At 40.6% G+C, this 133,111-nt stretch overlaps 2 protein-coding genes across 2 annotated transcripts; one reads left to right on the forward strand and one right to left on the reverse strand.

Moving 5' to 3' along the window:
* The first annotated feature begins 33,458 nt into the window (after positions 1-33,458).
* LOC106653011 (collagen alpha-1(XVIII) chain) lies at positions 33,459-99,444 on the forward strand. Its single transcript, XM_023460630.1, has 25 exons — positions 33,459-33,543; positions 54,172-54,437; positions 55,000-55,275; positions 79,224-79,295; positions 80,711-80,791; positions 86,794-86,872; positions 86,987-87,090; positions 87,408-87,584; positions 87,986-88,183; positions 93,219-93,248; positions 93,593-93,671; positions 93,748-94,020; positions 94,118-94,276; positions 94,838-95,070; positions 95,271-95,282; positions 95,362-95,451; positions 95,529-95,769; positions 96,018-96,089; positions 96,356-96,450; positions 96,534-96,626; positions 96,775-96,900; positions 97,013-97,027; positions 97,369-97,563; positions 97,698-97,813; positions 98,065-99,444. The coding sequence occupies exons 1-25, from the start codon at positions 33,459-33,461 to the stop codon at positions 98,414-98,416; spliced, it is 3,519 nt and encodes a 1,172-aa protein (XP_023316398.1). The 3' UTR covers positions 98,417-99,444.
* A 29,134-nt stretch (positions 99,445-128,578) lies between these two features.
* Positions 128,579-132,096, reverse strand: LOC106653063 (THO complex subunit 1). Its single transcript, XM_014372297.2, has 5 exons — positions 131,674-132,096; positions 130,582-131,271; positions 130,263-130,510; positions 129,737-130,183; positions 128,579-129,670 (listed from the first exon to the last, which is right to left on the reverse strand). The coding sequence occupies exons 1-5, from the start codon at positions 131,710-131,712 to the stop codon at positions 129,139-129,141; spliced, it is 1,956 nt and encodes a 651-aa protein (XP_014227783.1). The 5' UTR covers positions 131,713-132,096; the 3' UTR covers positions 128,579-129,138.
* Positions 132,097-133,111: the final 1,015 nt, after the last annotated feature.

The raw sequence follows: 133,111 nt of genomic DNA on the forward strand, positions 1-133,111 counted from the left end.
CAGGTGTAGAATACGCCCGGCGCCCGGCACTGCGTTACACATATTTTGCATCTGTCTCAGTTACGTGTTCTGCTTACAACTATCATTCGCTGTGATGCTGAATAGAAAGATTGTATTTGTGTGTTAAATACTTAAAAAATCTATAGTTAAGTGATTAAAAAGTAGTGTAGGGGATTCATTACTTAATATGTTAAATTTGTGCCATGGAAAGTTGTCAACATTACTTGCATGGTTATGTTGACATGTAAATAAATAGTCATTAGATAAGTTTTTTAAAAATCAAATTATTGGTGCATTAAAATATATCAAACAAGACAAGTGATACTTTGTGTGAATGATTTCAGGTTTCTATTACAGCCAGGGACTTCGACTTCCAGCAGCAGATGTCAAGTTGCAGTATCCAGGTACAAGTGTGATGCACAGTATTCATCACAACACAATACAGCTATGTGAGTATTTTTAAGATTTTTTCATAATATAAAAAAGATTTGTTGTATAGATTAGATAAAATAAATTGGTGGGATGTATGCAAAGTAAATGATATTTAGCGCATTAAGGTAAATAATCATTTATCTGTATACGCCTTAGCTCAATTTGTAATATTATTTATTGGCAATATAATGAGCATTATATATTTTATTATATTGTCATTCAAGTTCTGTTTCAGGCACATTTCAGGATCTATTGGCTGAAGTTTGGGTCATCTGTACAGCAAGCAACATGTGATTTATCATCTGACATATAGGAATAATCATTTTATTGGACTGTCATCCTCGTTAACTGCTATAACTTGGCCAAAATAAGTCTGCCGATTATGCCACTCGCTGGAGAGCTTCTTATTAACATAAGAAAGAACCTCTGACAGTATGAGCCAAATCCAAGGATACGAACATGTTTATATTTTAATATTAACCTTATATTTGGCAATACACAAGGTAGTATGCATCGCACACACTCAATAATAGTTTCATTGAATTTCTCATGAAATTTTCCATAAAAAGCTTATTTTTTATTATTTTTTCAGGCCCAATGTGAAGGTACACAGAAAAAAGTCATTTTTCAAGACTTGTCTTTGAAGCCCGACACACACCAAACTACAAGACCTTGGGGTCTCTTACTTGGTGGATCATTTCTTTTCAATATAAACTACAACTTGGTGTAGTTAGAAGAGATAAAATTTTTTGGTCATCACCCTAATTATGGCTTAGCCCATATATATATCACGGAGTTAGTGATATAAGCGTCAGCGCCGAACTACAACCATTGTATCGAAGGCCAGCGACCGAGGGCGTCCATCGTGCTTTAATTTGTAAGGAATAACTTCATCTTCATCCTCAGCTTTTCTCTTTGGTACAAATCTATCTTTAAAGAGCATTAGCTGTGAGTACTTTTATTTTGCCATTACTTTTTCAGAAGGCTTACCCCACTGTTGCTCAAATGAAGTCTTTGACAGGCTGCGCTCATTATTTATGAAATGTGTTAGTGCATAAATATGTTTGCAATCAAAAGTACTTGAAGCTAAACAATCACAAGTGTGTTGTGTCACTTGCCGCTGATCATCAATCTGAAAAAAATTTTTTTTTTAATAAAATGAGTTGCTGTTAATGTTTATAAATAAATTTTTGCATGATTTACTGACCGAAATTTGGACTTAATAATCATTTTCGTTCCGATTCTTGGTCCTAATGCACGAGCACGAATAACTTTACAGTTATTTAAACTGTTTTCTTCTATGACAGAATATATTGCAAGGTTCTTGTATTTATATTAGAGAAAAGAGTTACTTATTATTACTTGAACTCTGAAAGAAAGGTAGGGTTTAAATGAATTGCAGAGACAAGATATTTATATTAGAGATGTGATTTTTTTCATTGTATCAGAGAATAAATAAAATAAATATCGGTTTGAATTAAGATACTTCAATACGGCGTCGCTTACGCAGCTGCCTGCAACAAAATCAAAAGAGGAACGCACACGCGCGTAAATTAATAATAATCAATTACGAAAAGAAACGATGATGCAACGACGCGTAGCAAACACACACGCGATTATCGGATATTCTAGTTTAGCGCTATAAACAATTTAACGCATATTTCGGACGCACTGGCACAGCACCGTCCAACACGCTCTGGGTCGGATGGTTCCTGATCGGACTTAGGCCTGCCTCGTTCCGTCGTGATATTGCGCGTACTTACTTTCGAGCCAAAGTAGCTCGTGAGCCCGTGTCCATGTTACACTCTGTGAGGCTGGACCAAAACTGAATTCTCATCTCGTGCGTATCTTATCTCGCGTGCCGCGGTTCAAAATAAGGTGCTTGCGTAGGAGACGTGCGCATTTCGCGTTGACGTACAGTCGCGCGAAATTCGGATCGTCGCAATATATGTCCACAAATCGCTAAATTAGTGCCGTTTTTAATCGGCGCTGGCCAAAAATTGATATTGTGTGTAATCGCTAAAAAACCCCTTCTTAAAACGACGTCCATAACAACGATTGATGAATCCAACTCGAGTTGATTCGCAGTATTTATAATTTTAAAATCTTTTATAAATGATCACTGATTGTTTATGTATCAGTGGTTTATGGAGGGTGCTTGCGTGACTTTGTATGTAAATACATGCAAGCGTACACATTTTTGGACCTACACCAGTTCATGATACCGCCACCGCGCGCTTGGCGCTGCAGTCGAGACTCGAGGCCAATAGTAAAAATCATTTTGTAAGGAAGTAGTAGAAATTATGTATTGTTAAGTCAAATAATATACTTAATCACATCCTTAACATACGTATTCAAAATGTAGTAGAACGTGGTTGGACTGACAATCACTTGTGAATCGGTTCCGAGTTGTATCAAAACTAAAGCTAATTATCAATATTCATTTTCTTGATCATAATATACTATTTCTTATCTCGTGTGAGGTAAGTGTAGGTAGTTTCGCTTGATTAAGTTCTGTATTGCAAACTAATTAAAACTCGCAAATAATCGAGATAGGTTTTGAACGGCAGAAAAAGCAACGATATATATATAGACTATACTTACTATATATATGTAGACGATAAAGATCCCCTCCTCCTAGATCCCCTCCTCCTAGATCCCCTCCTCCAGGCTCCCCTCCGAATATGACCCCCTCCCTCCCCTCCTCCAACCTCCCCTCCTCTGATATGTTATTGTTAATAACATTTACAAATTTCTAAAAAACACTGTAATTCGTTAATCATGAATGAAGTAAAAGAATAGGCAAAACTATAGGTTTGAGTTTTACACTATTATAAATATCGCATCACACTCGCATACGCTCGTGCGCTAACCTCGCGCTACCAGAAAGTACGACTCGTGACTCGGAAAAGGGGGCAAAAATGTGAATTTAGCACAGTACTATAAAATATCGTACGATACTCGTGCCATGGGGACACTTTTCGGCTCAGCTATTAGGACACTAGGCACTACGCCGTGTTTACAAAACATTTATTAAACAAACAAATATATTGCAAGGTTACCGTTTAAAATCTCACAGTGGGGCGCTTCGTCGCTCCACACTCGGCGGCACGTTAATATTCTTTGTCCCTTTTGACGCGTGGGGAGATTTTAAGGTCCTTGTTTTGTTTTTATTATTTTTGAGGGAAAAAGTTCGAGAAAACGCTGAGGCACTGTTATTTATTCTATAATTTTATCTTTTATTAATATTATATCACTAGAGAAATGTAAATAGCAACAATGATCAGATACAAGCTAGTACGGTTAAATTTGCTGCCATTTATCTTAGGCTCGTCGCCGTCTGTCCGTGTCGTTGCTATAGTACTGTAGTCAACGAGTATTCCGTGCAGACACTTTAGCGTTTTCCCTTTTTTACACGTGTTATTGATAGTACGCGTATGCCGCGGAGGTTATGCGCGTTTATTTGGCGTTGACTCAAATTTGGAGAATCCTTGCGAATGCGCGGAATTAAGCTCTAATGTGCTTATCAGTTAGTACTTAGTTCGCGAATGTAGGATGTTACATAAGGACGCGGATGCAAAAAATTGTAGATTAATGAAAAGAAACACTTGCATTGGCGTTGACGCTCAGTGTGTAGAATTGCCTGCAGTTTTCTCTTCTCCTTGGTGCTCGACGTCAGTGCTGCAGTAGCCCGATTCTATCAAACACTAGATAAAAGAAAACACCGAACTCAATTTCGCACTTCACTCGTCTCGGCTGTGGGCCTAGTCAAAGACTTTCCCTTCCAAGTGTTTATCGCTTGTCGAGATAGACGAACAAGGAGTGGTCTCGACTTGTCCTTCTACTGGACCTTCTCCGGCCATTCAAGCATGGTCAGGTCTGACGCTCAAGTCGAACCAGTCAACCTTCCGCTGCTTATAGCTAAGCTCAGGTCAGACGGAGATGGATATCGGCTCTTTCGATAAAACTTAGGTACTATCTTATGCCTTAGAGGCTAAAATACTTGCCATTACGGCTAAGATGCTTACGTTACAGATTTTCTTCGTTTCTGGAGAGTGTTCTATTAATGAGCTACTTTTCGAAGCACGCGCCTTTTATACTCGTGGGCGACTGCCCTCTCCAAACGCTCGATACGCGCTCAATGCAGCGCCGATACCGCATCTTTGCGTATTTGTTCGGGCCGAAAAACGGGGCAAAACTCCTTTTTTTTATCTCTTTTCCTCGCGAGCCCAGCATACGGTCGCGAGGGAACAGGTGGGGCGCGAGCGAAGGTGGGGATTCTCGTCGTCCCAGCCGATGCGCGCTCTGGTGCTTGCGCAAGCACTTATGAGATCAACGCGTCTCAGCGTTCGCTGCCTTATCAACGGGCGTAAAAAAGGTAGTTACCTTGCAATATACATTTCACAATAAAAAATACAAACATAATTTTTTTACCTGCTTGCATATCATTTGAATGATTAACTTCATAATTTTTCGGTTCTTCTACTTTTTCTCTCATAACTTTATCAAAATACAACAATTTTCCTTCAAGTTGTATTTCCAATTTTTTAATTTTCTCATTCATTACATCTGCTTCTTTCTGACATTTATCTTTAAACTCTTTATAATTATTTTCAATGTTATTAATTACTTCTTTAATCCTTTCTGTGATAACTTCCAATTCTTTTGCTGCGTTAATGACAATTTCTTCCATTCCGCTTGGCTTGACAAGAACAATTACTGTAATAATTTAATTTTTGAAAAACACACATTTTTTGTCCAGCAAGATAATTTAATTTTTGAAAAAAAAGTATTGCATGAAAAATAAAATTTGCGAAACTGTGGATTAGGCCTTTAAATTATTTTTATAATAATACTACATTTTTTTTTACAGAACAACAAAGTACACAAGAAAAAAAGTATAATTTATTATAAAAATAAATTAAGGGGAACCACAATAAAAAAACGCGCCGATATATCTACCTCTTGAATGTTGTTATCACAAGTTAAACTCAACGCTACATTTTTAATGGCGAAAAAAAATAGCGTAGAATAAAACTTGAATTAACATTATTTATAGGTGGTGTGGAAACGATATAAAATCCCTAATAATATTACCTCTAAGGTAATAATTATTACCCTAAAGTGCATTGATATGAATGCAATTATTACCTCTTGCATATTGTTATAACAAGTTAAACTCAACGCTACATTTTTATGGCGAAAACAAATAGCGTAGAATAAAACTTGAATTAACATTATGCATAGGTCGAACGATATGAAATCCCTAATAATATTACCTTTAAGGTGACAATCAATACCCTAAAGTGCATTGATACGAATGCAATTATTATAGGTTTAACCTTTAAATTTAACAAAAATTGAGGAGCATTGAGGAGTAAAAGAGGTATAGGAGGAGTGAAGGAGGAGGAACAAAAGAGGTACGGGAGGAGGATCAGTTGAGGAGCAATTATAAGGTTCAAAAAACACGTAAAAACAACACTTTAGAGGCCAAAAAACACGGGAAAATGCTACTTTTCAAAAATGAGGATCATTGAGGAGGTTGAGGAGGTATACCAACAATTGCGAAAAAAAATTTTCTCCTTAGCATAATATATATATAGGTAGATATATATATATATATAGATATAGATAGATAGATAGATACATATGTATCGAAGCCTCCTCGCTCAATATAGAGCAGGACAAAGATTAATGCAAAATTCTGAAGACGTTTTTGAAGACACATTAAGAAATGATGAAACTATTTTTATGCTTTAGATTGAGCTAAGAGGCTTTAATCGGAAACTTGAAACGCTCAAAATTTATTAAAATTTGTCAAGGAATTCAAAAAAAATATTTTTTAATTTTTTCACCGGAACCATCGGGTTCTAGGAACCTTTTTTGTTAAAAATAGCATTTTTTGGCTCTAGAAGCTTTCGCCTTCAATTGAAAAATTTGAAAAAATTTGAGTTTATCTATTTTGATGAAAAAAACGAGGAAAACATTTTTCCAGATTTTTTGAGGTTCTGTATCGTCCTAAAAAAATGATTTTCGTTAAAAAAAGCGGTTTTTGGCTTCAAAAGGTATGTTAGGTCATCTGAAAAAATCTGAAAAAAATTGAGGTTATGTTTTTCAATGCAATAAAAATCTGAAAAAATTTCCGTTTACTATATCGGCTCATATCGCCGTTTCAGATTTTTTAATTGCTTTATGTCCTCAGAAAAAATATAGATCGAAAGTGGACGTTTATACTGGAAGTGGGGGGTAGGAGGGGGAAGGGGGTCTAAAAATTTTTTTTATGGGACCTTTTTACCATGTACTATAACATACCAAAAGCGCGTCAAGATCGGTGACATACGTGCGCACGGTTTAAAAATGATAAATTAATTGTAGATGTAACTATTAAATAATTTTTTTAACTGATGCAGAGGAATTGAGAGAAGATAAAGCGGATTTTTTTCCTGAATTCCAAAATTAAGAAAAACAAGCTAGTAGTAAAATTGAAAAAGTGTTTTAATTAAACCTACAATTGATATAAGCTCATCTCAAGACAAAATCTTGTCTTTGGGTTCGCGTAGATTGGGCCGCGTTAAAAAAAGTCTGCACAATTGTCAGAATACTAAATCATGTCGAAGGAACGGTATGTATATCCGTTTCTCTGACCAATTAATGAAACACCTAGATTAATTTAATCGATGCATAGACACACGCGAAAAGGGAACAATGATCATTGACTGTAACGCGCAGCAGTACAAGCCCTCGGAGAGCTTCGAAAAAGCGATCAGCGATACCTGTTTAATTCACGCCCCGTCACAGCGAGATTGAGAGAGAGAGAGAGAGAAATACACACACTGCGCACGGCTGAGAGGAATCCCGGCAATCGGCGTAGTTATAGGTAGCGTAAAGTTCGTTGGGGCGTTATAATTAACGTTGCCAAGTTGCCTTTATACGTTCAGACATATACATGCACAACCGTTGGCAAACCCGTACACATGCCAATTTCCCTTAATTGACTCGTACGCGTTACGAGCACAGCAGCAGCAGCAGCAGCAGCAGCAGCAGTGGCAGTAGTAACACTGAACGCATTCCCTTACAATTCCTCGCAGTCATTGATAAACACTTTGCACCACATTATTTTTCTCTCTTTCTGTCTCTCTCGCTCCCCGATTGGTATACTTGCGTCACATGGCCCTTCACATGGATACATCTGCACCTTTGATCTCTTGCTCTCAATGTACATTTTCACCCTCTTCTAGACAGTAAATAAATGCGCCTTGTTTAGGCTAGGGCGCGACTGCCCGCGAAGGGGGTGTACAATTAATTTTCCGCCCTTTTTACATTCATACGTGGAGTCGGTGCTCTTTCTCCTTGCCATTGATATCGATTATCGCAAAGCATGACACGCTCACTGAGCTGACGGTATGCGGGTTTTCCGTATGGGGACAAGCACGTCGAATATGCTTTTGTCATCGTGCAAACTGCAACAGCGAGAGAGTAAGAGAGCGAGACATGGGACCCCCTTCCTCTGTACTGTACCCTGTGTACACCCTACCTCGTCGTTTATAATATAACGAGAAAAATTGACGCTTATTTATTATGAACGAAGTTGTATGACAAAGGAAATTCCGGAAATTTCAGCGACACACTCGCATACAAGAGCAGCAACAGCGGCAGAAGCACTACCCGGTCTATGCGCTAATATACGTATTTCAATATTCTACGACGTATAATGGCTTGTTTTGCTGCATTGTTTACAGAAGAGCCGAAGCGAGTATATTTAAAATCTTGCTTCTCTTAATTAGCTCGTTTGATTACATTAAGATTTTGCGCCAGTCCGTCTAAAAGTCACTACTACGATAAGAAATAAATTATACGCATTGACATGTAAATTAAATTCGAGCATCGCGCAGCTTTTTCCATCGAACTATTTTGTTCAATGAAAAAGAAGAAAGGCGGATATGCATGTATTCGAATGCGATATTAATGTTGGTGCAGGTCGCATTTCAATATGGACAGAAGTTTACGTAATAAAATTCAATCAGCGCAATCAATAGGATGCATCTATATAACAAGTACGTACAAAGAGAGAGTATAAGCAGCTTCCAGTATTTTCATCGCAAAATCCGATTCTACACTCGTTATATGTAGTTCTCTCTGCCATCGATAAAGCACAGGCCGAGTCTCAGGCAAGGATTGAGGAAAATACTCAAGAAATAAATCGTCTCAAGACCGTAATTAATACAATGGAGGAAAATGCGATGCACTACGCGGATATGTGTGAGATTCGCTTCAGCGGCCTGCCTGATCTGCCCGATATGCGTGATGCTGACAAGGTGAAGGCTATTTTAAAGGTGCTCAAGTGTGACGAGTCCATCTCGCACATCGTATCAGTGCGCAAATGGACACCTCGTTCATCGACTGCCGCCGGCGCTCGAGCTGGCTCGGCCTTGGTGGCTCGTTTCGCCTCACCCGTTGCGCGTGACGCTGTCATGTCGTGCACGCACGGGTTGGCGACAGTGACTGAGGACAGCATTTTTGGCACAGGAGGTCAGGCCAAGATATTTGCAACTCCGATGCTTACCCCACCTCTGTATAAGCTTTGGTGCTCTGCTCTGGCCCGAGCCAAGGAACTGAACTACGCGCGACCGCTGATCAGAGGCACTTCAATTTGTATGCGCGCCACGCCCAAGTCACGCCTTGTGAAGATAACTAACGTAGGTGATCTGGCGAACTTGAAACCAGTAGATCCTCGTCAAGCGCCATCAAGGACTCATACTCATCAAGATTGAGGCCACGCCGATCCACCCGCTGCAAATGTTTCCCGTGTCAAATCCCCTCGATATCTTACTTTTTCTCACATCAATATAAATCGCCTCTCAAGAAATTTCAATATTTTAGAAACTTATGTCCTCGATAACACACCTGATCTTATAGCAGTAACAGAAACTTTTCTTAAACCGTCCGTTAACCCAAATATTTTCTCCATACCCGGTTATTCTCTTCATCATCACGACAGGATAGGAAAAAAGGGCGGTGGTGTTGCGCTCTACGCTCGCAACGACTTTGTCATCAAAGTTATTGAAGCTTCAGAACCACGCTTTGCAAACAAACCTGAATACGTTTTTTACAACTAAACCAGGAGCTGACCACATTGGGCTTAAAGCTCACTCCAACTTTGTCCTGGGGGCCGCAAGTGAATCGCGTTTGTGCGTCAGTGCACTACACTCTCTACACCCTGAGATACTATAGGCACGCACTGTCGAGGACTCTTCGCAAGCAGCTGGTCGAGTCGATGGTCTTCGCGACTTTTGACTACTGCTCCTCAGTTTTCTACGACCTGAATAAAGGTCAGTCTCTGCAGCTGCACCGACTGCACAACGCGTGCGTCAGATTTGTTTATGGAGTGATCCCGCACAGAGCTCATGTAACCCCTTACCGCTTGGCGTTGGGCTGGTTGTCGGCGCAGAGACGGCGTGACTACAACATCATAGTCCTAGCTGTAAACATCATATCGCGCCAGTCACCCGAGCCTCTGTCCAGCTTATTCATGTTTCGAGCAAATCGCCTCATGCATCGTGCAGCACGCAGACAGCCACCTCGTGAGCTTACTCACAAAACGGCTCGCACACAGGTTATGCACAATTCATTTGTCAACACAGCTACTCGACTATTAAACAGCATGCCATTCCTAGAGAACCCTCGCCATCCACCAAGAGCGTTTAAAACTCTAACCCGAGATCACTTGTTCAATCTTGATGTCCAGGATTGGAAGCAGAGGTGTGCTGTTGAAAGTCTGGAGTATGAGCCCTTAACTCTTCGAGGCCTATTACCACCCCTGTAACCTCCCATCCTAGCGACTAAGCAGAGCAAACCAGGTGACAAGAAAATATCAAAAATTAAATAGATATAAATAAATGAATAAATGAACTAAAAATCTGGAATTGTAACACCTGTGCTCTCTACGAAAATCTGTGCTTGTATATATATAATCTGTACATATGTATTATTATTGTTATTATTAACTATTTATTAAGCTACACTTAAGGAACACAATTTTAAAATTGCAAACAAAATATGCGATTTATCTGTACATAACTCTCTATACTCTAAGTACGAGAGTAAAAATTAACAAAAATTATACCTATACAACTAATGTATTATTGTTGCTTTACGGCCAGTCAGGGTTGTACCCCAAGGTCGAATAAAAATTGTTTAATCAATCAATCAATCAATCTCTGCTTTTCAGCGAGAGACGAACGAATAGGCGATGCAGTATTAAATTTGTCAAACGGCAGATTCGTCGTATTTTTACCAAAGTAATCACTGACATTTAAAAATCGTACGATTCTCAAAGCACTTGCACGATTTTGGGGATTTAGATGAAAACGATGGCAGAGATGACCAATGATATTCGGTCCTTCTTATTTATCACCAAACAAAGTCCTTCTCCAAGTACGTATACGTTTGAACATTTTTGTATTATGACGTCGCCGGTGAAAAAGTGCAGCAGCTCGAGACAGTATATATCAGAGTGGGTAGTAGGAGCAGCAGCAGCAGTAGTAGCAGTAGCAGCAGCACCGGTAGCACTAGCTGAGAGGTATAGTAGCGCATTTACCCATCGCGCGCGCAGTTGTCTGAAACTTTAGCGATCAAAACTTGAATCCAACAATGGAAACTCGTTCCAGCCGTAAAACGCTGACTTCCTGAATGTGCGCGAGAAGTCGGGATTCCCCGCAGATTCGCAGGCCAAAGCCATCTTCTTAAAGACAGTGCTTTTCCTACTTTCAACCCTCTCTCTCTCTCTCTCTCTTGCTCTTTTTTCTCTCTTGTTTTTTTTTTTAGCTCGTCCCCTTTTTCCGCGAGCGTAGCTATATACCCTCGCTCTAATAGCACCTCCGTATAAGCACACATGCCCGCGCGAAATCGTATACGTGTGTATGTGTGCCATTATTCGCGTTGTTACGCGGCAAGTCCTATATTATAGTTTCGTAATGAAAATCATTCGTCTATTCGAGAGGAAAAAGTCGTTCTATCTACAGTGAAGTATACGCTAATAACTCGCCAGATATGTAAATTAAATATATAATAAAAATGTATGCTCGTCGTCTGATGGTGTGAGAATTCGGTCGTAGCGCGCTGCACTCGAAAAACGAGTGTGTTTGCACACATATGCAACACTCGCGAGCTTCTCTCTTCTCAATGTCTATCATCCGCCTCTCTCTCTCTCTCTCTCTCTCTTTGTCTCTCTCCGTTTCCGTCTTTTTCTACGTCTGCGGGCACGATAATAATTCAGCACGTAATTCTGTGGAAAGTCAAGAAGCTCGTCGTCATCGACTATAATACACGTACACATCTCACTTATATATATTCGCGTTGTTAGCTCTACGTCTACGACCGGGGCACACGAGCTCGTGTGTGTGTGTGTGACTATGTACGAGAGCGAGTCTGTGTCTACATGCTCTACGTACATAGACGCGCCATGCACGAGAAGGAGAAACAGAGACAGCTTCCATGCACATACACGTATATAGTCGCGACGAAAGAGGAGAGTGCAGGGCTAGATGGTGTGGGTGCATTCTCTGTGATGGTGGGACAACGGGTAGAGCAGCAGCAGCAGCAGCAGCAGCAGCAGCAGCAGCAGCAGTAGTAGTCGTAGTAGTAGTAGCAGCGGCAGCGGCAGTAGATATAGGGAGATGTGGAGGGTGCCGGCGGTGTGGCACATGCGAGCCGGCAGCAGTCGTAAGCGCGACACGGTCGCCACCACGTGATATTTAACTCTCAACTTTCGACCCTTCAGAGTGCCCATCTGCAGCGCACTCATACACGCGCGCACGCGTATCCTTACCTTACTATACTCCGCGCGAGCCGCGCTGCGTATACACACGGCTCTCTCTCTCATCGTAGTACGCTTTCAACGCGCTGAACGACGGTTGTGTGCGGGTGCGTTATCACAGTTCGCATTATATACAGGTCCGTTTGAATCTAACGCGCCACGAGCCGCCGGCCTGAAGGAGGAAGCGCCACCAATCGGTTACAGTATAATCGCGTCGTTATCAGTTCGCGCTTAGCCCGGAGTGTCGAGGACTGTGATTCGCCTCGACGATTCAGTGGATTTTCGCCGTGATCGTTGTTTCTGAAGCAAAAACATTACGTGCGGTAGTTGACTGTAGGGCGCCAAAAGTTCTAGATCACATTATTGTACGAGTGATATGCATAAGACGATTGATATCGGAGCCGATTTTTGCGCTCCGTGCCGGTTGCTCGTGTTCTGACCGGAAACGTTCGAGAAACGTAATAGGTACATTACAGCAGTCTCGCTGTTCGAGTTACTCAGTGGGAGTAATAATTTTTGGGTAAACGTCGATGCGATAGTTCAGCTCAAGACTCGCTCCCGTTGAGACGCTCGCTCCCTTCGATTTTTCCACTTGTGCGAGCCATTTTTACATTACAATAAAGCTTGGGAGGTTGGCGGAGGTTTGCCTTCAGATTTATTATACGATTACGCAAATTAAGGTAAAAAGTGAAGTAGAAGCGAGTAGTCGCGCGCCCAACACCTTCAGTGATAAAAGTCTCGTTAGTGTCAGACGAGTATTTGATTAAGACTAGTTGCCAACACGGGTGGTGAGCCCCCCGCGAACCCCTTACCGTCCCTCCTTCGAGGTACCCACACCCCCACACGTGTGTATAATCACATACGTGTATGGACTCACAGACACTGTCACATACAGGCGAGGCGCCACCTGTGATTTCACGCGTGAAATCCAAAACCGTGTGTTGATCAGTGGTGCTCACACGTATACAGGTATACATGAGGTGTATACTTAAAGAAAAGGATTCTCGAGTTTACAAAAGCCTTTGGAGGCACAAATAGAGAGGAGAGAGAGAGAGAGAAACATTAGTATTTTACGGTCGAAAGCAGAGCGCACAGTAGACCTCATTCGCAGCAAAGACAGGGAGAGAAACGGAGAAAGATAGAGAAGGACTTTGCACTTTGTGTGATAATTACAATCTTTGAGAGAGGAAAAAATAATGAAAGACTATGGAAACATGATAGTGAAAAAATATTGGTGAAAAAAAGGGTCAGAGCTGGAAAACAATTGATAGTGACTTCAAAGAGCAGCGAATCCCAGGCCTTCCTCTTTTTCCATTCGACGAAACTGGCTGGTTAAATGATTCATTAGTATGCAAACTAGGTAAGCTTCTTAATTTCAACATTGAAATAATTATCAATTTTAACGCATACAGCAACATAAGTCCTTCAAGAGGATGTAAATGCGTGTGAATTTCTTGTTTTTAAAATGCCCACCTACCGCTTCGTGTTATTGAAAAAAATATGTAAAGAGCCGAGAGAGAAAAATGCACGCTCGAGCGTGATGCGCTATTTTTCACGTTGGCTAGGTAATTAAACTCACTCTCGTAACACGCGGGATAATAAAAAGATTTTTTTAAAAGAGAAGCGCGTGCGCGCGCACACACACACACGCACACCGATGAAGGGACTTGTGATTTATATTCGATTAATTTTAAGCTAACGCGCGCAACCTCGGAAGTAGCCATTGTTTTGCTAACGCAAGTTATATATTATTCATATCTCTGACTTCATAAATACTTATTCAAACGAAGCGGCGTCTCTCGCATTCTCGGCTCGTGTGTAAACTATACGTAGTACGAGAGCACGAGACGCGCGCATATACATACACACACACACGCAGCATGGGCATTACTTACCGGCTTGATCGAGCGTAACACACTTACTATTGACCTCAGAATAATCAACTATCGCTGATGCAGTGTTACTTTGGCCTACGGAGCGATAAAATATTGTCTCGTAAATATAGTGAAATACATATATGAGCGCACCGCAGAACTCGATTGTGTGCTGTTGCATCGCGCATCATTCGATCCGCAGTGTCGTATGTTTATATTTAAATTAGGCCGTGCGACGCTATTATTATTTTATTTGCAGTTTCCCAACGAATAAATATTCGACTTTATGTACTCGTACTGCTTATGTCCGAGTACACCATACGATTTACACACGTATAGTCAGCCGCTCGCGCGACGAATCGATTTTTATATGCAATCTTTGAGCGACAGTTTAATCATCCATTCGAGCCTCATATAATAATGTACTGTACAACTTTCTAAAACTAGCGAGCTAAATGCGCGTGGAGCTGCGCGTGGGCTGCCGATGACATGGTCAATATTTGATGCTTGATCAACCTTTCCTGAGAAGCATAAAGGCCAACTTTCATTAGCGCGGAAAAACGATTATCGCCTATATAAGCTCGAGCGGCGAAAACGATAATCGTTATCGAGCGCTGGCTGACGCTTTGATGATTTCGCCAAAAAGTTTTTCTTCAGATTTATGCATAATTGCGCGAACCGATATCGAGTAAGTTTAATTTCAAAAATTCATTTACTTGAATTAGCCGCGTTGACACAAATAGGTGCTGCTCTCTGCGAGCAGCGGAGTCGCTATTATCCAGGAAAAATATTTCATAAAAAAATAGACTTTGAAAAAACACCTGGAAAGAGATTTTGAATTTTATATCGGCAAATTTGATCTTTTACACTGAAAAGTTGTTGAATCCATGAATGAAAAATCTTTATACGAAAACCAAACCCTTCTGTTGTTTTTCAATTACTTTTCATTTGAATATTATCGCACGAGTGGAGTGCGCGCTGTTGCGTCGCCCACATAGATATAGTATTTTTTATCGCCGACGCGAACACAAATGATAACACAGCTCGCGCCGGCGGTCCGTTATGGATTTCTCCTCGTGGATTAAGTTATGGTAAGCAAATATAGTCTCGCAGCGGCGGTTGAGAACAATACAAGGCTCAAGGCCAGGCGCGCGCATTTGTATTCATGCCAAGGGACAGGGCCACGCTTGAAAATTCAAATCCATTCGCGCGCCCGCGTTAGCTTCTTTGCAGCAGCATAACGCGCGGCGAACTATTACAAATGTATTTTTTTTCTCACCATTGCTTATCAATTTTTACGATCCCCGCGAATTTTAAGTGTTAAATTATGTCATCGTTCCAGCGCACGAGCTAGAAAAAGAAGCCCATAATGCCGCACTTCAACATTTATTTTTCGTAACCGATAAATACACATACCATGTGAAATATAAATTCGCGCCTCTGAGCTTTATGGGCGTGCGAGTGTGCGAGCGCGCACACGGCAAAGTGTACATTTTATTCGCTTGTGCACATGCCGCATAAACATCGTCCCTAAAAATACGATCGCGATGATATAAATTTTTCTGCGATATAAAATAAATAATGTATACATCGTTCTTTTCGACTCTGCAAGCAGCTAAGTCGAAAAAGTAGAAAACTACGATTTAATTACATTATATTTTCTAGGCGACAACGATGATGCCAGGTTTTTTTTATTTTTAAAATCCAATTTTTGTCACGATTTCTAACAAATATTTCAAATTAGTTTTCATTATCTTGATGATTATATGAATTAAATTCATTAATCCTTATAAGTTCTAAAATGCAACACATTAATTATAAAATTTTGAATGAATAAATGAAAAGTTTATAATTAAAGTACGTATAGATGCGTGAAATTTAATATTCAAATTCCGATATCCTATTCGGATATTATTACTCTCTCGAAGTTTAATCACTTCAATTAAAGGTTTCTAATGACGAGAATACCAATGTATTAGTTATATATCTGTACGTGCATGAATATATATACCCGCAGATGAAATGCCGCATAGATTTTCTTAACTGACAACCGCAACAGCTCGAGCTAATTACTTGAACGGAAATAATCAACACCCAACCTGCAAGATTGTCTGTAAGTTTATTTTATTAATTTAGCGCAAATGAATAGGGATGTATGGCTTAATTTACCATTAGAATGGGTTTGCCTAAGAGAACGATTGAATAATTCGTCTTTGTGCGAATTGGAAACGAAGTCAAGATGTAATCAAAATTTGTCTCGAAGCGCGACCTCTTTAGCTTTAAATTTTTCAGCAAAGACTTGCCTTTCATTTGTTAATGCGTTTCTTTAGCAAATCTCTCTGCACAATGGCAAATTTGATTACTTTCTTGATTCGCGCGAAAAACAATTAATCTTCAATTATTCAATAATTCGATTGCTTTACACAGAGCCTCGAACTAAACTATTATTACAATTTTTAACAAAGCTTCGTGAACAAAACAGCGAATTAATTTTCGACGAACAATTATTTCTTGCAATTAAAAAGGCTCGATTTATTATTATTGCAGCCGCGTAGCAATCCCATAATTGCCATTCACAGTCCAGTTTTGTCTTGTAAGCTGCAGAAACTTTTTTCTCTCGATTAACGCGTTCATGCAGCTTTGTTCCGTGCATTTTTTCTCTGCGAATCCGTGAGGCGTGCGAAAAAAAATCACGTATATACTCGTATAGCATGTAGCAGCCGCGCGCGCGCACACCCACGCGCATTACGAGTGATCCTCAAGTTTCATCTTACTATATCGTGCGCGTGAGCGCGAGTGCAAGCACACACAATAAAGTCTCGTCACTCTAAACAATGGGGAGAGGGGAGGAGAGGAAAGACCGTCTCTTCTGTGTCGTATACGCGCGAACTCGTTCGGAATTACACGGTAGTTGCAGTGTACAAACCCACATATTATGTATATATAAATTTATATTCCACTGTGTGTGTGCCTGCTTGTGTACGTATGTGTGTACTCGCGCACATTTCTGTCCGGCCTTCTCTCTCTATCTCCGGCTTTCGCTAAGGCATTCATTAGATATAGCTGGAGTATACACAGACGAATCTCTCGTTACGCTCGACTTGATTCTGCCTACGGGTTTCGCTCATTAAATACGCGATGTCTGTTATTACGCTGGATTTAACTGTTTAACTTTAACATGCATAAAGACGAAAAATTTGAAGGCATGTGTGACTCGACTATACGCGAGTCGTTCGAGATGAGTCGTTAGGCTCATTTTTTTACGCACTATGGAAAAAAATCTCGAATTCCCTGCTCTTGAAAAATAAGATCTTAAAAACTATTCGCGTGCAGCTGCGTACCGTCCAAGAGAGAAAGAGAGCGAAAGAAAGGGAAAAAAAAACGAGAGATACGAGCTCAAAGGGTGACGTTCGATAGCAAAACGGCCAAATGAAATTGAACCGAGTTTCCGTGCTGCGCTCGCGCAGCGAGTTACATGAATCATTGACTTTTAAGCGCGAACAATTTCAAGTTCAATCGCAGCGAAAAGTAGTCCGATAACCGTGGAACACGAACGAGAGAGCAAGAGAGAGAGAGAGAGAGAGAGAGAGAGAGAGAGAGAGAGAGAGAGAGAATAGGAGGGCATATATAGTCCGAGATTAAATCCGAATCGTGTCGATATAACTTGGATTGCTGGCAGCAACTCGTACCTAGCATAACAGTCCTTTATCTGCAGCTTGATTCTAATATACACAGGCAGGCACGTATATGTAGGTATTGAGCTTTGAAGACTCTCTAGCGTATCGTTAAATGTCAGGAGAGAAAGGGAGAGGGAGGGAGAGAAGAGAGTGAATCTCAGAGGGCGTCGAGTATAGGAATACACACGGCATAGTTATACGCTTTCTATGTATGTATAAACTGGCACATAAAATCAACATATTACAGGTATACATTCAAGTGCAACAACGCGCATAGTTTTGCGGCTTCTATGTGGCAGCTTCGAGCTCGCGAGAATCTCTCTGAGACTTCTCAGCTCATTAAGTGTACCCCTGCTATCCCTCTCTTTCTTTCTCCCTCTCCCCCTCTCTCCGCAGATTACAAGACTTTATCTCGCTTGATACAAGAATTATGCTCGTCGAGTTGCTGATTTTTAACATATCTTGACTACGGCGCGGCTCTTTAGGCGGACCTGTTTGGTGAGAACACCGGGCAACGGACTTTCTTCTTGCGGATTGAATTTGCGTGCTCTCCATTATAAGGTAGTGCTTATTAACCGCCAGCTTGAATCTACCCTCGCATTCAAAAAAATCTAGGAAAATCTATTTTTTTTTCTTTGTGATGATCAAAACTCGGCCTTCGCCACGAAATTGTTCTATCTTCATCGGTCGCGCGTGTGTAGTTCTAATAATTTCTACTTCAATCCACGGATGTGAACTAATTATCGTTATCTGGCGCAATCAACCGTGCAACTTGGGCAATCCTTAGAAACAAGTTAGTCTACCTGTGCTGCGACGAATGTATTGGTGACCCATGTCACGGTCTTGTACCTACTTTCTTAGCTCGCTGACTCTGTTCACATCTTAGAAAACTTTCTTCTGCTCTGACTTTCGGCGTGATCAAAAGACAATGTATTTTGAAGCTCTATGTTGAATTTGAAAGGTATAAGTACACTCTGTATACACTGTTTTTACTTGTAAATAGAGATATGTTCGAATACTGTTCGGTAGGGGAAGGTTGATTCGGTATGATACAAAATTCCGAATATAGCGTAGCAAGGGAAATGTGATAAAAATATGCGCTGGGTTGAAAAAGTTACAAAAATCATTAGCTTGGCTGGTAATATAGATTTGGCAACGTGCAGTACTTTTTTTATTTGTTAGGCAGACCGAAAAAATGAAACTCGATTTATCACTCCCGTTTTTTGCAATTCGGCCTTCGAGACGTGCACTTGAACTTTTGATTAAATGATTATGCATAATTTGGTACACATTGAAAAATACAGAGCATATAGACACTTTTACTCGGCCTCGCGCCGAACGAACTCCCGAGAGTTTTGAACAAGGGCAACTTCTCAATAGTTAACTTGGTCAAATTACAAAAACTTGCCTTATAATTTCAACACCTTTTCCCACTTTTTTACTTTGGATTTTCCGACTTAGCCGCCAGGTGGCGTAGTGCCTCAAAAAACTCGTGCCCGCAAGAGAAATAGCTGAGTTCATAATTTAAATAGCCTCTTGTAAATATAAAATAAATATCTAGCATACCTTTTTGGTGGTCGTGCACACTCAAAATGATGGTATCAGTATCATGCTTACTTGAGAGCATCTGAATTAAAGAAAATATTTTATTATATATTTTTACTGTTACGCTATACAGGAAAATACTTGCACTGTGTCGTGTATAAAATATTAGTACCGGGCTCACAAACCGCCCAGCAGCATCAACTGAATATGGCAAATTTAAATTATTTACTTCATGAGATAACTTGATTTGATTTTCTGTCCAGAACCAAACGATAATTGGGTCACTTGATACTTTCCGCACACTAGGAACCTTGTCTACTATCATCAAAACGAGTCAAGAGTATTGACAGGATAATTTTTCAATTTAAGTTTTCCATTTCTGCTTTTTGTCGAGCCATTTTAAAACTCGGAGTGTTATGATTAAATGGTGGACCTGTACCACTGTCATTAAGGGCTGTGGCTGCATACATGTGCTTATACAGAATTGCCTGCTGATGAACTAAAATTGCTTTAGCTTCTTTTCGAAATTCATTTGCTAATCTTCTAGTAATATCATGAAAAAGCTCAATAGTAGGTTTGGTTTTTACGTTGTAACGGTTATTGTTACCTGTATTGTAATTTATTTCCACCTGGGTCGCGTTGGCGACCGGGTCCAAGTTGCCTGAAAGGTGTCAAGGTAGTTCAGAGGCAAGCAAATGAAAGAGGCCAAATTAAAAGGGGAAAACTACTCAGTGATTATTATTAAGAATAATTCAATTGATACAACCGTGCTCCGGACTGCAACTGGTGCAGTACCACGTCACGCGCTAGTGTTCGCCTAACCCGGCAAATGCGAGTCGCAATGCAATTGAGAGAGAGAAAGTCAATGAAACTGGCACTTACAGAAAGGTTGCCTACGACTGTGATGTCCGCTGCCTGAATCCACGACGTTGGATTGCGGGGCACGCTCACACACTCGCTCACAATGCACTCGTTGTACACAAATTACTCTCGCAGCGCGAATACAGTGGGCTTACAAGGACGGCCGATTTCAGCGTATACGCACGTGTTGCTTGAAATCGGGCCCACTGTACTACTGTATAGCTCGCTGTTCGTACGCGTAATTCTTCGCAACGCGCTCGCGAGATTCGCGCAGTCTTTGCGCGCACGTGAATTTATCTCTCTCTCTCTCTCTTTCCCGTTGCGATCTGCTCGTGGTCGCGCGACTGTACCTGAAACAATTCTAATGATGATTATAATATGTTTTTGGCTTTGGGAGAGAGAGTGACGAGATCTTGGTCAGATCGCCGTCACAATATGTATTTCCACTTCACCTTCTAAAAGTTCTTCATAACATTTTCCCTCAATTTTATTTCCACATTTACAACGTCCTTGAATTTTAAAATACGGGGAGTTTCTTCTTTTCAAAAATTTCTGTTTTTTAATGCTTTGCATTTTTTTAACAAATAATTCGATGCATGTCTTCGGCATTTAATATATCGGCCCCATATGACACTTCTCGATTACACAATTCATTTATAGAACCTCCTACGCCATAGGCTGGACTTTTTCCATGACTTGCTGCAGTGAAAATCCAAGCACAATTTTTAAAATTAAAACTATTACAACAATAATTCAACAAAAAAAATTTCAATTTATCTGTCCAGGTGGACCATCACTCTGAAAATAAACTGAATCAATTTGTGGATAATTTTTCTTAATTCTTAATAGAATGGGCCGAAGATGTGCCGAGACGATGGCAGCATCATGATTTAAATAGTTCGACAACGTAGTAAAAGATTCAAAGCGTACTTCATTTTTATCTCGAATATGAAAGCCCCCAGTTGGGAAAGAAACTTGACTCCTTGATCCACCTAAATGAAAATCTTGCATTTCATTTGCGTATTTGCAGAGATAATTTTGTGAAAAATCCAAAATTAATAAAATTTCGTTGTGACGTAAGTTAGAGTGTATAGCTTATAATGCTTGGAATTGGTTGGAAATTATAAATGAATGTTTTGTATCGTTGGTAACATTTCATTAAATCTTTGAATTAATTCGACACTGGTACAATACATTTTTTTTTTTTAATGATATTGATATCGAAAGTTTTATTTTTTGAGCCTAACCGACTAACTTTTTCATTTATCCATGATCGATAAAAGATATGTAAATCGGATGGTAAATCTTTCAACAAATTTCGATTTATACAACGATGGCATGTGCGATACATGCAAGCTTTATACTAATTTATTTAGAAACGATGATCCATACAACCCTAACTTCAATGAAAGTAATCAGGTTCTGCAGATAAAGTCAAAAAACTTAAAAAAGAATTGGATGCCAAAATTAAGGCGAATGAAATAACAGTTGATGATAACAACCACTATAGGCGAAAATTAAGCTTCGAAAAGAGTTGACGAAGGATGAACTACTGAAAACCAAAAATAGTAAATTTTAATTATATATTTTAATATTTATTTATTAATTATTACTTAGTTCAAACGTGTTTATGTACAATTTTAGAACGTGGTACAAGCGCTGGTGTTGCCAGAGGAGCACATAGATTTAGGCCGTATAACAGGAAGTATCGACAACCTGGCCACACGAAAATTTTTTATTTTTAGATATTTTTACTTTTTATCAGTATTTTAAACGTTATAAGTTTAATAATTGTGTTTTTGTTGCATTGTTCATTTAATTTTTGGTAACGCAAAATCGTTTGTTGCAATCCTCTGAAGTGTTAAACGTTAATCGAAAATGTTATATATTACCGTAATTTTTATTACAATTTTGAAAAATTGTGTTAACGTAAGTTGTATCTTTATGTTTAGCATGAAATTAAGAACATACAGTAATAATAATAATTCGTAATTTATACGTAATTAAAAACTGCTGGTTCTGTAGAATAACGCCTTATCGAGTTAACAATGCAGCTGGAACTGTGATTGGTAAAGATTAAAACATGCGTTGTTGATGTAAAAAAGTTATTTTAGTATTGTACAGAGATGAGAATGCCTAAATAGTCAAGATTAAGGTGTATTTGACTTAATTGTTATTATAAATGTAACAATAATCACCAAGGCTACATAATATGTTGTTCGCGTGCAGTCCTGTTTTTCTGAGTAGTGAAAAAGTTTGTAGACATTAAACTTTCGAGCAATTATATAATATCGATGTTATACAAAAGTAAAAAATGATATACACGACTTGAAAGATTTTCGTCCTGAATGTTCGTTGTTATCGTCGTTCTGTTGTTATTGATAACATCATTACGGCGCCTTTTAAAGTCGAACACTGTTAGTAACGACTTCACAGGTGCACGAATGCGTAGTTTGATTTTTGGTAGTCCGCTAGGTAAGCACCCACGCGTAATATACGTCGAGTCTCGTTTCTCCGCATTTTGACGTTAAATTCGTGAGAGCGATGTATGTATGTACTCGAGCGCATATGTTTATTAAAAATTTTTTATAGCACTGCGTGGCTAAAGTTCACGTTTAAGGCACGCTTTGCCGTGACTTAAGCTGCTCATTATTGCACCGCGGCGCGTATATCACACTCGCTACGCTCGTGCGCTAACCTCACACCGCGACGCTATTATGGGCACCTTATATCTCGCCAAAGGGGGCTTAAACGTGAATTTAGCACAGTGCTATAAAAAAGCATATGATACTTATGACTCAAGTAGCCCATTCTTACCACGGCACTAGCACCCTCGCTTCGCTCGGGTGCTAACCGTGCCGTACAATAATGGCCTGCTTAAGTCACACGTATCATAATATACTATTTCTTATCTCGTGTGAGGTAAGTGTAGCTCTGGTAGTTTCGCTTGATTAAGCTCTGTATTGCAAACTAATTAAAACTCGCAAATAATCGAGACAGTTTTTGAACGGCAGAAAAAGCAACTATACATATAGACTATACTTACTATATATCTTTCTTATTACTATATAGTAGAGAGGATGTGGTTCGCTTGCTCCCCAAAATTTCCACTTGCTCAACCACAATTTTTTCAAAAATGTGAAATTCACGTGATTTTTACATGATTTTCGGTGTTTTTCCCCGTATAAATTATTACTGCTCCCCAAAAATTCCACTGCTCCCCACTGCTCCCCCACTGCTCCCCCACTGCTCCCCCACTGCTCCTTCTCTGCTCCTCCACCGTAAATCCACCGGATATGTGACAGGTATTTTATAACAATAACGTATATCACGTATAATAATACAAAGGTACTTTTATACATAGGTACTTTTATAATAAACAACAAAAAATTTCCAAGAAATCAAAAAAAAATCGTGTCGTGATACGATCAGTCCAGGAGCGGACTACCTTCCCTTAAGACACTATAGGTAAATGATTAGAATAAGGTGTTATCGATGGATTTTGACTCGCTGAACCCAAATTTGGTAATTAATGTTGGCTGCAAGTGGTACCATGTGATTAAAAACCCATTTGTTTAAAAAAATTACTAAAATGGTCGAATATGGATTTTTAAACATCATATTCGTATTCTAAGAAAATTTTTAAGGAAAAAATGTCCCTTGTGATTTTTCTCTATAATGCATATTTATCGTTAGGTATTCCTTAGAAATCTTGAAAAAAAAACTACAAGACTTTGCATAGAGATGTCCGAAGAATAATAAAAAGCGCTCACATCATCGAAAATATTGTTTTTCATGTTATTACACGCAATCGAATATCACGAAATTATCGTTTTTCTCATTTTCATTGGCTTATAACTCGATAAATATGCATTTTAGAGAAAAATCACAAATAACATTTTTCTCAAAAAATTTTTGGTAGAACACGAACATGATGTTTAAAGATCCATATTCGACCATTTTGGTAATTTAATTAAACAAATGGATTTTTGTTTTTTAATTAACTTAATCCGACCAACACCCTGACGATAAGTAAGATTCTTATCGAACTTGGTTTTTTGCGGCAGTATGCACGAGAATTTTTATATTCCAAAGTATTACGCCAACGTCTTCCCATTCTTTGCTGTGATACACTTGTTATCAAGTTTGAGCGAGATGAATTGCTGAACGTCTGCAGCCAATTTTTGACGATGTGAAAAATATTCTCAATAACCATTTATTATTCGAAAATAAATTAAGTTTAAGTAAAATATAAGCCTGTATTTGTATATAATCTACCTTTATTTTCTGAGAACTACTTGGGGTTACTTGGGTTACTTGGGTTTTCTCCGCCTCGCTGTCGGGTTCGTCATTTTCGTAATCGTCGTCGTCGTCGTCGTCGTGACTTTTTGTCGGGGAAAAAACACTGAGTTTCGCAATGTCACCTTTCTGCTTCATTTTGCGAGCAATACCGTAATCGTATTTTTTGAAAAAAGCGGGAGAAAAGAAATGCATGAGCTTCGTCTCCGCCATGTGAATTCTCAAAATACGATTCATCGTCACATTCCTCGAACCCATAGCACCTTCAACCTCGTCCATCGATTCGCGCAATAATCTGACCTCTTTACCAATGGCTGCTTCGACATAGGTTCTCCAACCACCAGTTAACGCAAAGATCGCCTTATTCGCGAACAATCTCGCGGTACTAAAGTTGCTGGAACCAAGTCCATCCAGTGCGTCGTCAAACTCGTCATACATTCTTCAAAGTCACACAGCCTACCCCAGGCATCGTTGCGAACTCTTTGAGTCGTTACAAATTTCTTGCAGTAGTCGCGGTGGAAGCTGCCTAACAACGTGTGCAAAGAAATCAGTCCCGAGCGTGATCTGATGTGGAGATGAGCAGCGGTGTGATATGTTTGCACGTAGGTGATGATGGCCCGCTTCTCGACTCCCGAATACTTGCAGTGGGTCCTGAAAAAAATAAGTCAACGCGATGGATGAAAAGGGGGCACGTGAAAAAAAAGGTACGAACAAGACAATGAAAGTAGACGCTTACGTAAAATGACCGATATCCCTAAAATCGAAGCAATAATGATTATTTATAGAGCCACGTTGCATGACCTCGCTTCTTGGCTCATCAAAGGCCGTAGCTACGAGCAAAGGTTTGATGAACAAAGCCGCATGGTCATCTTTCGCGTGGCGCAAAACGCAAGCCACGTGTGCTTGGGCCAAGATGACATGTGGACTGTCCTCAACGACGTACATCTCAGCCAGTGCCAAATCCAGGGATCCCGGTCGACGGTCTTGCAAGGCATGATTGCACGCTAAAGGGGGGGGGGGGAAGAGGGGAGGAAAAAATTAGCCAATGTTTATAAAAAAAATAATTCGACCAAAAAAATATCCTCTCAATTTACCATAGAAGCAGCTGAATCTCACGCCGAATTGCTGGAGAAAATCAGACTGCTCTAAGCAGTCATCAATGGACTTTGCAAGACTTTCCCAGTCCTCGGGAAAAACGGCCGGTGCACGATGTCTATCGCTGACATGAAAACCTGAGACATTGGTGAGCCTCGAGCGGCCGTTGATCGGCAACTTTGACGCGGCGATTTTGAACACGTTCTCAATAACTTGAAAACGAAAACTACGTATCTTTTGCCTGCGCGGTAAGCTGGCCAGAAAAAAAATCTTGCTACGATGGTAGCCGAACAACCGCACGTACTTCCAGACGTAATTTGCGTCGAAAGCCAGCAGCGATATTGCCACGACAGCAACGGAGTCGAGATCAACTAGAGTGTGGACATCTTTGCGCCGAAGAGCGCTGGCCAGAATATTGTCATTGGACGTGTGCACATGCGAAGACGACCTGTGTAATCGAAAAATGTTACGTGTCTTAAGTAGTTTGTACCACAACTGAAGGTAGTGGTGAATACTTAAAAAAAGAACGAGTGGCGATACTCACTCCAGGCGTTCCGGCATCGCTCTAATTGACCCGTTCTCCGAGTCCAGTTTGAGCCTAGTGAGTGTTACTGTTGGTTGCAAGTTCGGGTCCTTGGTGGCAGAAGTCTCTGGAGTCAGCCTTAACTTTCGCTGCCAATGCATCAATTCTCGCTCGCTCTTTATCTCTCTCTCTTTTTTTAATTTCTTCTTCCTTCTTCTCCTTTTCCTCCTTTTCCTCCTGCATTTGTGCCATTTCTGTTTCATACATTTGTTGTATGCTGATCTCGAGCTCTTTTTCCTCAGCTTCAAGAGCAGTCAACGCTTCTGCACATTTTGCCTGGATTTTCTTAATTTTTTCTTTGTGTTCTTCAATCTTGGCGAACTTTTCGAGGAGAGTATCCTTTATCGCCTTTTGCGATAGAAATCTGTTTCGCAATAAATGATCGTAGTATTCTTTCGCGCAATATTTCAAGTTATTATAAATTGAAAACTCACGGATTGATTCTCCTCGATATCGGCAGTTGAAAGGATCTTGTACCTTCGAAATCAGATAGGACGACAGCGCGGACTTGTGCGCGGATAGCGTCCAGCTCAACCGCATCACCGCTATTCACTTCTTCTTTATGGAGGTATTTCCACATATCCTTTAAGTTGAGAATTGCATGTACTCCACAATTGTACGCGTCCTCTTGCTGCTTCAATCGAATATCGATGATTTGAAACTTATTCTCTAAAAGTACTTCTTCAAATGACGCCGCAATTTTTTTGCCTACAAATAGTTTGAAAGCGATAATGAAATAATCGGATGATAGATTAAAAAAAATTAACAATAACCAACGAACGAGAACCTTCACCTTCACTATCTTGGTGGTATGCGTACAAGTTACTGCCGACTTTCTGCAGCACCAAGGCCGTCCAGTGGGCTCCCGGATTAAGTACTATCGGGTATGGCGTTTTATCGCGTGCGGCTTTGAATCGCTTCACGCAATGGTTCAAATCAGCTTTGCTTGGGCCGACCGCCAAGTCTTTAAGGTGGTATTGAATTTGCAATATTGCGTAAATATCCACCTGGGTCAGCCAATGAAACATATTTCCTTCTTGGACCGCGACGACCAAATTCTGCCGAGAAAATTTAATTGAAACAAATCGAAACAAAATGAAATTCAAAATTACGAGTACGATAACCCTTACCGGGTGCTTCCCGTACAGATCGAATTCGGGTATAATGGAAGATTGCCCAACCCAACCGTAGGCGGTGAAAGTATTCGGAGGCGTGACCTATAATAATGATGAATATTCTTATTATGTTGTTGTTTATTATATTGCTCTTAATACTGTACCTTGGCGGCAAATTGTCCTCCGGTTCATACAGCCAATCGGTGTCAGATCGTAGCTTCCGCTTTTTACCCTTTTTGACAGAGCTGTCAATTTGTTGCGTAACTGCTGCCTTGATTTTCCTTGCTGTTGGCGGTGGTAGCGTCGAACTTGATTTTTCTACCAAGTCCAACTCGACGTACTCCGCATCTCGCAGAAATTGCATGGGAGATATTCTGAAATTGAAAGGAAACGATTTTAGAGGTCCGTATTTTAGCGGAAAAAAATTGCTTGATAAGAGCTGCATTACCCATTCTCTATGATACGACCCCAATCTTTATCGTCATAGGCTGGATGTTGATCCAGGAACCTTGCCCAAGCAAGGCGTAATAGCTGCAGGTATTTCCTGTCTCGGAATTTTAACTCCTCTTTCAATTCATTCAAGACCCGGGGCTTTAATGCAGCTGCGGTTTGACTAGTCTCCTTTACCTGCTTATCCACAAATTCAAGCATATCGACTACATTGCCGATAGCAAGTACACCGCAGTTATACAAATCATTCTGCTGTACCACTTTGGCATCGAAGATCTCAAAGCCGCTAAATATCAATTGTTGACGCGTTATAGGTTCCATCGCGATGCCTAGACAAAAGTTACGACGACGATAAGATTATATTTGAAGCAATTAACGGTAACAAAGAAGAGCACTACCGAAGCTATCCTGGTGGTAGGCGTAATAATTTCTTGCCACTTTTTCCAGGACCAAGGAGGTTCAATGGGTGCCGTCTTTGACGTGCAATATAACCGGCCAGACAGTTATATTGCCACATGATTTAAAATTATCAATAATTTTTGCCAAGTCACCGCAACTGGGCCCTACTGAATACCCAGCAATGCCATAGTACAATCTGAGAATGGCAGAGATGTCCGCTTTGGATAGCCAATGTTCCCAGTTATTGTCGCGCATTGCAACAACTACATTTCTCTAAGAAGATATATATCTATGAGTAAGAACATCGACGTGAAATAGATTTAATGCAAATTTTTCTTACCGATTTTTTCGAATCCATTTTCCTATTGTTTAATAGGAATCCATTTTCCTGTTGTGGAATAGTCCATATATACGACAAAAACATCACAATACTAATATCTAAATATTGCCTTTTAAAAAAGTTTTTTGTTGTCGATTTTGTGTTAAATGTCCATTTTTGTGGTAACTGTAGACTAAAAACATTAAGAGCCGAAAACCTTAAACTATAAAATTATTAAAGACAAACCCTTTTTATTATTAAAAAATAAAATGTATTTCATTTTAATTTGCAATCATGTACATTAATAGGAAGTAACAATAATGTAAAATATGCAAGAACTAATACTGTTCATAGGTAATGTGGACACGATATTCTGTATAGTAGTGTAAAACTCAAACCCATAGTTTTGCCTATTCTTTTACTTCATTTGTAATAAACGAATTCCAATTTTTTTTAGAAATTTGTCAATGTTATTAATAATACCATGTCAGAGCAGGGGACGTTGGAGGAGGGGAGCCTGGAGGAGGGGAACCCTCAAAATACCGTGAAAATGACACAATTTTACTTTATTTTGAGGGGAGCCTGGAGGAGGGGATCTCGGAGGAGGGGAACTTTATCGTCTATATATATATAGTATAGATTTTTGTTTTTTTAATTAACCACCAAATTCGTGCGTCAAAATTGATCGATAACACCTTATTCTAACCATTCACCTACAGTTTTCTACGGGAAGGTAGCCCGCTCCCGGACTAGATAAATATAGCCAAAAATGTATTTTCCTACAGACTATTTTTTTTTAATTTTTCATCAATAAAATACTTGACCGTTTTATTACTAAAAATATCATTATTTTTTTTATTAAAGTGTTAAACTTAATCGGGGGGTTGGCGAGCGGAGCGAGCAGGGGGGCGGGGCCCCCCTAGTATATATATATAGACGATAAAGTCCCCCTCCTCCGAGATCCCCTCCTCCAGACTCCCCTCAAAATAACGTAAAATTGTGTCATTTTTCACGGTATTTTGAGGGTTCCCCTCCTCCAGGCTCCCCTCCTCCAACCGTTCCTGCTCTGACATGTTATTATTAATAACATTGACAAATTTCTAAAAAAAATTGGAATTCGTTTATTACAAATGAAGTAAAAGAATAAGCAAAACTATGGGATTGAGTTTTACACTACTAAAAAGAATATCGTTTCCACATTACCTATAAACAGTATTAGTTCTTGCATATTTTACATTATTGTTACTTCCTATTAATGTACATAATTGCAAATTAAAATGAAATACATTTTATTTTTTAATAATAAAAAGGGTTTGTCTTTAATAATTTTATAGTTTAAGGTTTTCGGCTCTTAATGTTTTTAGTCTACAGTTACCACAAAAATGGACATTTTACTCAAAATTAACAACAAAAAACTTTTTTAAAAGGCTATATTTATATATTAGTATTGTGATGTTTTTGTCTTATATATGGACTATTCCACAACGAGTGTTGCAGGCCCAAAAAGTGAAGTTGAAACTAACCATTTGCTCTTCAAGATCACAATGAAAAATTAAAATCCTCAGCTCCCTAGGTCCAACCCTCATTTATCTACAGGGGCTCAAAGTTGGAATTTCATGTTTTGAGGATATTCTGCTTGTTACTCTGCTTTTCTAGGGTGCATATGGAAAAATTTCTAAACCATGTTTTTTCATATAAAATTTGATGTAGAATTCAAATCTGTACCCAAATAAAACATTCATTATCTCAAAACCCCTTAAAATTGAAAAAATAGTGTAAAAAAACATGAAAGTCAAAAACAAACATGTTCGTGTACCTCAAATTGGTCAATATTATAATATGTTCATCGTTACACCAAAATACAAGTTCTGATAAAGTTTGGGGACTGAGTCACCATTGTAGACAATTTAGTAGCCAAAAAACATGGTTTTTTCCTCATTTTTCATGATTTTTGGCCCTTTGCAAGCTACTAAATGATCTGTAATGGTGACTCAGTCACCAAACTTTATCAGAAGTTGTATTTTGGTGTATCGATGAACATATTACAAATTAGGCCAATTTGAGGTATACGAGCATGTTTGTTTTTGACTTTCATGTTTTTTTACACTATTTTTTCAATTTTAAGGGGTTTTGAGATAATGAATGTTTTATTTGGGTACAGATTTGATTTCTATATCAAATTTTATATGATAAAACATGGTTTAGAAATTTTTTTATATGCACTCTAGAAAGCAGAGTAACAATCAGAATATCTTCAAAACATGAAAGTCCAACTTTGAGCCGCTGTAGATAAATGAGGGTTGGACCTAGGGAGCTCAGGATTTTCATTTTTCATTGTGATTTAAAGAGTAAATGGTTAGTTTCAACTTCACTTTTTTGGGCCTGCAACACCTGTTGTGGAATAGCCCATTTATATATTGTTTCCACACCACTCCTTCCATTCCTTTCCTTTTTAAATTATATGACACTTACAACGTAAATTATACTGATGAGTTCTGATTTTCACATTTCCATATAGCGTGTTGTTAGGATAGTATTTTTTTACTATCCTGTAATTCCCATATCAACAATTGATTAACTGCCGCAAACCGTCTTCGGTTTCACCTCGGTGTCATAACCCGCACGCACGGAAATTCAACTTTCGTGCCATGTGATGTAATCTACTATTTTTTTCAAGATGATTCCATAGACACTGCCCAGAGGGGTAGTGTAGCGAGACAACCGAACGCCGCCGTGCCAACATCGATCGCTTAGCAACGGCAGATTATTATAAAAATATAATTTGATTGTATTCGCGATCAGAGAGTCTCGAGATTCCATACAGAGAACAACTAATTAAGTTTAATTGTTAACGTCGTTCATATTAAATAGAAATAAAGTATTAATTTAATAATTATATGTGGCTTTGATATTAGAATGTCGAGCATTACCAATTTAACATAAAATCATACTTTAAATATCCTAGATGATAGGACCTGGTAAGACGATGTAAGGAGATACGATAAAATTCACGTTTTGGATTTTTTTTCAATTTTTTGACTTCAAATTGACATCAAATTTAAAAAAATGAAAATAATTGAAAAAACTCGATGTGACTACCTCCGGAATCATTTAAACTTTTAAAAAAACTCCGGTTTATTTGTTTCCGACTATCCTGTCATAACTTATCGTGTACACCGTGTTTTTTGAGGTGTAAGCTTCAAATGCTCACCACAGGCTAATTTTTTGTATTTCATCACGAAAGTTTAATGGTGTACTCTTGAAATGTTGTTCTTTACTATGTACTTCAGGCTTATTAGCTTATTTTTACCGGGTCTCTAGAAAAAGTTCTCAAAATCACGCGAAAATAATAAAAAATAAGCTATCCCCCCTCCTTAATAGTAATAATAATATTTATTCTTTTATCTCTTTGTTGTGAAGCTGTTGTGTACGCAGCACGCGTCGATCTCAGCATAGATGGTTTGCACGATGCTTCTTGCAATTTAACAATTATATATACATCAGAGGTGGTAGCGGTGGTCCAACAAACGCGCTTAGCTGTAGGCCGTATAAACCCTGGCACGAAACATCGATAAATCAAGCCTAGCCTAATATTGACTGCGTTACACGCAGTCAAGTGGACTGATAGAGCGCGAGAGGTTGCTATTTCCTATCGGTTTGTTGTTTGGATAACCCCGTCGTTACTATATTCACTGTAGCAGTACGTCGGTACGTATACGTATGTGTATATCTATACCGCATTAAACATATAGCTACATGTGTGTTGTACGTATGCGCCCACGCATATACCCATGTTTTAGATAGAGGAGAATACGATGTGCGTGTGAGTCTGCGTGTGTGTGCGCGCGTGCCGTGCAGCATAGGTGCAGCGCTTGTTAGCCCAGGCAGAAATAAGCAAAGATAAAATTTCCCCCAAAACCCAGTGAAACGAGTGATTTTGATAAGAGACCGGTGAATTTTAGATGGAAAAATAGCACTAGATCTTGGCTCAAGCTATACGTTAGAACAGTCATTTTTTGCTCCCCAATGTTTATGCAACTTGCGAAATAGTATTGAAACAAAAAGTTTTCATTGAAGACACATGCAACATTTTTTATGTCCATACCTTTTACCAACTTTTATTATTTTATAGACGCATCGAATAAAACGTGAGCTGGTGATTTTGCAAATAAGAAAAGTTTACATCACATCGGTTGAGTTGAAATGAAGTTTAAAAGTGCACAATCCGAGTTTTTCATTAAATTCTCTCGGTAGAAATTGCCGATGTACCCATTCGTTTCTTAGCCTAATTAAAGAGATTTTATAGCCTCGACTCGTTGTGACAAGAGGTCCTCATTGACGCCCGTCACATTACACAATTATAGCCTTTTACATGTTTATTTATCCATAATACATAGAAGCCTTAGCCCACCTAGCAGAGTCGTACCGGGCAATATTCATAAAGTTAATCTAAAAGAAAAAGCTCGCGCCGTTATCCCCTGGGCTCTTTCTTTGCCGCCCGATATAAAAACTCAACGCGAGCTAATAGCCCATGGAGCCTAAATTGAATTGCAAAGTGAAACCTTAACGGCTCGGCTCGAATAGCTCTTTAGTATTATACGGATACAATTTAAGGCTATGGCACTTTGCTATAAACCTCCCGCACTCTTCATCCAACTAATCTGCCTCACTAATTCCGTGAGGATGTATATATAATGTAAACATTGAAAGCAGAGCAGTGAGCGCGCGCGTAGCTTTGAGCCGAAAAGTATATATGACTAATGAAACGTTTCGATAATCCAAATCCAAATTTTTAGCCACATTTTATCCGGGGGCTGCTTCCCTATACATGTAAAAGCAAACTAATTATTTCAAAAGGTGCCTCTCTATTGCCGCGCCCTATGTGCGCCCATACGCCAACTAATATTTGTAATTAATTCCTAGAAATATACGCGCAGTTTCTACACGTAATCCGGGTTAATAACTGTTTAATTATTTTCAGAGCTTCATTAGCGATGTTGGCGTTAATTCTGATCGTCCTACTGAGTTGCCGTGGGATTTCGACCGCATCCACGCAGGACTTTTTCGGCGATAAAAAAGGTAAGCTATATTAAAATTTTCCAGAGAAAAATAATAATCTCGCGAGCAAATAGAGCTAATTGTAACGCACTAGACTGGCGAGAGTCATTATTTCGCGATAGAATAGTTGAACTCTATGTATGTGACTTGGCGAGGCTCAAGATCGAGCTCCGCTCCTCTTGCACGCGAGTATATTTATTTTTGCTAAGTAAATAGAACCGCGACTTGCCTGCTGCATGATATACGGGTAGTGAGATAGTAAATATTGTTCATGTAATACGGAGGATGACACTCTGAAGCTGTATATATATGCAAGTTTGTCAGTGGAAGCTACAAACATAGATTCGTACTCCCAGGTGCACACACTCGGCGGCGTTTTCGTACATGTATGAGTACCAAAGTGTGTCCTCGCGAAAAGTAAGATAAGAAGGCAAACACGTTTTACTTCTCCTTATTTCTCAGCCGACAAAATTAACCTCCATTAACAAAAGCATAGCACAATACGGGCCGTTTTCACAAGAAATTTTATTAAATCCGAGCGAAAGCAAAAATTAATAATAACTATCTATACTGGAGAAATATTTGAAAGCATTGATGTGATTGCATCAGCGTATGCGGAATCAGAATTAGTTTTTAGAAAAAAAGTGGAAAATCATACAAAGACTAGCTGCTCTGTAATTATAGCTCGACTTTCGGGAAAATGATTTAATAAAAGTATTCATACGATATATTCATTCAAAAAATCGTGATAACCTAGCAAGAAGAAAAAGGCAAAAATGCAGAAAAAATTATATACGTTTCTCGCAGTCACGTACAATATTATGCGATCATGGTTGGAAGTCATTTACAACGTGCTCAGCGCGAGTCGTGTCATCTGTATAAGCAACCAATTATATAGCTATAATAAGATCATCGGCGTTTCGAAAGCTGATTATGTTGCGCTGTACAGCATCGACGTATCGGCACTAGCTGTTTTTCTCCTCTCGTGCAATATTTGATTTAGTTTAGCTCTGGCCGAGCGCCATCGAAGAGACATAAATTAAAACTGGCGACGCGTCGCGCTCGACAAGATGCTAATTGCTCGAGAAAATGCTGATATAGGTGTCTCGGAGTGAGTCACGCGCATTCCCCGCGAGTGTCACGCAGTGCTTTGTTAACGCGCAGCAGAGAGAGAGAGAGAGAGAAAGAGACGCCATGCAGTCAGCCTATACATAAACCGGACGACGATGCATTGGCTTGTATATTTTTCACGTTCATTTTTTTCTGCTCGCGCGCGCGTCTATGTATCTGTACGCGTGTGTGCATCGCGCGCGATGGCGATGTAGATTATTCTCAATACAACAATGACGTCCGCGTGATTTATACAAGGTGAGTTCTGGAGAGCAATAGCTATTGCCGTGTAGCCTCCCTCCCCTGCCCCCATCTCGCGCCATTCGTTATTTATCTTTTCTTCCGATTCGCTGGCGTTTTCAAGGCATTTTGGCGCGGCAAGTATGCGCGCGCGAGTCGAACTACGTTGCACGCACAAACATTGCGATTGTTATTTAGCATTTCTATTGCTGTTCGCGGTAATGATAAATATTTGTGAGCTGGAGCGTCGAGTCCAGCAGCATCGCGAAAGAAGTCGCTCTTTCAAAAAGTTGCTCAAATGATCGAACTTCTTTCTTATCTTGTAATTAAAAATACGAAACAGAAATGCCTCGAAAACAACTCGCTTTTCAACGCTTCCGAGCTGTTTTCAGAAGTTACGATCTCGTTTGCTAAAGCCTCGCGCGCGGGCGTTTTAATGTAATTCGAGAACAAGGTTTATCCTGTACATCTCTCTGCCAACTCTCTCTCTCTCTCTCTCTCTCTCTCTCTTTGCCTCTTTTTCCGAAAATGCCAACTTGTAAATTTCCAAACAGATTTTTCCGCTTTACATGAGCGATCGAATTCGAGTGCACGAGCGTGCGTATATTGTACCTATATTTTTGCCTGGCCCGCGATTTAAGCTCGAAATTCGAACACGCCAAATACAATAGAGCTATTGTGCGCGCGTACATGTATACCTATATGCGGATATATCCACACCGAAAGAGAGAGCGAGAGAATACCATTGCGCAAAGACGTGATATTTGCGTTTTCGCGCGCAGGGAAACATGTGTCGAGAAGTGCGAGCGTGCCTGGAAAGTATAAAGCTAACTATACCCCGCGTGTGCGTCTGCAAATATATATATTCACGAGCGCGGGCGCGCGGCAGCGAATTTTATGCATTGCGTTCGCGCGGCTTCGCTAAATCTTCTCTCGCTCTCTCTTCCCCCAACTCTCTTTTTCGCTCTCTCGCGAGCTGTTGGGTGTAAGAGAGACGGCGGCCTTTTAATGACATACATGATGCGCCTCTCGACACAAACTATTTCAGAAGCGGTTAATCGATTATTTTTCATCCAAAGCTCGATCTTTTTTCTTTGAGCCGTGCAGTTGAGAGCAAATTTGTGGATATTCGATTCGGATCGAAGCTTGGCCGGAGCTACGAATAAAAAATAATCAGATATCCGTCATTTTTCCATTTATGATTTGTTTTCATTAATTTGCTGATGCGTTGTTACACGCTCGTGGAATCCGTCGAGCCTGCAGATACATGTTAATCAAATTAAAAGTGCATCGACAACGGGCAAGCGGTTTCATTTACAAGATCAATGTACAGCATTTATCGAGTGCAAAATAAAAGGAAAAATTTCATTACATTTGATTTCAATTTGATTTATCCGCGATCGCGAGCGAGCGAGAACGTGCGTGCTCGCTTGCGCGCGCACCGAGCAAAACTTTTTTTTTATTTCGTTAAAAAAATGTTTCGTGCGCCGATTTCGACGCGGTTATTTGTTCCAATTTTCCTTCAAAGGGTTCGCAAACACAGAGCGCGCGCAGTTTCCTATTTGTTTACAATTAAAGCCTCGCCGATACACTTGGATGAGAGGGGGGATCGAAAAAAAATTACAACTCCTTGCGTGCAGTCCATCATTATATTTAGCACTTGGAGTCTAGTAATTTTGCTACATTTTCCATTTCGGCTATTTTTTTCAATTACTTATATAGACTTGTATTTCGATCTGGTATTCCCCGCGCTCGCGCGCGATATTTCTTCAAACTGTTAATAACTTTTTCGTAAATAAACAAATGAAAAACTATTCAAGTTTTCGTTTGCGCCGAGCTACCCCGTTATATAGCTCGACGGGTGCTGCAGTTGCTCAATAAGTAATTTCAAGGAACGAGCTCTCCTCGGTGATCCGGCAGCAGCAGCACCGCATGCGCGCGCGCGCGTGGCGCTTTGCACGAAACTGTTTGGCTCCCGTTAAAAACAAAAATAAAGCTGCCAGCGAGCACGGGGAGCAGCGCCCGTGCGAGGCACTTGGATCGAAGGAAGTGTTTACTTATTAAACTTTCCATCAACTGCTGCTATACAACCAGCCACTTTGCCGATTCGATCCATAACGTCGTCGCTCGCTCGCTCGCAGCTCTCTCACGCGCGCGCAGGCATCATGGCACTGCACTGCACAGGATCGAGCTCGCGCGAGCGCCCGGCTCCGGAAGTAAACTTTACAGCATGGCTGCGCAGTACGTGTATATCTATACGTGCAGGGGTAGGGGAGGAGAGAGAGAAGAGGAGGCTGTATTAAAAGAAGCACATTCGACTTAGTATATACCTAGTGACACACAAAATCCCATCTGGTGTCGTATCCATAAAAACGACTCATTGCCTGGTACGGCGCTGCGCTTCTCGCTGCAGCGGTGCCGCTCGCCTTTATAGTAGCTTTGTTATGCTTTCGAGTATTGTCGAGCTTTCGCGCGGTGGTTGGCTGTTGCTGCACCGTCGTCGTTTTCCGTTTCCAAACGATTGCTCGTTTTTTCGCCCGAGCGCGATAATTTTCTCCTTCTTTTTTGTTCACGCGCGCACGCTCGCTTTTCTTTTAAAAGTGGAGGATTTTCGGGGTGAAATTTGCTTCTCTTCGCTTTCGTTTACTGCTAAGGCAATGAACTGTTCGTTACGAGGTATAATACACTCGAAAGTCTTGGGAGGGCCGCGGGTACAATTTTAACGACGACCTTTAAATTTTACATAAATGCGACATTAAAGTTCGTGTCTTTGGTAAAATTGTAAGAAATATATATATTCATCGCGATCTTCAAACTTTAATTTCGATTTCCCAGCGTTACAATCTTGCACTTGGATCGGTCGCCAACTCGCTCGCAGTAAGATATTGGTTTTCTCTTTGCCGGCTAGGTATTATATCGTACGCGCATAAATATGCTTACTCACCGCACAATAGAGATATTATATGCCCAGCCTCTATCTCTCTCTCTGTATACGCGACCGCGAAAAGTACTTTCTTCTATTTTTCGGGAACCCACGGGGGTGAGGCAGAGAGATGGGATCACGGCTCGCGCTCGCGCACGTATACAATCTGCTGCCTGTGCATAACAGGGCTACGGAGTCGCCGTTGTGCCATCCGAGCTGCTCTCCAAAATTAATAAATTTTAGGCGTGCGCTGCACGTATACGCGTGGGCGCTGCAACGAAAATATATATATACACTCCGCGAGGTTATTATATTCATAACATACATATATACAGTCAACGTATCACACACAAAGTCCTCGCGCGACTTATGGGTCCATACTTGCGTCCGCGCATGGCTCACTTTGAAATGTGTGCATTTATATATGTATACAGCCTATATATATGCGGCTTTGCTCGCGTGTCTGTATGTGTCTATGTGTGAGTGCGCGTGTGTGTATGGAGCTAGCTGCAGCGACAGAAGAGGGAAGCAATCGGATTAAAGTGGCAGGTACTTAAAAAGTCGCATGTAGCTCAAGCTTAACTTCGTCAGAGAAATATAGAGGTTTCAGCGGGCTGTATATGGTATACACACTCGCCGCGCATACGCACGCACACATATATAGATAGGAGTAAAAATAGAGAGAGAGAGAAAAAGACAGAGCTGCACTATACATGCAAGGTGGAATGCGTGAAGAAGAGAGAAATAAAATCACGTTTCCAATATACCTGCTGCACTGCTGCTGCTGCTGCTACTGCTACTGCTACTGCTCGCTTCTTTCTATACTTCTGTGTTTTTCAACATCGTATCATGAATAATTTAAAAGCTGCGTGCGCGCGCGAGCTCTATAGCTTCTGCAGTATAACGTGCACACTGAGGGAGCTGTTGCCACTGGATTTGATTCCATTGGTTTTCTTCATTTTTATTACTTATTTGTTTTTCTCTCTCGCTCGCTCTCTCTCTCTCTCTCATACGCTCTCGCCTCCTCTCTGCCCGCACACTCGAGCGAAGAACGCGCGCGAGGTGAAACTGCAGTTACGCGCGAGAGCTCGCTAATGGAAAAAATACGTGAGTCGCTATATTGCCTGACTCCCTTTTTTTGCACGCTCTATTTTTCGTCTCTCTCTTTCCGCCACCTCCACCACCATCGTACGGCCTCCTCCCTCGCTCGGCTCTTTGGGAAATATATAACAGTTTTGAATGGTCATCGAGGCCCGGGGCGCGCGCGCGGATATAATGAAGAAGTTTCATATATCCGGTTAAAGCTCGCGCGCCCGCTCACGCACCGTATTTACGAGCTCGCCAGCATTAAAGCTCCAGAGCGAGAGAGAGAAAGCGTACTAAAATTTGCGCGCGAACGATTATTTCTGCGATAATTTTTTTTTCCACCTTTTTTGCTGCCTCGCCCCCGTCGTACTGCATATACGATTGTACAAATTCGTACGCTATACGCATAAGCAAATCGATATAAAGCTCGACAAAAATGTGTCATTTCGAATTGAGCGCGCGGCGCGTGTCGAATAACAAAGCGATAACGTTATCTTTCGGTCCTCGATGGCTATTTCCGAATCGAAATGTACTGCTACTGCTGCTGCTGCTGTGCTATTGCTACACTTGCGCCTCTGTTTCTACGTTTGTCAGTGTGTAAAAGAGTTATATTAATGACTGAAAAGAATTGCGGACGAGGTGTTGCGTGACAACTACAAAAGACTCGGGGATACAAAAAAATGGGAGCTTCGTATTCCCTGAAGGCTCCACCACGACTTGCCCAAGCACGTGTTTGTGTGTGTGTGTGTGTGTGTGTGCGCGCGTGTATGTGTGAGCAGGGTCGGTGAGTGTGTCTGTTTACCCCTTGCATTTACCCGCGCGCGAGCTTGTCTGTATGTCGCGCGTAACAACGTTTTTTTCGTTGCCTTCATTTTTCGCTGCCTCATTTTTCGTTCATTTCAAAGCGCTTTCCTGCTATACACACACCCACACACACACATACATACACGTGTACAGCAGTCAAAACCAGCCAGGAAAGTGTTATCCACGGAAAAGGATAGTTCTCTCCCTCTCTCTCCTTTGCTCAAGAGAGAGAGAGAGAGAGAGAGAGAGAGAGAGATGGAACGAAATACGATGCGACGCGCGTGTTTTGTCGAATAAAGCCAGAAAAGAAAAGAAGCTTGCTACAATTATCGAATCGATCGATTGTCTGCTTATCAAATAATAGCCTCGAAAAATTTTCAAAATATCCGGAAGAAAACACTGTGGATTTTTCTGTGGGATTTCCGGAGAGAACTTTTTAAACGGAAACCATCGTGGAGATTGTATTTCGTTAGTCATCAAACTGTTTTCGTTAAATTGATCAACTTTTTTTCGCAATATTTTTCTCGAGAATGGTAATCGACTCCTGACATAGAAGATAACAGTTATTTTTAAAGATCTCTTTTACAATATACACCCGAGGCTCATACATATAGTCGCACTCGAATGAAATTTGATTTTCAAGTTGAATCCTCAGGTTTGCTCTGTAAAGTAATGGTAAAAGAGAAGAGGACGAGTGAGAGAGAAAGGATTCAGTTTTCACTTATACAATGGTCTCCCCTACAGCTGACGATTTTCAATTCTAAAATAGTAGTTCCATCGAATGCATCAGGAGAAGTACCATTGACTGTGTAAAAGGACGAACCTTACGGTTCTTCAATTTCAGATTTCGATAAAGTTTGCGTAAGCCAGACGGGGCTATAATTTTTTCTTCGCTCTAGTCATGAGATATCAACAATAAAATAGGAAAAATTATCCATTTCACGAGAATCGTTTTTTTTTTGTTTGCAGGGATAAATCGCTTCTTTTTTTTATAGATCTCTGTGTATTCATGATTGAACTTACTGGACGATCGTAAAAAAAACTTTCCATTTAGTAGGGCATGTTGTACGAGTTTCTAACATTTGTTTCACAATAAAATTGTTCGGTCCGAGAGTGAATAAAAAGAGGAACTGAATTAGCCCTTTGTGGATATATTTATCGGACTGCAGTTGGAAAACTCCGACTGTTGGTTTTATGTATTTTTTTTATATAGATAGAACACTCGTTTATTTTTGACAAGTGAAATGAAGTTAAGACGTCAGATGTAAAAATCATGAATGGCTATGAATCTATTCTCATGTATCATGCAAAAGTTTCAAGTGAAAAGTTTTGCATTTGAGTGAGATCGGACCAAAAGCGATATTCAAACATGAAATTAATACAATTTCATAAATTATTACGAAAGAATTGAAACATCGACCTCAATATAGTTTATAATTATGATAGAAGGGCTCTTTTTAAGTATGCGATAAAATATGTGATCCAGTTTCTGCATTATTTTGGTCGCACTGACTGCTCTTATACAGAGCCCCGATGTTCAGTTACAATTCTACTTATATAAAAAGTGATGGACCTGAAAGCGACTTCTGATTCCTTAGTAGAGAGGCTCAACATTAATATTGAACTAACGACCACAAAAATTGACCATGAAACAATTTTTAAAATACTTGACCATTAATTGGCTTGTTTTCAGCGCTTTTGCTGTTTCGATTATGTTGCAAATATTCAGAGAACTAAAATTATAACCTGGAAATTAGAATTTAATTGTTTCAAAAAATTTTGACTAATTTTGAACTACTTTAAACCTGGTAAGACCACTTTCAACCTTTACTGAGAGATGGCGAGTACCTTTATCTGTAAAAATCTGCAAGTGGCAAAGTGAAAATGATTGTATAAGTCAGATCGGTCAGATATATTATTCTTACAATAGCACATCCGAAAGACGTATGTATGCGAATCTACAACGGCTCATCAGACGCCACGGCGTCACAATTTCGTTTACAAATATACTATTGAAAATTCAAGAATAATTCGAGCATAATTCCTTCTTTCTCTATGCTCGCTTTTCGTCCTTTACGTTCGCTTTGATTTGCTTGCTAATCCAAACGCTCTGTATTAGCTTAGAATCGGATGTTTTCCCGAGCTCGAGCTCTATCTGCGGCAGCTGCTACGTAAATATCTATGTAACGCGACGAACTATGTGTAAGCTATAATGCAAGATTGTCTCTCGTGGCGCTCCAGAGTAAACGTCGTCGTGCCCGTATACGTACGATCGATATAACGAGATGACACGATGCACAGAAGCAGCAGCATCAGCAGCAGCAGTTTAGCATAAGTTAACACGCAGAAGTCATTATCGGTTGCCGGCGTTTGCTCTACAGTGCGTATTTATAAACACACACAGTTCTATACTCGACATTCTTGGCCGGCTCCTGAGCTTGCTCTCTCGCATGCGTTGTACACGAGATCCAATCCTAATAAAATAAATTGCCTCGTATACATTCGACCGAGACAATAACACTTGGCGCGAATAACAAGTCGTGAGTGTGTATTATGTTTTATTTATAAGAAGCAGCTCTCCCCATTGCCTTGGAGGTAAAAGTTACACAGCGAGCTCGAAGTTCAAGTTTTATAAAGTAGCCGCCGCGCGCAGAGCCAACTAATGCGAAAATCTCCTCACGCACGCGTGCCGTTGTCTGCTAGTTTTTAATTACCCTTTCGTACGTGTTTCCAAGTCAAGTGTGCGTTTATATATGTATATTTATCTCGTGTTCACGTGTCTCTGTATATACGTATACCTCCGCTATGTATTAACGAATTTTCTCCGGTCACGCGTAAAAACTCTCGACTCTCGCACTGCTTTTAGCGAATAATTAACGGTGCGAGTCACGAATGGAATAAGTAAATTTTGGATAATTTTTAATCGAGCGTGTCGGGCGAGCGGAATTCGAGAAGGTGCCGCGCAGCGCACACGTGAAGTCGTCGAATGCGCAGCAATGATCCGATTATCAATCGACTTATTTCTATATAAAGTCGAAACGTTCGAGCCGCAGTTGCATATAACATGCATGTCATCGTACTGAGCTAAATGTAGACACGTATGTACGTATACTGCTATACGCACTCGCTCCGTAAGACTCGTAATTTCGCGAATTCATTAGAGCAGCTTGTGTGCTCGTGTGTGTGTATATACGTGTGTTTGTTTAGTTCCAAGTTTCGGAATAAAATTCGCCGAGGAAGTTGACGGATCATGAGTAGCACATTTCAACCGAGAGAGAGAGAGAGCGCGAGACTGCAGAAAATAACCTGGTGCACCTTTACGTAAGTGAGCGGCGTGTACACACGCGTATATAAAGTGCCCGCGCGCGTGTCTACACGTGTAGTTCTCACACACTTCGAAATTGCGCACGGCACAGTTGTTCGAAGTATAACAGTTTGAACGAATCGCAATCATGCACATTCGGCTGAACTTAAATACCAGTCGTAATATCCCCCACGCGTTTGTTTGGTATGTTAAATTTGATCATTTCATTCGTTTAACTAAATATAGAACTAACGTAATACGTTCGAAAATTATTATTCGACTTATTATGTAAACTATATTTTTTCTCCTCGTCTTGTTAAATCGCACTTTTGCTATATTAATTTTTTCTTATATATTGGCGCGCAGTTGAAAGCAGCACGCTTCATTACGTTAAAGATCAAAGAAAATTCTATTACCCCCTCGCAAGCTTTTTTTACTCCCGGTGAATGAATTTGCTTTAATTAAAAGAAAATTTCTTTTTTTTTTATTTATAAATCGCGATCGAATCTCAAGTTCGTTAGTATTTTTACTCGATTTTGTTTTTTATTTTTATTTTTTATTTTTCATCTCTCATTCGTCCTCTTCGGTATCCGCTTTTGCAACATGCAATTCTCAGCGGAGTATACAAATGTTCGCACACATTCAATGTTATTCTCCGGCATGTCGCGCAGTAGCTACCTATATACATATTGGGAGAGGCTATAGGGAGGAGGAGGATGGGAGTACACAGGCACACAAACACACACTTAGATCTGGGCGATGGGTACCTAGTATGCAGAGCCACGCGCTTCGTTCGATGTAATATCGGACGCGCGACGGTAAACGAGCGTAGGTTTCGCAACGAGCTGTCATTGCTGTTTATAGCCGAGCGAGAGAGAGTCCGCGTCTGTATACAGACGCACACACAAATGCACACATGTTGCAGCAACCGCTTCTGGGTAAATAGTCGTGTAACACGCTAGATTTATCCGCAGGATTTGAAGCGGATGGAGAACTTTTTATACACACGTACATAAGGTTTTCTCGCGCTTGATAGCTGTGTGTTGCGGTCGCGCAAGGAGAAAATTCCGTAGTGAAGAGCTGAAACGACGAGAAACTTCGAGTGACTTCGCGCAACCGTTGGCAAATGTGTAGGGATAAAAAACGGGTTTGGAAAAAGTACAAAACCGAAGCAATGATTAAACAGAAAAATCGAAGGAAAATATGCGCATAATTACAACTTTATTTTGCACGAGAAAGTACGCGATACGTTTGTTTACATGTTGGATACACGTGTTTATTTTATAAAAACGTGCTTGTACAAATAATGCAGTTGTTAATCGACTGAAAAGTATAAAATAGTATTTGCATTAAACAGCTCGTAATAAATGAATACCATGAATCACGTCTCGGCGTATATTGACTTGTACTACTTAATTTTTTTCATATCATTAAAAAAAAATATCTCATTAATACACTCTTATCTTTGTATATTGGATGTTGAACCAACAAAACACAGAGTGTTTTTGGTAAATCGAGAGCGTGAGATAGTATTGCCGAAAACGCTTAGTGTGAACGCGTATCGCACGTTATCGTCCGAACGAAAGAAAAATCGCAACAATAGTCCGATTTCGACACAGTGCAGACACATCCTCTCGTTATAACTGATTAAACCCGAGCTAAAACCTTGAACCGATTATACGTATAACGTACAAGCTCAAAAGCTCACGCATGCATACACACATGCATCCACATATATATATAACAGGGATATCTATATAGATAAGCATGAAGCTAAAACGAGATAGATATGGAGAAATTCAGAGAAAGAGCGTGAGATATATAGATATAGAGTAATTCGATATGAATATATGTATACTTGGGAGTCTCGACCGGTACATAGCTATTGGTAGCTTGATAAATATTTGACCAATTCTCCTTGGTTTAACTATGTTCGGCCGCGCACTCTAAAAGCGCGCATATATTATATCGTATTTATACACACGGCTGTACGAGAGAGAGCAGAAACGAGGAGGAGTAGCGTCGGCCGGGCCACACGCGAATTTTGATTATTTCGCGCGCATATGCATGAGGATTTCATTGATGTGTTCTTATTAACTACACAAGTACACGACGAGGCAGCTCGAGCTCACTCGCGCCCACACGAATCCGCATGGGTACTACATATATATTTAATATATAGCGTTTATATATATATAGCACGTGCAAAGGAAAGATCCATTTGCACAGGATATGTATATGCACCCAGACAGAGACAGCGAGAGGAGATGGGCTCGCAGAGGTGCAGTACATAGCAGCAGTAGCAGTAGCAGCAGCAGTGGCATAAGCGACAAGCGCCCGCAGAGTATTTAGTATATCTCTCTATGCTCTTTACCCACGCGAGTGTAAGTGAGATGATGAATATCTCAATAGCTGTACACGAGGTCCTTCTCTCTATGTCTCTCGCGCTGCGCTGCACTCGTGGCGTGGGGGGCGTTAGCTATTGAATATAACACGCAAGCTCGAAAGGCTCGCGCGCCACTATATACGTATAAATGTACGTAGGGAACTGTGCTGCGAGAAAGCTTATAGACTTTGAGCCAGTTTAAAGCTCTTGGACCCGAGGTGCATGCTCCTGAACGCACACATACATTTCTCTGGGAATAATATATAATATACATTAAGCTCGATCTATTCTTGCTGCTAGTGCTTGTCTTCGAGACAATATAATATTGCGCGATTCGCAACGATAAATCCCTCAAAAGCTCGGGGATAATACGACGTCGATGAAAATTAATTTTACGCCCGATCGAATGCCCTTCGCCTGGCCTCGCGCGCTGCAAGTTGCAACTCTCGAGACTCGTAGCTGTCCCGCGCGCGCGATTCCGTGCGCAGAGTCGCATGCGCGCCGCGGCCGCATATACATATATAATTAATTATGGATTTTGTACAATGTGCCGACGGCAGCGGCGGCAGTGAGGGCACAACTTTCTCGCAACTTTAATGGCTTTCAGCGGTTTAAAATTAATTTGTTTGATTGATGTATCGAGTGCTGCTGCTGCTGCTGCTGCTGGCTGAGTAAAGAGAGAGAGAGAGAGAGAGAGAGAACTTTGTCTCTCGTCGGAGAGAGGCATCCGAAGTACAAACAAACGCTCGTGAGTATTATTTAGCATTGCCGAGGTACGCACGATTGTTTTTATTTTTCCTTCTTCTTCCAGTCTTCCTTTTTTCTTTGGCGGTTATACCAAAAGTAAATCAAACGTAGACGGCTGCGCCGCGCGCAGCACGGATATATCGTTTTATATAACGTTAAAGGCAGAAACAATCGGATTCATTCGCGCACTCGGCAGTTTTCCAATTGATTTTATCTCTCCCACTCTTGCCTCTTTCTCTCTCTATCTATTGCTGTCTTTACTTTTATAAACAATGCCGCGCGCGCGCTCGCTCGCTTGCGAAACTTTTAGTTCGAAATCTAGTGGTCTAACTTGTGCTCGAGCGCTCTCTTCTCTCCTTTTTTTCGCCGTTTTATTCATTCTCCTTTCTGTAAGCTCGTACATACACTCACACACACACATACACAAATACTACAAGCTCGCACGCACGCGGACAAAAACACATATAGTCTTGTTCTCGACTTTTTGCTCTCATATACTTTTTCTTTTGGCTCTTACTCTCTTCGCTCGTGTCTCTTCTCCTTCACTCCCTTTATACCGCTATGTATGTGTGTATGTTGTACGTACGCGTTTACAGCCATACCAAGCCCCTTAAGCTTCTTTTATTTCCTCCTTTACAAAGTGTTCCGTTTGCTCACGCTGCTGTTGCTGCTGCTGCCGCTGCTACTGCAACCGTTGCTTCACGTGCTTTCTCAGCTCGATCCCTACACAGCACACTGTATGTATGTACGGAGTGGCTGCACGACACTAGCATTTCTCAGGCGCGAAATTGAGTTGCAGTGAGAAACAATTTCAATATCTCGTAGAGAGAGAGAGAGACCTTTCACGCTCGATTTATTCCCATCGATAAGCTGAAGACACGACCCCGAGCCAGCGAGCAAGGGGGCGATTTCTTGCCTCTTAACTTCGCCATGAACCTACTTCGTATCTTTTACACAAATCATACTTGTCTCCATGTATTTACTCATTAATGCGCTACATTGATTAAACGATCCATTATTTTTTTGGACCGTTACTTATTTACGATTACGGAATCGTATCATTTGCGTAATAATAAATAATGCATATAAACAAGGATATTTATATCGTTGAAACAAATTAACCGAAAATAAAAGTTTACGTTATATCAGCGAATGTTCCAATGACCCACATAGATTCGGAACTCGTATACACGTAGCAAGCACCAGGTGTTTGTATCTTATTTATTATTTGGAAAATAAGTGCATCACGATCGACAGCATAATATAACAGATAGTATAAGTCTAGGGGAGGGCGGTAAAATTTAGAGTCGTTTTCAACATTTTACTAGTTAAAATTACTTTTATACGTGATAGACTGATTTATGAGCGCATTTGGAGGAAAGCCAATACGCTATACTACTAGCTCCCGAGTGCGAGCGCGCGAAAGAAGGCAAAGTAAACGGCTCGTGTTCGAAGTTTTAACCGAAGAAAACTCGGTATATCTTAGTATATCAAAGCCCTTGCCGCTGCCACTGCTGCTGCTGCTGCTGCTGCTGTGTATCCGCGTACATATAGCTATCCTATCGGACTATCGGGCCAGGGTTTTTGAAATAAGCACCGATTCGATCTATTTCCAATGTATATTATCTATTCTCGGTGCGCCCACGACGCGCGCGGGTGGAGGATGAAATTAAATGTAAGGAAAAAATAAATGAAAAAAAGTTCGCGGGAGGAAATTCATACAGATGCCGGGAGTATTAAAATTTTTCGAGTCGAGTGTATATAACAAAAAACAAAGAAGAGAAAGAGAGAGAGAGAGAGAGAGAGAGAAGAAAGGAAAAAGGGAACGGGAAAGGCGAGCCCGAAGTGCTCAAGTTAGGTAATTCTTCTCTTTTTCTCGAAGCTTCTTTTAGTGAACACCATCAGCCACTTGGAAGCCTTTAAGACTCAGTTCTCCTTTTTTTTCAGCAGAAGCAGCAGCCTCGCTCAAAAGTACAAAGATTAGCGAAAAAGTCCATAGGAATTTGCAAAAGCAAAGCGATTCCTTTATTGGAAATATACTTCAAATATTTTTCCTTTCTCTTCATCTTCTCTCTCTCTTCCCTCGTTTTCTCTCTTATATGCTCGCCGGGTCTAATAAAGAGGAGCTTTTCTCGGGGATCACGAGCGAGCTTTTTCATCTCGACAAAAAATCATTGCGGACCATTCGCGAAATATTTTTGCATTGTTTCGGATCGGAGCCCTTACTTACTACGACCTGCAGGAAGCGAAACTTTTTTTTTCTATACGCCGTTCTATAATTAAAAAACAGACGTCGATCAAAAAATCGTCGATTAGGTAAATTAAATTTCCACATCAAAGCCGGGTAATATAAAAGGGCCGTCGTCGTCGTCGTTGGTGGCGGCGGCGGCAACGGAAAGCAGCGCAGAAACGAAGCGACAATTAAATGAATTTCCATTGCGCTCTAGCTCGCGACACAAGCCGCGTTGTATATAGCGTGGCTCCATCGTTTATTTTAATCATAATTACATGTAGACCCCGGCAGGCAAGAAGGGCAATATAAAATGGGCCGTTGGTAGCGGCATGGGGTGGGGTGTGGCAATGAAAGCTGTAAGTGCATGTGCCCGCGCGGTTTTCCGCTACATGTATATAACGCCGGGGTTGCCGGTGGCGCGTTGGTCGTCGTCGAGGCGGTGATAGCTCGTTAGATAACTTTCTTTTATTCGTCTATTGTATTAGAGAATACTTTTTTGTTCTACGGGTACTTCTTGTTTCTCGCGCTTGCCAGAGCGCAGCCCTTGCAGTAGTTGTATAGTATGGCAGTAGCATAGCACACACGACGACGAGCTAGCTAGCTAGCTGAGTGGATGTCTCCAAGGCAGAGCTTCCGTTATATTGCACTCTGTGTGTGACTCTGTCTGTCGGTCTTTCTCTTTCTCTCTCTCTCTCTTTCTCCGGCTTGCTGTTCACGTATACGTTACACAACCCAGTGAACTCGTTCAGCGAGTAAGTTGGCTAGCTATATCATGCCAGTCTTTCTCTCTCTCTCTCTCTCTCTCTCTCTCTCTCTACCTCTTGCAGCATAGCGTGTTATAGAGCAGCTATAATACACGTCGTCTTGGAGTGTCAGGAAGCATTCCTTACCGCTATACCACCACCCACCCACTCCTTCAAGCTTCTCCGCCCCATCCACATTCGTGTCTAATATATATACATAGGCTGCTGCTACTACTGCCACTGCAACTCAAGCAGCAGCAGCAGCAGCAACTTATTTCGTCAACAAGGCGCGTAATCACGATTCGCGAGACGAGATATTCGAGATTGTCTATCAACGTATATGCCGGTTATACGCGACTCGACGCGCTTGTGGCTTTACCCGTGCGCGCTCCTCCTCGTTGTATACTGCGGTCGTTTTACTGCGTTTTAATGTACGCACGATTCGTTTTTAATCTAACGCGCGCGCTGATGTTGCTTCTGCTGCACACGTAAACGCAAATCTCATCTCTGTATAATACGCGAGCGCGCGAGAGCATGAGCATGAGCAGCAGCAGCAGCAGCTATACTATTACAGCTGCTCGTATTTCAACGGCTTTATGAGCTTACCCTTCTGGGCCCCCACCGCGTGTGCACGCGCGCTTAATTAAAAAAACTTGGATATTTTTCTATGAGCCGAGAGGAACGTGTATATAACCCGTACGTTCTATATAATATCTATATTTTGCCGCCGAAGATATAAAAAAGACCAACGCATCGCCGCTGCCGCCGCCTGCGGGAATATAAAGTCGAAGAATCAAAGTTAATAAGAGAAGTAGCTGCTGCTCGCCGAGCTCCGTGCTGGGAAATCTTTTTTAACGTACGACCCGATAATGAAAATAATGCGAGCGCCAAATGATATTTCGCGTGCAGGCGCTATACGATCTGCTGCGCGGCGCGTGGCTTGTGGCCATTGCTGCTGCTGCAATTGTTGTGTATGTGTGTCTCGACTTACGAGTACGATGACCCGAAGAGAGTAACAGAGTAAGAGAAAAAAAGAAAAAAAGAACAGCAGTGAAGCTCGGATTTAATGAAGATCAACATTGAAACGCGCGAAAGCGCTACTAACGTAAACCCGTATAAGCTTTGACAATGGCCTGTAAGAACTGCGCATTTACATTCAACTTTTTAATTAACACACGAATGTTTCTTGGGAAAATATGTATTCTACTACTGGCGCGCGCGAGATGTGAGGGATGTTTGCGAAAGGTTATCACTCGACTTTTGAAGATGCAATTTTCGCGAGAGGCCATCGCAAGTTTCAAATTTTATACTCGTTCGTACGTAAACAATTAATTGAAAAACAGAGTCGGAAGCTGTTTCCGAATCAAATTTACGATAAATATATCTGTGAACGTATAAAAATTTTTCACGTTTCGTACACGTGTGCTGCGGAAATTTGAATCGCATATTTTACGCTAAATGAAATTTTATATTTCCAGGGGCGTTCGTTAACAAAGCAATTATATCTTACAAGTTAAAAAAAATAGAGAGAGAAAGAGAGAGAGAGAGAGAGAGAGAGAGAGAGAGAGAGGAGAGAGCAACAGTCAAAACGAAAAAAACCGCGAAATAATTCTAAAAATCCCCGCACCACGCGCACACGCATGACTGACAGCTTAATCAATGAGTAAAATTGACGCGGACCAGAGCAGCAGCAGCACCGCCAGAGGTGCGCGCGCCCGCGTACTATAACACAATCCCGCGAATAGTCACCCGATTTTTAATCTTTTTTTTTCTCGCACGCTCACAGGAGCGCCAAATAGTGCGGTCCGCCGAGGCGCTGATTGCCCATATGCGGATGCTTTCAAATGTGCGGCGCATTGTGTGCAGCTCCTACCCCCCCGCGCGTAGTACGACTTACGCGCGCTCGCAGCTGAGCCCGTAAAGTAGGTACACGCGCATACATATAGCACATATATACAAGGACTGTAACGACTATGGAGCGAATGAGTTACGCTCTCGGCTCGGTATATACCCACACTGCTGGCGCCATCCTTTTAGCCTACCACGAACTATATTATACAAAGCACACATGCATGCGGCGTACACATATTTCTATAAATCGTTCATACTCCGTCTTTTTTTGTGAGGCACATTGCCTGGCAAAATACTCAAAGAGAAATCAAAGTTAAAGTTTTCCGATTGATCCACTTTGGTGCGTACTCTTTTTAATCCTGTCGAGGCGTAGTCGTTCAAAAATTAATACATTTTTGGCAGGATTTTATACATACATGCGGATATTTTCCAGAATTCGCAGTAGCAGTAGCAGTAGCAGCAGCAGTAGCAGCAGGCAGTATTGCACGCATCGGCGAAGTATTTGATGCTGCTGAATTTGTAACATGAATCTCTGGTACGTGACTTTTTGTGCGCGCTCGCGCGCGGCGACCACGTTACAGCTAAACTATGCGAATTAGTTGCATCTGTCAGTGCATAGTTGGTCCGCTCCGGTGCGTCTTTTCCCTCTGCGTGGCTGGAATTTTTCTAATATCCATTTTACTGAACTTCGTTTTGTTTTTTTGTTTCGTTTCCTTTTTCGCGAATTGTGTCTGTGTATGTGTGTGTGCCAAATAAAAGAAGATCCACGGCTGTACCGTTAGAAGATTGTATACGTTTTAACAATATCGCACCGCGTTTGACTGTACGTTTTTAACGCTACATGAGCTTTTTGTAAAAAAATGCATTTCAATCTTAACGATGTCAATTTTGAATTAAAATTTCAATTCAATTCCGATTTCTTGTGTGATTTTCACATTTTCCTACACAAAATCCTACAATGAACGTCTTTGTGAATGTTTCGTGTTTATATTACAATCGGAAACTTGTTTTATCACTTGCAAGTTTACAACACTCCATCTGTTGATGAAAGCGCCCATTACCACTGTTGATGAAGATAAGTCTTCCCCCAATAGAAAACGATTTTATTAATTTGTTTAAACTTAAATTATATTGGAGAAGTTTTTTTGAATTTTCAATCCATTTTTCTACAACCTACACTAATTATATTTTTTCAAAAAGCTGTAAGGGCGATCTTCTAATTTTGATGTTCTTGGAGATACCATAGACTTTTTGAACAACAAACTATTTTACATTCATAATTAAATTTATATTTAGGGTTATTCCATCGTTTACCGGTAAAAGAACCGTCAGGTTCCATAACATGCAATATGCTTTAATGCGAGTATATCAAACAACTTCAACTACAAGATCGATATCGAACTTATCAAAGCAATGAATTAGCATGAAATTTAACTGACATTTGCTAGCAAAGAGGTCTTCTTCGGGTGAGCCACGTTGCACTTTACAAATTATAATTACCGAAATGAAAGAAGCCAAATGATATTGTTGTACCCTAGTGATATACAGGTAAATTCATCTCAATTTAACACATACACAGCGTAGGCTAGTATATGTATGCACGCGTTCGATATTAGAGTAGGCGCTTTCACATGAAAAACGTTTCCCTGCTATACTCTTGCCGCATACCTTTGACGAATACGGTTCGCGAGTGATATCTGCTTTGACAAAACAACTCATATCGGCTCTTTCTCTCGTGTTTGCGTTGCGTGCGTACATATACACACACATATCGTATAAAGGGGCTGCGCGATCGTCGGAGCGTTTCGCAATTTTCTCTTCATCTGCTTCGTGTGTGCAACATGTACCTGCACTTATACCCTCGCGCGTTGAGCACACACAGACAGATACATGCGCGCGAGACGCGCGTCACGCATGGCACATATACTCAGTTGGCAATAAATATCGATTACGGCGAGGCTTTTCTCGCGCGCGCGTCGGTCGGTCGTTTCGCAGCTTTTAGCAGTCCGCCACCACCACCGCCGCGCTATGTGTTGTTGTCGAGGCGCGCGGAGCTGCTTTCCGATTTATGATACATGGGTCGTGCGGCGCGTCGGCGAGAGAGAGAGAGAGGACACAAGCCATGTACGTATACGTACCGTATAATACGAGCTGACGCTATAGGCCTGCTCCGCAAAGTTTTATCCCTCGCGCGCGCCCTCACCCCCCGGCTCATTTTCTCCGTAATAAATGTGCTGCAGCGCTCCGCCGTCACCCCTCCCGCTTCTGCCTAGCACCAGCCTAGGTGAGCCTCTTGTGAGTGATCGATATACGTGTGTATGTATAAGGTATATCTGGACGCGCACGTGGGTTAAACGCGACTCATGCTGCTGCTGCTGCAGGTATAGCTCTGACCAGGTATTATTATTATTGTTATTATATGCTCGCGTGCATCATGCGGACGCTCCATCACCAACGAGCTTGCTGCCGTGCTTTGCGCCTCGACACGTGTGAGCCGTAAATTTTCATCCTGGCTTGGTGCGCGCCCCCGCTAAGATCTGTAAGACGCGCATTTTGGACACACACACATAACACTATAGACGCCAGTCCACTCGATATATGGCGCGTACATGTATACAAGCTATTATACGAAGGCTTCTCTGTGCTGTACGCGCGAAAAGCTATAGAAATGTTTACTCTTTGATACATCGCTCACCGCCACAACTGATAAAAGCCATATATGTAACGCTGAAGCATTGAGCTTTTGTAAAGCTCGGCTCTCTCTCTCTCTCTATATATGATGTTGCGCTGTATGCGCAGTGTCTGGGAAATTTTTCACCGCGGATAGTTCCCGTTTGTTTGTTTTTTTCCTTTCTCTCTCTCTCTCTCCCTCTTTCTTTCTTTCAATATTCGTAGCCGTGAACTTGATACAGTGGTTTATAGGTCGCGGAGAGGTTTGCGAGTCGCGATACGTATATAGCGTCGTCGTCGTCGTCGTCGTCGGCCGCAGCATATAATTGCTCGTTTAAAGCGAGCTTCTCGGATTCCAATGCGCGTATACCGCGCCGCAAGAGGCAGAGCTTGCGATCTGTTCTCTGGTATATGCTACGAGCCTCTGATATAGCCAAGAGAGAGAGAGAGAGAGAGCATACGCGATAACCGCAACGGCAGCAGCTGGCTGGCATCGCCGCCGCTGTGGAGTACGTTGATGAGGTCGCATTAAACACAGCCGATTGCTTGCAGAGACCCACTTCGATTTGCTGGAGGCGGCGGTCTCGCTGATAGACGACAAGAGCCTCTACATAAGCGACGGCTACGACGGCTTCCCGGCGTTCGGATTTCGGCCGTCGTCCGAGGTCAAGCAGCCCTATCGCATGTACCTGCCGGAGAAGCTCAGCGCCGAGTTCACCATCGTGGCCATGTTCAAGATCCAGTCGGCCAGGAACAGCTATCTCTTCTCCGTGCTCAATCCGTTCGAGACGGTCGTTCAGCTTGGCATTCGGATTTCGGTGAGTATATATATACGGACGAGCACCTATTTATAAGCTTTTGTGACGCGAAGCGAGATCTCGTTCATTATATTTCATCTCTTTCGCGTATAGAGTAGGTACGAATGTCGCGCGCGCGCCCCTTTATACGGCCTACAACGACCTACGTACATTACAGATCGACTGAGTTAAGGAATGTAGAGTGATAAATTTCTCCTTGTTGTATCCACTTTCAGGAGTATATAGCACTTGCCTATTGTCCGTATGTATTCAGCTGCGCTTGGGATATACGTGCCCGCTATATATAGCGCATCTGCTCATTGACAGTATGCACGGATATGATCGGGCGAAATATCCTGTTGCTAGCTCGCCGCACTCGCGCGCTATAAGCTGTGCAGCAGTTGCTGACACACAACTTGACCCGAATAGCGCGGAATATAATAGCTCCCGCACTGTCGCATATATACCGCACGCGCGCGCCCATTACATTTTCAGATACATATACATAGAGCACGAGACGTCGCATTCGAGCTATTCGATTATCATCGCGCGACTGCGTTTTGTTTTTCTTGTGCGATGACAGGAGGGCCCGTCGTCCAATCAAAACATATCGCTCGTCTACACCAACTCCGACATGCACTCGTTCTCCGACGAGGTGGCCAAGTTCACCGTGCCCAAGCTCGTGAGGAAGTGGTCCAAGATCGTGATACGCGTCACCATGACCGAGGTCGTTCTCTACCTGAACTGCAACGAGGTCGGCCGCCAGCGGGTCACGCGGATACCGCCCGAGCTCGTCTTCGACACGGCCAGCACGCTCTACATCGCCCAAGGTGGTCCGCACATACAGGAGAAATACGACGTGAGTCGAATAATCTTATACCATTTATGCTAATGGACTTAAATATTTCAATTCGATGAATGTTAAATGAAAATCGAAGAGATCACCCCAATTTCTCCTACGTTTATTTAAAAAAATTTTAAACAAATTCTAGCAATTATAAATTTCATAAGTTGAAAATATACACGAGTAATCATTTTCATTCCGTTAGTGGGACGTACGTAAGTCAATTGACAAGTAACTCTGAAGAGACTTGATTTACATTTTTTTTTAAGCATCTCACATTTCCAATTACCCGATATCACATTTAAAAACCGAAAATGTCTGAAAATTGCCCGAAACCAGTGGCACGTAGAACTTATCAGTCGGGGATAGCTCGGCACGAATAAAAAAGAGCAGATGTTTGAAGTCCGCACGATTTATAGCCCATGCATATTAACTTTATTGTCACTCACTACATTCGTCGCTGCTGACTAGCAATTACAGCATCCGATTTTTGTTTTCCGTGCGACGCGAAAGTGTCACATGGCCCCCTCGATGTTGACAATAATAAATTGTGCGTTGAGTACAGGACTCTTTTTCGATAAGCTACAAACACGTTATACGCTGACGATATTCGTTTGTCATTCGTATAAACCTGTTATATAGCTCGAAGCGCCATTAGAGCGAATATGTTTCGTTATCATCGTGGCACTGGAAAACAAGAAAAATTTTTTGAAATGTTGACTACTGATTTAAACTTTTGACTGATCAATGATGGGAAACTGAGAAAATGTTTGATTAATTCGATTTCAAGGGGTCAATACGACTGAGAAAATTGACCCAATGAGAACTGTTAGTCACAATTACATCGTGAAGAAATAAACGTGTTTGTATTTATCAAAGCGAAAGACATTAATTTTCATAGTTAACTATACTATTAAACATTGTTTTCATATTATTAAGTTCAACATTCAGAGATCATAAATCATAAAAAATTTCAAAAAATGAGTGAAGGTGTAGCGTTACAATTTACAAAGATGTTTTCGTTTGGTCTTTTGTAAGAAAAAATAATAATAAGTAACAATAATATAATGGATTCACCACTTGTCCAAAGTTGAAGCTCGGAGACTCCACAGTACTTTTCTCAATTGTGTTTATGCACTTACGTACTTATGTAAAGGTTGCGACCTTTTCATTTCATTCTACCCTTCCAGCCTTTTGCGGATATATATATAAATTTCATCTACCCACACCAACACATTATGCATAAGCCGTGCAATTTTAACTCTAGGCTCATCTTTTGTCATTCATAACGAATTATATGAATATATTAAGAGACTCATACAGATCAGTTTTGATATGAATCTATTGTCTTTGAATGTCGCCTTCGAAAATGAATCTGAAGCATAATAAACTTTTTTTTGGGTTATATTAAAATTTATAATGTTGTTCCACCATTAAATATTGAAAACTTATTTTATTAATCGTATAAAAAGTAACGCTGGAAAAATAATTAAAATTTCAAGCACAAGAAAAAAATGAAAAATTTATTCATCATTAAATTACATCGCTCGTATCTTTCAAATAAAAGCGTAAATAAAATTTTATTATTTCGAACAATTTTCATAAATTTTGCCTTTCACAAAAGCTATTAAATGAATTAATGAGAGTTATTAACTAATTATTGAAATAATTAAAATCGAGTATAATTTTCAAATAAAGTCCATAGCTTTAGTTTTCATAAAAGTCAATAGTATGCTTTATCCGCAGATCTCTTTTTTCATTTATAAATAGTGCTGCGAGTTATCATCACTAGATCGCAAAACTTTTATTACGAATATTATTGTAAAAATCAGTTATTTCGCTCGAACTCGGTTGCAGTGGGGAAAACAAAAGCGAGCAGGACGACATTTTATTTCAAAAACTGGAAATGTTTTCGAGTCCCTTGACCGATAGCTCGAAAGCTCTTTCCAGTACGATGGTGACAAATTAGCTCGAGCTCGCCCCAGCGTCGAGGTCAAATGAATACTCGATATGCCGAATGGCCATAACTGGACGCGCGCATATCTTTTTCAAAAAAGAGTGCCCCAGAAAATTTAAACCCGCTCGGCGCGCGGTCACCATCACTGCTTTGTAAGTAAAATGAGCAATTAAAATGGGGGCGCCTTTTAACCCCGGGTCACGCGGATGTTCTTTTAGCAGCAGCGGCAGCGGCCTTATCAATAGTAACGAGCCAATCGAGGATGCCCGACGGGTAGGTCTCTCATTTTGCTCTTCGCGTGTGTCACTTATAAAACGAGGATCACGCACTCCGCCATTTTGCAAAATATAACGAGGCGCATTCGATTTACCGCGTGTTTGCGGCCATTTATACCGTGTGTATTATTGACGTTATTTTGTGTATTCGCGTATTTCTTCTTATAAATACAGGCGTACGATAATTCGGTAAAAACATCATTTTGGCTGTCACTGCCGCTGCTGTTTACGTGTTTTCACTCGTTCCGACTGTGCTCCTCCCGCGTGCTTAATAAGTTTTTCATTACTATAATGGACAATTCCGCGTTTATTTACCATACTGGAAAAATTACGTACCCAAAATTATGTATTTTCGATGCCGTTGAACGAAACGACTTTATTTTACGGATACCGCGATCAAAATGTTTGTTTGTTCAATAATTTTTAAATAAACTCGTCGTTGCGCGTACACTTTGATCTTTTGCACTGCAAATGTGTGGGTTGAAATTATGCCCGAAAAATTATGCGTAAAAATATTCTTAATTTTACCGAATGCAACTTGTGTAAAAATATCGTGCTCTCTGGGTGGAAAAAACTTTTATCAAGAAGCTTCACCTAGGGCACATGCGCACATATAAACACACACACGCAAAACAGTGCATTAAGAACAAGCCACGCAGCAGCCCCTTTTTTTCGTAAAAGCTTTTCGCTGCACCTGTTACACCGTGTGTATAGTGGTTGTGCAGAACGCACCGCTAACCAAAAATATCCAGTCGAATTTTTAGTATTAAAAAAAAGAAAAAAAAGGGGAGGAAAATGAAGCCGGATCTCAAGTAGAGCTTTGCACATTGCGCACGCGTGATAATAATGCTCTCAGCTAAATATATGTAAATTGTAACAGGTTTAGCACGTGCAGTAGTAGCTAGCCTGCTGCAAGCTCAAGGATCAGCTCACGTATATGACATAGGAAGCTCCCGCAAGAAGCTGCCCGCGAGCTGCAACGAGAATTATACACATACATCTTTTTGTAGCTCTGATGGATGTGACACGGCTATAATACGCCATTTTCCGTTTGTGCGTATGTAATATGCAGGCGCGTCTGCCCCGGGTATTATTTTGCAGCTTCGTGAGCCGAGATTATTCACGCTTTCTCGCCTCTCTCGCACGCGCGCTACCCGTGCAATGACCGAGATCCACGTCGTATGTTTGTATGTGTGAGCGTGCTCGTGTGTTTGCGTAATATCTATACGGTCTGTTTGAACTTCGAGTCCGATGCGCCCCATACGCTGCATGAAAAATAATGATCGGCGTTAAACAATACCCCGGCGATGAAATTAACGTTTCGAAATTCCATTAAAGGTATATAGCCTATTGCGCGTTGAGTGTGTGTGGGTGTGAGTATTGTACCGGCTGTAACAAAATTAAAAATCGATTTATTTTAATTGATCCAAAATAACGCCCTCCTGATTTACGGCGCGAATAAACGTTAATAGCGAAATATTGTTCCGAAATTGTTGTAATTTGCGTTATAATATTATCCGTGAGTCGGAAACCGCGCACGGCTTTGAATTTCAAGAATATGAAACTCTTCTGAAAACAGAGAGGCAAAAAAGCAAAACAAATGAGCGTTCGAGTTCTTGCGAGAGTGGCACAAAAATAAGAAGAAGAAAGGAATTTTTTCGGCATGATTCTGGCATAAATTTAGAGCCGTGCGCCGTACTAGACCGAAAAAGCTACCATCCACGCGTATATGCTTATACGAGGTGAAAAGTCACTCCGCTACAAATATACGTATACGAAATATTTGTGAATATACACTTATTAGATATAAAATCCATATGGCGTTGCGCATAAAAGGATCAGATTTAATCATATTGTTTACGAAAATCGAGAAATTGGGATCGATTTTAAGGTTTCAGGGGACTTCCACCACCTGCTCTCCACGATTCTTTGCTTCTTTTTTGCTGTCAAACTAATTTTAAAATTACGATTTCATTACGATTGATCATTCGAATCTTCGCGCGATTTATATCGGTAATAAAAACGAAAAAAAAGAACACCAAAAACGCCCCAAGTTATAACTGTTGAACAGTTTGAAAATAAGCGCCTCGGATTATTTAAAGTCCCTCGCGCTCGAGAGTGTAGTGTTTGGGAATGTTCAATTGGTAGACATTTAGTATTCGATTTATCGTTCATTCCGAAAAACCGGCGGAGTGCGAAAAATAGCATTTCGATAAAACCAATACGACCTTTTCCTGGCACGTGCGCTCGCGAGGGAGAGCGAGAGCTAGAGAGCTAGCTAGAGCTAGCTACCTGCACAGATCCCTCTTTGAACGTTTGTCTTTTCATTTTTTTCCGTGTCAGTTATTGTGCGGGGGGCTATATAGCTGCTTGTGTATATATCGACCATTGGAATTTATTGAAAAAAAAGGAGGAGGAGGAGGAGAGGGGGGAAAAATACATCCGAATTTAATCAACGGCGTATCGCGAGAAGGCGACGTACGATATTCAAAGTATTATAAATACAAACAATATTATTTCGATATCCGTCTTGTCCCGTGGCTTCAACCTGCCTCAGTGCCTATGTAATGAATTTAAGAAAATACATCGGATATCTCGTCGCGTGGCACCTTCGACAAATTCTCGTTAATCTTAATGAACGCTTCCGCGTACCTCGGAACAACGAAAATAAATAGGTTTTTTCCTCCGATCGAACGTGCACAGTAGGTGGGGATCCGTCTTATTACTCATCGACGTGCTTTTTTTTCTAGCCGCGATTGAATCCGAACGCGACGCAAATAAACACGCTCGCGCGTGCACTGATAGAGCAAGCTCATGCCCGCGCGCGAAGTCGAATCTCTTCTTTTCTGTGTGGCGCGCACACAGCACATCTCGGGCGTGTTACGTAACACTCAATCATGCAAAGTTCAATATTCACCCCCTTTTTCGCTCGCCTAGCAGCACATAGCTTGCACGAGAAGCTAACTGCGCTCTCCTATATGCTGCTGCTGCACCTGCACAAGGTGCACACACATACACACACACACACACACACACACACACACACACACACACACACACACACACACACACACACACACACACACACACACACACACACACACACACACACACACACACACACACACACACACACACACACACACACACACACACACACACACACACACACACACACACACACACACACACACACACACACACACACACACACACACACACACACACACACACACACACACACACACACACACACACACACACACACACACACACACACACACACACACACACACACACACACACACACACACACACACACACACACACACACACACACACACACACACACACACACACACACACACACACACACACACACACACACACACACACACACACACACACACACACACACACACACACACACACACACACACACACACACACACACACACACACACACACACACACACACACACACACACACACACACACACACACACACACACACACACACACACACACACACACACACACACACACACACACACACACACACACACACACACACACACAAATAGAGAGGAGGAATAAGAAGCAGTAAAAAATGTAGCTCGCGGGTGTGAATTACACGCTCGACGATCAAATGGCTCGTTCGCCGTAGCTCACGTGTTCCTGGGATATTACGTGGCAAGTAGTAGTTTACAAAGGATATGGAACTTGCTTAGCTTTGCGCACTACCACTACTGCTAGCTGCTGCTGCTGCTGCTGCTGCTACTACTACTACTACTTCTGTATAGGTGAGCTGCTCCTTATACTGTACTGCAACGCACTGCACTCGGCGCGCGTGGGGCACTCTTAAAAGCACACGCTATAGACGTTCGGGTCGCTCTCTCCAAATGTTATCTAAAATTCCTTACGTAAAGCTCGAGGAGCTGCGATAAACTGTTTGCCGTTGGCTATTTTTCCCCCTCGGGTTTCCCCTCTTTCTATTTGATTGATTTTTTAATTCCATTGTTGACAAGAGGCATTTGTTCTACCCCAAGCAAGCGAGGGAGGTTAATGTTGGCGAAAACAAAAAAAAAATTATTTGAACAGCTCGAAGAAGGAAGAGAAAGAAATGGAGAGAGAGAGCTGGGGAAAAAGAGAAGAAAAATACTCTTGTAAAGAAGTGTAATGCATTACCGTGAGATAGGTGTGTGCACACACGAGAAAAAGTACGAATTTGAACCTATCAATAAACAAACGCGAGAAGGGGGGCTCCGCCGACCAAAGGTGAATCCACATTCAATGGCCCCGTAGACAAAAGTAAAGAAGTCAAACTTTTGTTCGCTAGCTCGCGAGCTTCAGCTAAGAAAGAGTTCGAGTTCAGAAAAACGTAAGAGTAGAAAAACGTGTTTTTTCAAATCACCGCGCGAATTCGAGTTTCTGATTGACGTTGTAAAAAGACGTAATACCGCGATGTTTCATCGGAATGATTTTATTTCGAGGTTTTTACTAATCTTTTACAACATTATTTGTTTAAAGTCTCATAAAAAGAATAGACCCTTTTGAAAATTACGTCGCTAAATTTATTATGAGATGCCTTAAAATTATCTCCGTACATGAACGCATAAAAATGCTCGTTATAGACATCTGCTTTGATCTTTGACGTGTATGTACGAAATTATTCATCAAAAACATTAATTTTAAAATTATTATTAAATTTCGTAGACTCTGATTCAAAGCGAATCCGAGAGATGCCGCAGTGATTAAAATTAGAATTTAGTTATCGAAGATATTTTGGATGTCTGACTAAACACTGATACTTCCACTGCTTTTCCGGCAGTCGATTTTATGTTCGCCCAGACTATTCAAGTAACGAAATATGTTCGATATTTTGAAATATTGCACGACAAAACTATTTTTACACTCAAAATTAAAGTAAGTTGAATAAAAAGTCTTGTACCTACACAATGTTTTGTAAGAGAACGTTTCATTTCTCTGCATTGTGTAAACTGATTACTGAGTACTTTGACTTTATTATTCCGAATCGAATTAAGTATTCATCGCTCTCTAGGGTTCGTTATTATATTGATGTAAAATTAATTCAGTTATTATCGCATTTTTATTATAGGCGCATTTACATAATAAACAACGTTATTTTGATAAATGTAAAATTTATTAAAGAGAAATTATAGTTATTAACTTAAAAGTTAAAGTCTTGTTTAACTATTTCCTTAGAAAAATGAATATAGCTAAACTAATTGAATTGGTTTTTTTAAGAACTTGTAAATATGGTTTCTTTATAAAGAGGTTATAAATAATATGCAAACTTCACCAGCTATTTTTCAAAATTACACGGAGATATTTATAGAGACCAACAGAAGGAAAGCATTTACACGGTTATTTTTTTTTGTGGAAAAATATTCAGTGAAAATCTCAGAAAACACATTAACGCGATTTTTCATTTTTACCCCTGAAATTGGAAATTCATGCCCACCGCTGAAAGAGAGCAATTTTTACGCCGGCATCGGCGGCGGCGGCGGTGGCCGCGTTAATTTTCAGTAAAGTTTAACAAATGCCGTATGCAAAAAGAGCCGGGCTATACACACCTATACACACCCATTCCGCGCGAGCCGTTTACCTGCGTGAATTTTTTTCTATAAAATATTAATATCACATGGACTTTTACGCGGCAAGTGCTTATATTTAATGTATGACTATATCTCACTTGGCGGCAGATATTGCATTTTCCTCTAAGCGGAAATTCAATCCGCGCTCAGGATACACAATCTCTATATAGCGTAGCACACATACACCAAGTGCATCGTATGCGCGTTTATACACGTATACAGCGGTACATCTGCGTGGCACGTTTGTATGTATGCGTGCACGGTGCGCCTCCGTCGTCGTGCTCGCGTGTACTCGCGTGCGCGCGCGCGCACAACCGATGGTCCCTACTACTACTACTACTACCCCTGACACGCCGCTCTGTGTGTGCGTGCGTGAGTACAACCCCTACTGGTAAGTCAAAAGCGTTTGGCGCTGCCGCTGTGCTACAACGAGTGTGCGCGCGCTCGAGAGACGGGGTTTCCTTTCGCAGCTGAAGCAGCAGCAGCAGCAAGCAAGCAAGCAGTAGCAGTTGCAGCGGTAGCAGCAGCAGCTAGCCGGTATTTACGCTACACGGGCGGCCAGAGTACGAGAGACGTGCCGTGACGGCCACGGCACAAGCATCGATAGACAGTGAGAGACACGCGCTCGCCTCTCGTCGCCGTTGTAGTCGTCGTTATCATTGCCGTTCCGAGCGAAACGACGATTTTTTCGTTGCCTTTGATTTGTTGGTTTTTTTTTGCGCTCGCGTCGAAACGCACTGTGCGGTAGAGATACCGATGTGACTCGTATAGTTGTGTTACATTGACATTGATTGGTGGATGCGCTTCGATGATCAAGGCATTGACCACGATAAGTGTCGAAAAATATAATGAAAAATTATTGGTGTTTCAAATGTATTAATCACATGGAGAATAACGAAATGTTATAAGAAAAAAAATAGTGAGTGGTGATCGCGATAATTGGTAGGCGATCGTTACTGCTACCCCCGTGTGCGTGCGAAGTTCATGAAGAGCAAAGTGACACGTGTTGTCCGTCGTCATCGTGATCATCGCGAGTTCATATGCCAGGCGTTATTAAGTCGCTCGATTTGGCCCGAGGCAGCTGTTGCAGACGTTGCCCCCGGCCTAGTAGTCGGACCATCATCGCCAATGACGATCGAGGCGGTACGCGGCGGACCGTCGTTCTCGTCGTCGTTGGCATTGTCAGCGGCGATTATCGCGGCGCAAGCTGCTCGCGCCTCGTTCCAGCGGCCGCTTAATCGTCGTCGTCGTTGTTGTCGTTCCTGCGATGCCGTGTACTGCCTATATCAACGATGCAGGTAAGCAAAATTCTGATGACCTTTATTACAACCTTTTTTTGTCCTGCTTTTAAATATTTAATGAAGTGATATTGCATCGTTCTTCGAATAATTGAACATTTTAATTGTGGTACTTTGTTGTTTAAACAAAGTAAAATATGTATCGTACAAACGACGATTTTCGTTCGTCTTCCTTGTAACGCTGAGCAGCAAGCTGTAAGATATTTTTTATTAAAATAAAATAATAAAAAAATAATAATAATAATAAAAGATGAAAATGTTGAACAGCTCGTCGCTCGCTCGTCGTTTGCGTAAGTAAGATATTTTTAATTAAAATTGTACTTGTTACATTTGACGCAATTAAATGTAAAAAAAAAAAGAATCGCAATAACCTTCGGTGACGCGGCGCATCGTCTTTCATTAAGCTCCTATACCTACCGCGCTTTCGAGCTTCGGGATCACGATGAATGAAAACTTTCTCATCCACCCAAATGCATATGCACGTGGTGTGCAGGTCGTATTATACGCGCGCTCCCCGCGTAATAACCCACATAATCGCTGCGCGCATACAAGTACACACGCGCGGCGCATTACGCGCGCCACGCACGCGGCATATTACAACGCGCATACCGAAGTAAATGAACGTCAACGAAGTTGTCATAATTCAGCGGCGGTGGTACAGGTCGTAGTACGTGAACGCCACCACAAATACGTATACATATGTACATTTTACTCGCGTATTACAGACAGACAGACACGCACACACACGCGCGCGCGCACGCACGCAAGTGAAATCGTAATCGAATTCAACTACCCCGCTATGCGCGCACTAGATCATAACTTTATAACTGTGACAGTTCAATAAGCTCTCGTGTGTGTACGACGAAACGCGATTCGCGGTCGGTAATATCACACAACGAAATCTAACCGACGTGTATACACACACACTCACGCTCGATCGCACTCACACACACTCGGTTTCGGTCAGCCGAGAGAAGAGAGCGGAGGGAGAGAGAGAGAGAGAGAACGCATCTCTGTCTACTTTTACATTTTCTCTTTTTTGGCGGGCGCGTCCGCGAAATTCATCCATAGTTTCATTTATATACAGGATACACGTATTGCCGCGCTGAGGGAGACAGAGAAAAAGAATATACACCGCGTATATATGAGTACCGTGTGTATATTGTATACCTATGCGTGATAGAGTTGGGAAATAGGTCATAAAAGCGAATACGTATCGTTTTTTCCTTTTTATTTTTTGTTATATACGTATATAATAGTGCAGTGCAGCGCGCGGCGGCCCACACTGGCTGTCGATCATCGGCCGTGGCGCACGCCGTGCTGCGTTAACGTATATGTACTCTCTCGTCTTTTTTCCACCGAATTTTTTTTCTCCAAATGTCACACTTTTTTCAATTGCGAAGAACAAAAATATTCGGGGGAAAAAATGTGTATAGGCACCTCGTCATCGTCGTTGTCGGTGGGCTTCGGAAACGCGATATAGGCATCGAATGAGCTCGCGCGGTAGGCGCGTATGCATATGTACGTGCACACAGTAACGCAACGCGTGCATTTTCATAACTTCAATTATACAAGTTATGAGATTTTGATGGTTTGTTGTAGTACAGCACATTTACGAGCTTTCGGCGCAGAAGTGCACCGCTTGCTGCCAGGCCGCGTACGCACTACACTACCTACTACGCCTCCTCTACTCATTGAATGTTTGTGTAACTGCTTTACGTTGTACGCAGAGAACATAGTTTCTCAATTCTATTTCGTCAAATTTTAACACATGTATAGAATTCGCGCTGCGCATTATGCATGCATGTAATGTAAGACTCGCGCTTCTATAGACAGCTCTCTCTCTAGCTCTTTCTGCCCCGGCGCAACATCGGAAACGTTTCAAGTTTCTCTCTTCTCACGCCGTACGTTATACATATAAAATTCAGTGAATTCGAAATTGCCGAAGTGGTTCTTTTCAAACCTTCCCCCAGAAATCAATCAATATTATTCCGTCGCTCGGATTTTTTTTTAAATCTATTTTTCGGCACTCGAGAGAGCAGCGGCGAGAAGGAGGAGGAGGAGGAGAAGGAGGAAAGAAAAAAAACACAGAATCTTCTCTCGAAAAATAGAGTGCAGGAGCGTTAATCAATCCACGAGAGCGATCCATGAATTTTCAAAATCGCCCGAATAAAGGAGGCTAAAAAAAATAACCCCGAGAGAGGGAGAGAGAAAGGGATGGAGAAAAAAAATCTGCCGAGGTTCTCGCTCCTTTTCTCCTGGCTAGATGAAACCAAAACAAAGATTGGGTTAGGTGACGGTCGGTTTTCTCTTTCTTTCTAACCGTCGTCCTCGTATACCTTATACTACCCACTTCGATTTTCTCGCGACTCTTACTCGCAAGCAGAGGGAGAGAGAGAAAGAGTTTGCCCTCTCTGTAAATAAGGTGAATCGAAAAAGGCGGATTGTGTACGTTTGGCTTCGTATACTCTTTTTTGTTACTCTCCTTTTCCTTTTTTTCCTCTCTCTCTCTCTCTCTCTCTCTCTCTCTCTCTCTCTCTCTCTCTCGCTCACTCCTTTACTGCTCCACACGTGTATATGTATATATAGGTGGTAGCCGTACACAGCGCGCCAGGAGCTGCTATATGCCACGCTAGCCCCTGCCTGCGGCATATATACGCGCTTTTATCGCCATTCCTTTCGATTTAACGTTACAAAGCTATTCAGCAGCTATTTCTTAAGCTTAATTGCCTTATACTCTCTGGCAGTCGGTACGCTAGTTGCTTGCAACCTCCCAAGCTGTGCATTACTCTATCTCTCTCTCTCTCTCTCTCTTTTCTCCCTCTCTTTCTCTACATATACGTTGTACGTGTATATTCCTTCTTGATTACGCAACGAGAGATGGCTGCGCTCGCTCGCGCGCGCTATTGGGCTAAAATCTCAGGGCGCAAGTTTTAATTGCATTGCGCGGTTTATCTTCGCGCTTTCCGAGTCTCTCTGCCTCTCTTTCTCTCGTCTCTTAGTCCGCCTGTCTTTTTCTCTCTTCTTTCTCTCTCTCTCTCTCTCTTCACAAGTGAATTAGAAGAACTACGCGGGGATTTTATATTCACGCGCGACGAGCGAAGAGCATAATGGAAAAGAAGTAAGCACGTCAAAATCCGCGCGCGCTTTTACTCATGTATTTTCGTGTAGAATCTTGATCGTCTAGCTGGTACTACCGCTAAGCGAACTTACGTCGCGGTGTCAACGAGATATTACACGTCGTTCATTTGAAAAATGTGTGATTGCAGCTACGCGCGCCATTTATGGATTTTCAAAAATAACACATCACGGGTAATTATTAGCGATGCGCAATTGTGCCAGTTCGATCGTTGCAGCTGCGCTGGAAAAAAAGCGTGCAAGCGCGTTTAAAATTTTACGCGCCGCGAACTTTTGATATAATATATTCGAATATGTATAGGTAAAGCTCTCTGATGTTCCTGCATATACAGCGCGACGATAAAATATATAATTGCCGGCGAAGATGAGGGCGTTCTCTCTCTTCTGACGCGATTATTATACACGAAGACGACGTTATTCATTCGTAATAATCAATTTGCCGTCTAAATTTATCATGCGAGCCAGCTCGCGAACGAGCTGTAGTAGCAGAGCTGACTGATCTCTGGTGCGCGTGGCGCGGCACATATATACACACGCGAATAATCACGATAATGGCGGCGTACGTATTCTCTCGATGTTGATTTTTCTCTAAAACAAAAACTAGGAACTTTTCTTTCTTTCCTTTTTCTCTCTTTCGCTCGCTCTGTCTCTGTGCGTCTGTGTCTCTATCCCCTGTGTGTCTTATGCACACAATCCATAAGAGATGAAAATCCGAGCTTCTAATACGATTAAAAAATAATAAAAAAGAAAAGGATTGAAAAAATACGGAACACGGCACAGCAGCTATAGCTCGTAAGCACGACTCATCCGAAATTCTATATTTGCCCATTGTAACGTACTCTCGCTCGCGGTCTTGCGCTCAGCTTTTCATTTTTCACGCACACGGCGTACAGCTGCTACTAGTCTTACCTGGGCTTTAGCCGCGCGACGTCGGGTCGTATCAATCGAGCTGCTGTTTGGCGCTTTCATCCCATATACGTAGTAGATATATAATGCACGTACGGATTCACCGTATTACATAGACGAGAAACGGACTAGCCGCTTCACTATCCTTGACGCGCCTCAGTCCCCTCCCATCCCCGCCGTCGCCGTCGACGTTCCACGCGATCTTTCACGTACACGTCCTGACCCGTTTAACGTGCTCTAGGCGGCCAGCAGCAGCTAGCAGCGAACGCGCACACAAGCGCGCGCCCTGCATATGCCCCGTGTAAGCTCGCGAGCTTATACATCACACGCAGGGCTGGCTGGCGCGCGCGCAAAAAACGACCTGGTCTTTTCCAATTTTGACGAGGTCTTTTTCGCTGAACGGAAGGCGGGTCGACCGGATGCGGCCACCGCTGCTGCTGCTGCTGACCCGAGCTCGATATAGAGCTGTCAATGCGAGAGCGAAACCGCGGCAGCTTCCGACGTCCGCTCGAGGCAGCATTGAACCTCTCTAGCCAGCTTACGAAAGCTTTTTTTCGCTTCTTCTACTCTCTGGGATTTTTTTCTGTTTCGTTGAAATATTTAATTTATTGTCAGGGCAGCGATTGTGTCGTTCAACGTACACGTCCGTCCGTCCGTACTTCAGCAATACCAAAGTTAAAATTACTTTGTACGTAGAACCGAGCTTCGAGTGTATACGCTCGCGCGCGGGGGGGCTTAAGATAAACGCAATCGCTGCCGGCGGATAGGGACAATAAGATCGCCGTAGCGGTGGTGGTGCTGGGTCGGGCTTCAACGGCTAGCCCCGTACTTGTACTGCCGCGCGTACTCGAGAGATGATCCTCCTCCAAAGAAAATCTAGCGGAATCTCGACTACGACGACGACGACTCGACCGGAGCAAATACAATATTTCGTGATCACTGTCGTGGCGATGCAGCAGCAGTAGCAGCAGACACGTACTGTGCTATATATACGTATACCGCTCGAGAGCTGCCAACTGTACCTGTGCAGCTCGGGCTCGGAGTGCAGTGCTCGGCCATGCACACGCCAACACCCCAGCGACTTAATCGGATTACGAGAGGCCAACCTCGTCGACGATGTTGGCTACGACTGGACGATGCCGTTATAGCAGGTGGCAAATACCTTGGTATATAGCAGCAGCAGCAGTCGACTTCGCATTTCCCGTACTCGTTTGAAAGGGTGAAATAGACAGTTTGAACTATGCATGGTGCGGTATAGGTATACGCGCGCATTTTCAATGAGTCGAGTACTAGTACCAGTAGTACATTGCGAACCGCTTCGATTACACACTCTGCGCATGGTCGAATAACTTGCAATTTATAGCGATGAATTTTTAGCGCTCTTGACTTTCCAACATAGCGACCCGAAATATACATAATCGCGATTCTCTTGAAAAAGAAGTAAATGAAAATATACACGCGTTATACATATTAAACGACATTTTTTGCGCGCGGAATATATATATTGCGTCTGCTACCTGCAGCACACGTCAAGGGCCCTTGGAGCGCGCAATATTGACAGAAGCCGATACGACAATGGGTGGTGGTACGTACCCTGCTCTATGGATACGTATATATAGCGCAGGATTCGCTGCGCGCTCGCGCTATATTGCCATTCAGTGACTCCGTCAAAATTCATATGGGCGAGAAAGTCAAAAAGACCTCCGAACGAGGTGACAAGCGGAAGATATGGAGAAGGCCGAAAACGTGACGAGAATTCAGCGGAAAGAAGGAGGCGGCGTACAGGAGAGGAGAAAGAGAGAGTAAGAGAGTAAGAGAGAGGTGGGTAGGAAGGTAGGGCGAAAGCGAGAAAGAGAGTCTGTCATAATTTCGCGACTTTACCTCGGGGGGGCCTAGGCCATTTAAAAGTCAAGCATCCCGCTGGTGCCTTTTCCCATCGCATACTACACCCCGTGTGTGTGTGCTGTGCTGAGCTGCTGCACCCGGGCGCAATGTATATAGGTATATAACATACACACGTGCACACACACAAGCTGACGGATTTTTTTATTTTTTGTTCGCGCGTTCACATTTATATACATCCACTAAATCCCCGGAAAAAGAAGGGCTGCTGCCGCTGCAGCACCGTAGCTGTAGTAGCTGGTAGCTAGTAGTAGTGGTAGTAGCTGCCTCTTGCGCCACTTTTGAGATTTTTTCCCGAGAAATTATACCCCCGGCCCCGGCGTCGTACGTACGTATATAAGAGGGCGCGAGAGAGCGCGTACAATTGTTACCCTTCTATTTGCAATTTCTTACAATTTCACCAAGTAGAGAGAGCAAATAGAAGCGAGTAACAACATTTTTTTTATATACATCGCGCTTAGTTACGTTAACGACGAGAAAATAAATCTATATAACAATTATATAATACATACGCACACGTTGAATCGTATCACGTGCATATACGAAGCTCGTAGACATATTCACGATTCGCCAAGCTGCAGTGATTATTTTTTAAGCTCGCTGCATTTTACGTGTCAAAGAGTATAATATGACGCGAGCTGAAATTGATGAATTTTCGTGTGTGTACAATTTAATTGAAAAGCTCTCTCGCCACTACGCGCACATGCGTAGGTTTTAACAAATCTCGACGCCGAGAGTTCATGAGGCCGCTGCAGCTGCATTTGTTCTATTGACGGCTTTGTGTATAGATATCGCGCCCGCGCGCGCGCTCGCGTTGAAAGGAAAAGCGCGCGATAATTTCTCCGAACGGCGGCAGTTTGTCGTTTTGCCGATGAAAAATTGTTGCGCCGACCTCAAATCGGAGATGTATTTAATCTCGAATATACGTACACGAACGCCGCGTGGATTATGTGGTAATCGCAATGCGGCTCGACGCGAATGTAAAAATTATTTACAAATTGCTTGCTTGCCTGCGCGCGTTGCTCGACGATTTTCGTTAAATATGTAAGCTTCGAGCAATCTGAGCATTAACCAAATAAATTGGTTATTTAGCGATGGAAGAGACTATATACTGTGTAACTCTCTCGTAATTATCGCTACTCTTAATTGTGCTCCGATCGTTAATTAACTTTAATTGCTGTACAGAATGTTGGGATTCCAAGAACGATGCAGAGTCTATTAAAAAAAATATATACCGATAATAAATCTTGAATATCTTCATTTAACTTCGTTTTTCAGGTGCAACTTCTTTCAAGTCTTGCGAACATCGAAAATACAAAAAAATCAGTACCGCCTATAGTACCTACCCCATAAAAGTAGAGACGTATAACGATTTTGGCCAGTTGAAATAGAATCGAGGTCAGATGAAAATACTTGTTCAACGAGCTGTAAAAGAAATAATAATGAAATTTAAACTAAAAAAATAAAATCAATATCAAAGCATATCTATAATTGCACAGATAAATTTTCTATATTTGTTCGAGAAATTGTTGAGCTTTTGAGAGAGAGAAATTTTATAATCACGTTATAATTTATAGAAAAATAGTTACGTTGACGAATCATGCTTACCTGAATGAAAAAAGATTAGTATTAGTACGGAAATAAAAAAAAAATAAAAGATAATAAACACTATTTTTTCGACATTACAATTGTCGCGCAAAAGCTCGTGAGCAACATGTAATATAAATAAATTCAAGCGTAAACTCGAATATATATACAATTATTAATCCGAACGCGCTCGTTATTCGTGCGCACTCGCTTGAGAATAAAAACGGGGTGAAAAAAAATATATCTATATATAAGATAAAAATCGTCCAGATGAATCGCGAGGCCAAATATGTATCTAAAGAGGCGTGAAATTGTATGAGGAGGGAAAGTGGGTGAAAAAAAATATAAAAAAAAACGTTAGCGAAAAATGGCTATGGTCATATCGCCGCGCAGCAAAGCCATAACGCTGACTCTGCTGCTTTGTATAATCATACTCGTGGCTCTAGCCGTGGTCGGGGTGATGAGCATGATCGAGAACGACAAGTATTTGCCCGACGGATTGTCAGCGAGGAACGGAGGAAATTTCGATTCCAAAACATTAAGCAGTCGCCGGCAGCAGTACACGAGCTACAACAATGAGATCGTGAGTATACACACAGACTTGGCTAAACTTTGTTTACCTCGAGCAGCCGCCGCTGTAAGAGGGAAAAAGAGAGAGAAAAAAATTTCTGTCTCAAGCACGTATCTCTTCCGTACAACAACGAAAAAAAAACCAGTTAATGATACGGATGTATTATTGACAAACTCGAGTGAAGTGTTTTCTCGGGGCTGTTAGTTTTGGATATCTACATGCACGGGATTATCGAAAAATGTTTCGACGTGGGCAATCAAGAGAGTAATAATCTGGAAGCGAGATGCCTCGAAGAAAGTTCACTCGGAATTATAGATATAATACTTGGTTAACTTTTTTGTTTCAGTTTTGTAGATATCCTCTGGGACCGAAGATTGATTCCTTACTTATTTTAAGTTTCAGAGTGACACCTTCAAGGTAAATATATATCTGTGGTGGAAAGGGCTAACGAGATAACTCCATTTTTTTTTTTAATCGAGTTTATGACATAAATTATCTGTATGTTATATCTACTTAAAGGTACAAGTGTCACAAAAGCTGAAAATAGCACCTATCGTTAAATATAACATCGTGCTTAACAAGATAAGTCCATTTCGCTTCAAACGATTCCCGATCAAACGAAATAAGTCCACCTCCGCGATCCACGTACTGCAATACTGAGCCTACCTAACCTTAAAGCGTCAGAAAACCCTAGTTTCTCGCAAGGAGAGTTAAAAAATATCGTTTGCAACTAGTCCGCGAGGAAGTTGACTCACCCAGCAGTTGTTTTACGCTCGGGTGAAAACAACTCCTGGATGAATCAACTGCTTCGCGCACTTGTTACAAAATATACTATTATACCCAAATCCAGTGAAAGCGGACAGCTGGGGCAGCAAAAGATATTTTGTTTCAATTTGGCGGGAAAATTTTTGAATTTTGGTGGGAAAAATTTCAAATTTTGGCGGGAAAAAGTTTTTTCATTTTGGCGCCATTTTTTAAAAATCAATCGAAAAAAGAACGCAAAAACTCTTCGAAAAATCTTTCTGCTACAAATTCCCGCAAAAAGCGCGAAATTACCTGCCAAAATAAAGTATTACTAAAAAAAGCCCAAAAAAAACAGGGCACTGGGTCCTGGTTGTCAATTCGTGTAATTTAACCATTTTTACGATATTTTACCTCAATTTACTTAAAGTTATAGGAAAAATGCAATATGAGTTAAAAATTCATGCGAGTGCATGAGGAATTAAAAAATAGATAGGGGAGAAACGTTTATTATTACGCAGCGCCTTACGTTTATTATTACGCAGCGGCGCACGTTCATTTGGCATAGCTTGATTTTCCCGGGTAAAGCGGAAAATTTCGGGAAATCAGACATAACCTTCGGAAAGCTGAGGCAATTTCCCATCGAAATGCTGGGTTACTTTTTTCTTTTAGGTTCATTTAGATACTTTTAAAGCAAGTTATAAATTTAGCGATTCGACTAAATAATGCCGCGCTGTGCGGCACTGGGAGAGTTGACGTGAAATGACACACATAGGGCTTCTGGAATTTTTATAAAGTTATACATGAGCAATATTTTACAAAGTAGAATCGTAGGATATAGTTTTTATCATGAAATGCAAGCAAAACATCGATATCGAAAACTAGGTCCCGCAGAAGCTGTGAACTTATCTGCTAAGCGGGGAAAAGGCTAACGAGATAAGTCCATATTTTCTGCTACGCAACCACACTTTCAATTTAATAGATATACGGATCAAAAGATATCTCATAGTAGGTAAAAATACCATAGGTACAGATCTTTAGTCGTCCGCGTCTAGCTAGACACTCGTGCGCAAATTAAAACATGTTTTTCTCGAAAACACGAAAAATGGAGTTATCTCGTTAACCCTTTCAACCACAGACTTGGAGTTAATAATTAGAACGCTCGATAGTTGTAACTTCACTCGTCAAGATTGCATAGTCACAAATACAATTTATCTTTCTTATATAACCACGACTGCGCAGAACGAAATATAAATTTTATTAAATTAGTAAATTTCTTATCCGACATCTCGTTCAACTAACTTGGTTTAAATTTATTGCAAACAGTTAAAGTCTACATTACGACAGAAAATTCGATATTTTCATCACTTGACAATATCAATATAATATCAAATAACTCGATATTCCAGGATAATATGTTAATTGCAGCTTACAGCGCGTCGCGTACATTTTAATCAAATTAATTGATTGACAATTACGGAAACAAGAAAAGTATCCTTAATTCGAGCGAAAAAGGCTTATGCAATAAAAAGCTCAGTTTGAGATATGCTATACAATACCGCACTAAAATTACACCGGTAAGCGCATCGCGAGAGCTTTCTATAGTTTTGAAATTTTAAAAAACGCGCTCTGTGCAGCAAAGCTCGATGACAAAGGGAGTAGTCCGTCGAACTATACCTATGGCTCGAGCCCAAAGCGATCGGGGCTCGTCCCAGCAGTTAAAGAGGTAATCTTCGAATCTAACATGCTAATAACGCTAACGAAACAAGCGAAAGCTCTCCCCCGAGCTGCGCATTAAGTAGTTTAAATCTGGTCGTTGAAATGTGCCCAAGCTCGAACGACGTGCGCTGCGTGCTTTGTGCTGAGCAAACAGTTGCAAGACAGACTCGGAAAGCGAGAGAGAGAGAGAGAGAGAGAGAGAGAGAGAGAGAGAGGATAGATGAGGTGGGCTGCTCGTATATAGGTATAGGTTTTCGGGGGCCCTGCACTCGCTTGATTGACGCTTGGCTCCTGCCTGCGCCACGGCTAATAAGAGAGAATAGATAATTATACTTTGCACGACTTTCGTAGTTACACCGAAACTAAGATTATAGTCGGAATAATATCAGCACCTTGTCAAAATTTCGTATACCTACTTTCACGTGAGCGCAGGGAGCGGGGAGCGGGTGGAAAGGATTTGGACAGGATAACAGCCTCTGGCTTAATATAAGTTACTTCGGCCAATTTAGAGCCCAGGCCCGCGAGACGTCCGCAGCCGATATATTTTGGATCGACTTATTACACCGAGAAAGCTTCGCTGCGCGAATCTATCTGTGTGTAGACGGATTCGCGTGTTGTCGAAAATTTTGCGCGCTTTTGGCCCCAAAACTTCGACCAGCCACCACCACGACTATAAGCTCCAAAAATTCGTGAGCTAGCAAGCGAGCCCCGAAAACAACCGCACATGCATTACATGTTCATGTAAGTCCGGTGCGCGCTTACTGACAGAACTGGAAAATCTCGGCTAATTAAGCTTTGAAAACTAAACGCGCGCGCGCGAGTTTACATGCGTGGGACGCAAAAGTAGGTTCATATGTGTAGCGTCGTCCGGTGTGTTTCAAATACGTTTGCACCAGCGTCGCGCGACGTATGGGGAAGTTCACTAATTCGTAGATCGGTATTTTCATAATTAAATCTATGCCGAACTTTTCCTTTTGGCCATGTCCGTGTGGCTGGTAAATTATCGTGGGGGGCCGATCTGTGCACACGCAGCAGCAGCAGCCGAAAACTCGCCGCAGCCGTGTATGCGAGCGTTTGGCGAGATACGTATAATGGTAATCCGTGCAAACTGTCACACACTTTGATTTTCGCGTCGAAAATTTCAAGCGGATTTTGTGCATTAAAGCGCATCGTTTAATGCGCCCCTGCGCGCAGCAGGCAGGCAGCCGAGCTGTTTCGAGCGTGCAGATAGAGAGGTGGAGAGATCTTCTTTTCGTATTTTTAAGATAATTGAGTTTCAAGTTTTCGTTTCATTCGGGGATCCACCCGTGTCTAGTATCTCCTCTATTTATTTAAATAATACATATTCAAGCAGTTTCGAGAGGCTTACGCAGTCTAGCGCATTACGAGCCGCGAGCGGCACGCTAAGAGTTTTCCGTGATTTTCAACGTTCCGCAGTCGAATGAATTATTTTATATATACCGGTTTCAAAGTAATGAATTTACGCGCAAGAGGTTTTGAGTATATGTCGAGTCGTATGGATACAAAACTATCGAAAAATATTAATCGAATATCCATCGGGCAAATCAACGCGTAGTCAAACAAACTTTGACCAGCACTATATTTTTTCATTTCCAACGGTACATATTTGTTGTTTCTCGTTGCAATTAGTTAAATTTGTTGGTTTTTTTTTTATTTTTCGTTGCCCAACCTTGGCTTGCAAACGTCGAGGTACGTTAAACCGCTGATTGAATTATTTGTAATGCGTTTGTAATGCATACTCGCATTTTCCACCCCGTATTTAATGGCAAAAAAAAATCAATTAAAATTAGCTATTACCCAGGAATAAGGGCTATAATATTAGTGAGTTCGGATCGGCGCGCGCATAGTTCAATAACAGCATGTTAAAAATGCCTGACATTCCTTGGTAAACGATGGCGATTGAATATTCTCAGCCGCATACAGTATGCAGATCGGCTGCTGCTGCTGCATGGCTAACTCTACCCTGGCTGCCTATCGCCCCCGCAGCTCCTCTCCCCCGATGCAGCTGCACACTTAACTTACACAATGTGTGCGCGAGTTGTTCCACAGCTATACCACTGCTAGTTTAAGCTTCTGCAGCCACCAAGTCACGAACAAGATCGGTAAACTTTCTTCCTTATGCCGCCGACGCCGCCGCTTCATGCGAGAGAGACGGAGCAGCGTCTCGTGTGCCACGCGACTTATGCACCGACGCAAAGTCGAGAGACTCGTATTCTCGAAATTCTATTCTGGGCCACTTGGCTTTTTAAAAATTCTCTCGTGGTATTCCGCAGAGCGACTTATACTTGCCTCCCCTTCTAATACTACGTGACACGTGTGTATGATATGCATACGCGGGCCAAGTATTATGAGTGTGTGGGTGAGCTATGCCATGACTCGAGCGGCGCGATGTGCCGCTGCTGCTTGCTCGAGCTGGCATGTCGTTAAGCGTCAAAAGATATTATCCGTGATCCAGAAAACGTTCCGCGAGCCACCGTGTTTTATGGAGAAAAAAAACAGCAGCGAAGGAGAAAAGTATACACTCCACGACAACCACAACAACAACAACGACAAAAAGTAGAGCCTGGAAATACAGTCACATATGTTATGAATTTTTTTACACATACCTGCGTGGCACGTGTACATACATGCATATTATAACGCATACAGCAACAACAATGCGTACAACCACGGTATATATACGAGTTCCGTACGAGTAAATCCTATATATGTATGAAAAAAAAGAACATACGTACGCGAATAAACGAGATGCTTTTCTTTCGACCTACTGCATTACTGCCGTTTTGTAGTGCACTATTAATATTATACACGTACATACGCAGGTAAGCGCTGCATACGCGTTGCACACCAGCCCACACCCCTCGATCCTCGGCATCTCCCTTACAAAGCGAGAAATGCTTTCGCGTATGCTCGCAAAAGCGATTGTATTTACTCGGAATCACGATGTATAGAATGCAATGCATGTATGCATCGCGTCGTTATATTGTACACATAGTAATTGCGTAGAACTGTAAATATTTATATCGTGCGTGCATATAGCTGAATATGCCGTAACAATAGAACTACTTATCGTGAATGCGCGAATCGGCGCATATTAAATTCGAGAGATAAGTAGGAGCGAGTCGCGATTGGTGTCTATTCAAAAAAACGTCTTCGTGCGTGTCCAATCGCGGAAGGAAGATTGACAAATAGCGCAGTGGTTCGTTATTTTGTTTCAATTTCTGATTGAAAAGAAATGTCGATAAATTGTATTGATTATGAAACATTCGTGATTTTCATTGGACAAAAATTTAATCTACTTTGCCGCACTTTCGCTTATCTCTACCTTGGTAGAAATGCTCAACATCGGGAATGGTCTGTAAATAACTATTTCAAAAAATGAACACTAATTTTCATCCACTTCAAATGGGATAATTCCAGTTCAAGTCTACACCACCAGATGGCGAGTACTCTTTTTACGTGAATCTGCAAGTGCTAAAGTAAAAATGAATGTATAAGGCACTGCAAGGAATTTGTAATTTGAGGCTTTTTAATATGAAGTTGTCAAAACAACTTTTTCATTTGCCATAAACTAGCCATAAGCATTTCTACCAGGGATAGTTAGGTAAAAAATGATGGTGCGAAGAACGCTGCTGATTGGTCGATAGACTGAAACCGATAAGAGACTGGGCGAGATTATGATTAGAGAATTGAGTTTGGAAAAACGACACTTGTATATCCAAAATGTCAACTATCGAGCAAATGCACGCACGTGTAGCGAGCGTCCGAAAGTTACTGTAGGTGCATTGTACGTATGAAACAGCTTTCCCCCAAGCCAATATTCGTGCACGCAAATCCTCTATAAAACTGACAATAAAGAAAATTCCTGCTGTAACGAGTCATTGAAAATCAACTGTATTGACGGTGGCTGCATTTTTGGTGCCGAGCACGTGTGCTAAACTCTCATTCAATAAGCCAGTCAATTGCAAAGCTGTGCCTTATTTATTGATAAAAAAATATAACCCCTTTATATGTCCGGAGTGGCTTTAAGCTCTCGATCGGATACGAGCAAACGGTCCGATGGAAGTAGAGAAAAATTGTGATATTTTGCTTAGAGCGTCGAAAATTACGGCGCTCCAGTCGTCTCTTCTGATTTTCAAACATTCATCGAAATAATATACTATGTGAAAATTGTTTCATAAAATTTTACGAATTATCAAATTTTTAATCATATTAATGACTCATTTGAAGGGCTTGGTGCAAACGTTAAAATTACACATTGGATATCCTCAAGATCTCGTCAAGTGCAATGAAGACTTTAACGTAAGTACCAACAATTTTTTATTTACAAAGTAATGAGCAAATATTTTTAAAAATGTTATTTTTCTCCCCCGTCGTATTTCAAAAACATTTCCGGCTTTGACGTCCGATACGATCCGACAAAATTTCACAATTTACCAAGTTATAAACGCTGTAATCTCGCGGGAACTACTGTGTATACGTACTCTCTCGATGGCACAAGTTGAAATGAAACTCGGATTTGCCACGCGAATGCTGTATGTATGTATGTGTATACGTATATAAGATGAAAAAAAGCAAAGCAAAAAAAAAAGAAAAAGAAAAACACCTGTGTCAAAAGATTCTCAACACGATACACACACACTCTCTCTCTCTCTCTCTCGCTCACCAACTGCGTATATTTTTCTTCGCTTCTCTCATCTCAATATCGCACTGCACCTCTTCAGACCTCCGACAACCTCAAGTGTTTTTACGTTTTCTGAATGCGCTTCTTTTTTCTCTATTTTTTTTTCTTTATTTTTTTCGTCAAGAAAGTTTCCTTTGCTCGCGCGCGCGCGCGCCCGACGCGAGTCGACATTGACACAATATTTTAGAGTGTAAGATTCTCGCGTGCGATACGTCTGACACGGTTGCTACTGCTTCTGCAGCAAAAAAAAACTTTTCAACGTTATATATAAATTTTCTCTCTCTCTCTCTCTCTCTCTCTCTCTCTCTCTCTGTAAATGAAGAGTCCTGGAGAGTCGCAAAATGAAAAGATACTCGTTTCGAATGCTACAAAACAGTCAAGGAAAAATATACGCATACTTTTAAAACGTCGTGTATTGACTCAATCGATATTGATTGCCCGAAAATTTGCTCCTGTTAACTTTTAACGATGTTTTATTCGATTTCAGTTAGCTCGTGCACGACTCGTTGCTATGAATTTAACAAAAGTTTGCTCAATTTGTTCGCTTGCTTGCGAGAGAGAGAGAGAGAGAGACGCGTGCAGTGCGTGGGAAATTTTCCAAGTTATCAACGAAACGAAGCGTTCTATTTATGAAAATCAATTTCACTCTCGGCGAAACAAATAATAATTTCGGACCGGGGGAACCTTTAACGTTAAACAAAATCTCAGTGACTGCAACTATACGTTCAACTTCTGTTTAAAACGACGCTGACGACTTGGACGCCGAGACTCGTACTTATAACGAAGGGGTGCACGTACAGGGCTTCGATCGGATTTGACTTACGTATATATTATGCCGGGTATAACGTGTTACGAGGCAAATACCGGGGAAGAAATTCCAAGTATGTGAATAAAAATGATTCCATTTGCTCCGGGATATTTGTAACGAGTCTCTCGAGAATATATCGTTATCGTGCTTTAACGACCGAACATTGATTTTCCTTTATACTTACATTTTTTTCTTTCTTATTTTTCTTCCTTTGCTCTTATCTAGTATTTCTCGGGAGATGGTTCAGGAGATGAAGACGTCGACTTATTTAGTGACTTAGAAGAAATCAGTCCCTACGGAGTACCCGTGAGTTGTATTCTTGCGCGTGCCAAAGAACGTGCCAGGAATTCGCCCGGTTTGATGCTCAAGAGCGATTACTGATCTGTGACTAAAAAAAGAAAAGAAAAAAACTCGCAGCTTTGCTTTCGATTCTTTTTCATAACTATTACAGTAGTTCTAAAACTGCACTAACCAACGAGTGAAGATTCTTTCGGCTATTTTTATTAAAAAAAAATTCACATTTAGATAATTTTCCATCTAAATTCAATCCCATGTGACACGTACTTAAAAATTAATACAAAATTTGATTAGTGAAATCGAGTTGATCGGTGTGAAATTTCATTGGAATGAATTTAAGATAAAAATACTTCATGAGGTCCTCGCTGAGCGCGTTCGGCTGCATTTAAAAAATATAAAGTCTTCATCGAAAAAGTTCAAATTCAATTCAAAGTGGCGAGATATACGAAAAATAAATCCTCCATCCCAAGCTATGTCAATCGAATAACTTTAACTATATTTAACTTAGATATCGTATCTTTTTCTTTCGTCAACCTTTTAAATTTTTTATTCCTTAAACTATTCATGGTGTATTTCAAGCCAAAGGGATCGGGCGCAAGTTTCATCGAATCTTTACATCCCATGCAATATTTCGCAAGCTCACAAGTAGCAGCTCAAGGCGTGCAGCTCAGCCTGTGCTCGAGCTCTATGCAATTAACATCGACAAAATACTCGCGCTGCTGCTCGTCGAGTCAACAATATTAATCCGCAAGGAGCTTTTCTCACCCTGTCGGTTCGAGGGCGCGCGGGGCTTGTGTATCCATATACACGGAGAATACACAGGGCAAATATATTTGCATGTACAATGCAGCTAAGCAGCTAATTATCTCGCGAAATTCGAAAACCTCGCGCGCGCTCGGGGCTGCTGGTTAGATAGAGCGCACCAGACTAAGTGTATACGAGCGGCTGCCGCCGCTGCTGCTTGTGTATGTGTGGAGTGCGAGACGAGTCGAAGTGCATACACAAGCTAACGCTAGGCGCTCAGCTCACGTATATATACTATATACTACTGCTCGATCTCTATGCGCTTAGTGTGTGTTTCTATGTATGCGCTTATACGTATACGCGTACGTATGTATAAAGTGTATACGATGTGCAGCTTCGTTTGCGTAATTTATCGACTCAGTCGCCGCCGCAGCAGCAGCGGCAGCTTCTAGCCTCTTACCCCTCCCTTTTGCAAATTCAAACTAAAAGGGGCTCTACTACATACTACTATACGTATACCGCTACCATACTACCACTACTTTGCAGATGTATCTATAAAGTATGGTCTGTGTTGTACGTATTGCGAGAAGCTTTTCGACAGTGGCAGTAGCAGTAGCAGTAGCAGCAGCGGCAGCTTTGGCAGCGGCAATAACGCAGTGGCAGCTCGGCTGCTACATGCACCGTTTGCTCCCGCTATATACTGGTACCAATTCCGCACGTGTCTGCTGCCGCCGCCACCGCGCGGTGCGCGTCTAGTTCAATTTTCGTGGCTCTTCGTAAATTTAACGCGCGTTAATAACTTTTGCAAATGAAGTTGCTCTTATTAACCCCGCCGCCGCCGAAACACGTGTAAGGCAGTGTACGCGTTATATTTCCAATTACTACCGCGCACATCATCCACACTTACACACACGCAGCGACGCACTGACGCACTTGCGTGTCATGGTATATAACACACACATACACTCTTGCACAAGCATATGTGCGTGCAGTTGTACCTTAACCAGACGCGAGCGCGCGTCTGCATTCACAAAGTGAGCGTATATAAGGTAAAGTCGTTTTGCGGTATAAGCCGGGTAACGCGCGAGAGAGAGAAAGGAGTGTAGGTATAGCACGCGCCTGGCGTGTACTGTATATTATATAGTATATGCGGGCCGAAACGAACGAGCTGCACAGCAGCAGCAGCAGCAGTATATAGCAGTCCCACAAAGGCTCCGACTCGCTCTCTCTCTCAAGTCGTTGTTTCCGCGTTGTCTTTGAAGAATACTTATTCTCATTTGCCGGAGTAGATAGCTCGCGCGCCGCTTGCGCTACTGCTACCTTAACCGCTAAAAAAAAAGAGAGAGAGAGAGAAAAAAGAGAACAACTCAAAGCTCACGGAAACGTCAAAAAGAGAGAGAGCTTGCGCTACGCGCAGAATGCGCTTTTTTCTAGTACTCCAGCACTCGTTGAAACGCCACGCCGTCGTGTCGCTGATTTATGTACATATGCTCGCGCACGCTGCACGCAGCAGCAGCAGCAGCGGCGGTGGACTGACGGATAGACTCGCTGCTATTATCGCGCGCTTACGTGTGTAGCTGCCATGCGATCGTCACACCGCTGGACATTTCAATAAGTAAAAACTGCAGCTGTGTGTGTGTTTATGCGTGTGTGTGCGCGCCGCGTGTGGCGACGGCGTTTATTTTGTAATACGTGTCAAAGTCTCATTGCTGTGAATTTGCCACACGTACACCGTACCACGGCGGCTACACCTGTAAATATAGCATATATACATATTTATTGCTCTCTCTATACATTGTATGTACGTGTGTGTGTGTGTGGGTGCGCGGCACTCTGAAGCGCGACAGAGGAAACATTAATTATTTGCAGTCCGACACTGTAGCTAACCCCCCGCGCGCGGGCGCGTTGTTGAAATGTTGCTTATACACGAAAGCCAGAGTAGCCCTGCCCGCACTGTGCACGTGTGACACACAACCGACTGATTGATTGATTTCATTATTTTACGCGCGCGCGAGCCATGGATTACACATAGCAAGAGTAGCGGTTGATAGTAGTAGTAGGAGCAGTATATATACAATTTGCGTGTGTCTACGTATAGGTATTAGGTATATACACGGCAAGCAGGTGACGTATACCGAAGCGAGGCAAATTTGCGTTTTCACGCGCCATCGCGATGTGCACCGATGATCGACGCGGTTCGTCGGCGGGGCTGATGCTGCTTCATATATTCATAACTACCTGTACGCGAACCCCTATATACACGCGTGTGCTTGCGAGCTTGCGCGTGAGCTTTTTTCTCCGATGATGACTATATGCGTGTGTGCTACATGCGGAATTGCTGCCGTGTATCGCGCGCACAGGACACGAGCCTTCATTATCCTGATTTATACCAATAAATGACGCGGCCGCCGTGCGCGTCTCGTGCGTGTGAGCGTGCTTACGTGTATGGCACGTAATACTGGGTACACGACCGACTATGACCCTCCCGGTAATGCCGACAACACGTGTAACGCTTGTTTTTCTTATTTTTTCTGCCAGGCCGTTTTTTTGTCTGTCTTCGGATATATACACACACACACGTACAGAGGGAAGGTTGGAGGCATTAAAATTACATTTGCTCTCACTCTCTGGCTCCGATTCTCAGCTCTCTCGACAGTCTTTTTTGTTGTCGATTAATTAGCAGTTGAAAAATTAAACGTGCAGCAGCAGCACACACACACACAGCCCCGGTCCCGGCCTCAGGCTCTCGAAAGCGGCTAACCATCTATATATCTATTCTATACATCTATATGCGCAGGCCACACGAGAGGGAGGAAGCGAAATGATAACGGCAGCCAAATCTATCGGCTCGTTATGGACAATTATCGAAAAACACTTAGCGCGCGCGTACCGCGCCGCGACCAAATATCAGGGCTTATTCCGTCTGCGGAAGCGTTGCGAGCGTTTATTTTCGAGCTTTCTCTGCGCAGCTCTCTTTCTCTCTCTCTCTTTTACTCTCTGACTGGACAGTAGTAGTCGGAGCTGTGTGCACTCTGCGAGTGTATTAATCACTAGAGTCTGCAGTGCCTTTTCTCTCTCTCTCTCTCTCTCTCTCTCTCTCTCTCTCTCTCTCTCTCTCTCTCTCTCTCTAGTCGACGAGGGCCGCCGCGGTGTAATACGTGTATATCCAATATTATATATATCTATGTACACCGGAAATGTTCCCACATTAAATGTTTGACCTCTATAATTCTTAGCCTCGTTTATCATATCGATTCCTTGATGACTGCGCGACTGTGTATAGCATGCACATACACTTACGTATGCATGTGACCCATTGTTGCGCGTATAGATACATAAATTCACGAGTGATCTATCAAGCGATCTGTGTTACATTCATAACTGCGCGACTAAATTTACTGCTAGTTGATAACTGTTTGATATTAAAAATTAAAAATGAACCTCTGACACAGAGAGAAATATTTTATTAAATATTATTACACACATTACGTATGCAGGAACAACATATGAACCTTACATAAAATACGTAATGCACGTCTTCGATACTTTGTACTTACAACGTCGTTATGCCACTTGCGGATTTACAATGCTCCATCTTTTGATGAAATCACAAAGCTCCGATTATGATCAATTTCGTTCCAATACAATACAAATTTCGAAATATCCTATCCTATCCTATCCTATCCTATCCTATAATCCTATGCTTTAAGAGTGGTGAGGTTTTGAGCGTGAGCAGTTTATAAGCGCTGTGATTGGTCGTTCAGTAGCTTGCAATTATTTAGTGGCGCCCAAGTACGAGTGTTGTAAGTTAAAAAATTCTAAAAAAGTCAGAACAAGTCAAAGAAATACAACAAATTGAAGTTCAAACGAGTCACAATGTAATTCAAAAACAGAAATTCGAAATCGAGAAAAGTTCATGAAAATTTCAAAATTAAAATTCAACCGAAATAAAGGACTCTGAAGTTTCACTTCTGGCGGTTAGATTCTGTAGAATGCATTTTATATGAATTTGTAATCGAAGGCCAGGCCTTCCAGCCATTGAACTCCAGGAGATGCCTCCAGGAGTTATAATACATAATCACGAAATTCATAATACCACGAGAGCATGCTGGCTTATATGCCTGCAGACTTACTCGCTTTCATGCGGGAACTGCGGTGGGTCACATAGACGCCACCTAACGGAGGAGATCTAAACAGAGAGCTTTTTCTGATAATATTCAATACAATATTTCTCTTCGTGTAAAATCTAAAAATATATCCAAAGTATTTCGCCAATAGCACATTTTACATTACGTGTAGCTTTTCGAACTCCCAAATCTAATGTAACGCATTTAATTTGTACTTGCAATATCCATTCACGATTACCAAGTAAAAGGATGGGAAAAATCCTTATGCTAGTGGCGTCATTGTTTGGCGGAAAATAGCAGCTGCGCATGCATACATCGCTGGGAGAAACGGACGTAGAAAGGAAGACCAGGGACTCGAGGGCAGCTCGATCGTAGAGAAAATCGAACATTAAAAATTCACGAAACTCCGTTCTAAACGTAAAGCTCGAGCTGCGAAGGGACAAGCCTTTCTCTCTCTCTCTCTCTCTCTCTATCGGTCGAGCATACACGAACTTCTCTCTCTCTCTCTCTCTCTCTATCGGTCGAGCATACACGAACTTCTCTCTCTCTCTCTCTCTTGCTCTCCGTGTGTATATATGCTCAGACTGTTGTCAGAAGCCAAGTACTCGTATAGAGACTGTACAGAGCAAGAGAGGGAGAGAGAGGGAAATACAGGAAGAGGAAGAGAGAGAGAGAGAAGTGGAGGATTCTTGGCACACGACAACCTCGACGTACACTCGATCGTCAGTGTCACACGATTTCTTGTCGCGTACTTCCTCTGCTTTTTTTTAGAAAATTTTTGACGTTTAATAGAGCTTTTTTACTAGTTCACTCACCGATGTTCTAGAGACTGACATGAATCTTTTTTCACCATCCGCTAATTTAACTTGATTTCGTGCAAACTCATGCTGCCTGCGCGCGTGGCTTTAACTAATATACAGATAAACACTTGTATTTTTTGCATTGTGCTCAAGAATCGCATGTATACACACAGGTAAACTTCAACTTTATCGGTGGTGGTTGATCTTTTGCTAGCTCTCGATGCGATACTGGCATGCCCGCGTTGGTTTTCTTTTATTTTCACTATATACTAACCACTGCTTTTGTACTAATGAAACACTCAATAAAATGTCAACTAATTCATGTAATATGTATATTTAGATCGTCCGAGGCAACGAAGACAGCATCGAGGAAGCGAAACCAGCGACTCCTGCCACGACCCCGGCGCCGATTCCAAATCGTAAGCTTGCGACATCTCGTACAAATTTTTAAATGCGAATTATGTTGCGCTCGAGTTTTTCACGAGTTGACAATTTTTTTAAAATTACTCTCCATGCGCTGCCCGGCCGTACAGCCTCTTATCAGGTGAAAGGAGAAAAGGGTGACAAAGGAGAGAAGGGCGAAGGCGTGAGAGGACCTCCGGGACCGCCTGGCAGAAGCTATGATCTCAACGATGAGGTATGACTTGAAAAACTTTTGTACTTTTTAGTCTCGCGTGAATGTCTCAAGTTTTCGCATAAAACTTATATAAAAAGTTATAAATACACATATTTTTTGAATAATCAATTCAAGAGGTCACGCGCGCGCAGCAAATTTATAGAGGCATCGTGAGCACGCTTTTATGTGCGCAGCGTGAATATTTAAGAAATGTGAATCTCAAATATATATAATGTATATCCTCATTGCTGCTATGGCGCAGATTCGTGCAGAAAAAAATATTGATTCTAATTTTTTCCTTCTTCTTCTTTTTTCGTCGTACAACAAACTCGTGACAGGATTTGATAACGAGACTGCCGAAAGGACCGCCCGGACCTAAAGGCGATCCCGGCGATTGCGGATGCAACGCCAGCGCGGTTATGAATTCGTTCATCATGCCGCAGATGCTGGTGGGCGAGAAAGGCGAGCCCGGACCACCGGGCAAGGAAGGCCGACCTGGACCACTCGGGTTAACGGTATTGTATACGTATGATGCGATGACGATGAAATGCGAGATTATAAATATCGAGCCAAATCGCTCGGACGATCTGGCCGTATATTTCAACTTGAAAATATATAAATGAATTTTCATTTCTCGCAAGCGTTTATGATTCGCGGGTAAGTATGAACCGAGCGAGAGAAAAAATTATGAAAAATACAATTAGTATGCGAGGGGAATATAATTCACCGAATGAGACACCGTTAATGCGAGTTTACGAAAGAGATATGTGCTGAATATATATGACGTTTTTTTCTCCACAAAAGAATCTGAAATCATGCTAAAATTATATTTAAAATTGTGAATTATTTCCATAAGTAGATTAACGTTCGAGCTAAATCTTTCTTTTAATAGCTTTGCGTATTATTTGCGAAACAGGGCTCGGCAGGTCCACCGGGCGAGCGTGGCCAGTTCGGGCCACCCGGACCGAAGGGCGACAAAGGCGACTTGGGTCCCCGAGGTCTGGAGGGCGCGCAAGGCGCCAAGGGCGAGCCCGGCCGCGACGGCGTAGCCGGAGAAAAAGGAGCTCAAGGTCCGCCAGGACCGCCTGGCAAAGGCGACTTCTCCAGCTTCGACGTGAGTAATAACTACACCTTACATAAGACATGGTAATTTACCTCGCACTGCAGTGCAATTTCAAGCCCGAGAGTATCTCTCGTGGCACATTCCTCGAAAGTGGGCAAAATTGCGCGCACATACAGTAGAGCAGCGCACGTTATACGTATAATCGTGACAATTGCTGCCCCGGGTCGTTCAATAAAACATAAACAATTGGAGAACAGCTTAATTACGTGTCGAGCTTTTGCCTCGTTTAAAGCGTGGCGGTGGGGAAACTTCGCTATATATACACGCAAGTGTGTAAATGCAACGATCGCTAGCTGTTACCGGTGTATTCAAAACTCGCTAATAAACACATACACTACGTGTGATTATGTGTGTGTCTACCACACGCGCGAATATGGGATGGCGCGCAAAGAGGCGCTCGAGTAAAAATGTGCTTTTAACTGCTGCTGCTGCTGCTGCTGCTACTGCTACTGCACCTCTCGCCCGTGTATACCGCAGGCGGTACGTACGCGCGTCGGACCGTGAATATCCATTAGTGCGACTTGGCTTCTTTTGCACTTTTGCTCGCGAGCGAGCGACGCGCGTGTGTTTAAACCCGCGCCCGCTCGCCCGCGCACATGCTCAAGACTCTTTATGTATGCAGCGTACACACGCACACAGCATATACAAACGCAAGCGGGCGTAAAGGGCCTGGGCACATATTCAACCCAACTTCTCGCGGTAATTTTTTTCTTTACCCGTGTGCGCGGCGCACATTATATGTATATGCACCGCATAACGCGCGCAAGCTCTCGTCGGTTTCCTTTCGTGAAACTTGTACGTTTACCATCCATGCGCGATTCTGCGGACCGAGAGAGAAAGAAAGAGAGGGAAAGAGGAAGTTGAGGAAAAAAGGAAAAAGGGGGTCAAAAAAAGGGTGAGGAAGAAAGGAAAAATTTAAGCTCACGTGCGCACACGCGTAAAAAGCTCTAGGGTAAGATATAAATGCACTGTTGTTGAATGGAAATGGGACATTACGTATACATAGACATGATGTGCGCCTCGTATCTATATGTGTGTGTGTGTGTGTGTGTGTGTGTGTGTGTGTGTGTGCATACGCATTATACACGGCTTTCTATTGGGAATATAAACCCAAGAGCATATATCCGCTGTCTTGTCTACAAATATATGTACGGCTCGCGTATATGGGCGGCTGTGCAGCTCTATGTGCACGCACTGTGCATTTTCCCCGACTTGCTGTATTTCTTTTGCCTTTTTCTTACGTGTGTATGTGTATGTGTACAAATATCTATGATGCGAGTCGTCTATTACATAACCGATATTTCCTTATCAAATAATGTACGGTGAATTTTCGAAACGGAAAAAAATTCTCTTTTACTCTCGCTACACTTTTACAAATACAGTTCGTATGACTTATTAATTTTTTTTCCATTCAACGATAGTGCAGCTATTACCAAGTTTATAAGTTTATAATATACTTTCATCTGTGGCAGACAAAAGACGCATTGTACGGGGAACGGATTTTTCATTTGAAACGCGCAAATAACGTTACAATGAAATGTTTACAACAATGAAAACAATCTTCAATCTTGTCTATTGTTCAGAAAAGCATGCATATATGAATGTACACAAACGTTCGGGGTATATATGCACAGACGCTCCTCTATACACATAAGCTGCTGCTGCGCTATATACATACACAGAACGCGCTAGCTTGCGGAGCAGCAGCATCACGAGCTCCTTTAGCAATTGCAATTGCTCGCGCGCGAGACGCGCTAACGAGCCCGACGCTAGTGGCATTTATAGTCTGATGTCTCTGCCCTGCCCTGCGGAAACAATTCAGACTGTTTGGCGTCGGGAGAACGAGAAAGAGAGATCTGCTACGAGCCACCCCGCGTAAGATATACATCTGTATAGAAAGAACGAGAATGAACAAAACGGCGGCGCGCGGTGCGGCTATGCAGCTTATATGCCTGTGGAGAGCTTCCGAGCTCTCGCTTTTTTTTCCTGAGACGACGAAAGAGAGAAACGATACGAGAGAGAGAGAGAGAGAGCTGCCGTCGTCGTCATTTAAGCGTGTGTCTTAATATTTTATTCGCGCTTTGTACATAAGCGTCTCTTCGTTCTCTCTTTCTCTCTCTCCTCTACTATATACACCTTCTACTATATATAAGTTGAGTGGCTGGGCTCGTAGCCACGCGAGTAAGGGCAAGGGTTAACCTTCATGCATAACGCAAAACGCTCGCGAGTGCAAACGTAAAGCTTATATATATATGGAAAAATGGCCTCGGCTCGGACTTGCGTTTGAAATTTACACATCCGTATATAATACGCATACGCTACGCCGGGGCTACTCTCTTTGCAGCTGTTGCATACACATTTTCGAAGTTTTATGGGATTATAAAAGCTTTAAATAAATGCCAAAAGCTTCTTTAATTATTTGTAGTCGCTGCGCGCATGCCATTGAAATAATGCCACAAGATTGACGAAGTGAATTTCATTGCGATTTTTTTTGCGTCAAGAAGATATGCACGCGTGGAGCATCCATTTTCTACCCTGCCTATGCTTAATTAACGTTTTTCAGCTGCAAAAAGAAAGCTCTTTCGCTCAATTTTTTTCAACAACAAAACGAAATTAAAATAATCAGACTGGGAAGACATTATTAGATGAATAAATTGTTTCCAAGCACGATGATATTTAAAAAATGTATACTGCAGGGAGTTGACTTAATAATGTTGCGATAACTTTCACTACGACGTCCTTACGAAAACATTCCTTTGATTAATATTTTGTAATATAATACATTCAAATTACTTTTTAAATTACATTTTTCAAACGCGATTTTAATTTTTATCTGTCAAATTTTTCGAAAACACTTGTTTTTTTGTAATAAGTTTTATCCTTAATTTGCGCAATACGCTTAAAGCCCAGAATGTTTTACCCTTCATTACTGTTAATTAAGTGCTAATTTATTCGCGACGATAAATGTCAACACGGCAACATTTGAAAATTATAAATTTGCCAGGTTTACACTGAAACTACAAGAAGCAAAAAAAAGAGAGAAATAATCCCGTTAATTTTGATGCGAAATGATGAAAAATTCATATTAACGCACCGCACGCGGACACTAAAAGAGCGAAAAATCTGCGACCTTTTTTATATCTTTCTTTTTTTTTCGTCTCGCAAAATAGCTATGGAATATATTCAATGGAGATTTTATGTAGAGTAACGTGTAGCGTGGCAACAAAAGCCAAATAAAGGATAAGTATGAAGATGGGGCCGCGAGCGAGCACACGCAAGAGAAGCAGTTGCGAGAATTGCATCCTCGCTCTAGATCTCTCTTTCTCTCTCTCTCTCTTGAACATCCTAAGGGAAATCAAGTTGGCTGTCTCGCTTTTGGTTTTCGTGCACAAAAATATACATAAATGCAATTTTATGCAGAAAACAAGAAAACGTCATTGTGCTCGCGTTAGGGGGTTTCTCTTGCGTTATACCGAATGACTATTTAGTCCCTTTTGAACGTTAACTCGTTCTATTGAATATGTGCCGTTGTTTGTGGGGAAAAAGATTTTACCTTGAATTACGTCAGACCGAGGATTCGTGAGTACTCGGTTATATACATGGCTGATTTGTCGTGAATTTGAAAGATCAAAAATTGTTTTTTCTATGGATATGAAAAACTAGTTGTTTTTGATATCAAACGAGTCTCCAAATTTTGTTAAAATATTTCGGACCTCCTATCACTCTTTTTCAGATGCCCAAAGTTGGTACTCTCTCAAAATCATGTATTGCAAAAAGTATACTGTATTGAATATTATCACATTAGCTAGAAAATATTGCTTATATGATAACCTCGTGAGTATCAAATTCTAATGTTTCTCACAATAAAAATAGTCGATCCGAAATAACTCGATGACATGGTCCTCATTTACAAAAAATATTCAATTATATTCCAAGTGTTTATTTCTGATACTGAATGCACTTGAGCGCGTTTTTTATGCCTTCTTCAAAATGTTCAACAAATTGGCATTTTTTATCTCAGTGGAAACATACTTTGGGGTCAAATTGCACTGGCCTGAATAGTTTTTATTCATTGACTTTTAGTTGCAAACGAAACCATAGCCCGCCCCAGGATTTTAATTAAAGTTGGAAACCATTTCAAAAATATTTGGAACATGTATGACATTAAAAACCACAAATTTTTTATACCAGCAAAAAAAATTTTTTCTTATCCATCCAATTTCACAGAGCATCGACCATATGTACACCTGTAATCGTCACCATCTCTAAAGCATCCTTTAAACTTCTGCCAAAGTAAAGTAAAAGTGTCTCTCAACTATTTGAAGAAATAATTTTCCAACATTTTTTTGTCGTTCTAATTAAAGTTTTCGCGAAATTAGTACTAAAAATCATACATCAAGCTGTTGAGCAATCAGGGAATCGTCGACGTCGTCGTTGAAAAAAAAGATAGAAAAGAAAAATAAAGTTATACAAGAGACTAGGTAAATTATCATGGGCAACAGAGCACGTTCAAAACTTTCTGGCACGACGGGCTATGCCAGGCTATACATGTACCACTGCCGCTAAATTCACTAGTCTACTGCTGCTAGAGCTAGCTGCGACTGGGTAACGTTTGGCAGTTCTACGCTTGATTATTAAGCAAACAGGCCCGTGAATCGAGGATGTAGTATGGATATAGGGAGCGAAACGAGTTAAAGTGAAACTAGCTCGTTAAATCTTGAATGGCAAGGTATTTTGGAACTCACGGCGAATCAATGCTTATTGCATGCAAGCATCGTTAGGGGGGATTATTTTTCCGCAATTATCTGTCAAAACATCACTGTGTAGCTGCTTATGCACAAAACGAGGGTATTTTCACGCTTCGAACGATACGAATTCAAAAAGTAATTAATGCGTCGACGTTTTGCCCACTTTTCGACCAAATCCTAGTCGTCCGTCCGTCCATCTGTTGGCTGATGTGCTCTCTCAAGAGAGGGCCTAGGCCTTTTGACTAACGTTAAACACATTAAACGTTATGCGCATGCAGCCCAGTTGGAAGCCCCGAGCTATCTATAGGGTAAGTATATAAGAGCGCAAGCTTTGGAATTGCCGTTTTATAGACCTAAGCTAACTGACAAAGTTTTCGAGCTCTTCGTTATTAGTAACAAAAGGAGGCCCGGCTTTTCGTAACATTCTCCAGAAAACAATGCTAAGTCTGTACGATGGCTTATCTTTTGCTACGAGCAAATGTTAAATTAAGTTCCAAACTACCCCCCGAAGTAACCGAGTAGATATAATAGATATCGTTTTTTGTTTTCTAGTTTTCCTTATAAAGCCTAATATATGCTCGAAAACATTCATCGTATTAAAAAAGGCAAGAGCTAATTTCCGGCGATAAAATGTGAAATTTTTATTTAACAGACCGACGGTTACACAATGAGACCTGGCCTGCCCGGACAAAAAGGCGACGATGGAAAACCCGGTCATCCCGGCCCGAAGGGTAATCCCACGATTTTTCACAGAATCAATGGGATGCTTATAAACGATTTTATACATTATTTATCCAAAATATATAGGCGAACCGGGAGTGCACGGAGCAAAGGGTATCAAAGGCGACATGGGTCACAAAGGCTCGAAAGGCGATCACGGCAAGGAGGGCTCTCGAGGCTACCAAGGCATCAAAGGCGAGCCCGGGGCGCCGGGCACGCCGGGACTGCCGGGTGCCAGCGGAGAGACCGGCCGTACAGGGGACAAAGGTGCCAAAGGTGATATCGGGCCGGAGGGAAAACCCGGACCCGCTGGACCGCCGGGCCCGGCGAGCATCGGTGGCGGTACTTTCGTCAATGGCGGTAAGTGCGATCGATTTCGGCTTGCGGTAAGCCACTCACTTTTTTATGCTATATATAGTGACACATAAAATAACGAGTGATTCATTAAAATTGATAGATTCGGCTCTGAGAGTTATAAAGGGCGAGCCCGGTGAACGAGGTTATAAAGGGGACATGGGTTTCAAAGGCGAAAAAGGTGATCAAGGTGAAACGGGGGCGTCGGGCATACCAGGCGTAAACGGAGTTCAAGGGCCGCAAGGAAATAAAGGAGAGCCTGGTAATTTTCGCTTAAAAATTTACTCTTAAAAATATTTCATTTCAATTCATGTAAAAGTGGAGGAAATTTTTTCTTTCCACGTAGATGAAATCAATTTCACGTGAAAGCATTGAAATGAAACAATTTTTTTATGAATCATTTCACATGAATTTAACACCAAATTTAAGATGATTAACAAACCATTCGTAAAATTCTTACAATGTATGCTTTGATTTATGTAATTATTTTGACTTTGCCACTCGCACACTTCCGGATAAAGGTACTCACCATCTAGCGGTAGAGACTGACTCAAATTATGATTGAGTTTTCATACATTTTTCAATAAATTGAAGCAAAAAGTAAAGCAGTCATAAAAATCTTATTTACAATCAGAACGTTTAAATTTGAGAATAGAAATGGAACTTTTTTTTATTTTTGTGTTAAAAAGAATGTATAATTAAGTTTTTGTGCATTTTTTGTGCTCTTTAGATAATTTCATGTAAAAAAATATCGGTAACTTTAATTTTAATGCTTGTTTTTTTTGACATTCGTAATATTACGTATATCTTTGTACGATAAAAGGTAAGGACGGCACACCCGGATTTCCGGGAACGCCCGGTTCGAAGGGCGAGCGAGGCGAGCGAGGCCCGCCCGGAGTGACCGCGATCGCAGGCTCGGGCGATTACGTGACCATTAAGGGTGAAAAAGGAGCCGAAGGTAAACGCGGCCGCAGAGGTAGGCCAGGACCACCAGGACCGGAAGGCCCGCCAGGAAAGCCCGGAACGTTTTCCGAAATGGCCCTTCCTACTTGGCTCGTGAGTGTTTTCTTCAAATTGCATGTATATCGGAGGCATTCGTTGTTTAGTTTGGATGTTTTTCTTTTATTAGTTCTCTTTCGCTGAACTGTCATGAATATTTAAACGATTTTTGAACGAAATGAAATTATACCCGTCTAATATTAACCAAAATTTGAATTTCAACTAATGTATAATATTCAATTTCATGCATCGATCAGAATAATTTGAAGGTAAGTTAAATTACAGAGCCGGTGCGTATGTCTGTATATCCGTATTGAATATTCATCTACTTTGAAATAATTATCGCAGGGCCGATCAGCAGCAGCCGGCATTCCAGGCAATCCTGGGCCAAAGGGTGAAAAAGGTGAACCCGCTAATTTTTACGGTTCAGGATTTAGCGTAAGAAATCACAATTCTTTTGTATATATTCGCAAATTATGGATAGCAAGAAAAAAATCAAAAATTTCCTCGTACAGGCCAAAGGCGAAAAAGGGGACAAAGGCGACGTCGGTTATCCCGGCATACCCGGTGCACCCGGCCGAGACGGCCATCGAGGGCCACCCGGACCCCCTGGACCGGCCATACAAGGAACTTACATACCAGTTCCCGGTCCTCCAGGTCCGCCGGGACCACCGGGTCCCCCGCACTCGGGAGGAGGCGGGGGAGCTGGCAAAAGCCATATTTATGGCGAGCGTGACTATTACGGCTCTCGACAGGGTGAGTGGAATGAATGATTAATTATACTCGTACATGCTAAGTTTCGTACACGTGTTACCGACTAATTTGGCCTTTCCGAAGTTATATATTTTTACACTCTCTTTCTCATTACTCTCGCGCGCGGGCGCGCAAAGTCTGACAAAGAGAGGTGGACAGAAAAAAAAGCAAAGAAAACACGCGAATGTGGAATTTCGAGTTAAATTTCGTGTAATGGTACAAAATAATAATGAATATTGCACGTCGCATAGGATTAAGGAGCAGCTTGGACGAACTTAAAGCTTTGCGAGAGTTGAAAGAGCTTAAACTAAAAGAACATTTAGGTAAGATTATGTCAGCTGAACCCTAGTGCATTATTTTTTCAAAGTCTGTTTTGCGATGCAAATTTTTTTAGCTGTTGTGAATTATCTTGTGTTTTCTTTTAGTAAAAAAAGATGATTTCTGGCACGAGTTATAATTGTTAATTTTTATTATAATAAGTAATGAGAAGAATTTAAGTAGCATGAGTTTTTATTATGATTTATATCATTGTTGTTGAATTTGAAACATCCGAACGTGAATTTTACGATCAAAGTAACTAATATTGCAGGATCTAACTCAGCTGCATCGAAGAATTCTTACGAGCCGACCACGAAAATCGTTCCCGGGGCCGTAACTTTCCAAAACGCCGAAGCCATGATAAAGGTAAGTTGCAACCATGCCCACCCGTGCGAACGCAACTCTGTAAAAAAAAATCACTCTCTAATTCCTATCTCCACGTCTTGCAGATGTCCGCCGTGAGTCCCGTTGGTACACTGGCCTACATCATAGACGAGCAAGCGCTACTGGTCCGTGTAAACAACGGTTGGCAGTACATTCCGGTTAGTAACAGGCCGTGAAATTGTTTCGCGCCCAGTCTTGCATCTGTACACTAAATAACATAAATTGGTGAATTTAACCGAGGAAATCTTTTATCACGCGTAATGAATTTCTCTCTGTTGCGGCGGCGCTCACAACACCACCACACAGCTCGGAACACTTTTGCCGATAACGACACCTGCTCCCTCGACGAGCGTATCGCCCTCCGTCGTTCCGCCTTTCGAGTCGTCCAATTTGATCAATCAATCCCCCATTAAAACGGATAACGGTGGCGCCGTAAGTATTCATTAGCATTGTGCTTCAGTTTCTTCTTCTCTCTCTCTCTTGTGTCTATATAAGGCTAACTCGCTTTAATGAACGAAACTTTTAACATTCATCGGCTGCTCAGTGGTATCCCAAAATGGTAAAGTAAATCTTTCACTTAATTAACGTGTATTAGCTCTTGATGAATATTTCTCTCTCCCGCTCTCTTTTTGTAATAAGTGTATAAGTCTTTTCATTTATTTAATTTGTTTATTAAATCAATGAGATTCAACTATACCAATACGCTCTGTCTCTATGAAGAGGTGTTTTTAATTAATTTATAATTAATATACGTAAATAAGTACCTGCAAGCGAGAGAACTGTCCAATTTATATATATTCGTCAAAAGTTAATCGCGTCAACATCGTTTACTTTATATTTTTTTTATCACCGAATCATCGCCCTCCTATACAAATGGCCAATTTTCACACCTTGATTCAGTTGAGGATGGCCGCCCTGAACGAGCCGTTCACCGGTGACTTGCACGGCATACGGGGCGCTGATTACTCGTGCTATCGACAATCGAGACGTGCCGGATTAAGGGGCACTTTTCGAGCTTTTCTCAGCTCGCGCGTCCAAAACGTCGACAGCATTGTCAGGATAAGCGATCGTGATTTGCCCATCGTGAATATCAAGGTATGACACAGATAAGTCCATTCTTCTTTTTTTCTTTCTTTTTGACCCCTCTCGACGTCGTCAAATTGACGTCGTTAAATTTCGACGGACACGTAATAAGTAATATGGAATATGTGAAAAAAAATCGCACACAGGGCGACGTCCTATTCAAGTCGTGGAAGGACATGTTCAGCGGTCGCGGGGCATACTTCTCACCCAATTCGAGAATCTACAGCTTTAATGGAAAGAACGTCATCACGGATTACACGTGGTAATGTATTATTGTTATTGCATTTACGACATTTCTCCCATAATTCCGTATATGCCGCATGAAACTCTATTTTAAAGAGAATAAAGTATTCTGTCGATTCGATGGAAATATTCATGGAATGCCAAGTCCAGTGACAAATTAGACATACTAGGTCGACTGGTGTCCTGTATACTCGGGACTCGCGCACACTTACTGCATACACGTTTGTAACCCCCCGCATAAACTGAATTAGTTAATATTCTCTCTGGCAGGCCGGACAAAGTCGTTTGGCACGGCTCGCATGCAGAGGGCGAGCGGGCCATGGATACGTACTGCGACGCATGGCATTCGTCGAGCGCCGACAGATACGGCCTGGGCTCGCCGCTGACCAGCGGCCAAATTCTCGAGCAGCGTCGCTATCCGTGCGACAATACGCTCGCCCTGCTCTGCATCGAGGTGGCCAGCGAGCCGACCACCAAACGTCGAAAGCGCTCCACGCCCAACGAGTTCGACTTTGCCGAGGAGGAAAAAGACGGCGCCTCGAACAGCGACGACAACGACGACGAGGACGTGCTCAGCGAGGACGAATACGCTCAGCACTTGGACTTTATCGGGTTGCGTTAAAGCCGATTCGCGTGTAGCTGAGCTCGCTGTATGATCGACGCTGCGACGAGCGAATGATTTCGGCTATAACTCCCGCGAGTCGTCGCCCAAGAGATCCCATCCAATTAAAAGAGACAATTAATTGAGTTTCAAACGAACAAGAAGTGAATCATTAGTTGTGAATATGCTAATTAAAGCTCTCATCGATTACTGCCGATCAATTTTTTTTATTACCTCTCGCTATATAAGTTTAATTAACGAAACACACACACACTGCCGTGTACGCATGATTCCAAATACTTAGACAATGTTTGACAGTTTACCGCGTGAATGTGGCTCGACTGAATGAATCTAACAAGCTGTATAAGTGGTCGAAACATGCCCCCTAACGAAGTTGCCGTACTCTAATTACCAGAAAATCATGAAGCGTATATGTATTGATAACTTCCCGACGACGACGACGACGACGACGACGACGACGATGCGACGATAGTGACGGAATATTAGAAGTTTAGAATACGAAAAAATGTTTATCCACGAGGCTGACTCTAATATCGATGACATTTGAAACAATATCTCAGATTCATTCAATAGAGTATTAAAATTAATCATTAAAATCAAAACTGATCACTCAATTTATTAATTGTTGCTTTATTGGCCAATTAGCCTTTGACGATTCAATCATTTCATATTATTGCAACGAAAAATCAATAGAGTTCGATCCCCGACTCCTTTACTGGCCCGTGTTTACGCAGCATAACTTACGTAGAATGTGCTAGATTTAATATTTAAAATTAAGAAATGCTAAGTACGCAAATATCCAAAGTGACTCGTGCAATTTTATAATAAAAATAATTATATCGATGTTCTAAAAAAAACTTACTGTTGCATATCGTTTTTCTTTTGTAACATATCAAATAAACCATCTTCTGGGTTATCGGTAGTTTAGCCAGTGGAGCATTTTGAAATAAATTTATAACACGATGTATTTGAAACGAAAGGTTGATGTTTATATAAAAAAAAAATAAAAAAACATTAAATAAAGTACTTAAAATCATCTGCATGATTATATGCATAAACATTGAAACTCTTGGTTATTACATGTACTATGAAAAAAAATTATATAAATCTAGAGGTTCTCAGCATTTTTATGTTTATCAAATAAATGAATTTGCGTAAAAGATGTGTTTAGTGAACGAAGCTATGTAATATAAATGATGTAATAACAACGAATGTTTTAATTATTTATTTTTTATACTTACATTTTGTTTATTCTTCATTTCATTTATAAACGTTTTAATTTAAATAAACTAAAAAAATTTTCAAACTCATAATTGAAAATTCAGTGTGCATTCAGCGTATATTTAATTATTTTTACAAAGGTAAGAGAGATATGCAGTCATTGCACGATCAATCGAAATCAAATCAGTAATAAATATCTATGATGTGGTTAATAATGCATAATAAGGTGTATACTACCATGCAAGTAAATTCTTTATCATACATCTACATGATAACTATAATTTTTTAATTTTTCTTCTCCACGAATGATTGATACATCGATCGTTATCATAGGTTGAATTAATATTTTGAAATTCCGTGACGTTCATTTTTTATGAGTTTTTAAAAACTCAAAAACCATTGGATTTATACCTTTTAATTTTTGACCGAGTCAAATTGTGTAACGATATCTGACGAATAGTTCGTGTGTACATTAATAAAAAAAAGGTGTAATTCTTCGGAGTATAATATTGTGTTCAAATCTTTTGATTGTGATTATCGTGCGGTTGTATGAGATTTATGGAAACTGACTGTGATAAGACTTTATCATTATGTAAGTGACATCATGCACTTTTGTATTCAATTACGAATAAATATTATTAACCCATGCATATCCTTAATTAATGCGTTTTTCGTACTAAAAAATTTATCCTGCCATTAGTTTTATTTGTCATGTCTAAAAATAACACCGTAATATCTGTTGAATAAGCTCGGCAATGAATTTTTTAGGTTTTCATACGAGGAGTTTTTTTAAAATCGATAAAAGCGCGCATCGCTAATTTTTCTTTTTTCCTTCTTTGCCTTTCCACATTCATCCTCGCAGCTCAAAAACACAGGTTGGCGCGCGAGGATGGTACACACTGGCAAAGTCTCGCGTTTGCTCTTTCTGGGGGTCGGGGAGGCAAATTTATGAGTTGAATGTGTCTTTTGCGTTTGCTCGCACTAATATGCGTGTTCACGTATGGCAATCTTGTAACATTATACACGGCCTCCGCTCGCGAGAGAACATATGTTGCAAGACTTGCCGTTTCCGCATGTGTGCTCGAATACATTCTATGGACTTACTACTTGCACGTGCATTTATACTATGTGTGTATGTGCACCTGCGTTGCATCGTGTTTGTCTGTGTGCGTGCCTGTACTTAATGGTCGTGGCGCAGAAGCTCCGAACTGTCTTTATATACGAAGGAGAGCTCGCTCGAAAAACGCGTATAGATACCCCGGGCCGATAGTATGAAAATATTTAGCCGTATAACGAAAGGAGCTTATTAAGCAAGAGCGAGCAAAGTTTTCGGGGTTGAGGGTAGTTTTTTGCTCTCTTTGTGGGGCGAAGCTCGTCGTCGTCGTATGCGCGCGCGCACAAGCTCACTCTCGCAAAACGTTCAACTTTTTCTGCCTTATAACCCGTGTGCACTTACTTAAACACCCATCCAATCTAATGTCAAAGTTGAATATTTTGCTTTACTCGCCACGCCGCGCCGCGCTGTGGGCGCATAGTTTATAATATGCGCTCCACGTTCCATCATTGCGTGCATTATTAATACTCTCTCTAGTCTCTATTCATGATCCAGAAGATTCTGATACGCGTGTGAGTGTGCAGGATAGTGGAGGCTCTGCTGCTCTCTTGGGCTCGAGTCGAGGGAGAGAAAACATTTTACGAGAGAAAAATAAGGAGAAATAGCAGCAGCGGCGGCGGCAACGGAGCGCGCCCAAAGCGTATCATCAACAAAAGAGAATTAATCTTCATCCATCATCGAAAATGCTGCGCGCTGCACACACGCGAGTTTTACGCGCGCACATATACAGAGAGGAGGAGGAGGAGGCCTCACTCTAGCTCGCTCGCTCGCCTCTTTGCCGTGCGCGTAAGATCGAGAGAGAAGAGTTTTTTTCGAAAATATTCTCTCTGTGTTGCGAATATAGCGCGTGTGTGTGTGCAGCCACGTAGCCTGGTTTTATGAGCCAATTACTCGGCTCCTGCCGCCGGTTTCACGGCGAAAAAGAAGCCGAGTCAGTGCAACGTGTGTGTGTGTGTGTGTGTATATAGGTGTAGTAGCGCGCGCGAAGTTAGCTTCATGCCACGCGCGCGATTCCTCATGCGGCTCGATCCTTCCCAGCTCTCGCGCGCGCACTACCTACTACTGGAAAAACCTCCGTTCTGGAGCTGCGCCAAACGTATTTGCTATATCGGAGCGAGGCAGAGGCGCGTGTATATATACCCTTCCCCCTCGCGCGCACCGCTTTACACAAAGTTTTGTCGAAATTTTTCCTTTTTTTTTTTTATATATATACGTTATACGCGAGAGACGCGCGCGTAAGCGATGGCTATACAATAAGTAGTTTCGGCAATTTGAGAATTTCAGCTGCGCGCGCGCGGCGCGAGCTTTGTAAATTACGCGTTTATCTTTCGGATGAGAAACTTTCGCGTCCGTGTGCCTGTGGTACGTGTATTCAAACTAGCGACAAAAAAAAATTAGTATGTATTTTTTGAAGAGAAAAAAAAGTTACTTTCTGCAAAATAAACTCGCCAAAGCCAAACAGAAATTGATGTAAAACAACGTTACAACTCAGCTGCGAGTAAGTACCTTGCCACGATGCTGCTGCGTCTAGCGTACGAATACATTTCATTCGCCCTTTATGTCAATCTGTCAATATATCCTCAAGAAATCCACAGACGTTTTTCCGACGTTACAACAAATTGAAGATGTGCAATGTATGCATGTGCATGCGTTCTCGTGCGGAATCGCGTATCGTTTTATCGAACATTTAAAATAAGCATCGCGCGCGGTTTATGCACGCAGCAAAGTTATATTTGCGCTCGTTTCTCTTTTTATTCCAAAATTATGCATCGTCAAATGCTTCAACCGATAACGCAGCATTACGTGGCGAGCGCGGGGTTCTTATCAAAAGCTCTTCACGTTTTTTTTTTTTTTTCAACTATGCAAATATAAGGCTGGGAATTTTGCTAGCTTTCATTCATCGGTCTAGCGTATACTTGCCTCGTTAATTTTTATTGGTATCGTTACTACGTCGCTATTGTACGTTTACCCCGTGCGCTGCACGGCTGGCTTCTCAGTTTTCATTGTTTCACGATTTCGAGGGTCTTGCTTTATTTTTACACGGGATTTCAGCGAATTTTAGAATTCAGGGGAAAATTCAGTTTTATACTTTTCATTATAATGCGAAATAATGCGGGTAATGACATTGCTCTCTTGTTAATTGAGACACGGGGTTGCCTGTATAAAAAGCAATGATTTTACGAAAAATTTTCATTTATTTATTCGTAACGACTTTTCAGTAAAAATGACCTCTTTCGGATTATCTAGCTTTTTTAATTTGGAGCGAAGTGTATTTTCTTTCAAAAATGTTTGTATAATTTTTTCAACTTTGATCAGTACGTAAATAGAAATAAATAATGGAGTTTCTCAAAAAACACGCATTTCATCTTTATGGATGTATGAAAAAATCGTCTTAATTCTGTAACTTTTATAATTGACGTTAACATAGACGTGTGCACGACGCTACGTAACATCTCGTAGAAAATGTTATTTCCGAAAACTTTTTTTTTTCAATATATAAACATCAAGAAATTTATTTTTTTTTTATGCCCCACTTCGTTCCGAAGTTACGTTAAACTTTATCATTTTTTATGAATTTTTTGCCTCGCAAGCCTCGATATATTATCAACATGACTTGCTCTCCTCTCTCTCTCTCTCTTTTTCTTTTATCGCCGCTCGTTTCCTTCGTTCCTTTTTCATGAAAACACAAATCGCGAGTCACGTTTACAATGGTACTACGGGTGATCTGAAAATCCCCTCGCGTTCATACAATTGCACGTATAACCGATATTGTCGTCCGCGCATAGTGGCAATCCTCCGCAACTATTATCGCTTAATCTAATCATTTTTTCCCTTCTTTTTTCTCCGCTAGATTTTTCCAACTATTCGTATATTTTTGTTTGTTTTTTGCTCGTCAACGGATGATATAGTCCCCCCCGAGCGGCTCGATCGTAACACGTTCTTTTGCTATGTTCGTGCCGCTCGGAGAGAGATTCGACGAATCAATTCATCGCAGGTTTCATGTGAAATTTCCCTCGCAGTCGAGTCGAATAAGCTCTCGGCTGCAAACTCGCAACTACTACTACACGCAGGCATCCGCTTGGCACTAGGCCTTAGAACCGGTTATCCATTTGACTTAAGCTGTTGACGAGCGGCTTGCAGCCGAGCTTTCGATGAAAGCTACGCATCCTCTCTAAACACACACGTACGACGTACAAGATGAGGTATACCTACACACACACACAGGCGCGCACATAAACCAGCCATAGAATATGGTATCACGTGCTCAACATCTGCAAGAAAGACTGAGTTTCGAGGATATAACAACAAGGTTTTCATCATTGCCATGCGTTATATTTAGCACTATAATTTAGTGAGTCCCTTGTGTAAGCAGACGTTGCAGCAGCGGCTGCAGCAGAAGCAGCAGTAGCAACAGCAGCAGCCGGTTTCACCATGAGCTGAATAAATAAGCATGTATTATTCGAGTGCACATATATAATGGTATAATTCTCTATATATGAACAGCTACACGGCGTAAATGCGAGAGCAGCGTATATACCTTCTATCTACGGTTAAAGTCTCTGCGTGCGTGCGGCCGCGCGAGGGAGGTGTGTGCGGTACTTTTTTTTTGGCTTCGTCAGTTGTCTCTATGTTCCATTGCCGCGTGTGCCTTGCAGGTTTGCGCGTAGCTTAACTAGATTTCTTAGGGATTTGCTTTTGGCGCTCGTTCTCATTGGTTTATTTCGTGATTCATTGTTGCAATATAAGAGATAGTGTCGGGAGCAGATTTACTACACGCACTGCTTTTTTAACTAAAGCGGATTTTCCCTTTTAACCCTTTCCTGTCTTTTTAATCTCTTTGTACTTCCGTTAATTGTGACACGAAAATAGACAGAAGCTTTTTCTAATGATAAAAATTGTACATGGATCTTGTTTTATAATTTTTTTTGGAAAATACGATCCATCATGATGTTGAACGGTAAAGCAAAATTAACCGTTACCTATAATCATCGTTGTAATAACGCGTGACACGTTTCTGTTGCTATGCAAATCCGACATTGACATTATTAATGCAACGAATTTTCGAGGTAAGTAATTTCCAAAATGATCGATAAAATTGAGTGACCTGATTAAAAACTGTAGCGCACGTTATTAATTAATTCTCGAATGGATTTAACAATAATGGGAGCTTTCTCAATTTGTCCTACAGTTCAGATTCTAGAGTGCAAATTAATTTTAAATTCAACTTTATAACATTTTAATGATGCCCACTTAGTTTTTGATTCCATATTATCTTTAGAGATTTTCCGACAAATCCTATTATAATAGAATTTCATATGCTATGTCTCTGAACATACGATATAAATTCATATCCACATATCCATAATCGCTTACAAATTTCACTTCGTACTTACGTGAGAATTTATTCTTTGAATTTATTTAATTATTTTATTCAAAGCTCTCGGAAATAAAAAAAATTAAAGAGGAATTAATGAAACATCTGAAAAGGAAGAAAATAGAAAAATAATTCATTTGCCGGTTTATATCTTTTTTAATGAAGAATGAAAAATACCCAAAGTATCTGTATCCGAGAGCAACAAGTAATAAGCGCTGCAACAGTTTCGTGTTTTTTGTACAACAAGTGACTACCCTCGGGATGCAAACATATCATTACATTATACACACACGCGTGCGCATGCACATACATACAGACGTAAAAGTTATGATTCGGGTATTTCTCTTTGATTTATAGAGAGCCATACATTTATACTGCGTGGGAGTTATTGCTCGATCGCCTCTGGCAGACACGATTATTGCTATCGCGGTGTGTTTCTCAAGTTTACTAATTCCGAAGCTGAAACTTTATTCGTATAGTTCTCTTGCTTGCTATCTACTCTTGGAAAACTTTTGTTTGTCTAGGATTGTATTAAAAAAAATATTGCGTTCTACTCGAATAGTTCTACATTTATTTTGTTAATGCTCTGAATTAAATTAAATATAAAATACGATAAGAGAAAGTTTTCATTTGACCTCCTTGGGCAAATATCTTCAAAAGTTCAACTAACCTCTGTGGATTTTATAAACATTTCAAAAATGCTTGGAAAATAATAATTTTAATATACGAACCATATATTTTGAAATTTCTTTACTGTAATTCAATTGAAAATTTTGCTTCAATAAGATACAAAAATTTATTAGAAAAAAAAGTAAATAAAACCCCATTACCCAAGCTATCTTTAAAGTTCACGTGTATTGAACAATAGAGAAAACTTCAGCCATACGCAGCGCTGCTCTCTTACGAAAATGCATAACAAATGGGGAGGGCGACGGCCGGAAGTGAAACTTGCAAATCAACCGGTACAGAAGTTTAATTTTCCGAAAAGCTGGATTTGCGGTTCGCGCGAGACATTTCGTGCGGATTTATCACCCGCTAAGACTTGTAGCACACGAGCGGAAACTGCCTTCCGATAAAACCTTTTCTCCGTTTCATATCCCTCTACACCCATGCATATTATTTTCACCGCACATTATCTTCGAGAAAGCGCAGCAGCAAAGCCTTTTGAAATCGCGGTATTTGCCATTTGTCAAGCTGTTCATGGCGGCCCCGTTTGGTTAACCGATAATTTTGAACAAATTTCAATATTTCCGCAAAATTTTCAAGAGCGCAATATACGAACAAGTTATATGTATTTTGACGTGTTTCTTCGGTTAGAGAACGAATTTCTCTTGGCTGTAGAATTTACCGGGTATACCATCGTTAAATACTAAGAGCAACGCAAGCCCGGATATATCATTCTCAATGTTCAGCTCGCTAGTATTGTAAAAATTAAACTTTTGTTTATGGATCTCATTAGGTCTCCAGAGATAGCAGTGTAAAATTCTAAAAAGAAAATCTCTTTATGCGGTGCTAAAAAATAATTGTTCATATAGTTCAGAATAATTTTTCATTTGGAAGAAAATAACACGTTTCACGCTTTAACTATAAGCTAAGAAATCTTTTTTTATTCAGCAAAATATTTATACTACTTGCCCAAATTCCAGTTTCATAATATGTTAGAAACAAAATCATATTATCCGAGTAAAAAACTTGGAGTTCAATTTCAAGTCTTTGTGGCTATTTCTAAAACTATACATAGGCGAGTTTGAGAAACACAAGTCAGATAAGAGTAATAAATACGCAAGAGTTCGCAAGAGCAAGGCTTTGAGAGAGATTCACGAGCTTTAGCAAAGCTCTTTCTCGAAGACCACATTCTAGCTCTCACAAGAAGCTGTTGTTGAGAGCCCGTTTGAACAAATCACTGAACTCAATTATAAAATACGAAATATAAACAAATTGACTCGAGTCATTTGATGAGTTCTTTCAAAACATTTAGGGAATTTATTATTGAAGAAAGTGTTGTTTTTCCTAAATAATCTTGATTAAAATTTTGGATTAACCAGAAAAATCATAAAATATTTTCAACGCGAATGCAAATACAGAGAAATATTTCTACACATTGCTAAATTTACGTTTTAAAAGTACATACTCTAGACATTTGTATTGGTTGCTCGTAATTCAGCCTTGAGTCGAAAAGACCATCGTTCAAGCCATCCATTTTAGCTAAGCTTACAGTGAAATTGCTGAATTGTGGTACGATCGTCGGTATGTTGAGAATGAAACATTTTTAATGGATGCTAAAAAAGTGTTAGTTTCGATGATAAAAAACACCGAAGTAGATATGTTGGAAAATTCGTACAAGAGAGTTTTTGTTTACGTATACAAAAATGATGTAAAACTAAGGTTATCCAGGGTTGTTTACATTATCGTTTATCAATTTTAGAATTTCAAGCGAGCGGAAATGACTAATTTCGCTCTTAATAGCTAGACCCAAAAACACAAACTATTATTAATTAACGATTAATAACAAACTAACTTGATAAATATAAATCCGCGTTACATATTATTACATATCATTAAATATAATTTATTTCGTGATATTAAACTTAGGATAAAGGCATATAATATATATGTGGGCAGAGAGAGATTGATGCGATACATCATTACCCGTTGGAAACTAAATCCGTGAATTCAACAATGTACACATCAGCCAAAGTTTTGCACCAGTTTTGTAGTCCCCCCAATCCAAAATCTTAATAAGGCTTGTGTTTCGGAAGCGTTTCGCGGCAATATGAATAAATTATTATCTCATTAATTGTCGGCAATTTAACGTTTCGAATGATTTACGTCGCGCTTTGGCAGTACAACTCGGGGCTTTATATTGTTATCTCCCCGCGAATTGCAGTCATAGATCAAACGTTTTCTGGTCAAGTTTTCTAATTAAGCACATGCGTTATTAAGTCGATTCGTACAACTTTTGTCATAATTAACGATATCATTTTGGAATAAACGAGCGGCGAGCGAGAGGAGATGCTGCTTTCTGGTCAGGATATAAACATTCGTACTTTGGTAAAATTACTGAAATTTTCCAAGTTTAAGAATATAAGCAAACACAGTTATCGAATACAATAATATTTTTATTAGTAAACCAGTAACATAATCTCGCGAACAACTTTGCTTTGTTTAGAAAAAGAGATTTTATTCGACCATTATGCCGCAATATTATAATTAAGAAAATTATGCAATTAAAAATGTATCAAGCACGTGCAAGAACGTTAGCGCAGTAGTCTTTGAATTAGATTTTTATTGTTGCAGACACTGGGCAAAGATTAAGAAGGTATGTAAGGCAATAAAATGTCCGACTATTTCGCTGTATTTATTATCTCATTCTACTTGTGGTAATGAACAAAGATAAAAGAATTTATGGAAATTACAGTGCAGCTCACACGCACATGGTACGCTAGATTTTTGACCAATTCATGAAGCAGCTGTGGTGCACGGCTAAATTGTGGTGCTGCTCTTCTCTCTTGCTGCACAATAAAAAGTTATTTTTTCCATTAAAAAAAATTACAATAGTTAGATATCACGATCAGCTCGATAAAAGCTCGTGTAGTCAAAAGCGTTAGGACAGGTCCGATATGGTAAATTTGAAGATTTTATTTTTGTTAAAAGTTCAATAAACAGTACTTCTATTTTTCGTTTTTCAGCTCGATAAATGAAACACATTTTATAACATTGTTTTATCATATCAACTGTCAACAAGCATAAATGATTCTATAAATCCGAGCTATATGACAAATTGAAAACTGTACATCGTGACACACGATCGAGAGTACGTGTACACTCGACGAACTGCGAGAGCTCAAATTGGATCGGAACGCGATGTTTCTATATCGTTCGATCTTACAATGTCTACAAGATGGTTTATTAATTTCGCAAAATCAAAACGTTTTTGATCAAGACACGACTACATTCCGAACATTGCCCCGGGGGCATTTGCGAAATCATTTCGACGGTGCACTCTCGAGTAAATAAATGTAAAATACACTCGGAAACCAACAGACAATTCAATTTCCCCGAGTCATATATCTCTCATTCATTCATTATCCCCAGAAACCACAATGAACTTGCCAATCAAAAACAGCGTCGATTAATTCAGGACACTCCTCCCCCCTGCCGCTTCCTTCTCCTCCTCCTGCGTATTATACCTTTGGATTTCAGTTGTACCTCCTCCGCGTCGGTGCAAAAGCTTCACAATGCAATCAATCAAAGTCTATGTTGCGTTTAGCACTTGGCTGAAATTTATCATTCCTCCCCTGGACCTCGTCATTCTGTCATGGAGCTTAAATCGGTGTAAGAAAGCAGCAGCAGCGGCTGTAGTACGAGTGGCAAGCCAGGATCTGACTTGTATTGTAAGTTTATTCATGATTCCCGAAACTCGAGGTATTCGTGAAATTTCTATTTATGCACTGGCCCGCCTCAACTTTCAATGAAGATTTTCCGAGCGGCAGATGTGAGAATGGAACTTGAACGCATTTTGCAGCTATATCATATTTAAAACGTTAATAAGATTTCCAGTTGTTTTTCAAATCAACGATCCAAGTTTTTTTCCATTTGAAGGGAGCAAAACTTTATTTGATGACTCGAGATCGGAAAAAAATACTTTTTAAAACGGCTTGTAATTATAATTTTCTTCTTTTTTTTTTGCCTCGTACACCAGAAAGTTATGCTTTACGGACAAGCAGAGAAATGGTAATTTTGCAAGAGTCGATAGTAAATTGTTTCAAGTAAAGGCAGTAATATTATTTGTTTTACAGGGGGAGAGATTCTCAGGGCAAATACGGTAAAAGATGATACGAAGAAGCTTTCAAATTAGAAAAAAAAAAGAAAGTTATTCACTCTCTCGCTCTCTTGCATCGAGCACGAGTGACCCAGACAAACTTATTTTGCAGCAGCTCGCGGAACTTCATAAGTAAAACTTGCCACTCGCAAAAGTATAGAAGGAAAAAAGCATGTGAGAAAAAATGTACCCTGGGGCGTGCGCGCGTCCTATTCTCTCTCTCTCTCCTCTCGCTGTACGCTATACCCACCCGCCTCCCTCCCCTGCCCCCCGCGTTGCCTCGCTCTGCGTTAACTAACATCGAACAATTGTACCTCCCTCGAGTACTGTATTTAAGTGAGAAAAGACCAACTCTTGATTATTCCTGTATACCGGAGCTTGAATTTAACGGGCGCGCGCAGATACATCGGGTTCTCTTCAACAATGAGCTGCGCGGCGCATTCTCGCGCGCGCAACTACTTATTGCTACAGGGAGGGAAAAAAATCTCATACATAATTTTTTCCACATTTAAATATTTTTCATTTGAAAAAAGGTACGAGGGATATATGGCGAACGCGCGTGTGACAAATTGCTTTACGTTCATAGTTGAAATTAAATGAGTTCCCCAATTTTTAGATACTCGTGAAATCAGTGAATTTTATGCCCGTGCGTTACAGAGCGCCGCGCGCCGCAACCTACATCGTCTGGAGAATTTTCCGATTTTTACAGATATCAGCGCTGACGTTTATTTACAGGGCGAAATGCATTTGTGGCGAAATGACGTTAAAATCCAACTACTCCTTTCGGCATTTCTCAGATTTATTGTCCTCGTTGTTGTAAAGTTGAATTTTTTCCTTGCTTTCTCCCGCACACAATACCGCGTGCAAAACCCTCTGTACAGTGAGAATGGATGCAACACATGTATTCGGTATTTCACATCTATTGATTGAAAGGATTTTTAAATAACTATCACGCGATAAAATTTAGAATTTTTCCGTACAATAAAAATATGAATATTTTTCTCAACTATTGTGCTCCGGCACATTTCATTCTAGATGCAATTTCGTTTTCTTTTTACAAAAATATAACTTGGCAAAATGTTCACTTGTCAAACCGAGGAAAATTAATATAATATTTTTTAAAATGCCATTCACATCTGTTTCGTCTTGGAACGGTATACGTATGCGTGTGTGTGAGAATTGCAATGTGAAAGAGGAGAAAAATCCAGTATAAAATCGAATATATAACCCAAATTGTATTTTGAGCAGTTTGGTTCGAGGGCGCTCACGCTTATCTGTGGATTGACACTTGCAGGTGCTGTTAATACTACTACGTACTCTTTCGAATAAAAAAAGATCACTTCTCTTTTACGCCTTATATTTGGAAATAAGATACAGCCATTCGAAACTCACTGAAACAGCAGAAATTTTTGTCAAAGTTCTCATGCTTACGCGCATTTTTTTTCCTCGACATCACGGAGAAAGAAGAATTTTTACGATAATTTTCCAGTAGTCGGTAATGTCAATGAAAAGCACGGGGAGCTGATGCGGTGGCTTTCACGGACTAGAGCAGAGAGGAGATTGTTCACTTGATTAAATACCGTGTGCGGTGGCATCGGTCAAGATATTCGCTGGGGTTAAAGCTAACGTAATGCCGACGCTCGAGGGGGCAGATCATCCATACGTAGATATATGTATATCGCGCGCAACGCCGATGTACGTTCGGGGCGAAAGCCACGAAGAGACATATGAGAGAGAAATCGACGAATTGCACTGTGCGCGCGCGGCCTCGCTCCCGCACTGCAGCACCATTAAACGGTCTTGACGGTGACTCGAATGGGGAGGATTCCATTTGTCAGGATGTCGCGAAGATAGAAAAGCTTCGTCGAACTGAGACACTTCCATCGCTTATAAAACGTCGCTTATTACTGTTTGGCTAGCTAAATTCTTTTTCTTCTTCTCCTCGCTCGAAACTTTTCTATCAAAGCTCGACGCTCGCGGCTCGACGACTGATTTTAGAAACAATTGGAAATTATAATTGCCTGTTCAGACCGGATTTCGTGACGTCGGATTCGATGACTTTTTGCGAGTCTCGAAATTCTTCTCGACAATATATTTGATAAGCAGGAGATGGCGATGAAATCATTGTCCTTGACAGGAAAGGGGAGGGAAAAAATATAAGCACTTTATTGTAAAATCGATGTAAACTCCTTGTATTCACAATGTCACTGCAACGCCAGCAGTCGAGAATCGACTCGGGATTTTTTTTCCTCGCGCTCGCTTCAACAAAAAGAGAGAGAGAGAGAGAGAACCTTCTTATTTAGACTGCTGGTAACCGCATGCATATATACTAAAGCTATTTTCCGCGTTTGACAGGCAGAAATTTCAAGAAAGTTTTCTGGTTCCAAGAAGCGGCAGCAACGACGGCAGCAGTAGCGGGCACTTTTTACTCGTAAAAATCACCGGTACGCAAGATTGAAAGATTCGAGAAGGCGTTGCGCGTTTAAATTTATTTCAAAGTTTTAATAAACTTTTAGTAAACGAACGGGGAGAGCTGCGCTGCCCTTTTTTTTTATCGCTTAATTACTCATGCAATCTTGAACCTTTCTCTCTCTTTCACTTATACTTTGCGATATATAAACTCTGGCATACAGAGAACAGTCGGCCTAGCAGCGCATAGCTGGCCTTTTTTTCAGTCGCCGACCCACGTGCGCTGCAGTGTGTCACATTCAAATCCGCATTGTTTTGTTGTTCAGAAAATCTTTGTCACTCGAGGAGATTTTTTTCACCGATACTCGTACGTGTGCTTCTCTGTGTGTGCGTTTCTCGGTGCACGACAGCTGCTGTACATTTATACACATACACACAGACGCACACGTGTGTACGTGTCAGTGACCCTGTTTCCACGGATGGCCTTGTTATCCGGCACGTATTGCGAGTGATTACGTGACATATACGCACTGCAATTTCACCAGCAGACACACATACGCATTTAAATACACACATACTACTGCCATTTGTACATGCGCATAAATAAACATGCAGATGCACAGATGGATGCGTGTGCGTGTGTGTGTGTGTGTGTGTGTGTGTGTGTGTGTGTGTGTGTGTGTATGTGTGTGTGTGTGGATGCGTGCATGTTTTCCCCTACCCGTTGCCAACGGATGGATTTAGTTGAGTGCATCGCGACTCTAGCTGTATGCTTGCTGTGTGTATATGTGTGTGTGTGTGTGTGCTGTACCGGTGTCTTAAAAGACCTATCAAATGTAACGAGACACCGATTGCACCATGAGCACCCTTTGTTGCGCGCACGGGCACGGCAACTCCGAGAGAGAGAGAGAGAGAGAGAGAGAGAGAGAGGGAGAGACACAGACAGAGCGAGAGAGTGCCAAGGCTTGGAATTTCTCTCTATTGTAAGTATCGGCTCGTTTCGAGTGAACCTCGAGCACTGCCAGACCAACTATCTATATACCTATATAACACCTACTATCTTCTGTATGTATATATAGAGCTGGTGCACCGACTGTAGCAGCTAGCAGCGAGAGAGCCCACGGGGGGAAGCTTTAGAGTTCTCGGTGAGAAATAAGCTGCGGAGATTACTCGAGCTGCCACCCTGAAAATATTAATTTAAATTTTATGTACTGTCACGTCAACACGGCTGCGAAATTCTGTCGAGTCGTCGATAATTGTTTGCCGGAGACTTTTGTTCTCATGATTACCAAAGGTATAAAAGCGTGACCTCCGTGCTGCGAGGTATTTGAAAAAAGGCAGATTTTTTTCAGTTCATTTGTCGATCCAAGAGTTTTGACGAAACCCAAGAGAGGATACGGGGTGGAAGAGAAAAAAAACGAAGCCGCTTGCTGCTGCATATTTCCAATGAGTGCGTCGAGCGAGGAGAGTAGCGTAAACGCGCCTTATTGTGCTGTACCAGGCGAAACTTACCATTGGCATAGCCAATTCACTTCACGCGAGGTAAAGTTTTGCGGTGTTATTTCGCCAAGGAGGAAGCGGGCTGTAAAGGGGGAGGTTGCTGCTGCTCCTACTGTTTATAGTTAAGTTGTGGCTTTCTCTATAGTCACAGCTCTCGGTCCGTTTATAGTTGGCGCGTTTTCCTCGGCGCGCATGTTTGTTAGTGATAGATGTGTCTTGTTCTCTCAACTGCTGTTGACGTTGAATGTAAAAATGCACCTTGGCCCCCCAGTTACCTACTACGACCCCTTCTCCGAGTATGAAATAGCACTGCTATATTACACTCGTGCTTATCGTCTAAGCACCTCTCGTTTTCCGACTCGTATGAAACGGTTTAATCCAATTTCAAACGTGTGCGGACGAAATGATTGAAGGCTAGATATACTTATAAAAGCGAACGGCGCGAGCGCGGTTAATAGGTAATTTTCCAAGTGCGCACCGCTCGCTAGACGATACGAATTTCTCTCTCTCTCTCTCTCTCTCTCTCTCTCTCTTTTTCTTTTGATCCGATCGCAACGAAATTCGAGTCACGACTAATTGCCTCGTGTGAATATTTAAAATAAACCAACATCAAAAGGCAACATTTTTCTACGGCCTCGCCACGATATAATATGCACTAGCACGCGTGGAAAATTATGCTTTCTTGAGAATAAATTTTGTATCATAAAAGAAAAAAACTCTCTCTCTCTCTCTCTTATATGTACCGTGTGCGCAGCAGCAGGAAGAATATTTCTCTTTCTCGGCGGGCGATAAGATAATACACTACTGCCACGGTAAATATAATATTGTTCAAAATTTGCACTTGACTTTTGCGCGCGAGCTTGGCAATGTAACGAGAAAATAAAAGCCCGCTACGATCTCTCAGTTCATGCGCGCGCTCGAGAACTGCAATAACATTACTATATCGTCGCGCGTCGGAGCTGAGTATAACAATATAACGCGTATATAAGCGCGCATGGGTCCGCTCTGTATACATATAGAGAGAGATATCTGTGTGTTATAATATGCACGAGGAGCATATAATTCCCAAGAGTTGCTGCTGCAATGCCGAAAGCACTGCTAGATGTCGCAAGCGCGCGAGCAGCAAAATTGCATTTTGATATTTGGAATTAAGAGTTGAATATTTTGAATGATGAATTGAACTTGCCACCCCCCTCTCTCTCTCTCTCTCTCTCTCTGCGCCGTTCGAACTTAATTAGAGATGCTCGCAAGCAGCAATGGAATTATATACGTGTGCTCGAGCTAGTACTAGTAACAGCGGCAGACAGCTGCATAAGAGAGAGATAGAGGCGCATGAAATTGCAGCAGGAAAAATTTGAAATTCAAAAGCCCTTGTATGATTACGACGCATTGCTCGACTGATTATGCAAGAACGGGCAAAATTAAGATGAGCAGGGAGGAGAGGGCTGGCGGCGCTGGTAAAAATGTATTAAGTGCGCGCAAGCACAACGTTTTACAGAGCGAGCGTAGAGAGAGATCGTGCGCTGCTGCTGCTGAAAGCGCGCACAGATTAAAATAAAATTGTTGCAATTTCAATCTTGCGCGCGCTATGCACCTTTTCGCGAGTGTAAATGTATTATTTCAAAACGCTTCAATTATGTATAGTAGTGCGCGCGCCTACTGAACCCCGCCTGTGAACGAGAGCGCAGTCTTTTTTTACGCGCGTACATATCGTTATTCTCTGTGATAGATATGCTATATACGTCTCTCTTCCTGCTCTCTTACCTTCTTCTTTTTTTTTTTAACATTATACACTCTATTTATTGCTCGATATCTCGAATCCTTTGACGACGAGAAAAAAAATGGGTAGGGCAAAACATTTTCGTCCTTTGTCATGAAAAAAGCTGACTGAGATTCAAGCGGCCCCATGATAGTCTTTTACGTTTAACGAGCTTATCCTACTTGTTCGCATGAATTGTATCGAGATGTTCTTGCTGCTGCTGCTGGTGCACAGCCAAGCTTCGCAGCAGTAGATACGTATAGTCTTTATGAACCGGGTCGGGGATCTATATATGTAATTCTCCAGACTCAAATGAGCATTGCCAGCGTCGCAGCGCGCAGCTCGAGCTTAGATTGCATTAAAATGAACTCTTGTCGTCGTCGACGTCACCGTCGCACACACACACACACACACGTACAGCGCATACATACACATAAGACTCGCCTCGAAGGATCAATGCTCTGCTTGGGACTACAAATCCCTCGACGTCAGAAAGAGGAGGGAGAGAGAGAGAACGCGAGCTGGTAATCACACCCCGGCTATAATGTACCCTTTCCTTGTCGTTACACTGTCCGAGCTATAATATTATAATTCTCCAACGCCAATTAAAGTACGTATCGATCGATAAGAAAAGAAACGTATACAAACTTTAGTCGCTTGCGTCGAAACGAGCGAGTTATTAAAAAACAAAATTGCCGACTCTTCACTGGGCTTTTCACTGGTAGGATCTCAAAAATTACGCAGGACTATTGAAAATATTATTTGTGTTTTCGAAATTTGTATGTAGCCGCGCGTACCTTCATAAGTCACGCGTTATTGTCAGATGCTATGGTATATAATACGTAGTGCTCTCGCAGGCCTATACCGAAAGAATTATGCGCCTATAGATATTCCACTTCAGAAGCATTCGTCCTATATTTCATGCTAATGAGACAAGCTATTAAGTTATATTAGCCGCAAAAAGTCAAAGTTACACCTTAGCTTTTCGCTCTTTTTCTCTCTCTCTCTCCCTCTCCCGTCTCTCTTCCCGATATTAACACGTTTTTTCCGCTGTACATTCATATGCATGAGATCCGATTTGCCGCGCTCGCGGTGGTGCCGTATCGTATACGAAACGGAGCGTGAATCAAGTGCATTTCATTATTATATAATATTTTGCCAGCTTGCGCGACTCCTGTCACCCAATAATTTTCATTCTATTTGGTAATTTCATTCATCGCGGCAGTTTGTTTGCCCTATTTTTAGCATATAAAGCGCATCCCGATAAACGTAATATTTATACACACGTTATGTTTGCACATAGGTAAGTACATACATATTTATTTCGAATTCGTTTACACACACACGCAAATCTCAACAATCAGGACACATGCATGGGCACGTACGTGGGTACACCGATGAAATCATCATCGAATATGCAGCGTACAACGTGTGTGTGTATGTGTGTGTGTGTGTCTGTGTGTGTGTGTAAGTATACAATTATAAATTATAAATTCGGAAACACTAACAACGCGCCACAAAGTTGTAGCTTTGCCAATTGCCACATCTCAATATATATGTAGGCAGTAAGTATGTACGGATAAAACAGCTGCACAAGCCGTCGAGTGCAGTATAGACGACGCGAGCGCGAGTACGCGATAATCGCGAGAGAGAAAGAGAGAGGGCGAAAACTCGTCGTACGCTGCACGTAACGCGTGAAGCTCTCGCTGCAAGGATATGTTGGCGATATTCAGAAGCAGCAGTTGAGCGCGCGGCCGGGAAAGAAGCGCGCGCGAAAACGAAAAGGACTTTGTTGCTCTCTCTCTCTCTCTCTCTCTCTCTTTCTCTCGCCCAGTCTGGCTTGTATAATAATAATTTATTATCAAAGTTTTGCAGCTGAGTTACAAAAGCTTGGCGCAGGAAAAGCTCGGCGCGCAGTCGACAGTACGAGCTGCTGCTGCTGCTTATGCGTGTGTATTTTCGCGAGTTCGTATATAATAATATCTCTGCTACACATTTTAAACCGAATGAAAATGAGAATTTCCTTATATCCTTCCTTTCTCTCCTTTCCGCTCTCTCTCTCTCTCTCGCTCTCGTGCGCGCGTGCGTTTACTCGTTTTTTTTTCGTCCTCCCTCTCGCTCTTCTTCGCTGATGACAGTTTAAAAACCTCCGCGTTATAATACACGCGCAATGCGCTTCGAATGCCGTAGCAGCTAGCGGCACAAGGCAGCAGCATTTTATTAATTCGCAGCTCGAAGACTCGACCGAACCTATATAACGTATATAATTTTTTCGCCTCAGAGAACTGCAGAAGCAGAAGCAGCAGCGATGGTGCCGCTGCGTATTATATACATGTATAATAAACGCGAGTAAAAGCTCGACACGTTTACGCACAGGCGGTTGAACGCGTAGCCGGCATTGCATTTATATACGCGGCTGGGGCTGTATAGTAGTGGTAGTTGGGCGCGCGGGATTCTGTCATACATTTGCAAGTGTGAAATAGCCTCGCGAGTGTCCCCGAGATTAATGCGTAGCGCGCGAGGAGGCGGAGGGGGGGGTGGGCTTCTCCGGGGCTGCGCATAACTCGGCCGCGTGTATATGGCTGATTCTCGGGAAAATTTTCGAAAAGAAAAATTCGTTGTTTTTCATGACAAACGTGTCTTCGCGTTTTATTAGAGTATCTGATACCATACTAGAAATCGTTCATGTCGAGTTATATAGCAAGCTTTTATAGTGTGCAGATCACTTTGGAGTTTCTTTTTTATTTAAAGCATTTTTTTTCAATTTGGACAATTAACAAAAAAAGCTCTCGTGTACTTTTATCCTCAAATCACTCCAGAAATTATTTTAATATTCGTGATAATTATGTAATTTCAAGAAAAATATCAACTTTAGGCCTCTGAAAAAAGGATTAAACGGTCCTAAAAATTGTATCCAATGCACATTTCCGACGTCGGTAACAACAAGTTTTTCATGATTACGGAAAAATTTTTTTTTCGTTTATTCAACTTCACTGAGAATCGGCCATATATATGTATGTTAGCGCATAACGGTGCACCCATGCCGTCGCATACGTATTATACGCGAGTCTGGCTGCGGCTCACACACACCCACCCACACGTATAAGCGAGACTTTTGTCGCGTGGTCGCGTGCGAGAATGAGGCGGAGAGAGAGAGAGAGAGAGACAGAGACGGAACGAGAGAAACACACAGAGAGTACTAAAGCAACGTCGAGGGACTGTATACGGAATGTGCATTTGTATCTATGCAGATGTGTGTAGCTGTGTGCATGTATATTACGAAATATTCTTGGATGTTCAGGCACACACAACAGCAACTGCAAAAGCAGAGAGAGAGAGAGAGAGAAATAGAGAGAAATGGGGGATGGGGAGGAGAGAGAGAGAAAGATGAGTTTGCTGCACGCCGCGCATCTCTAGGTAACGGCGCAATTTTGCGAGACGCAGCTGACAGGCATAAGTTTTATCACGTGACCTTCTTCGCGCGAATATTATTAAAGTTTTTTTTTTATTCACCTAGTCACGCTCGATCCATAGTTAAACTTATAATACTGCCAACCGATGTAAAACTTTGCCTCATTCAATTTTTAGCAATGGCAACGTTGACGCTTTTGATGCGCTGAAAATTAATTTATCTCTCATCGAACTTATATGTGTACATGTGTGTACGAGTGTATGTGTCGGAGATTAATTATCAAATATTCTCGTTTCGAGCATGAATTATATAAAAAAAAAAAAAAAATAAAAGGGGACGCGTGAATTCTATATGGCAAAATCAATCAAAGCTGTTGCTGCTTGCGCGACCCACTGTGGTAGCATGCTTACCGAAAATACGCGCTTATTACCTTCGCTACTTATTAAATTTCAAAATCGCGTGTGTTAACTTCGGCGAGTGAGCCTTCATTTTTAGAATCCTTATATAGAATTGATAATAATTATTCTGAAATTTTCAATAAACTTGACAGTAATTGAATAATTTTGTCTTCGCTAAGCGGCAAAATTATTCTCCGCAATTATTATTCCTCCCTAATTAGATGATATAAATAAGTATTACTTCGGGATAGCAGCGCGCATTCTACATAATGCAAAATTTCATATTGCATTTCCAATAAATCTGAACACTTTAGCAAGTCGACGCTGAAAGGCATTTTTATGCAGCGCGTACAGTAGACAAGCGCCCAAGACCGAGCGTGTACGCTTATATATCTCGTCCTGAGTTAAGGCCACATGCCGCGCGAGAAGCATATTTTCTAAGTAGAAAATTCTGGTAGAAAAATCTTTCGAGAAGGAGGGGTAGGAGAAGAGCCCGACAAGACGAGCATACACGGAGTTGGGTAATTTCCCTATCAACATGACAACGCTAACAAGCGACGCAATAAGTCCTCGCGTGCAAAATAACCGCTCCTCTAGCGTTGGAGCTTCCCTCTCTCTCTCTCTCTCTCTCTCTCTCTCTCTCTCTCCTCTCTCGACTACCCTGGGCTCTACTTTATAGTTACTATGCTCTAGCTTCGATGGAAGCTTCGATTTAACTGCACGAATAAATTTACGATCTGTGTCCGTATAATTTCCGAGAGTACAATTGTGTACATAGTTTAAAACCGTAAATTATAATATATATTGAATACACAAATAAACGACTGATTGTCCTACTTCGTTTAACATCTGATAACAAGCATCAGCTTGCTTTCATGATATCTATGAGATCCGCTCCTTTGAGAGTGACCAAGTTTATTCCGTATGCTATAGAGATTACGTATAAAAACGGAAGCAAACATCACCAAAACGATAAGTCCTCTCTCAATATTACGTATTAAAAAGTCCGAATTTCTATTTCTAAGATGTACTTATTAACCATTGGGACTATCGTTCTAAAGTTAGGATGGAACAAAATTTATTCAAATTGCATCATTTGCTTCATACATTTTATTTCTATTGCAAGTAAACATAAAAATTACTTGTTACTTGCCGATAACGAGTTCGAATCATGGAATTAACCCATTGTTCTGAAAATAAAGTTATGCTTAAAATTCATCTGTACATTATATAGCTCTACTTTTTATATTGTAGTTGACGTGATTTTTTCACAACGGTGCTAATGTGTATTATTAAAATTTGAATAATTATCAGGAAAAATTCCGACCAAGTATATAAATGCCGATTTAGATAATCTGCATCAATTTAACATTATGATGTTAACATGTAGTATATACACACATAATCTGCACGCACGTGTTTTCTCGCATCTAATTACAGCCAAATTATTCGAGTTTCACTGCATCGGTAAGTATATAATTTACAATAGAGTACTTGGCAAAAATATGATTTATAACAATCTGAATTTGCTGAGCAAATGAGACGTATTATTCCGAAACTGCAATGAAGTGTGTGTAGCCAAATAAGGTATAGACAAATAAAAAAAAGTAAAGCTTGCGTAAGATCACGCGATTTAATGCTAATCATGAAAATCAGGATTGAAGTGATCCGCTCGAATCGGGTATAATAAGCGTGGAAATTGAATGCGACTCTTATCATAGAACACGAAAGTGACGGTAACAGCGGCTATAGATCGAGTGACCTGACATTTTTATTCTCATTATTTTTTCTTGATGCAACTTATATGAAAAAAAAGTTTTACAAACATTCGTTGTACTGATACGGAATTGTAATTTATAAATTTCCATATTCTCAACGAAATCAGAACTGTGTGAATAATTTCATATATTAATCAATCATAATGAAATGTTATTGCCACTAGTTAATATTTGAAAAAGAATACGATACAAACATAGAAAATTGAAATTGTAACTATAGAATGTCAAAGTATATTTTAAGAATTTATTATTTAATGGTAAAATACGTATTTATTAAGTATAGTAACAACGTATGGACAGGGGATGCTCTACACATGTGACTGACTGTGGTGAGAGCAGAGTAGCGACTGTCGATCAGCGCGCGATACATTTTGGACCGCGTAGTGGCGTGGGTCAAACGTCTTCTGCCGGACTTATATGCGTTACAAAAACTCATATACTGAAAGAAATTTAAGGCTATTATACTCCTGCTTGGTCACGAAATGTAACGAGGTGTGGTAGCACTATCGCCCGAGATGTCGGTATCGTTTTACTCCCAACTGGGAGGATTTCGCGCCTAAAATAAGAACAAAACTCGGCCAACTAAGATACTAACAAAAGTATTCATTTTTTAAAGAAATTTATAAAGAGCCGATTTTCTTCGAGCGCGCCATATTTTTCCTGCTTTAAAAATCACCTCAGTGGACACTTTTCTTGTTGGTAATTATCTCAAAGAAAATAAAGAGAACACGGGCGATGGTGTTGAACTTAAAAATCGACCTCGACCAAGTAGGCGAAAATCGGGTAAAATGAGCAAAAAACAGCCAAAATCCCTGCTTTATACGGATTACGTGATTCCGTATCTTAATTTTAAGCTCCGGTGGTGGATGAAACATGTTCATTAGCCTATTAGTTGATGAATCGCAATGATGATTTAGAATCGCAAAACATCATTTTTCCATTTTTGGCGCATGGTAGAGTGAAAAAAGGCGAATTTTAATTATTAATTTTATTTAATAACAGCGAAAAAAATATTAATCGACGTTCAGGAGACAGAAAGAATCATTTGTACGCGCCTGCCTTGAACGAGCTTTCATTTTATACATAAAACTAGCAGAAAATCACTATTACAAATCCATTCTTGAAAAAAGCCTAAAAACAGCCCATCCTACTGTATATGCCAAGTGGTTGATTCTTTTCTGTTTCTTTTTTATTATAGGAGGTGATTCAAACATAAAGTGGACACTCAATTTATCATTAATTTCTTTACTCAATAGCGCTTTATTGTTGTAAAGATCCTGTTATTTTTCATAGTAAATACGTTGCTCTTCTTGCTTTTTTATAGACATCAAACTAATCATTTTAAATGCAGTATTATACTTCAACGTAAAAAAATTTTTTTATTTAAAACAAAATAGTTAAGAGGTAGTCGAATTATCCTCCTTCGAAATTCGAAAAATCTCATGATAGCATTGGTGAAATTTTAATGAAATCAATGATGTTAGTCATGATGGTGTCGTGCGAGCGACCACATGGTTCGACCGTCGAAATTTTCTATTGACTGTATAGGTAACTTAGCTGCAATCGCCAATCCCATTATTACATCATTAGTTAATTTTTAATGAAATCAATGACGTTAGGCATGATAGTGCAGTAAAAACATTAATTTTACATTTTTTCGCTTGTGACTCATGACGCTCAATCACAAAATTACTTTATTCATAAACGATATTCAAAGTACAATTTTTTTTCGTATAAAAATCTCAATTTACATGGTAGTTAGGCTTTAAATCCATCTTCTTCACATGACACATTAAACATATTCACAACTATTCTATCTTTCTATTGTTGACTAACTCTTTGTAATATTTTCAAAAATATTGACCTTATTTTTGTTTAGATAATAATTTGTAATTGGTAACATTTTAAAATTTTTTTTCAACTTTAATTTGTATCCAGACTTTTTGCTTTGCTGCTTTGCATAACTAGAAAAAGTTGTTCACGTTGTTATAGGCTTGAAAAGGGCCTTCAGGTAAGATGATCGTCCCTTGATATTTTTTCTGAGCTTGGACAGTGGTTTTCCTTTTCCATGCAAAATAGAGAGGTTTTCTCGCGTAGCTCTCTAAATTTAAAATACATACTAGTTTTCATGCACACGCGCACATGAGGCATTTTTCTTCTTCTTTTTTACCCAACGCTGCTGTGTAGCGGCTGCATATATACCATTCATACATCATACAGAAAACATTCACGTGACTTACTGTTACGGGACTGTTTAATATGCATTTAAGTCTGAGGAAAAGACATATCTGCGACACCGAGTCTTTTTCGCACGAACAAAAAAAGGCCCGTATTAAAATATGACAGATGAAAGAATTCCGTACCGTCTCGGGTATTCTCGTACACATAACTTATGAAAAAATTTATTCACAATAATACGTAATTGTACGAATTTCATCCGCTTCTATTCATTATTTACATCGCTGTATGCATATTTGCAGCTTGCGAAAATCTGCCAGTCATATTTTCAGGGGGTCGGGGAAAATTGTAAAAAAAATTCAGGGTTAAAAAGCTTAGATTGATATTTGTAAATTCTCGGGAGCTTTTCTGCTTGATAATAAAATGTTGGAAAATGGATTTTTCTCAGATTATTTTCAAGAGAAATTTTTTTCCGCGTTATGCGTGTTTCATCAATCTTTTTTCAGCAAACTCGTAAATATGTTACGCGGTCATCTACTTTACGCACAATAAGACATAGAAAATTAAAAAAATTGTGTCGCTGCTTTCTGTACACGATGTGCATTTATTCATGAGCGCGCAATATTCAACTCCTCGTACTCGCTTTGACAGGTAATACTTCAAAAGGCGTTGGTCATATTAAAATTGTGGGACAGAGAAAAAGAAAGGAGGAAAAGGGACGTACAAGTGAATCACGATGTCCGAATAAAAGTGGATGAAGAAGCTCGGGTAGTCGCGTTCGTCTATACATTCTAAAGTTGGGCAGGGAAATCGTTTGCCGAGTGAGAGAGAGAGAGAGAGAGAGAGAGAGAGAGAAGGCGGCCAAAGGGTCGGGTCTATCGCAGTAATCGCGTTTCGCTCGAATGATTGCTTTCGGTGCGAAATATCAGATTGTATATCCTCTTGAAAGATACACACCGATAGCGTAACTGTAGGGAAAAAATATTTTATGTGGAAAAATAAAATATCCGACTGTGTTCACTACTTTTTCTGTCACATAGGAGTACTTCACTTTAAAAACAAAGTAAAGTATAGCATAACTGTTTTTTTTCAGTGGAAATTCCAAAAAAGCTCGCTGCTTGCTCAATAAGTTTAAGATAACGTCAAATGTACTCGCGATCGATGTTTGATTTTGGACAATTCTGGAAATTTTGTAAAATGGAATATCGTTTACAGCCCAAGGCAAGGAATACGTTGCTCGCAATCTACTCTAAGTAAATATTAATGTTTCTTTGATTTTAGGTAAAAGTTATGCGCACTCGAAACAATACTCGAAGATGCTCATTCATTCGTCGCTAATCACCATGCCGCACATTCCGCAAAGTGAACATTCGAAAACATTAAGTTGTCCTTTTGATGCCTCGACTTGAGTCTTGTTAGGTCGTTGCTATATACATGTAAAGAGATTTTTGCAGTTTGTACTACTCGGTCGGTGAGAGCAGCGCGCAGCAAAGTCGACTGTGAACTACAATCAAAGGAAAAGCTTTGAAAACAGAGCCGTCTTTGATGAAAAAACAGCCGAGCTTTGCTATTCAACAATTTATCTGAAGCTGTGATGCAAAGAAGAGAGCGCGGTGTACAGCAAATATAATAGCGGATGCGCCTCCTACATATATTTACGAATATCCACTTCATTTCGAGTTACCGAAAACTCGGAGTCTTGAATAATAATTGGATTAATTTCATATGTATAGGCTTTTTTACAGGCGAACGCCTAGAAAATTTATCGCTACCATATATTTCCTCGATGCGAATCGAACGACAGCAAACGATAATTTACATCTCTTTTTTTCTGGCGAGTCATTTTAAATTTAAAACCGTCATTGGTACTTACATGGTATCTTTTTTGAAGATGCAAATATTTACATTTTCTACGGCTGCACGGCGCTTCGCCGCACGTATATATACACCTCTATATATATATATACATAGCACGCCCGTGCGCCGTATTTCTTATAGAAAATTTACAACCTTGGCGATTTCTTTTTTCCCTCCCCTGTTCCGTAGCAGCTAAAAATCCAATCATTGGAAATCCATTGAGGACTTTCGTCCCTTCAGACCCCGAAGTTATAATATTTTTTGGCTCCAATCGATCGTATAATTCAAAGTACCTTTTTTTGATCCAGGTTATGGCGATTCGATGGGAAAATCGAAGTGCGAGCTCGCTTGAATGCGCGCACAGCTGATACACAAAACTTACATATATGAGCAATTCTCTAAATGAAACGCATTTTTGGAGGTAGAATCGCGGCAAATTTTTTTTTCAACCTACGCAGATACGGACCCCCGGGAAATGTTTTTGGGGGTCCTAGGAACATGTAACCACGTAGGAACCATTGAAATTTCAATAGTGCCTACTTTTATAGCTACTTTTGTGATTTAGAGGACGAAAAATCATGTTTTCTCGTAATTGCGGCTAGTTACTCGATTTCCAAGTCGTTGAAAAAGTATCAAAACTCATCTGAAAAATATAACTGACTACTGTAATCGATAGGAAATTTCCTCAGCTTTCCGATGGTAGTATCAGATTTTCCGATAAGTCGCACATTCACCGAGAAAATCGCCATCAAACATGCCAAGCTAAATATCTCGAAAAACTCGGTACGGAAAAAGTAAACTTTATGGTTTATTTTCGATTTTTCCTTGTGAAAATGAAATTTATCGGAAAATCTGACTACACCATGAGAAAGCCAAAGAAATTCCCTATCGAAAGCATATCTTCATTTATTTTTTTCAGTGGAATTACGAGCTAGTTTTGATTGTAGCGAGCCGAAAACCTCGCGACCGCGCTGAATCAGCTCGGTAATAGAAAACAGCGAACAAAGTAAAAAAAATTCCCATGTATAACATTGTAATTCGACTCAAAAAATAAATGAAGATATTCTTTCGATAGGAAATTTCCTCACCTTTCTCATGGTGCAGTAAGATTTTCCGAAAAATCTCATTTATACAAGGAAAAATTGAAAATAAACCATAAAGTTTACTTCTACCGTTCCGAGTTTTTCGAGATATTTAGCTTGGCACGTTTGATGACGATTCTCTCGGTGAATGTGCGACTTATCGGAAAATCTGACACCACCATTGGAAAGCTGAGAAAATTTCCTATCGAACAGACTAGCCAGTTATGTTTTTTAGATGAGTTTTGATACTTTTTCAACGACTTGGAAATCGAGTAACTAGCCGCAATTACGAGAAAACATGATTTTTCGTCCTCTAAATCACAAAAGTAGCTATAAAAGTAGGCACTATTGAAATTTCAATGGTTCCTACGTGGTTACATGTTCCTAGGACCCCCAAAAACATTTCCCGGGGGTCCGTATCTGCGTAGGTTGAAAAAAAAATTTGCCGCGATTCTACCTCCAAAAATGCGTTTTATTTAGAGAATTGCTCATATATTCGACGCGAAATGGGATGCTGCATTTGGCATCAGTTCTGTTGACAAAAACTTATTACTTTTGTATCGCTAAACATGCGTGTGACGATATCGAGCTCATGGCGCTGGAATACAAACGATACTCGAGCCTCGGATCGTATTAGTAAAATCTTGCCACGAAAAGCTCGAATCGCATTATTATTAACCGCACGAGTCCGTGACGAGGCAATCGCGAACTTTCGCGAGTCGCTGTTTGTTTTGATCGGGAAGCTCCGCGGGAGAGAGCCGCGCAATATATAATATTTTTCAAGCAGTATACCTGGGATTATCTGCTTATCTTACGGGGGATAGCTTTAAGTTCAACTTACGCAAACTCGGTGGTAAACTTTTAATATAATACCGTTTGTTTTAATTGCATCGAAAAACTTTCGAAGAGACAACGCAGCCTTCGGGTAATTCGATGAGCCTGACGAATGAATGAGAAACAAAGAAACATCGGCGTGGTGTGGCTGGCATAACGAAAAATAAAAACGAACTTGAGAAAATTGATGGAAAATAAATAAATAAAGAGGGTAAAAAATAAGTGTACGCGAGAAAAATTTCACGGAACATTAATTTTGGATCAATGATGTAAAATTCTACTCTCGGGCTAGTAGGAAAAAAATATCGATAGTTTTTTCATAACGAGGCAATCAAATGCTTTCCTTGAGCCTCATGCGGTATAATTGAAGAATTCACAAACAATAAAAGTTTATCATGCTGGAATTATGTAACTCATGAAATATTAATGCTTACAGTCAATGGCGAATGAGACCACTGTTATAGATTCGCCGCGATGTTCGCATCAAAATGTATTGTTCTTTTTATATCTCGTCGTGCTGTGACCGTGACTAAAGCGATTTCAACTTTATTTATCAAAAGTTCAGAAAATAATTCGAAATTAAAGAAAGGGTTGCAGGTACTAGTCGCTACAAACGAATGACTCGTTGGTCCTTATGTGCGCTGCAGGCAGGACGGTAATACGAATGGATCTATGAGTAAGACGAATAGCTTTAAATGTTTATCGGTATTTTTTCCATCTATAAGCTGCAGCTCTAAGATACCGCAAAAAAAATGTTTTATGTATTATATGGCAAAGTGAGTGTGTGTGAGAGAGAGAGAGAGAGAGAGAGAGAGTATAACTTGCGTGCTGTACGTGAAGTTTTTACGTGTTTATGAAGTATGGAATTCTGATTTATCAAGCTGTGTGCGTATGCTTCCCTTTTTGTGTGCGTTGTAAAAAATTTAATTCTCGAGGCGAAAAATGATATTATATTTTATTCCAGCCTTTTGAGAAGTCCGATTTTACGAATTTGAATAGTCGCTCTATTTGAAGCACATTCAATCTATAAAATCATAGACAATAGATCCTTCTCGTCCTTATCATAGTGTAGAAAATATATTGTATTTTATTAACATAAACCATTAGGTAGTAACTTATTATACTTAGATCGATTTGAGAAAATGAGTAATCATGCAAAATGGATATTCATGAGTCTCGGGGGGAGTGAATCTTTGTGTTATGTTCGGAAACTGTATTTTTTTTTCTCCATTACTCCATTTAACTCTACTTTTTTTTCATTTTACTTTGCATTTAAAACACATATTTTTTAGAGATAAATAATTGTTTGCCTAGTTATGGTTTATTATTAGCAGTTAAATAATTTTTTTCATTTAAATCCATCGCAATTATCCGGAGACTATTCTATTGACGTTAATAATCAAGTTGCGAACTGCAAGTTATGTATCTTGACTTTGAAAACTCTTTTTTTAAGTACATTTAACAGACTAAGACTGAGCGATGCAGAATTATGACTATTACTTTTCCATTTACAGAAATTAAACAATATTCAACATTATAGGTAAAAAATTGTGTATGCTCTGTTGATATAAAATTTTCAACTTTGTAAAAAAAAATTTATATTAAAAATTAAAAGAATACCCTAATCATAAGTATCATAGTATTGTTGGAAACATTATAATAGCTACTGCAGAGAAGTAAAATATTTCCAACATTGTGTATTTTAAACCAAACTCAATTTTAAACGCAAGTGTGACTGAACTTTCAAAGAGTTGAGTCAAAAATATCAATTTTATTAGAGTGTATGTAATGTAATTTTTAATACATACAATAGTAATAATAGTTTAGGTCTAAATAAATTTATGAAAATAAATTTAAAGATATTTAAATGCTATATACATCGTTTTTTCTTTATGAGTCAGTGTAGTCTGTGTGACTATTTAAATCTACCTACTTGTTATGATACTATCTATTTTTATTGATTATTTATAATTTGAATGCATTTTAAGTTGAATCTGCTTCAATAATTGCTAATGCTTCAGTGTGATTTAATTCAGACAAAATTGATTTTAAATTTTCGAGCGAAGCATCTGGATCTTCTTCAGTCCATATCGCTAACATTTCTTGACACTGTTCATATGGCGTTGTTTTTTTACGGAAGAAAGCAATTTCGTCATTAGTATAACCTAGTTTAGTCGCAAGTTTATCCCAATGATTTTTCAAATTTTCAGCCAGTTTTTCAACTAATTTGTGGCTTATTCTACTAATAATTTTTGGTTTTACAGTTGAAGTTTCAGTTTCTTGTTTTATTGTTTCTTCAGAATATTCCTGTTCAACTTGCTCTTGTTGAGGCGTACCTTCAGAATCTTGTTTCACTTCTACTTGTACCGGTTTATCTTTAGCGATCTTTTTTATCATCATTTCTAGGTATTCAGGTAATTTATTAATTGGATAATTTCCATGAACAAAGAAATGTGGACTTCTTTCGGCTAATAATCGAAGTGCTCTCCAACCAAAGTTTCCATCATTGACTTTCCTAAAATTTAATTTAATTTAATAAAATTTTACAAAATTAGAAAAAAAGTAAATAACAGTGACATACTTATATTCATCTTCAATTTGTGCAGCTGGGTCTAATTGTTCAATCGCCTCTTCAAAGTAAGCTTCAAGAGATGGTAAAAAGTCTCTATCTTTGGATTTACATGACTCAAGATTATTTGGACACAAATTCCATAGTTTAGTCAGTTCTACGTTGCCCATAAAAAATTGCCCTTTAGCTTGAGTATCTCTAATAATATCACCAATACGTCTTTTGTTTTTTTTAGGTTTTCTGTTATCTTCAGATTCTGCACAATCTGGAGCAGGTCTTTTAAAAGCAGGGCAACCTTCATTTTTCCAAGAATTCCAAAATTCTTCTCTTTTTAAAATGTGCCGAACAGCGTCTGCAAAAGCTGGTCCATCATTAGGGGTTTCTGCAAGCAGTGTAAAAACCTGGTCAATAGTTTTGTTAACCCATTCTACTTGATCAGGTTTTAACTCATGCGTTTCTCTGTAAGAAAATTATTTTTAGAATTATGTTGTTTATAATAAATTATATTTTTAATCAATTTGAAAAAATTTAAACTCACGATTTGAACTTTACAGTACTATTTAAATATTGGAAAAGAATCAAAAATTGAAGCAGCACATATCGTCTGAAATTGGAATCTGCTAGTTGCAAAACAAATAATTTTTCATTTGTCAAATATTTAGCAAAATATATTGCATCCTTATGAATTCCATCGAATGATATGTCTAATTTTGAATAATCTACTTTACAATCTTTCTGGTCCTCCAATTTAAATGATGAAAATGCCAATAATACATTGGATGCATGCTGCAAAAATGAAAATTATTAGAAAATAAATAATATTATAGTACATTTCTAAAATTTGAATGTTCACTTACAGCAGAGAAAACCTTCCAGTGCATTTTATTGTAGCACTGATTTGGATTTCTAAAGAAATCTTGTAGAGCCCAAAATTGTCTATATAAATTGAAATCAATAGGAGTTTTAATATCGCTCTTTTCTTCATCTACTTCCATCTGCTGAGCATCTTCTTTTTGAGATTTTTCTGTGCCAAATTCCGTAACATTTTCCACATTAAATTCACTCACGATATTTAAACCAGATCTTTCAGAAAATGGAAAAAATTTTGCAAGGAATAATAAAATTCTTCCACAAAATACTGTTTGTTGAGATCTAGACAGACGTCTTAGAAGATCATTGCACATTCTAAGGAGGTTATTTTTGCATGCAGAGAAGAATATCTCTTCTTTCCATATTTTTACATTGTTTTCAACGTAAGTAAACAATTCTTCACAACGATCTAGAGTTAATGTGTCAAATATATCACTGAGTAACATCACTGCAACACTGATATTAGTAAGCTCTCTCCTACAGATGTCAATACAAAAGTTAATGTATGATTCAAGAGCTTTTGTGTTCTTGGGATTTTTAGTTAAAATAGTCATCAATGTATCTCGAAGAGCTTGGTCTATAGCTGGTTTTCTGTCTTTTTCACTGGGGCATAGCTCTAAACATTTTTTTTGCAGCGTTGCAGTATCAGAAGTTTTCATGTATAATTGCAGGTATTCCTGTGAACAATTTAGAGAGTTAAATAAATTATATGTTTAATTTTTTTACAAATTATACTTTAATGTAGGATAGTTCATACAGAAGTAATAGTAAAATTGAATATTTTCAAGTTTACTGTACATCTACAAGTATGTAGTTCTTGGAAAATTAAATTCTTTTTTATGATACTTAGATATTCATTCGTTTTTCAAGGGTAAACTTCAGAGATGTGAGAAATATTCAATTTAATCTCGATTTTGGTATTGCTATGAAGTTCTTCTATTTGATACGCTGGTTACTTTTAAATGAAGATTATGTTTTAAGTAGAAAATAAAAACAAATTTAAATATAACTTTTAATAATTTTATAATTTAAACATATCTTTTGATGTAACCTAAAAAAATGATCAAAATTTAACTTACACAGAATTCCTTTCGTAAGACTTCGAATGATGCCGCCATTTCGATTATGGTGTAAAAATTGTTTAATAATTGATAAGTCACTTGACTGACAGATGAATATTCATAGATCAACAAACTACTTGATAAACGAATGCGTTTATTTTTTAGTGTCTGCAAGCCGGTAATGTGTAACGAACTATGTTATGCTATACACATAGTTGCAAACTTATAGGTGCATAATTTTAATATAGGTGCGTTTCGTCGTGTTTGGATTTTGTACGAGCAGAGTGCAGACTGACGTTGTATTTACCAGCCGCTTGCTGATGTGACACAACAGACTTCTTCTTGCATTAGTAGCGCTGAGTGAGAGCAAGCTCTGCGTCATATTATAGACAAGGGCTTCAAAAACACGCGAAATTTGGATCATTATAGATTTACTACCACGCTCAACTTGACTTGACTTGACTTGACTTGATGTAGGAGTAATATAAGCTTCGTGAAGCTGGCAACTTGAACCGATTTTTGCAATAAAAACTCATATGTACTTGTAGGAAATCATATCCTCCTTACAATGCAATGAAAAAAAAAAATTGCTAGACCTTTAGTTTAATAACAAATGCGAAATAACTTTGGTTGCTGGAAAATAATTCAAATGGTTTTATTTTCGTGAAAAATGCATCTATAGGCTCGAATTAAATTGCTATCAAATCCTCATAAATTGCTAGTATAGAAAAATCAATTTTGGAACCGCTGAATTGTAACAATAATAAAATATGCAAAAAATAAAATTTTACACATCGGAAGCATAGGCCACTAGCGGCGCTTCGCGCTCTGATCTACTATTGCGCAGTCTCAAACCTTAATGGCGCTGGCAGCAGCCGAGGAGAGTTGTCTGTCAGTTGACGAGTTCATCATAAATATTAATTGAAGAATGTTTACGAAGTGAATTCATTGGTTTTTGTGTTTATTTTACACTATTTATTATTATTATTATTATTACTTTCCCTGAAGACCCTGAGTTTGAAGGTGACTTAATGTGTCAAGTCTTTTCATAACCTATTCGTGACAGTCTTTTCTAACGTTTCTTTATTATTACATTGATTATTTTTTTACGCTTATTGATTATTGATAAATTATAACTATAGAGACATAGTTTTCCAATGGAATTTCACGTTTGTCATGCGAAGCATGGTATTCAGCATCACAGTACGTTAACGTACTGTAATGTGAACTAACGTGCATAGTGTAAAATAAACACAAAAACCAATGAATTCACTTCGTAAACATTCTTCAATTAATATTTATGATGAACTCGTCAACTGACAGACAACTCTCCTCGGCTGCTGCCAGCGCCATTAAGGTTTGAGACTGCGCAATAGTAGATCAGAGCGCGAAGCGCCGCTAGTGGCCTACCCAGCTAACAAAGTGTTGGCATAATGACGGCACGATGTCAGCACGG

Source organism: Trichogramma pretiosum, unplaced genomic scaffold (assembly GCF_000599845.2).
Source record: "Trichogramma pretiosum strain Unisexual culture from Peru unplaced genomic scaffold, Tpre_2.0 scaffold30, whole genome shotgun sequence".
NCBI lineage: Eukaryota > Metazoa > Arthropoda > Insecta > Hymenoptera > Trichogrammatidae > Trichogramma > Trichogramma pretiosum.

Excerpts from the sequence above, each read along its gene's own strand:
- LOC106653011 (XM_023460630.1), top strand. The coding sequence starts at position 33,459 with ATGTTGGCGTTAATTCTGATCGTCCTACTGAGTTGCCGTGGGATTTCG. Across the intron at positions 79,296-80,710 it reads AGTGCAATGAAGACTTTAAC|TATTTCTCGGGAGATGGTTC; the intron begins GTAAGTACCAAC and ends GCTCTTATCTAG. Across the intron at positions 97,564-97,697 it reads TGCCCATCGTGAATATCAAG|GGCGACGTCCTATTCAAGTC; the intron begins GTATGACACAGA and ends AATCGCACACAG.
- LOC106653063 (XM_014372297.2), bottom strand. The coding sequence starts at position 131,712 with ATGGCGGCATCATTCGAAGTCTTACGAAAGGAATTCTGT. Across the intron at positions 130,511-130,581 it reads ACTGGAAGGTTTTCTCTGCT|CATGCATCCAATGTATTATT; the intron begins GTAAGTGAACAT and ends TCATTTTTGCAG. Across the intron at positions 130,184-130,262 it reads AGTACTGTAAAGTTCAAATC|AGAAACGCATGAGTTAAAAC; the intron begins GTGAGTTTAAAT and ends ATTTTCTTACAG.